General features: G+C 35.9%; 8 protein-coding genes, 1 long non-coding RNA gene and 2 pseudogenes across 11 annotated transcripts in view; 4 read left to right on the top strand and 7 right to left on the bottom strand.

The window, feature by feature from the left end:
* The window catches only part of LOC131609499 (mediator of RNA polymerase II transcription subunit 33A-like), a 10,012-nt gene extending 8,687 nt beyond the window's left edge, over window positions 1–1,325 (top strand). Inside the window, exon 11 of one of the 2 annotated variants that reach the window (XM_058881205.1) lies at window positions 1–1,325. This exon is cut by the window's left edge and continues 6 nt beyond it. In XM_058881205.1, the coding sequence (XP_058737188.1) occupies window positions 1–1,109 (1,109 nt within the window). In that variant the 3' untranslated portion in view covers window positions 1,110–1,325. The other variant, XM_058881204.1, reaches the window with a different exon arrangement.
* A 6,107-nt stretch (window positions 1,326–7,432) lies between these two features.
* On the top strand, window positions 7,433–13,064 carry LOC131609500 (uncharacterized). The gene is made up of 7 exons (XM_058881206.1): window positions 7,433–7,848; window positions 9,001–9,151; window positions 9,235–9,360; window positions 9,457–9,537; window positions 11,755–11,947; window positions 12,038–12,308; window positions 12,400–13,064. Exons 1-7 carry the CDS (start codon window positions 7,485–7,487, stop codon window positions 12,642–12,644), a joined length of 1,431 nt encoding a protein of 476 aa, XP_058737189.1. The 5' UTR covers window positions 7,433–7,484; the 3' UTR covers window positions 12,645–13,064.
* An 11,623-nt stretch (window positions 13,065–24,687) lies between these two features.
* Window positions 24,688–25,787, bottom strand: LOC131612048 (uncharacterized). Its single transcript, XR_009287274.1, has 3 exons — window positions 25,410–25,787; window positions 25,260–25,331; window positions 24,688–25,037 (listed from the first exon to the last, which is right to left on the bottom strand). It is a non-coding gene; the product is annotated as an uncharacterized LOC131612048 (long non-coding RNA).
* Window positions 25,788–28,899: 3,112 nt separating this feature from the next.
* LOC131612049 (granule-bound starch synthase 1, chloroplastic/amyloplastic-like) lies at window positions 28,900–30,167 on the bottom strand (annotated as a pseudogene).
* A 4,118-nt stretch (window positions 30,168–34,285) lies between these two features.
* LOC131614296 (F-box/kelch-repeat protein At3g23880-like) lies at window positions 34,286–35,482 on the top strand. The gene has a single exon (XM_058885905.1). It carries the CDS (start codon window positions 34,286–34,288, stop codon window positions 35,480–35,482), a length of 1,197 nt encoding a protein of 398 aa, XP_058741888.1.
* Window positions 35,483–37,775: 2,293 nt separating this feature from the next.
* Window positions 37,776–39,091, bottom strand: LOC131614297 (heat shock cognate 70 kDa protein-like; annotated as a pseudogene).
* Window positions 39,092–49,241: 10,150 nt separating this feature from the next.
* Window positions 49,242–51,563, bottom strand: LOC131614298 (heat shock cognate 70 kDa protein-like). Its single transcript, XM_058885906.1, has 2 exons — window positions 51,341–51,563; window positions 49,242–50,875 (listed from the first exon to the last, which is right to left on the bottom strand). Exons 1-2 carry the CDS (start codon window positions 51,561–51,563, stop codon window positions 49,242–49,244), a joined length of 1,857 nt encoding a protein of 618 aa, XP_058741889.1.
* Window positions 51,564–68,514: 16,951 nt separating this feature from the next.
* LOC131609504 (co-chaperone protein p23-2-like) lies at window positions 68,515–101,910 on the top strand. 2 transcript variants are annotated; one of them, XM_058881209.1, is made up of 6 exons: window positions 68,515–68,589; window positions 100,450–100,633; window positions 100,744–100,900; window positions 101,067–101,095; window positions 101,202–101,247; window positions 101,610–101,910. In XM_058881209.1, exons 1-6 carry the CDS (start codon window positions 68,585–68,587, stop codon window positions 101,642–101,644), a joined length of 456 nt encoding a protein of 151 aa, XP_058737192.1. In that variant the 5' UTR covers window positions 68,515–68,584; the 3' UTR covers window positions 101,645–101,910. The 2 variants fall into 2 exon arrangements, with proteins under 2 accessions (XP_058737192.1, XP_058737193.1); XM_058881210.1 differs by lacking the exon at window positions 68,515–68,589 and adding an exon at window positions 97,964–98,057.
* LOC131609501 (bifunctional UDP-glucose 4-epimerase and UDP-xylose 4-epimerase 1-like) lies at window positions 69,046–70,324 on the bottom strand. Its single transcript, XM_058881207.1, has one exon. The coding sequence runs from the start codon at window positions 70,262–70,264 to the stop codon at window positions 69,212–69,214; it is 1,053 nt and encodes a 350-aa protein (XP_058737190.1). The 5' UTR covers window positions 70,265–70,324; the 3' UTR covers window positions 69,046–69,211.
* On the bottom strand, window positions 74,789–75,906 carry LOC131611024 (uncharacterized mitochondrial protein AtMg00810-like). The gene has a single exon (XM_058883150.1). The coding sequence runs from the start codon at window positions 75,830–75,832 to the stop codon at window positions 74,789–74,791; it is 1,044 nt and encodes a 347-aa protein (XP_058739133.1). The 5' UTR covers window positions 75,833–75,906.
* Window positions 98,225–99,915, bottom strand: LOC131609503 (bifunctional UDP-glucose 4-epimerase and UDP-xylose 4-epimerase 1-like). The gene has a single exon (XM_058881208.1). The coding sequence runs from the start codon at window positions 99,730–99,732 to the stop codon at window positions 98,680–98,682; it is 1,053 nt and encodes a 350-aa protein (XP_058737191.1). The 5' UTR covers window positions 99,733–99,915; the 3' UTR covers window positions 98,225–98,679.
* Window positions 101,911–128,169: the final 26,259 nt, after the last annotated feature.

Consider the following 128,169-nt stretch of genomic DNA (forward strand, 5'->3'; position numbering starts at 1 on the left):
CACCGGTAATGCTTCCGTTACCAATGGCAGCTCTTGTCAGTTTGTCCATTACTTTTAAACTTGACAAGAGCCTGGAGTACATCCATGCTATCACTGGAGCTGCTTTGGAAAATTGTGCAGCCGGTTGCCCTTGGCCTAGCATGCCTGTAATTGGCTCTTTGTGGGCTCAAAAGGTTCGCCGCTGGCACAACTTCATTGTCGTATCAGGCTCCCGTTCTGTATTCAGACATAACAATGAATCTGTTGCTCAGCTGGTGAGAAGTTGCTTCACCTCATTCCTTGGAATATTTAGTTCAACCTCAAAACTGACTGCTGAATGTAGTGTGAATGGCCTGTTGGGTAGTTCCATTACTGCCCCTGGTGCCTGTCCTTTTGTTGCTCCAGGATTCCTTTTTCTTCGATCCTGTCGAAATATAAACAATGTGCAGTTTCTAAATGATGTGATTGTGGGTCTAGTGACAGAGTATTCCAATGAATTAGCTGGAAGAATTTCGAGTTCTGGCTCTAGCCGCGTAAAATCCAATGGAGCGTCAATATCTCTAGCTACTCAAAGTGCAAAAGAAATGGCAACACTTGGTGCAAGTCTCTTATGTGCAGCAGGTGGTATACATTTGGTCCAGGAATTGTACAAGGAGACTATTCCTACCTGGCTCTTGTCGTCAAGGGATGTGAAGCTCAAAAATGCTAATGTCGTGTCGTATATACTCGAGGGTTATGGTATAGCATATCTGTTGATACTGTCAGGATCAATTTTTTGGGGTGTCGGGACCAATTTACCGTTGTCAAAACTTTCTAGAAGGAATCGCATAATTGGAGTCCATTTGGACTTCTTGGCAGAAGTCATGGAGAGGAAAATTTCCCTGAATTGCAACCCTATTACATGGAAAACTTATGTCTGTTGTGTAGTAAAATTGATGGTTAGTCTTGTACCTGCATGGCTTCAAGAAATGAAGGTAGACACTTTGAGGAAATTGGCACGTGGATTAAGCAGATGGAACGAACATGAACTAGCGCTTTCTCTATTACAAAGAGGTGGAACTTCAGCTATGGGTGCTCTTGCTGAACTTGTCAATGTGGTTGAGTTTGAACATAAGAAGCCATGCTCATAGCTTCAGAGAAAATTTATGACTTTACTAGTGGATTTCTAAAAGTGGGATAAAAGTTGATATTGTTGTCTCCGAAGTGTTAACTGAGTGATTAGAACTTAAATTTGTAACATAGAAGACAAAATCTAAATTCCACTTAGGATTGTTGTAAAATGTAATATCAATCAAATTATAAAAAAAATAGAAAAGTCTATTGCCAGACTTACAATTTTCTCTCAATTCGTCGTTCTATCAACTATAGTACTCATATTTATAATTAAATTAGGCAATTTCTCTTCCCCCTTATGGGGTGCACCTTTAAAATTTTAAAAATGGCCATGAGTTATTTAGAAGATGAATCTCTGAACGCACCAAATATCTTTTTTAGGCAAATTTTAGTTCGGAGATGCATTTATGAACAAATACAAGGATATAGAAGATTTTTTTTACCACTCAATGATATTTCCAGAGATGTATCTCCGAAAAAGTCCACCGAAAATTTTAGCATATGACCACTTGCATGATCATCTTCTTCACTTTTCAAGAATACATAACACCTCCATAACCAAAAAACCTTCGGAAAAAAAAATCTCATTATCAATCAACTTTTCGATTCAAAATGAGATTTTGGACATGTTTGTTTTGACTTTTTTTAAAATGATTTTTATAATGTTACATAATGTAAACAAAAAATTATAAAGAAACTTTTCATAAATGTTTCAAACGAAATGTGGTTTGAATAGTTATTCTTAAAATATTATTTTAGGTATTTTATCATTTTATTGATAAAAAATTGGATATCAAAATTTTAAAAAATCACTTAATTTTGAAGCTATTTCAAATAGATTTTCATAAAAATTATATTTTTAAATACAACTTTTGAAAAAAATTACAATTTTGACTATGTTTTGATCTTCAATAATGTATGTTTATATTATATGATATTAATATAAGTGTTTCAATTAAAAAAAAAGAATATAAAAAAACTTGTAATATTTTGAAAAATGATTTTTTAAAATTTATTTTAAAAAATATAAAAAAAATCTATTTTTTCAAAGCTGAAACAAACATGCTCTTTGTGCATTCTAACACACCAAAAGAAGCATCATAAGCATCAAATGTCTATATTTTGTTAGGTTTATTAGAAATTAGGGTGTCTAATTCCAGCCCCATCAATCAAGTGGACGACACATTCAACAATTGAGGCAGAAACTTGGTCGAAGCAATTTACGGAAATGATGATAGGGTAACCAAGTTGATAAGCTTGAAAGAAAATCAAATAAGGAAGCATCGAAGGCGGAACCAACTATAAATTTATGTGGTTCTAGATCTTTTGATGAATTTGTTATGGCACGTGTTGAATGACTAGCTACAATAATTTTGACATTTATCGTTTACTTTTCAGTAAGGGTAGTAAAACGGGTCGTGGCTCGCGCACTTGCCAAAAAATGACAGAATGAGTTTGAAGTTTGGTCCGCCGCCCACCAAAGTTCGCCAGGAAAAATTGGCCGCCCGCCATAGCCCGCCCTGCCTATTCGTTCAGGCCGTTCCGCCTCAAACTCTCCCTTTTTTAGTCAATCATGATAATTCCAATTCTTGATGATTTTATTTTATACATTTATTTGTGAATATATATACAATATTTTTTAAGTAAAATTTGTTTAAAAGATACTTTATAAAAAATTCATTTAAAAAATAAGTAAAAAATTTAATTGAAAGATAAAAAAAACTATTAGTCTATGAAAAAACTACAATAAATAAATAAAATAAGCGGGCAAGTTCGTCGTCCGCTACTATGGCAGAGCGGGCTTGATTTTTATGTCCATTTTTACTTTGCAGGCTTGCCCGTTCCACTCCTTTTTGGGCGGGCATAAGGCGAGAGGGGCGGGGCGGGGCGGAGTTGGCGGCTCATTTTACCACCACTCTACGTGTAAGTATGGTGGAAATAGGCCAGATCGGCTTATAGGATCTATAGGCTAGCCTATTTAAGGTAAGGTTAGGCCGGACCTATTTAATAAAAATGTCAGGCTTATTAGAAAAGCTTATGATGTCTTATAGGCTGACTTATATTTTCATATATATTAAAAATAGTCAAAATATGATGGTCTATATATGTATATATTAGAAAAAAAAGACTAAATAGATTGACCTATATATGCATATATATTAGAAAAAATTGTTAAATAGGTTGACCTATATAAGCGTATATAGGCCGACCTATAAGAATTCTTAAGTAATATGAATTAATTGAACACCTTAATGAGAAACTAACTTTTAAATAGACTTTCAGGCTAGATCAGACTTTTAAAAATGTTGGGTCAAGCCGAAAAAAGAGTTTATAGTAGACCATAGGTCAGACTCAAGACTTATAAGTTTATCGTAGGCCAGACTCAAGTCTTCTAAAATCTAACTTAGCCTATTTCCACCTCTACGTGTAAGTCTTTTTTCATGGGTAAAATTTTAACAAGAAAAATAAAATTGTAGAGCATTTGATGTATCTTCTTTTAATGAATAAATAAATGAATGAATATATATATATATATATATATATATATATATATATATATATATATATATATATATATATATATATATATATATATATATATATATATATATACACCCATGAATTTCTTACATACTACATGAATTTTCATTTTTGCCTCCAACTTTCTTAGATGGATCTCTAGAAGCACGCTATATTTTGAAAAAAAATTGATTTCTTCCGTAGATGCATCTATGGAAGCGTACAAAATCAAAGAAATCATATTTAAACACACTTTTTTTCAATTTAAAAATAGTTCCGCAGATGCATCTACGAAAGATGGTAAAAACAGAGTGTTCCGTAGATGCATCTACAGAACAGCCTGCTATTTTTTTAATTCATTTCATTTTCATTTAAAAACACCATTTTTTAAACACATATTTTTTAATTCACAAATACATATAAAGACAATAATAAGTAGACCAATAAAAATATAATATATAAATAATGTCGGTCAAACACATAATCCAAATACATAGTCGAGTACATCATCAAATACATAAACAAATCAAATATAAATACATCATCCAAAAAGAACTATTCAGTATGCCGGGTAGCATCCTGCGTACCATCCTGCCCATGTCCTCCACCTCCGTCTCCGCCTCCGAGTCCACTAAGTGCTCTGTTGGCTCTACCCCTGGTGTCAAGTGTTCCACGGGTCCTGACTCGATGTCGACGGTACAAAAATGTAATCTCTGCCAGCCTGATCATATCCCCTCAGAGAATAAACCCTCTATAATGACTCCGAGGCCCCTGTCAGCTATCTGATGAGATAGAGGAAGAAGATCCTGAGTGTGGTCCAACTGAGCCTGATGCACACGGAGAATCTCCTCGTGGGCTGGTTTGGGCGGACCTCCAACGGCAGCTGGAAGCATGTAAGAGTGTGAGACTCTGTAGTACCAAGAGATTTATCCCTCGACACAGCTCCAGTCATGCTCTGATGGCGTCGCCCGTGCCTCCTCAGGGACCATGTCATGCTCCTAGTCTGAAAAGACCTCCTCTAACTGCATGTAGGTATTGGTGATAGGAACAGAGACAGTAGCATCGCAAGGTATCGTCTGCTCATATCCAAACTGCCGCATGACGTGCTCCGGGAGATAACGTACAACAATGGTCGAGCTGGCGGCAAACCATCTGGAATACAGAGCTATCTCGTCAAATGGAACCATCTCCCGGTGCTCAGCATATGAGTCATACCTGATGTCCTCGGCAGTCATGCGGTCAAGACTGTGCATGTATGGATCCGGCACCTGGTTCCCTCTACGGGGGGTGAAACGACTGGCACGCGGCATGACCTCTGTGTAGGTGGACACCTCTTCCCAGCCAATAATGTCTAGGAAGTGCTGTAGTATCCAAGCCTGAAACAACAAAGCACAGTTATTTTAAAGTACTATAAAAATATTTAAAAAAGTAGAAGAGTATAAGATTGTTACCACTAAAAGTGTACAACTGCCTGCCACCGTCCTTGCCTTCCACAGGCATCCCTCTCCCAGTCTGTAGTAACTGTACGCTAGTACAGCCGCTCTCTAGTTGTACTCATGGATACATGTTATATTTGATAAGTACGCAAGGTATACGACGTCTGTGTACGACGAGCTAGTGTCCACAAAGACTTGGGTGCCTATCAAATATATGAAGTAACACCTCAACGCTCGCTCTCTATGCGTAGCCTACTCCAATTCGTCTCCCTCAGCCTGGTGTGCCGCAGTGAGCTCCACATCGTACTGTCTCTGAAGGAAGATAAACCTGACATGGCCCCCCGAGTCCTCTCCACCTCCTCAAGGGCCTCATCAAGATTAGCCCCTAGCTCAACAATCAGCATCTCCTGAGCTTCCGCCTTCGTCATCCTACCGTGACGAAAGAGGGTACCTCTAATAGATAGATGAAGCAGACATGCCACATCATATAGGGTGATAGTAATCTCACCGTGGGGTAGATGGAAGGAGGAGGTCTCTGGATTCCATCTCTCTGCAAAGGCCGCAAGCATACCATTATGTATAGTATGGTAGCCAAGCGTACAGAGGTCCTTCAAGCCTGAAGCTGCTAGTACCTCCTGAAACCATGGCTGGTCAGGCTGCGCGAGATCCCTTATCTTCCTCCCATGATTGTAGAACCTCTAGGGATCCCTGCTTTGAAATTTTATAAAAAATTTAAACGGTCAGTAATAATCATGGTGAGAGCTGAAGAAAATAAATATGTAACGGTCAAATAAAACTTACATCTTCATCCCATATACATTTTGCAGCATGATCAACATATCCAGTAAGCAGAGAGGCGTCTACGGGCCCACCGGGGTACCAAACGGGCTCTAGCGCAGGCACTGGCCCCCGCACCGGATCATCCTCGTGTACCTCCGGAGGTAGCCCGACAGAAGAAGTACTTCCCCGATGAAGTCTGCGTGAGGGTGGTGGTAACTCTGACGTAGAAGTATCCTCAGGATCATCCCGAGGTCTCCGTGATGGAGTAGTAGACGTAGATGGAGTGGGTCTGGCTAATGTAGGTGAACGAATGGGTTCGGCTGGAGCGGGTGATGGAGTGGGCCTGGCTGATGCAGGTGAAGGAATGGGCCCGACTGAAGCGGGTGTGTCAGATGTAGAAGGTGGGTCAGGTACAACCGCAACTCCATCGGTCACCTGAGATACTGTACGCAACGTTCGTTCTTGCCGAACGAATGCGTGCTGTGATGTCCTACCATGGATGTCTCTGTCCGGACTGTGAGTCATGATGTCTGCATTATTATACAAAAATGATCGAGTTAGAAATTGCGTATTTATAAATAAACATAAAAATAAAAACAGGAAAATACTCTTCCGTAGATGCATATACGGAAGCACCATGTTTACAGAAACTCTGGGTTCTTCCGTAGATGGATCTACGGAAGTACCTTTGTTTCAAAAACATTGGGTGTTTCCGTAGATGAATCTACGAAAGTGCCCTAACGCACAGCTCTTCCGTAGATCCATCTACGGAAGCTACTGAAAGCAGAGAACGTAACAATGGCGTCTTCTCCACTGGTCAATCATCCAAAAACACAATTTTTTTGTCTTGATTGTCCGTTTAAACCTAAAACATTACCTACATTGTCTATAAACACTATTTCTAAACCTATCCAATCAATTATACACCTAAATATCAAATTCTAGTTCGATTTCACAACTACTTTAAAATAACTCGAAATATCGAAAACTTACAGATTAAATAGATATTTGAAGTTGATGGAATGCGTTGGAAGTTGATGTTGACAATGTGGGTCGAACTCGAGCGAAAGAAATGCACTGTAGGAGATGTTTGTTTTTTAGGGTTGAGAGAGTTTATGTTTGAAGAAGAGAAAACTGAAGAATGAGGAGGGGAAGGGTGTGACGTAAAGTAACATCAAACTCTTTCGTAGATGGATCCACGGAATGCGCCGTAGGTGCATCTACGGAACAAAGTAAACTTAAACAAAAAAAGGTACTTCTGGAGATCCATCTACGAAAACATGAAGGCAAATTTGTCAATTCGGGGTGGTGCGTCTAAATGCTATGGGGTGGGGTGAGAAATTTTCTAAAATAGTATTATAAAAATTAGCATAATAATCAGAATAAAATATTTTGCATTTAACTCTAAAATCCGATTAAGAAAAACTTGTTTAATATTATAAAAAACTCATTTTTTTAATTTAGAATACATCTCCATTAAACTCAGAATAAAATTATCAAGAAAAAACAATATTTTATTTTATTCTTGACTCAAGAAAAAAAAAAATCTTTTTTATAAGAAAAGCAAAAGGGTCCAATGAAGAGTGAAAAGTATATATATAAAAACAAATAGCTTACAATTAGCAACAAAAGCAAAAAATCGGTGTAAGTAATGAGATGAGACTGAGAATGGACGAAAGAAGGCATGGAGGGTGCAGACGGCGCATAGTAGCAACCAAAAGCGACACTACCAACGGTGACAAAAACCCCAACATCAACACCAACAGCGTCATCAAGAAGCTTCAATCCCGCGAGGTTTCTTCCAAACCTCACCGTGCTTTTGTTGCTGCTACTGCTCCACATAGGTTCCAGAACATGCGTTTGACTCATCAGTTTGATACTCATGACTCCAAAGACCGGTCTTCTCCTAAGCCTTTCTTGCCGTTCTTGATGAAGAGGACTAAGATTGTGGAGATCGTTGCTGCTAAGAATGTTGTGTTTGGTTTGGCTCATTCTGGGCTTTGTGCCGCTTTTAGTAGAGGCGAGTTTCCTTTTTTGCCCTTTTGGTTTTTTTTTTTGTTGGGGATTTTCATGATGGTAGAAACACTAGGACTATTAATCTTATGCTTGTATTGTATGTATGATTTGCTATTACTCATTTACCATATATGAGGATTTTTGATTTTATTATTTAGGCTTAATAATTCTAGGTTATCGAATTTGGATTCGATTCTCTGTAGTCGGTGGCGGCGTGGATATCGATTTTTGGATGGGGTGGATATCGGTTTTTAGATGATGTGGGTATTGATTTTTAGATGAAGGTTATCCGGTTAGTATAGCTATATGTATTTTATAGCTGATTTGGTGAAGTCGAAATACTACCAAGCTGATTTTGTTGTTTGATCTTCGCAAAATTCCTTGACTGAAAAATTTTCTTGTAGGGAATTTGGATATGTTGTTGTTCATGGTCTACATATTAGTCATTGCCATTTGCATAGAAACTAGTGTTGTTAAATATTGGTCATGGTGGATATTGTTAGTTGGTTTAATGTTAATGTTCTCCGCCATGGCCAAATATGTACTGGATGGAGGTGCCATATATCGGGCATTATTGTGGGATTTTGGCTCTCTGTCTTCTGTCATCGATAACACTGATGGAAACTATGATTTGTTTATCTTTTTGTTTTTGTATATGAATTGCAATGATTTGTTTATCTTTTTCTTTTTGTATATGAATTGCAATTGCTCATTATGGTAAAAGTTGATCCATGTAGCCGACCCCACTTAGTGAGATAAGATTTGGTTGTTGATGTTGTTGTTGTTGTTGTTGTTGTTGTTGTTGTAATGTCATGTGCCAGTGCTGTGTTAGTGTGGACACCGGACACATCTTCAATCATAAGTGTCATGCTTAAGACTCATTTGTATAGAAATTATGACTTTCGATTCCATTCCCATATGTTGATCATTGTCTTAGCCATGTTTCTAGGGAATCCATGCCTTTTGATTTTTTATATATGAATTGTCATTGCTTATTACTAGTTTATTAGTCCTTATCAAATCAAATTTGTATGCAAATTATTTACTTTTATGTCGTGTATGGTTTATCATTTATTTTAAATTTGGTTCACCAAGAATGGTTGAAATCTCGCATTCCTAACAAGAACTTAATCATTGGTGTGTTTTATCCATTCAGAAACAAATGAGAGGATTTGCTTTATGAATGTTAGCCCTGACGAAGTCATCCGCAGTCTCTTCTACAACAAGAACAACGAATCACTTATTACAGTGTCTGTTTATGCTTCTGAGAATTTCAGTTCTCTGAAATGCAGATCTACAAGGATTGAGTGCGTGCATTTTGTGGCTGCACATTCATATTTTTCCTTTCTCTGTGTATGTTACTTATGTATTTATTCATTTCTGTTCCTAGATACATAAAGAGGGCTGAGCCAGATGCTGGTTTTCCTCTTTTCCAGTCCGAGTCTTTAAAGTGGCCTGGATTTGTGGAATTTGATGATGTTAATGCTAAGGTTCTTACATACTCTGCGCAAGATAGGTACTTTCCTTCACTCTTCCTCTTTCAATTCCACTTCTACCATACATGTTTTCCAACTGTTATTCTATCTTACTCGCTTTTGTCCAATGGTAACAGTATATACAAGATCTTTGACCTTAAAAACTACACTATGCTATACTCAATTTCAGATAGGAATGTTCAAGAGATCAAGATCAGGTACTTTCTCTTTTTTGGATTAACTTTCAGCTTCACAGTTCCAGTATCTGCAGAAACCTCATTTTAATAAATAAATTATTTTAAGTTGTGAGCATAATCATTCCGTACTCTGCATTGCACCTGCACACACATCACATCGAAAAAGAAATTCTTCGAGAAGTTGAGGTGCTGCTTGAGTAGGTCATGGATGGATTTCCGATTAGTGAATGTGACAAAAGGTTTTTCATGTTAAATGATTTTGAGCAGGTTTTGTTGAGAAAGAAAACTGGCTGGAGACAAAAGACTCTGGGAAATAGGCTAAGGTTGAGAATTGGTTATGCATACATTTTGTGCATTCAATAGTTATACTACTATTTTTCTCGTTCCAATTTTTTTCTCTCTCTTTCTTTTGTACCAAATGACATCATAATACTTCTATTTCTTACATATTTCTCGCCGTTTTCTCTTTTCTCACTTGCTTCCTCATCCATTCTCTCTTCTTACATCATTCTCTCAACCAATCAAAGCCTAAGGATTTGTTTAATGAGAAAATTTATCTAGACTTCTCTTTGAAATTTTAGTGGACTAAAACTTTGGAAAAGGCTTCTTTCCTTGAAAAACCATTTGAAGAAGAGGAAATACCGCTGAATGTTTGGGGTATGTGTATATATAAGGAGTTAAGGTAAAAAAATCTTGTGCATTATTAGAATTTTAAGAAACCTTGTGATAGGGTCTGCTGGGGTTTGATTGATTAGCTTTTAAAAGGGGTTACTATTAGAAGTTGCATTTCAGGATTTATTGTGCGGCACCAATTCGTAGTTTTCAATGGAGTGCCAAAACTTGATTTCATAATTGTAGATTTGATGGGTAAAGGAGATTCTTTATCTCAGGTTTTGTGGCTGGACGTCCTTAGTTGTCTTATTTCTAGAGTAATAGCAATTAGCAAGCAGGTCTATTAGAGCATCCATGATGACCTCATAAGGACTTGCAGTCTCGCATTTGTGGTTTGATCATGGCACCAATATGATGTGGATTATGTTGTAATTAAGATTTTTATGCTTTCCTCTGGGTTTATTGTTAATATGTTCAAAAGTAGTAGGAACTGTATTAGTTAATGAGTTGGGAGGTCTGTAGTTGCTTTAAGAAGGAAGAAGGATTTAGTTTGGAAGTTGACAATATGGTCCTTAAGAACATTCCTCCAGCAGATAACTAGCTTTGATATTTTCCTTGGAACCTCATTTCCTTTAGCACCGGACTGTTAAATAGCAAAATTTGAATAAACCGCTATTTTCTGTTATCCTCAATTGACAACTCTAGCACTGCTTTAGCATTAGGTTCTTAGGACTAAGTATCTGTTGACCTAAATGGGGGGATGCAAATAAAGAACCCAAGCTTCTCATTTAGTTTATGGAAACTTATCTCACATCTTATACTACTGCAGTGCTTAGTCACTGCTTTCCTAAAATATAGACAGTGGTTCTCATTTAATCTTTTGGAAGATTTTCTTCTTTGGTTTTTGCTCAACTTTATCACATGAATCCCCCATTTGCCCTTAAAATCTAAAACATTGTAGGGGTATTTTTGAGTTTTGCACGTGAACTCTTGGGTATCCAGGATTGACTACATACAATTTTTTGTAATTCCCAACTCTCTCAATGAGTTTATTATCATCTAGATCTTGTGTCTCTTGGTCTCTTGATCCTTCTAGGCTGTCTTCTTGATCCTTGAAAAACAATTCTTGTGTTTGGATGTAATTGTTTAATAGAGTTGATATCAATGAGCTGCTATACGTTTGTGGGCATTGGGCAACACAACACTCCTGATGTGTGTTATGTTTGGTCATAACATAGGATCCTTCTATAATTTTTTTTATCCAATTAACTTGTTTAGCATTTTTGAAGAAGTGGGCCGTAGGTCCTTGGACCAATTTTTTGTTAACTACTGTAACTGATTTTAACTGAACCAAAAAGCTATTTTAGTAGCAATTTGTGATCCATGTTACACTTGGGTGCATTTGGTTGGAGCTTGATGCTCTCATCTTTAAGAAGAAGATTTGGTTTATACTTATGTAAAACACGTGTTCTTTACATGGAGATTTATTTTCTTCTATCTGTTGTTTTGTATTTTATTGAGTAGAATCTCTTATCTTCAATTGCATTTGAAATCTTCTTTTTTTCTGTTTTCATTGCTTTCTTCTTTTGTTACTTGAGCTCTTCTCAAATACATGTTTTGTTGCAGTCCTGGCATCATGTTATTAATACTCAATAGAGCAAGTGGTCACATTCCACTCAAGATTATATCGATTGAGGACGGCACAGTTCTCAAAGCATTCAATCATCTACTTCATCGGAATAAAAAGGTGGACTTCATAGAGCAATTCAATGAAAAGCTTCTAGTCAAGCAGGAAAATGAGAACCTTCAGATTCTTGATGTAAGGCTTCATTATCTTTTTTTTTTTTCCTAATGTCTCTTTCAAAATGATTTTCAAGTTTGTTTGTGTAATATTTTTTATTTTTTGTAGGTACGAAGTTCTGAGCTGATGGAGGTAAATAAAACTCAGTTCATGACTCCATCAGCATTTATCTTTTTATACGAGAATCAGTTATTCCTCACTTTCAGAAATCGAACAGTTTCTGTTTGGAACTTCCGCGGTGAACTTGTTACATCATTCGAGGATCATCTGTTATGGCATCCAGACTGCAACACAAACAACATATACATAACAAGTGATCAGGACCTAATTATCTCTTACTGCAAGGCTGACTCTGAAGATCAATGGATGGAACCCAATGGTGATTGTCGAGATTTCATTAATATTTGATTTCTTAATGCAGTAATCATAAATAGCTTTTAATTTTCATTGTAATTTATTTCTTGATGCAGCTGGTTCCATCAATGTGAGCCACATCTTGACGGGGAAATGTGTGGCCAAAATTAATGCTGCGAATTGCAGCACGAAGGTGGACGATTGCAATAATACTTGCAGCTGCAAACACACTGATTCATCCCAAATAACAAGCTCAGTTGCAGAGGCTTTGGAGGACATAACTGCCCTATTTTATGATGAAGACCGGAATGAGATCTATACTGGTAACAGACATGGTCTTGTTCATGTATGGTCCAACTAATGAAGAAAAAGAAAAAAGATTTTTTTGTTTCTTCTCTGGCTTCATGGACCGAGGAAAAGAACCCTCATGCTCGGGTTTGTACCTTCGCTGATTGTGTAACTTCTGCAGTGGATCAATGTGTCTACTGACTAAACTACCTCCGCATTGTAAGATCATTTGTCATGGGATTGTCATCTAGAATCCTGAAGTTTGTTTAGTCAGTTATAGAGTGATTTTGTTGAGGGAAGTTTTTTAATCTTATGCATGCTTTTCTTTTGCTCTTAGGTCTTTTAGAGATTTGGATTTGTAGATAGTTTATGTATAGTGCTGCAGACTAGACATCATACTTGTATTATATTATTACTTGTGAAGTTATTTTGGGTGGAGATGTAATCTCCGATTCACCCTGTGGTTATGGTTAGTTCGTTGTTGTTCCCAAAATGAACCTAAATTCAGATTTACATGCCCCCCCAAGCATATTCCTGGAATAAATTCAGATTTCATGTTATTGTTTGGTCATTAACCCAACTACGATGGTAATAGAATTAAAGATTAGAGAAAATGCAAGACGGGGTCTAGAAAGAGCATACTTCCAACACGGTGATGGTGTAGAGAAAGAAATTTAGAAATTGGAGGGAGCAAACTTTATTGGAAGTAAAATATCCAACCTAGATGATTAATGTGGTGATGGTAAAGAAGGCTTCGGGAAACAAAAGTTTGCCTTAGACCATGTGCAATGGGTGTGTTTATTTAAACTCAACATGGCAAAATCATGTGCAATGGGTGTTTAGAGTAGTGTTGAGTGTGTGTTGGAGGAGAGAGATGTTGAGAAAACTCAACACAATGTACACTGACGCAGGGGCGCACGTGGCTGGGCTTGATTAGCTGGCCAGATTTTTATCCATTTAATACTTTGAACTCAATTAATTCGTTGCAAATTAATTTTTTTTAATTTTTTTTTTTAACAAAATTCATGATTTTTTTTCTCTATAAATAGAGACTTGGTTCATTTGATTTGGACACAGAAAAAAAAACAAGTTTTTCACTATCTTAATCTTATTATTATCTTTCTATTAGTGTTTATTTTGAAGTTAAGTGTCTTTTTTTTTTTAGTGAAATGGATCCCAATAATCATTTTAACACTCAAAATTCTGTGTTGTAGTTTAAATTAATTTAAGATGATTTGTATCGTATCCAATTATTTAAATAAATTTTGTTTTTATTACAAAAAATTAAAAAATAAATTATTAAGTATTTATTATTTTAATTTAATTTTAATCGATAATTGTAATTTTATGTAATCATAAAAAGAAAAATAAAATTTAAATAAGAATATGAAAATAAAAAGTGGTGGGGTAGGGTGTTGAGTGAAAAACCATTGGAGAGGGTAAAAGTTAAATGGGTGTTGAGTTATTAGGTGGAAGAAAGAAAAAATGATGTGAAGTGTTGAGAGTTAAAAAAGTGGGTGTTGAGTGTTGAAACCATTGTACATAGTCTTAGGGACGCCTATTCACTACCTAGAATATATTAGTTGGATGACATTGCATCACATTGTGGCCTCATCGGTTTTATGGATACTTATTCGAGCTATAATCAAATTTTCTGCACCTAAAACATGAGGATAAAACTTTTACTATGAAGTTATGCAGTGTGGTTTAACAATATGGGATTCACCTATTATCGGTTGATGTATAAAGTTTTCAAAAGTGAGATAGGCAAAAAAATCGAGGTGTATGTACACAATATGATGGTAAAATAGGTCGAAGACGATAAACACTAAAAAAGCCTTAGTAAGGTGTTCAACCTATTGAGGAAGTATGATATTTAGTTGAACATTGAAAAATATTCATTCAGGGTGAAGTCTGATTTTTTTTTTTTTTAGGTTTCTTGCTAACTAGGAGATAAATAGAGGTTAATCCAAAAAGTGTGCAACCAATATGGAAATGAAAAGTCAAACCAGTAAAAATGAGGTGCATAAGCTAGCATGACGAGTTGCTTCACTTACAAGATTTTTGTTATGTTCCCAAAAAAATAAAGGGTTAATACCACTTTTCACCCCTGTAGTATATGCAAAAATCGCTTTATCCCATTGGTAATTTTTTTTTTAGTTTTTCCCTGTAAAGGAGGATAAAATGGTGAACTTAACTTATTTCTTCATCATGGTGAACTACTAAGTTTACCATTAATTTAATAATAAATAAATTTAATGGTTGTGATTGATTATAAGCAACCTACCATACAAGTAATATCTAAAAAATCAAATATTTACATTTATATCCTATAATATATTTTTAACTAGACTCTAATAATTATCACAAATTACAATTAAAGCTATAACTTTATTAATTAAAATTTTATATATAAATAAAATGTAATATTTTTAAATAAAATATATATAAATAATAGTGGAAACTAGGAAATATGCGGCAAGTGTTGTTAATATTGGACCATTTCACTCCTTCAATGGAATTCTTCTATTTCTTATTATATAATTTCTTTTTAATTAATTAAAAATATTAAAAAAATTTCTACACAGAAGACCTTGTTTTCTAATATTACTTTCCTCCTCAACTCCATTTTCTTATTTTTTTCGTTTTTTATTTAATTATTTAATTATATATTATATATGTAATTAATAATAATCATCTAAAGTATGATTGTGATATTCAAATATTTAATGTACCATCTTCTAATATTTTTTTTAACTTTTTAATGTTTTTTGTGTTATGTAAGGCAACTGTATTTTAATGTATTTTATTTTACATTTTTTAAATTTTTATTTACTTAATTTTATTAATTATTTCATAATTCATAAATAAAATATTTATTTAGACCACTAAGTGATTATATTTTTGGGTGTTTATTTAAAAATTATAAAGTAATTAATGTAATATGTTAGTCTTATTGAAGAAAACTTGTTTAACTTACAATAGTAGGTAACTTTTAGTTCACCGTGATGGACCAATAAATATGATTCATCATGTTAACCTTCACCTACTTTTTTGTTTGGATTACCCCTCTAAGCGTGCAAATTTAACACCAAATCTAGGAGGGAAAATCAAACAAAAAATGTTACAGGAGGATAAATTTTAAACTTAGGGGACAAAAGACATAGTATTTTTATATTTCAGGGGTGTTTGAAAAAAAAATTTACAGAGGAGAAAAGCGAATTTCGCCTATATTACATGGGGTTTTTATATATTTAACCCTTTTTAATTTTTTATTTATTAAATTAAAAATTAATTTAATTTATAAAAAATAATTTCATAATTTGAATATAATATATATCATATGATGCAATTGATAAGTATGTATAATACATACAATAATAAATTACTGATATTATTTTTTCTTTTAACAGTATATACCATGTAAATGATAGGCTAAAATTTCGGCATTAAAAGAAGAAGAAAATTGATTATTACCAACAGACTATTAACAATACTAAAGAAACTAGGAACAAACCCGTGTATACGCACGAGTTCTGGTCTGTTAAGCGCATTTGTTTACATAATATATATTTTAAATAGAAGAATAAAAAAATATATTTAGATCAATAATTAATTTTTTTCGTATATTAAAATATTTAAATCAATAATAAATTTTTTTCCCGTATACTATTTTTGGATAAAAAATATTTGGATTATAAAATTCTTTTTCGTATATAAAAATATTCAGATCAATAATATATTTTTCCCTGTATGCAAATATTATTTTTGTTTAGGTATAAAAATATTTAGATCAATAATAGATTTTTTTCCCGTATATCATTTTTGAATCAATTTTTTTAATCATAAAGACCATTTTTTGTATATAAAAATATTCAGATTAATAATACATTTTACACATATTATTTATGTTTAGGTATCATTTACAAAAATAACTGGATCAATACTAAATTTTCGTATATAAAAATATTTAGATCAGTAATAGATTTTTTTCCGTATACCATTTTTTAATCACAAATACAATAAAATAATTAATTTAATATAAAATAAAATTCAGATCAAAGAGAAGACATCAATTTTTTCGTTCCCGTTATTATTAATTAAATGTATTATTATGAAAATACAATAAAATAATTTATTTTTATATAAAATAAATTTTATCAATTATATTTTAAGCTTAAAATTTATATAATAAAATAAAATTCATTTCTTAGAATACACTTTAAAATGTACCGGAATAAAATTCATCAATTATAATCCCGATATATTAATTTTATTCTAATATTCGTGGGAGTAAAATATAATACATTAAAAATTACTTATCAAAACAAAATCAATTATGTTTGAAACATATAATAAAAAAACTACAACAAACTTATATTAAAAAATTAAAAAATAAACTAATAATAAATTAATTTATTACATCATATTAATTACAATAATAAGTTAAAATAACCATATATAATATTGGTTTGCTTAATATAATTCATTACCATTATTGATTTGTTTAGAGAGTGGACAACTAAAATTTGTAAGTGGAATGATTATTCATGAAATGAACTAAGAGTGTGTTTGGATGAGATAATTAGAAATTTTAAAGAAATTTAAAATTCAAAGTAATTCAAATGATTCAATTGAAATCCATTCATTTTAAATTATTTTGTTTGGATGAAGTATTAAGGTAATGCATTGTTAGATTTTTGGGGTCATTTTTTATAACATATAATTTTTTTATCAAATTAAAAAATTGAAAAGTAGAGACCAAATTGTAATTTTCAAAATTTTGAAGGACCAAATTGTAAATATTAAAAATTATTAAGGACCAATTTGCAATTTTTTTTAAAAAATTAAGGTGAATTTTGTAATTTTGGAAAATATGAAAACCAATTTGCAAAATTTGAAGAAATAATAGTAACAAATACATTTTATGGAGTATGAAGGAATTTCAAATTCTTTGGTTTTTGGTGTCATTTCAAAATGATTAAATTTAACTTAGATAAAATACTCCATAAATTTCCATCATTTTAACAATTCTTCATTTTTATATCCAAACAATAAATTTTGTGCAAATCATTTTAAATTTCTACAAAACATTACATTACCTAATTAAAATCCTTCATCCAAACACACTCTATATGTTTATACATGTTAAATATGTTATAAATATAGTCAACATGATAGCCTATGAAGAAAGTCACAAATTCACGTGTGTGAAAAAGAGGGCGAATGAATATATTTATATGTGTACAACTGCATAAAAAGGATTTTCTCATAGACTCATCATCAAACACATGGTGACTGACAGTAAAACAAGGATGCAAAATCCTTTTTCAAAGTTTGTCAAAGTTTGATCCAAAATCCTTTTTCAAACAGGCAGCTTCTCGAAACAACAAAACCTTCTTCCAGGTCTCTTCATTATTGTAGGACTTCCAAAGATCTCTCTATTAAGTAACACCAGACGTATCCAATATTAAGAAATCATCATTGTCATCATTATCACACCTCTTGCTTCCATCTGACAATCCGGGCATGTCATTAACTACATCGGAAACATCCACTGCTTTTACTTTACCCTCATCAAACTTTTCCATTATTTCCACATCATCATTTTGTTTGCCCGACTTTCCAATACTAATATGATTCGTCCTACTATCCTGCATCGTTTTGAGGCTGCAACTGGATCAACGGGTGTTGTGGCTGTTTCTGTCGTGATACTCGAAGCCATCGATATAACGTGAGAAGATACAGAGCACTTCGCCTGAAGCAAAACACATAACCCGGATTACTACTAAATTCATAAACCAGAATATGAAAAACCTAGAATCTCAATTGACACTATTAAAGTTAAACCCTACACATCCTAAAATTAAACAAAATCATGGCTCATTCTTGACATAACATAAACCCTAAAATAGAGATTTTACATCCTAAACATTCAGAATCAACCCACATAAATGTAGCTCTCAAATTTTAGTAAACCAGTGTTTTAGAAAACTAGTTAACTTTAAGTGAAGAAGAAGTTATGATTTTTCAAGGAAAACACAAAATCTGCCATTCATCATATTAAGCGAATTATAAAAGGTGTAATCTCTGCACTAACCTTTGAGTTGTCCCAAAACTTTCCAGGTTCAAGATCCATACCTCAAGTCCCATTTTTCCCAAGGTCCAATTCTGCACACTAATCTCACATCAGAAAGACACAATATAAATAAACAATTTTAAATAGGTATTAAATCTCAACATGATACCTTGTTATGTCCCCATGTATAGCAACGCCCTTCAACATCCAATGCTAAATAAGTAGCAGGCTTGACATGTCCCTTTTCTACAGTTGAGGACATGAAATAAGAGGAAACATTATGCATATTGCAGAATGATTAAAAAGAGAAACTTTATATAAAATTGTCCTTCCCATATTGCAGAATGATTAAAAATTATTAAGGTTGGTCTATCATGCTAGTAGTAACTTTATATAGCAAGGACAAGTGGTTCATCATAGCTACTGAATTTACAGTGTCAGGTTAACATCAGTTGTCAAATTCATGTAGCATGCATAAGCTTTATATTAGCCTTGGTGATAAAACTTCATTGCTGCCAATTGATACTTTAATCCTAAATCTTCATTGATGTCAATTGATACTTTAATGTCAAGCTCATTCGTGGATACACGTCTTATTGTAGCTACACTATTCTTCTTGGAGGAAACTGTTGAATTTGTCGCAATCGTCAAATAATCCTCAGAGTAGCATGGAAATACCATGTCATGGCCTCCTTATAACAAAGTAGTTCTTCGTCGTCCACTTCAAAGTATTTGTGAGTAAGTAATTCAAACAAAGGTAGTATGGAAGTAAAACAAGCCAAGGTACGTCTTTAGAAAAAGTCATTTTCAATGTTAACTTAGTTAAATGTTAAATAAATAGCTCATTAACATGTGTGATACAACACTTACAAAATCGTCAATTTCTCTGTCAGTGAAAACATCCAATTGCTCATCCAACGAAAACACAGAAATTTCATTTTCAGAATAAAGAAAACAAATAGGAAATATTTTCAAAATTATGGGGTCATTGGTATAGCTACATCATTTTCACAAAGTAGGTCAACAGCTAAGACACGATGTATCAATGAGGATTCCACAAAACACAAATACCAATTCTACAACTTTCTGAAGCAACCAACTATGCATCCTATTCTACACTGTCTCTACTATGCTACTTTGTGTTGAATGCAGTATAGGGCAAGCAACAAAAGAAAGATTTGGAAATATTGATCCGGGATTTATCGTCCACAGAGATGGTGAGAATGCCATTCAACAGTTTCTATGGTTTTGAGCTCGGGTTTGAATAACAAAAGTATAAGAACGGAAAAGTAAAATATGAACATAGAAAGAATTCATTCTTTGGAAAGATAAGACTTATCAAGCTTTGCATATGATCTACTTCTTACCAACGTAAACTTGTCGACCAGTTATACTCAACCTACGATACTCATCTATGTTATCACGTATCTCTCACATAAGCGTCCATCTCTGGAGCACAAACGAGATCATCTCACAACTAAGGTTATCTCTAACGCAAAGTCGCAAGAACATCCGTATTCTCGCGTCGGCGATCTCTCGCGCGCCACTCAAACACGAAAGCATTAAGAACGGATACCCACAGTGATTGTTAGCTCTAAATCTATCTCTAGAGTTCAGAAACTAACAGATAATCATCCTAGATAAGGATTCAAGAAGTTTATCTCTAAAGCAACCCAAATCCCGAGCACAAAGCAAAAATCTAAGACAACAATCAACATAGATTTGTAAAGCAAGTTTTATATAACGTCATGATCAACAAATATACATGAGTTCAAAGTAAATACATACACAAAACCCAACCAAAGAGAAATACACAAAGAAGAAGAGAAATGAACCGAAAATCTCCCGGTTTGTCAGCTCCGTTCGACGCTCAATCCACCCCCGATCATCCAAATGCAGCCTCCGAAGTTGTTTTCTAACCTAATCTAACCTAGAAATGAAAGTTGATGGAGTTGGGAACAAATACCCCAACCCATAACCTAAAAATTGTGTTTTTGACCCCTTTTAACGAGCTGAAGTTCTGCTATTTCCGCTTAGCGGCCAATTTCCGCTTAGCGGCTGACAGAAAAAATGAAATCTTGTTTTCGCCATAACTTGAGAACCGTAACTCCGAATTGCGCCCGGTTCGAAGCGTTGGAAAGCTTATTCAATGCTCTATCTAATAATGAATGAATGGAAACCAAATTGATGATTTTTATCATCCTCATTTTGAGCCTATAGAAGTCCGCTTGACGGTGGCTAAGCGGGCTTGCACCAAAACTGCGAAATCGAAGCAGTGCCTTTGACACTTTATTCCTCAAGGCTCCAATAAGCATGAATACCTATAAAAATAAAGGAAAAACTATCAAATGGTATAAAAGTATATGAAAATATAACTATTCACAAAATATACGTATTTATACACAAAACGGGGAATTATTCAAATGGTATTAACAAAAGTATCGATAAGTGCCACTATTTACATACACAAAATAAGTACATTTTGGCACTTATCAAACTCTCCCCAACTTGAAACTTTGTTTGTCCTCAAACAATGTCAAATAAATCAAAGAATTGAAAGTAATAAACCAAAGAATTGTGAATCAACAAGTTTAGAAAAACCAAAAACAAATGTATGGCTCACACAAAAACGTATAAACAAAGTAAGTACTTACCACTATCCTACAACAACAACATGTAAACGAAATGAATCCTAAGCACAAAAAGCATACAAAACATTCTAACACAATACATGCTCACATCATGAATCACACCTAGCAAAAATTCATCAATGGATGAAGAACACACAAAGGTGAAGGACTTTTAACACTCATCCAACAATCTTGCAAACAAAAGATTAAATTATGTATTCATCTAAAAATCACATTGAAGATACAAAAGCAAGAATCACAAGGGCTTTTCAAGGTTGTAATGTGGCTTGGTTAACAAACAAGGGATATGTCCTAAGGCTAATCGAAACAAAAACTTGCCTAAACCTAAGGGAGTGATCAATCCACAAAGTTCCAAGCAATGAAATCTCGATTAAACTTACTCCTTAACCACAAGTTTCTCAAATCAATCACCATACTTATTAGCACAATTATTCGCTTCTCTTTTCTTTTTGTTTTTCAAAACTTTTTCACATTTTTTCTTTCTTTTTCTTTTCCTTCCTTTTCAATTTTTTTTTCTTTTTCTTTCTTTTCAACCTCATAGCAACAACCAAATAAGTAGAAACCATTTTCTCCCCAACTTGAATTCAACGACATCATCATGTGAATACTCCCTACTTCTAAGGCAAGGTAAAAATTTAAACAAAAAATCATGGTTGAGGGTTCAAGAAAACAAAGAATCAACCATCCATGCAAAAATGAGAACTAAACACTCAAAGATAAGCATTTAGCAAAAACAACATGGACATTGACAAAAAGGCTCAAAAGGGTTAACAAATGATCACACACTCACAAGGTGAATTGACTATTTGGTTTTGGTGGTTGTGCTCAAAATGAAACAAAATGCCTTGATCCTTTTCATGCTTTCATAAAATCAACATAAACAAAAGATTAAGCATAATAAAATCCAGTTAAAACAAAGATTGTGGCCTCCAGCATATGTGAACAGTGGAAAGCTTCCTCACATTTATGGTTTGGGAACTAAAGTGATTCAATCAACAAGCAAGTAATGCAAAAGAATGAATGGTATGGTAATTGTACAAACGAAAAGTTTCCTAAACATGTTATGCTATAGAAAGCGATAAATGAGTACCTTGAATGATACAACTTCAAAAACAATGTCCTACCATACATTTGCAAGTTGAAACACTCAAGCTTTGGAAAATCACCTCAAAAATCTTTGAATTACCGACAAAATTCGAGTACGAACAACCACAAAAGAATTAGAAAAACAAAACTACTATACACTACTAATTAGCCTTGGTGAGAGTGGGAAAAAGGAGTGAACCAAGTGGAATAGGAACCCCACTGGTACAAAGCAGAAAAACAAAATTCTGCTATGCTCGCTTAGCAGAGCTGAGCTCGCTTAGCGGGCACATCAGAACTCAGAAAAATCAGAATTGCACCAGCTGTTCCAATCACACACCACTTCACCTAAATTCCTCTTAAACAAAAATATAAACAACATTTACAACCGTTGGGGTGCCTCCCAACAAGCGCTTGTTTTACGTCGTTAGCTCGACGCCTTTATTGTTTCGGTGTTTGGAAAGTAGCTTCCTCCCATCATGTCATGGTGACGTCTCACCGTACAAGCCTAAAGAAAGTGTCCTAACCAACCACTCAACAAACGTTACGGGTACAAATATATACAATGATTAAACGAACATAAAGGAAAACACAAGTATACAAATATGTACATGAACAAACACATATATACAAACATGAAACACATTTAACTATTAACATACACAAAGAGAAAAGTTAGTGAATGTTGGATTCACAAGTTGAAAAGTGAAGATTTGCTATTAAAGAGCTCATCCGAGATCAACATGTTTCACCAACATTCACCAATAAAAGTATACTTATATGTAACATATATAAGAAACTATATGGTGAACATAAACAAGTAAACATGTACAAGTAAATATATACACTTGAAACTATACAATATATACGTTATATACAAAGCTCAAAACCACGAAAACTATTGCGATGCAATTCACAACCATCCCCGACAACGGCGCCATTTTGTTGAATGCAGTATAGGGCAAGCAACAAAAGAAAGATTTGGAAATATTGATCCGGGATTTATCGTCCACAGAGATGGTGAGAATGCCATTCAACAGTTTCTATGGTTTTGAGCTCGGGTTTGAATAACAAAAGTATAAGAACGGAAAAGTAAAATATGAACATAGAAAGAATTCATTCTTTGGAAAGATAAGACTTATCAAGCTTTGCATATGATCTACTTCTTACCAACGTAAACTTGTCGACCAGTTATACTCAACCTACGATACTCATCTATGTTATCACGTATCTCTCACATAAGCGTCCATCTCTGGAGCACAAACGAGATCATCTCACAACTAAGGTTATCTCTAACGCAAAGTCGCAAGAACATCCGTATTCTCGCGTCGGCGATCTCTCGCGCGCCACTCAAACACGAAAGCATTAAGAACGGATACCCACAGTGATTGTTAGCTCTAAATCTATCTCTAGAGTTCAGAAACTAACAGATAATCATCCTAGATAAGGATTCAAGAAGTTTATCTCTAAAGCAACCCAAATCCCGAGCACAGAGCAAAAATCTAAGACAACAATCAACATAGATTTGTAAAGCAAGTTTTATATAACGTCATGATCAACAAATATACATGAGTTCAAAGTAAATACATACACAAAACCCAACCAAAGAGAAATACACAAAGAAGAAGAGAAATGAACCGAAAATCTCTCGGTTTGTCAGCTCCGTTCGACGCTCAATCCACCCCCGATCATCCAAATGCAGCCTCCGAAGTTGTTTTCTAACCTAATCTAACCTAGAAATGAAGGTTGATGGAGTTGGGAACAAATACCCCAACCCATAACCTAAAAATTGTGTTTTTGACCCCTTTTAACGAGCTGAAGTTCTGCTATTTCCGCTTAGCGGCCAATTTCCGCTTAGCGGCTGACAGAAAAAATGATATCTTGTTTTCGCCATAACTTGAGAACCGTAACTCCGAATTGCGCCCGGTTCGAAGCGTTGGAAAGCTTATTCAATGCTCTATCTAATAATGAATGAATGGAAACCAAATTGATGATTTTTATCATCCTCATTTTGAGCCTATAGAAGTCCGCTTGACGGTGGCTAAGCGGGCTTGCACCAAAACTGCGAAATCGAAGCAGTGCCTTTGACACTTTATTCCTCAAGGCTCCAATAAGCATGAATACCTATAAAAATAAAGGAAAAACTATCAAATGGTATAAAAGTATATGAAAATATAACTATTCACAAAATATACGTATTTATACACAAAACGGGGAATTATTCAAATGGTATTAACAAAAGTATCGATAAGTGCCACTATTTACATACACAAAATAAGTACATTTTGGCACTTATCACTTTGCGAATTGACGGTCAACATGGCTAACAAAACAATTGATAGTAAGGCGCTTGTTAAGAGAAGCTGCAGGAAACTACATTTAACCCTTGCGAAGTTAAGATATATATTAGATCACAAAAGGAACCATTTGTCAGCTGGCTGAAAGAAGAAAACATGAGAGTGATAGTTAAAAGTAGTGTAGCAGGCTTGGCGATAAGAAATGTTAACTACACAAGTGTCTTCATATTCTGCTGGTGACGTGCACACTTTCGTCAATGGACTGCTAATACAACGGAGCTAACATAAATATCCATTAGCCTAAATTTTAGTCATCCTGAGAGCACCGGAGTCTCCACTGGTTCCACGCCAATCAACTACATAAAGAAAAACAATGTTGAGAGTATATAAAACATGATTGACATGGTATATTATAGATAAGTTCACTTTTCAGTTAAATCATGTCCTAAGTATCCCCAAATATATTCAAACATAAATTTATAGAGGACATAAATTTATAGAGGAAAACCAACTTTTATATTGGAAATTTGCTCCTTGAGATATTTCCCAGTTTCTGTTATGGTTTCACCAGTACCTACCCCATAAATAAATGTGTCAACGTTCCCATCTATGCCTTTCCATATCTTTGGACATGTAGTTTCATAATGTATCTGCAAACGTTACAATAAATATTACTCAAAAAGTCAATAATCCATTATGGCAGTTATAGAACATATGAGTTTATATACCTTGGGATTAGCAGAGTATTCAAATTGCAGAAGTAAGTAGGCATTAGGTGTCTTAGCTAATATCTTTTCTGCTTCCAGAACAACTCATTTCATTCCCTTTGCAGGGTCTATCAAAACCAATTCAGCTCTAAAAGCTAACAGAATAATTCTTCTTTCAATACTCATTGAAGCAGACATCGTAATTATGAGCCTCTAAATTAGCGAGATTCATAGTTAACATACTAACCTCGAATTCTAAAGCACAATTCTGGTTTTTGTACTACAACTTGTTTTCTCTCGCACCATTCTGTTTTTTGTGGATCAGCATGAGAATAAGTAGCTCCATGTTCCATCATTTGTCCTTCCTACAAATTAAAACCAACATATATCAGTCAAATACATTACTCTTCCAAATTCCAAAGCCTTATCACACCCTGAATCAAATGCAATGAAATAAAAGAACTAAACCACCCTAAAGCCACATAAAAATAATGCTATAACCACTTGAATATATAGAGCTGCAAGCAAGAGAAAAACCATGACAAAAAAACACCGACGAAGCTAAGCTCCCAAGCTACTTCGAACCAAAGAGCACCAAACTGCAAAGTAGGAATAATGTGAACTAAATATAAAACAACACTGTCAGAATTCAAAACAAAAACTCAGAATTCATAAACACAAATTCATTTTTACAAAATGATTATTCAACAAAATGTTAACCTGTTAGAAAATCAAATAACAAAGTCAGAAATCAAAACAACAAAATGATTTTTCAAAACCCTAAATAGAAGAACAATATACATGGTTATTCAAAATCATAATTAGAAAAACCTAACAATAAAACCCTTAAAATAGAATCAAAACCACAAACTCTAAACTCTTGCAAACGAAAGTAGGAGAACAATGGTAGATCGAATCAAAACCACTGAACAACCTGGAATCTCGCCGAAATCAATATCACCGTCATTTTTTCACCAGTTGTGATGTGGATTTGATTTTACTTGGAAAATGAAGAAGAAGGTGGATTTTTGTTTCAGCTCCAACCACCATCACCCCACGAAAATGCAGATTTGCCACCGAAATGCAAAGAGATGATAGATTCAGAGAGAAGATGATGAAGAAAGTTGAAAGAATGAAGATGAAATGCAGGTAAGTTGGAGGTGGAGTTCAACAGTCACAAGAGAGAGAGAGAGAGAGAGAGAGAGAGAGGAATAGGAAGAGCCGGTTTTGATGAAAGAGAAAGAGGTGGCGTGAAAGAGCATTGGAAATGAGAGAGGAAGCGTGAGGGAGAAAGAGAAGTGAGAGAGTTTGTAGAAAATTATGATTTTGGGGAGGCGGGGGGGGGGGAGGGAAAGTTCAAAATTGTACTTTTTGGAGTTCAGTTTTGTCCTAATTGAACTATGTAGTAAGACCAATTGCAAGTTTGTACACATTTCAAAGCAATTATAATTGAGTTCCAACTAAAAGTACAAAATGGTTAGAAAAGTATTTTTTTTAGACACAAAATGCTTTTAAATTGATGAGGTGGAGGACAAAGACAAAAGGTTATTTAGGTGATTTTCATTACAGCTAATTTTCTTATATTATAGATGTTAAGATTAGACAAATTAGTAATAGACATCCTTCCATACAGAGTTGGAGGCAGACTCAGCCACAACCTCAATACATCACAACACCAGAAAATTAACTTACAACCAAATGATGAAAATATAAAACTAACCACTTCTTACTACAAGGTATAGTTTTTATTGTTCCACACACATCTTAAGTCTCTGGAAAATATAATTTCGCAAGTTATAATTAATTAAAATCATAACTATAAGTAGATTAGTTGATCAAATCCACCTTTAAGGAGTTTAAAAAGCAGAAAAAATTTGTCAAAAGAAAATGAACTAATGAAGGGTAGCATGAAAGGTCTTTCAAAATGATATTGGATTTTTCCCTCTAGATTTGGTGTTAAATTTGCACGCTTAAGGGGTGATCCAAACAAAAAAATATTACAGGGGGAAACTAAAAAAATAATATTATCAGGGTGGTAAAGCGAATTTCGCATATATTACAGGAGTGAAAAGTGGTATTAACCTTTTATTATATTATTATTATTATTATTAGTATTTTTTAATAGTGATAGTTGATTATATTATTATTTTTTAATAGTGTTAGTGAAATATTATATAATTATTATTAGTTATTAATGTAAAATTAATTTTAAAAAAATAGAATTAAAATTGATATTAGAATAACTATGAAAATGGCATGTGTCTAGGATTGATGTTAAATTAACTATCAACATGACATGTGTATAGGGTTGCTATCAACATGACATGTGTCTAGGAAGAACCCTATAAACAGCCTTGGAGTGCTTCTCTGAGGGACAATGCATAAATTGACTCACCAAGCTCACAGCAAATGCAATATCTGGTCTCGTATGAGCCAAATAAATCAGCTTTCCCACCAGCTTCTGATACTGATTCTTGTCCACAGGCTCAACACCATCTTCTTTTTCAAGTTTTTGATTCGGATCAATAGGAGTCGCCATTGGTTTACATCCTAGTAAACCGGTATCTTTCAAGAGATCGAGGACATATTTCTTTTGCGAGATAACTATACCTTTTGAGGATCTAGCCACCTCCAATCCTAGGAAATATTTGAGTTGTCCTAGATCCTTGACCTCAAACTGCTTGGATAAGAATTGCTTCAGCGACTCCAAAAAATTAATGAGAAAATCTTTTTGAAAGCTATATTATTTTTACTACGAAGAAATGCTGCTCATTTTTATTAAAATAAAAGCTATTAATAAAAAAATAAAGATTTTATATCAAAAGTAGATTTTACTTTTAAAAAAAAATATTAATACTACTTTTTATTAAAATTAATTGTAATGTAATATCTTATGACCTAACATTTTTCAATCAAAATTAAAAAGATTTATTAGTGAAAGCTATATTATTATTACTATGAAGAAATTTTGCTAATTTTTATTAAAATAAGAGCTATTAATAAAAAAAATAAAGATTTTATATCAAAAGTAGATTTTACTTTTAAAAAAAATATTAATATTATTTTTTATTAAAATTAGTTATAATGTAATATCTTATGACCTAATATTTTTCAATCAAAATTAAAAAGATTTATTAGTGTTAGTTTATTGTATTATTATTATTATTATTATTATTATTATTATTATTATTATTATTATTATTATTATTATTATTATTATTATTATTATTATTATTTTTAAGGGTTGAATATACTTCACCCCCTGCCAATATAGCGAGTTTCGGTTTGGCCCCCTTGAATGTTTTTTTTTACGAAGCGCCCCTTATAAAACCCAAAACCTGGATTTACCACATTTGCTGACTGGGCTTTGACTTTGGATGATGTGGTAAAAAGTTGTATAAATAATTAATTGAATTATATTTAACCACTAATACAAAATAGTTTCCACCACCACCACCACCACCTTCACCATAACCACCACCACCACCACCACCACCTTCACCATAAACATCATGCTTAAAAGATCTTCGACCATATATTTCATTTATGACCTTAGTCCATACCATATGGTCCTAGGAAATATTTATTGCTCTTAAGATTCAGAACTCTCGCTGCTTCCAGAGCTGCCTGTTAAGATTAATTCCAAGAAAAAAAATTATATGAGAAAAACAGAAGTTAAGAGTTTAGAAATATGAGCACATATCGTATAGTGGCACATACGAGTTCTCGATATTATACTAGTATAATACAAATGCAGCAAACTTCGAAACATAAAAAGCTACGGATACAATATTTGCAAACAGAACATTTGTAACCAAATGGATATGATTATAGAACCTGACAGAAGATGCTAAAACGTAGTTGATTGTCTTGGTAATCGTCTCCTGCAGCAGGACCATAAAGTTTTGTTCCAGTTTTCCCCCACACCTTCATGTTCAGTCATCATTGATTCATCGGTAAGCAAAACAGTGAGTCTATAGATTCAAAAAAAAAAAAGAGAAATACTCTCACCTTTTCAAGAAATATAGGGTGATCTACAAAGACGCGATCAACTCCTCGTTTAAAGCAATGGAAGAAGCAGACTTTTTCTGTTCTATCTCCTACTTTTACCTGTAATAAACAGATTACAATACAACGCATTTAACTATAGTATAGCGCAACGGTATAAAAGGAAAAATAGGTTCAATGAAGATTAAAATGAAAACATCATCTCTCATTTGGCCAAGGATAATATAATATACCTCGATCGATACACTTGTATCCCATGCGTCTTTGTATTGGTCATAGCGCGGAGTGACAGTCATAACTCTGTGTCCATTAGCCTAAACAAGGATTAATTAGAGAAATTCTCGCTCTCACTAGTCACTCGACACCAAATATGTCAACCAACAAGAAAAAGAAAACCATAACAATAAGCTTACTGCTAATGCCGGTGGAAGAAACTCCAAGAACATCACCTAAACCACCAGTTTTACTCCACAGAGCAACCTCAGTTCCAACAAAGATCAAATTCATGCCACAAACTATAATACCTTTAGGCCTAACACTCTTTCTCTGAACACCCTTCTTTCTCGATTGCACTCCCTTCGTTTTAATCGGCGTCCTATTTAGTATCTCATCCAACGAGTTCAAAACTCTGAGCCCATTATGAGTATTGGCTTTCCTTATGGAACCAAGTCTCATTGGTCCCATTTTAGACTCACATGAGACAGTTGGTATATTGACATGAGAGGTTCTGGATACTATGTTACTTGAAGCAGTCACTGTTGCCATTTTTGTATACTGAAATACAAATATTCCATTAGTTCTGGATACTATGTCATTTTCGTCGCTAATGATTGGCACACGACCCTTATCTCATGCTACATGAAATCCATGTACCAATCAATTTGGATTCTGTTCTTATGTTGGTCGTTTAATTATTCATGCCTTGTTTGGATCGCTTAATACTTACTGTCCAGGTTTAATACAAAGCATCACATCTTTGTCGGCAAGAACTGCACTAACTGGTATAATTCCTCCACCACGTGCTTTCCCTAGAATGTGAATGAATAAAGAGAGATATATATACAGAATGTATCTTCAAGACTCATTCATATTATGCACATTTTTGCAAGCAAACTATTAATTTATACTCCATGAATGGATCAAACCATACAACGGAAGTAACAATGAAATTCACATGGTCGACGAAAACGTAAAAAATAAGTGATAAGTTTTCAAAACAAAACAAGTTCAACATGTTCTATGCGGTATATCATACAAAGGAACATATTGAGTGTTTCCAGGCTAATCAAATAAGTATTCTCACAAAACATACCCCTGCTTCCCCTTGGATAGGTTCTAAAATAGATGGTGTTGGTTATGGTGAAGGTGGTGGTGGTGGTGGTGTTGGTTATGGTGAAGGTGGTGGTGGTGGTGGTGGTGGGCGTTGTGTTTAAGTTGTAATAGCTGAGATACAACCCTTTTGCCACATCATCCAAAGTCAAAGCTCAGTCAGCAAATGTGGTAAAAGGGTTTGGTAAATCCAGGTTTTGGGTTTTATAAGGGGCGTTTCGTAAAAAAAAAACATTCAAGGGGGCCAAACCGAAACTCGCTATATTGGCAGGGGGTGAAGTATATTAAACCCTAACCGAAACTCGCTATATTGGCAGGGGGTGAAGTATATTAAACCCTATTTTTAATAGTTATAGTTGATTATATATATATTTTTTTTAATAGTGTTAGTGAAATATTATATTATTATTATTAGTTATTAATGTAAAATTAATTTTAAAAAAATAGAATTAAGATTGATATTAGAATAGCTATGAAAATGACATGTGTCTGGGATTGTTTTTAAATTAACTTTTAACATGACATGTGTTTAGGGTTGCTATCAACATGACATGTGTCTAGGGTTACCATTATGACAACCTTAGATTTATAGTAGATTGTTTATTATATGTTTTGACCTTTTTGATAAAATTCACTACCAATTACTATACGATAGTTACACACCAAATACACACATCAGTTTTTTTTCAAATAACACAAAAATAATGATATGTTACATCTTGATTTAACATACCTCCGTGTTCTAGATATGTACAACTGAATTGAGCTAACATCTTACTTGAACTCTCTTATATTCACATTCTCCTTCACAAGTTGACTTCTCTCTAATCAACATGCTACATACTCATCTACGCTATTTCAAAATGCAACAAAACTTAAGTAATTATCAATTTCAAATAATAGGCTCAGTGTGATATTTTGGCATTGTTTTCGAAATTGACATTGAACTCTAATACTAAATTCACCATTGTAACAAAAAACAAACATTTAGCTTTGAGACAAAAAATTCAATTTATTAGAATCAATTTACACTTCATATTACAACAATTTCAATACTTTTTATGACTAACATTTAAGAACAAACTTCATTTATGTCTAAAAAATTGATATTATTTAACTCAAATACAAAGCTTGGCCATACAAAATAGTTCTAACAGTTAATGTAGAAGAGCTTATCTCAAAATGGTTCTGACTTTACTTTGCTTCTGGTTTGGCCTGCTCCTATGGTGTAGCTTGTGGCCATTATGTTCTGCATTAAAATTGGCTCTTGGCTGTTGTTCTACTTTATTTTTGTTTGTAACTTTAGCTCTGCCAAGGATAGTCATTTTGTTGCTGGTGAATTCGTGTTGTTTCTGCAGCATTAGTTTGTACTGGTTAATGGCACCTCTTCTGAAAAACTTTGTACATGTGTTTCACACTCACCTCCTCTAAAAAGATATAGGCTTAATTAGTGCCTAAGTCCTTTAATTTAATTTCAGATTTCACTTTAGTCCCTTATCTAATAAACGTAACATATTAGTTCCTTAACAACAGTTCCGTTAGTTGAATTAGTCCTTACCGTTAAATTTTTTGAAAAAACGTCAACTGCGCCTACGTGGCATGACAACAAGACATTTCTTATTATGCTGAATTAGTATATGTATTAAAAAATGTAATATTTTATTTAAACTGCGGGGGTTTTGGTTTTCGGAGGTTTAAAACCCCCGCAAATTGTTAAAATGTGTAAAAAAATATATAATTCTTCATAGGTATATACTTTGTAGAAGGTAACATCTTATTCATAAGAGCAATGCCTTTTTTTTCTTCTTACATTTGTTGCAGAAAATTTAATAAATACATAGCATTCTTAAAATACATGATATCATACACATCAAAAATACAATATATATATATATATATATATATATATATATATATATATATATATATATATATATATATATATATATATATATATATATATATATATATATATATATATATATATATATATATATATATATATATATATATATATATATATATATATATATATAGGTGGCCCTGAGCACGGGCTCGTGGGGCGGGAGCCCAGGGCCCCATAATTTTAGGGGCACCAAATTTTTTTCTTACCCCTATATTTATTAAAAGAGAATTTTCTATTATAAAAATACTTGTTAGAAATTTTTTTAAAATAATATCAATTACAGAGTTTAGTTAATTTATCCATTAAAATAATATCAATTAATTTATCCATAATTTTAGCAACTACAGAGTTTAATTGAGACACTAAAATTAAAATAATGATATAGAAAATATTTTATATTATTGATCCCAAAATTAAGAGTGAAGCACTACTTGAACTAGCTGAACAAGATAATGATCTCAAAATTAAGAGTGAAGTAGAATCTCTAGCAACTCATGGAATTAGAAACTTGAATTTTTAGTAGCTATGATTATTTAATAGCTGAATCTTGAGTCTGTTGAAGAGTCTTTTCGAAATGATGATTTCTTATATATTGTAGATCAAACAATAGGCTCACTTGATAGAAGATTTAAGCAGTATAGCATATATGAAAATATTTTTTTTGGATTTTTGTTTAGTATTGAAAGACTTAGATCATTAATAATTTTGTTTGAAGAACCAAAACTTATTAGAAAAGTGTTAACAGTTGAATCAAAATTAAGCTATATAATATTGAGTTCTTTAAAGAATTTTAATCGCTTTCCTAATGCATGCATATATTATAGAAGAATATTGACTACTCCTATCAGTGTTGCATTTGCTGAAAGAAGTTTTTCTAAATTAAAATTATTAAAATCTTATTTGAGATCTACTATATCACAAGATAGATTAAATAATCTCGCGTTAATTTCAATTGAAAATAATTTTTTTGAAGAACCTTGATTATGAGCAAATTATTAACGATTTTGCAACAAAAATGCTAAGAGGATGATATTTAAATAATTTTAAAGGCTTGGTTAATTTTTTATAGGAGAAAAGACCGGATCAAGAAGAAGAAGAAGAATAAGTCCCTTTATAGTGGTTTATGTTTTGATGTAGTATAAACATTCATTCAATGATCCATATTTCTATTCTTTTGGACAATGTCAAATGAAAATGTGTTTTTTATCCAATTATTTCTTTTATCTTTATGTTTTTATTGTTAAAAAAATTATAGGGGCACCACTGTTTTGATTCGCCCAAGACACCAAAATTCAAAGGACCGGCCATATATATATATATATATATATATATATATATATATATATATATATATATATATATATATATATATATATATATATATATATATATATATATATATATATATATATATATATATATATATATATATATATATATAATGAATGTATTATTTTTACTTATTAATTTTTTTTTTTAAATTTAGAAGATTTTTTATATTCAAATATATAAGACCCCTGAATTGATTGGGTCTGTCCGACTAATTACCCAAACCATCCTAATATCCAATTTTCATGCTTTTACGTGGAAATTTTTTGGAGTATCTACTAGGGTTGGTTCAAATTGACACGGTCCATAATATAAAAGAACGTAGATGAAAGGAAAAAGTTCAGAATCCTTAAATGTAATGAATCCAGCGACCGTATTCCTCCACAACGATCTCGTCACAGAGGTCCTCTCTGCTCTTCCGGTGAAATCTCTTGTTCGTTTTAAGTGTGTCAGTAAGCATTGGAAAGCCCTTATCTCCGATCATGCCTTCGTGAAGTTGCATCTTAGGAGATCACAAACACGAAATCAATACTTAACATTAGTAACATCGGAAGAGTTTGATCGCCGTATTGTTCCATATCCTATATGCCGTTTACTTGATAACCCCTCATACACCATTTTTGATGATTATCACCATCGTTTGAAATACAGCAGATGTGAAGGTATAGTTGGTTCATGCAATGGTTTAATTCTTTTTTCGGTTATACTTTCCGATTACGACTCTAATATAAAGTCTTATCGTAGAAGTTACTGGCTCTATGTTTGGAACCCAGCCACCCGGAAAACTTCTGAAAGATTTGAATCTTCGGATCTATGTTTCAACTTTGCATTTGGGTGTGATAATTCAAACGACACTTATAAAGTGGTGGCATTCCGTTACCTTGAAGATGAATTGAAAACCGAGGTGAGAGTTGCTAATTTAGGTGATTATGTTTGGAGAAATGTTGAATGTTTCATGAATGTTATTCTTCCGCAAAATTATGTGTATTTGACTGAAACTATTAACTGGTTGGTTATTCACAAGCCTAGGGATGTTGTGGTTGAGTTGTTTGTTATTATTTCATTTGATCTGACAACAGAAACATACAAGGAAATGGATGTTCCTTGTGGTTTAAATCAAGTCTCACGGAAACAGCCGAAGTCCGTTCTTGGTGTGTTGGGGGGCTGCCTTTGTTTTTCTTATTACTACCTAAAGGATTTCATTATATGGCTGATGAAAGATTTTGGAGTTGAAGATTCTTGGACTCAATTCCTTAAAATTAATAATCTAAATCTTCGAATGGATTATAACTATATTAATATACATCCGTGGGTGCCATTGCTTCTATCTGATGATACACTGATACTAACGTGCCGTAATGATTCTCAGGCAATTCTCTATAATTGGAGAAATAATAGAGTAACTCGAACAAACATTATTGCTAGAACCAGCTCTTATTTGGATTGGGCTAGTAGAACCAGCTCTTATTTGGATTGGGAGGATGCCAAATTTTATGTTGAAAGCTTAGTTCCAATTTTCTAATAGCAAGTTTCTCTCAAGTGGTTTACTTGTTTGAGTTTGTATTGTTATATTTATTTTTTTGTAATAATCGACTGAGCGAATTGTGCTTAGGTTAATTTATGGTGAGCATGTGGTCAATATTGAGAAAATCAATAATGTTGAGAATGTTTCTGGATGATATTTTTACTAGTCATCATTGTTGGTTCTTTTTTGATACATTTTGATTCTTATGTTTTTAAAAATAGGCTGGTCAAAGTGAGCATGGTGATACCAGATGCAGCTATGCATTCAGACAGAAAAGATTTTGAAATCAATGCTTGAGAACTTATGTTCATCCTATACAAGCATTTTGGACGTAGCTTTTATAGATTGCAGTTAAATTAGATGTAAATGTTATTTTGACTTTATTCTGAATAAGTTGAGTTGAAGTTATAAATTACAGATGCATTAGGAGTCTAGGTTTAAGACTTTTAATCCAAGGAAGAAAATTATGATTTGGCCCTTGTTTAATGCTATAGATAGAAATTACTCGAATAAACACACAATTGCAAGGAGGTTGTCATTTACTTTTACATGCATTCTCTAAAAATATACGTACTGAAATCGGGAATAAATGAAATGTTGAAGATGACCACCGTGTAGAAGCATCAGATACTCAAGTCAATGTTTAAGTAGAGTGCAGACAACTATTAGATATAACCAACAATTGAGATGAAGGAGCAGATCAGACTAAAGTGTAGTGTGTAGAAGTAAATGTCCACTCGTACGTCACTAAGTTGAGCACTCTTTTGTTGAATTGACTTGTCTTACACTTAATGGTTCTTTCATAGATTAAATTTTAAAATTTAAAATTTTAAAAACAAAGTCGTGATTTTTTTGACAAATTTACAAGAAATTGACTTGATCCAAAATACTTTTTGTTTTTACCATATGTCAAATTTGAACTCAAATTCAAAATTCTACATAAAATTCAAAGATGGGAGTAGATGATATAGTAAATGAAAAAGGTTGTACTACTACTTTTACAAGGTAGTCAAGCACGAGATCTTAAGTAAGATCGGACGGTCTGTGAAAGATCGTAAAAGTAGGATCGTAGCATGGCACTTAAGATCTTACCAAAGGCAAAATGGTAAATTCACATTGACAAAAACATGAAAATTATAATACATAAACAAGATAACTTATAAATCACAACATTCAACTAATTTAATTAATAATTCATAACCATCAATCCCTAATTTAATAAGATGAACACGAAATGGTGATGTTAACAGAGGGAGAAGAATGGCGAAGATGATGGTGAAAAGTTTTTGTTTTTCCGTGGAAGTAGGAAAGTATCGTATGAGGAAGATGCTGCAGCCGTTTTGCGTTTTTAATTTTAGGGTTAGGAAAGACAGAACTTAGGTAAAACAAAAAAAATCGGGTTCACTTAAAAAATCTGACCCGGTTAGAAAGCCTAACAAAACAAGCCCAGCACTATGGTTTTTACGATCTTACTTAAAAGATCTCGATCTTGACTACAAAAGCACATGAAAACGATTTCTGCAAGATCTTAGCACTAAAAGGCAATAAAAGATCGTAAGGTCTTACGATCCTACGACCCGGATCTCGATTTTGACTACCTTGTACTTTTATAGTGGTGAAGATTCTCTATAAAAGATATTGCACTATAGGAGATGACTTTATGTTCTATTCACAAGTAAGATATCGCATCTGCACAAATCTACAGAGCCAAACCTCTAAGCCTCTGTTTGGAAACCCAGTAGGTTACCCCTACCGCACGTCCACTGCCATTTTCAACGTGATTTAGAGAAGCGGCTATACATAGCTTCTAAGAATGCGCGGTAACACCGTAGTTTTTCTCAAAGGGCAAACATAGACTAAGACTCAAGTTCTTAAAAGAACAAAAAAAAGGAATGCATAATACTCCCTAGATCTATAAACAGATCTTATGTTCATCTAATGATAGCTATAAACAGAGAAAAATATCTTATTTTTAAGCATGATTACTAGGTGTCTTGTGGATGGTACTAGATATGAAATGATCATAACCGGGAAACAAAATTGAATAACCTTCCATGTCATGCTGAAAATTTGTTCTCTACTCAAGGGATTTGGGGCTAGTTATAAACCATATACCAACTCAAACTTTAATTAATAGATCAAGGTAAACATTTTGCATTCATTCCGAATAAAACAAAACAGGAAAACAACACTTAAAATCTTAACGGAGAAAAAAGCTTAACAAATCTTGGCTATTGTATAATGCTAAGATAGATACTATCTAGCTCGTTCATATGATTCTTAAGAACATCTATTTCGTGTATGTGATTCTCATAAAGCAAATTTTTTGGCCCTTGTAATTGCAGCATTGATTTTCTTGTTCTCTATTGAAAAAGTCCTGCAATAACTGCTGTACTTTAGGAATCCTTGAAGAGCCCCCAATAAGTACAACATCATCTATACAACTCTTGTCCATCTTAGAGTCAGTAAGACAACTCTCAACTGTCACCATACATTGATTAAAAAAGTCCACATTCATTTCCTCAAACTTTGCACGTGTGATTGATGAAAAGAAGTCAATGCCCTCAAATAGAGCATCTACCTCAACAGTGGTGTCAAAAGAAAAAGAGAGTAACCTTTTCGCCCTCTCGCACTTAGATCTCAACCTCCTTAAGGCTCTCGGGTTTCCACTAATGTCCACTTTGTTTTTCCTATTGAACTCCTCTACAAAGTAGTTCAGCATCCTATTGTCAAAATCTTCTCCACCAAGGTGAGTGTTTCCGAGGGTTGCCTTAACTTCAAATACCTTATCCTTAATTGTTACAAGAGACACATCAAAAGTACCACCACCAAGATCAAACACAAAAATATTTCTCTTGTCAAGGCTATATGCAACCGCTGCTGCAGTGGGCTCACTCGTTATCCGCATAACATCAATGCCAGCAATGGCACCAGCATCTATGGTGGCTTTTCGTTGAGAATCATTGAAATAAGCTGGCACAGTAATGACTGCATTCTTAACCGTTGATTCCAAATATGCCTCTGCATTCTGCCGCATCTTTGTGAGGACCATTGATGAAATTTCCTCAGCACATAGGTGTCTCTCCTGTCCCTTGTACTTGACAACAACCATGGGTTTGTTGTTTACATCAGGAATGACTTTGAAGGGCGACATGTTTATATCTTTTTGAACAACATCATCACTGAATTTCCTTCCAATTAACCTCTTAGCATCTAAAAAGAGAATATTAACAATTATTGGTTAGATTAAAGGCCCGACGAACCAATCAACATGGAGAAAAACATGAACACTTAATTGGTCTCTAAGAGATGAAATGTACAAATTCAACAATACAATAAAAACGGTAAATGTATGAAGGAGCAGAGCAAGAGAATAGAAGTTACCAAAGATAGTGTTTTGTGGGTTGGTTGCAGCTTGATTTTTAGCTGCATCACCAATCAACCTTTGTTTGTCAGTGAAAGCAACACAAGGTGTGGTTCTGTTGCCTTGGTCATTGTGAATAATCTCAACTCTCCCGTGTACATCATGCCACACTGCAACGCTTTGCAGGAATACGTAGTGCCAAGGTCGATTCCTACAGCATGTCCTACATACTTCTTTGGCATCATCTTTAAAGTAAACTATAGAAGCTCAAGAAAAACTCAAGTCAAAAGAGTTTTTTTTTTTGAAACAGCAAAAATATATTACCATTACCCAAAGGCATGAGACATGCCAATATTCCATACAATATAAGAGGTAGGATATTCATCTGTATCTAGATTGCATTCTTTCAAACCGATTTTAGAGATGGAAGTAACAGCTATGCCTCTGTTTCTATTATTGGTTCTATCATTAATGTTTAGTTCAAACGTTTGAAGTGATCCTACTAGATCATCCAACCTCATTTGATTAATGTCTTGAGCTTCTTTAATAGCAGACACTTTCATGTCAAATCTTTTGGGAAGAGACCTGAGCATCTTTCTCACCAGTTTTTATTCAAGTATCTTTTCTCCCAATGCACTAGACGCATTTTCTATCTCCAGGACATTCATGTGAAAGTCATGAATACTTTCATCCTCCTTCATCCTTAGATTCTCAAATTGAGTGGTTAACAACTGAAGTCTTGACATCTTTACTTTAGAGGTGTCTTCATGTGCTGTTTTAAGGATCTCACAAGCATCCTTGGCCACTTCAGAAGTGTTCACCAGTCTAAAGATGTTCTTGTCAATTCCATCGAATATGGCATTCAGAGCCTTAGAATTGGCAAGCGTAAGTTCTTCGTCTTCTTTGTCCCAGTCTACCTCGGGTTTTAACACATTCGTGAGTTGTTTGTCTGCTCCCATAATAACAGGATGTTTCCATCCTTTCAAAACCGCCTTTCAGACCTTGATATTTATAGATTTCAAGAAGGATACCATGCGAGTTTTCCAATAGTCATAATTGCTTCCATCCAGAACAGGTGGTCTGTTCAGAAATCCAACATCCTTGTACATCGTACCAGAAAGTAACCTTCCTAGATCTCACTCAAATGCAGAGCATAGTGCCTGCTCTGATACCAATTGATATTATGGTATCAGATATGTGATGTCGAACGAGATGTACGACACAATATCTGAGCACTTTAATAGTTATGAACAAGTATGATAGCAGCAATAATAATCGTGCAGAAAGTAAAGAACACAGCGATATGTTTACCCAATTCATAACAATCCTTCCTATTCTGGGGGCTATCAAGCCAGGGATGAAATCAATATACGATAGTATCAATTCGAAAGTAAACAGTCCTAGTTTACACTTCTCACTTAATCACTACCCTTCTTACGACTTCTACCTAAGACTCACCTAGGTATGAGGCCCTCCTCAAATCCCCTCAATCACAATCCCCTGTGACAAAATAAAGAACAAAGAAAAACCAGAAGACACTCTTCCAAGACAACCACTCCTCGATGCTTAAAATCTTACGAGGATGAAATACTCTCCTTGCTTAAAAGCTTCAGAGATCAAATAACATTCAACACCTACAGGTTTGTGAATGTACACATATGGAACTCTTAGTGCAGAACTACTTGCACCAAACAAAAACACGTAGCAGAAAAACAAGGATTTGCTCAGCCTTTATAAAAAATGGCAAAGGCTAGTAATCCTGGACACGGGCTTGGGCCAATAGAAAATAGGGTTCAACACACCCAAAGAGCTTGGGAAAAATACGCAACCAAAGCGCACAGTCAGTTAAGCAACTGACAAACCAAACCCTAAAAATAGAAACTGCAACATATAAAGAAAATCTATAATATCAAGACATCTGCTTTGACATCTACGCAGAACATCTTAACAAAATGCTTTGCCAAAATTACTGCCAACACCTAGAACCAACAATTTTCATGGGGTGACATATTGTATGGGTAATGGAAATCTTTTTAGCTCTAGGAATCAAGTCTAAGAAAACTATCTCTCTCATAGGATAAAGTCACTATGTCTACCGGGAAAATATTCATAAATTCATTAACAATATAAATATAAGTTTTGTTGATAGTAGTTTAGATAAGAATTTGAAGTAGGGATGGAAGGCAGACCCAAACTTGCGGGGTCCATTTGCACCCGTGCCTGAGTCAACGGATGAAAATCCGAGTTTACTGGGTTTGGGTGTCATCCGATATTTTGGATGCGGGTTTGGGTAGTGTGAAACCCGCACCCGAATCCACACCCGCTTAGACCTGAAATTACATAAGTGCCCTTAAATATATATAATTCTACGTTGTATTTTAATGTTGCTGTTGTATTTTATGCCCTTAAATGTATTTAATTCTATGGTGTTTTTCCACCCGTTTGGATTGATGAAAAATTTCATTGTTGTTGTATTTTATGTCTCTTGCTGCGGATTCGGGTGAAGAAACCTGGATCCAACAGATGTGGGTGTGGATGGTATTTTACCATCACAGTAGCCTTTAGATTTGGGTTCGAGTTCGGATGATAATTTCGGGTGCGAGTTTGGATAGTACGAAACCTGCACCCGACCTTACTCGTTGTCATCCCTAACTCGAAGGTATACTCAAATTAATATTTACGGTCTCCTCTACTAATTATAATTGACTCAGGATCAACATTGGTTTAAAGGACGAATTGGATGATGATCAAGTGGTTTGTATGTGTGATGCAGATTAATGTTTTTTAAAGGTTTTGATAATGAAGTTGTTGGAATATATAGAAAAATTTTGAACAGTTTTTCATTAAAAATAACCAAACACATCGTAAAAAATCATCAATGAAAATTTAAAGCAAGAGTAGAATTTTTTTTTTGAATAACCAGTTTTTTTTTAAAATTCCAGAAATAACAACTATTTCAAATAAATTACACAAATAGCAACTTTTTTTAAAAAAAATACACGTTGTCGCCAGGGGGGTGGCGATAATACTTAACCCATATAGTTGTCGCCAATGGGCCTGGCGAATGCATGCATAAAATAGGTGTTGTCGCCACCCCCCCCCCCCCCCCCCGGCGACAACACCCCCCCTTCATTTATTTTTTTCAATTTTTTATATTATTTTTTTTACCTATTATTTTTAACTATTTTTTTAGTTTGGAAAAATAATATCAATAAATAAAAAAGTACCAAATACATTAACCATTAATCATAATTAAAAAAGTACATTAAAATTAAAAACAACACAAACACAAAATACATTAACGATAATAATAAAATTCCTATTGACTGCGTGGACCATGGTACGATCCGCAATCAGGTTGTCTAATAACTCGTGTAGAAGGATCACGAGTTGGGAGTGCTCCCCTATTACTGCGACGACGCCCCCCGCTATTTGGTTCCTCTTGTGTTTGAGTCGACGACCCTTCAATGCATTCCGGGTCTATAAAATCTGTGAGCCGTCCTTGACCTCTATAATTCCCGCTATAGGAAAGGCGGGTTCCCGCGACGCCTTCAAAGCTTTGTCTTGGTGGGTTGAAATTTCGCTTAGTGGGTGCGGCCTCAAAGTTTGGTCTTTGGAAGTTGGTGGTGGGTTCGGTTTGGTTAAAATACACTGGTTGTTGTGGTGTATTGAAGTTCAATGGTTGGTTGGGGTATTGTGATGTTTGTTGGTCGAATGAGTTGTATGGCGGGTATTCTTCTTGTATGCCTATGTCGGGGGTAAGTGGTGGTGATCTGGAAGAGCTCGCCATATTGAGTTCTTGGAAGCGTAGGTGGTGGGGTTGAGTTTGTGGTTGAGTTTGAAATGGTTGTTGTTGGTGGTATTGTTGGGATTGTTGTTGTTGTTGGTAAATAGGTGTTTGTTGGTTTATTGGTTGTTGTTGGTAATTGGGTGGTTGTTGTTGTGGGTAATGTTGTTGTTGGAAATTTGGTGGTGGTTGTTGATGTTGGAAATATGGTGGCGGTTGTTGTTGTTGGAAGTTTTGTTGTTGTTGTTGTTGGAAAATATGTGGTTGTTGTTGTTGTGGTCCTCCAAAATATGGTTGTTGTGCTCGCGGGTCTGCCAAATAGAAAGGGTCAGACACAAACATTTCGGGATTTGTGACCATTCTGTACCAGTTGACATATTCAGCCGTTGGTTTCATTTCGGCCGGCGCCACAGGAAATTGTAGAACAATGGTGGAATGACGAACCCATATTTTACGCTGCTCTTTAGCAAACGTCTTCCAATTATGTACGTACCACTGTTGGCTAACCTTTTGCAGATGCCAAGGTTCCAAACACTCAGGGGGTCAGGGATACCTTGATGCATGCCGAATTGGAGGTTCACACGGTCACTTTGGTGCATCTCCACAGTGGTGAACCGTATGATGGGTGATTTTACCGTCCAAACAGCCGCCTCTCTAGGTTCGGGTTCATGGTCCAGTCCCAAGTACGGTCTCCAAATAAATTGCAACGAAAAAAAATATTAATTTCAAATTATAGAAGATAGTTTATTTTACAAATATATTTAGAAGATGGAAATTTTTAGTGGTATTACATCTTGGGGGCGAAGTCGATCCAATAGTTGGCGGTAAAAAATTATTTTGTTTACATGCGTATTGGTGTAATCCAACCCAGTTGCATTAAACCTAAACACATCCAAAAATAAAAATCAATATAGTTACAATTAATAATAGAAAAAATACACTAATTAAAATAAGATCATTAAGTTACCTTGACGCGTAAGGGAAGACGTAAATATGCGGGTTTTCAGGGGCTAATACCGGCATTCTCCACCATCCCCATGCTTGTAGCAAGAATGCACATCCATTAAATGTACAACTATCCTTTGTTGCACATTTGCACAAGGAGCTATAGAGGTATGCCAACACCTCCGAACCCCAACTATACGTCTTAATTGCATCAATGTCCTCAACACCTTCCCAAATCCCGCACGTTCAACATAAGACACAATCCAAGGGTCGGGAGCACTCATCGGTTTCGTACGGGTCCAAAAACTCGTGAAATCCTATAAAAAATATTGAACCATAAGTATTTGAATGTTTGAAATGAGTAAACTTAATTAAAAAATTTAAATGTTTGAACCATAACTAAATAAATTGAATTTACTCAAACTTACGTATTCGGCAATGTTTGTTATGGTTCCTCGATGCTCTTGACCCATAGTTAGGAGAGACATAGTTAGGTAATGATGAAAATGAACAAGTTTGTATACCTATTTATAGCCAAAAGAAACACAATTAATACATATAAATAAGTGTGACAAGACAAGTGCATGCTATGGTTCAAAATTTGCCTCGAAGCAAGTCGCCACCCCCATTGGCGACAACTCCTAAAATGCAATGTAGTCGCCACCCCCCCTTGGCGACAACTCTCAAAAATCAATGTTGTCGCCACCCCCATTGGCGACTTCCTCCATGCATAGGTGTGTAAGAGATTCCCTAGTCTGCATGCATGCTTGTGTAAGAAGAGGTGACACGAGATTCCATAGTGGCATGCATTAGTCTTGTCATGTTTGATTCTTGCATGTATTATTGCATGTATTCTTACATGTATTACAAATATATGAACCACTTCACAAATTTTTACAACACATTTCTCCCAAACATTTCTTCATTCACAGATAAACTTCACAAACATTTCTCCCAAATATTTCTCACAAATACCTATCAAAATTATGGCATCCACCTCGCAATACAAAGTTCGTGTTCACATGAACGGTGAGACTTACCACTGCGACACAAACAGTTTTCTATTTAGAAACACTAACTCAACACGTTTTGCTCTAAATAGAAAAGCGGATTTCTCGTATCTAAAAAAGAAAATCGAATCCAAAATTAGAGAACCAGTCTCTCAAATATTTTACCAACAACCCTTAGTCGAACCTAACAACTCGGTCAAGTTTTATCAATCACAGATACAAACTGACATAGAGGTTCAAAACATGTTCCTTACCCATGAGTATTTTGGTTATGATTATCTGGAGCTGTACATAGTGGTTGAACAAATTGTTCCTTCGCAAAATATCTAGTCACAGGTTATTGATCCTGTTGTTGATGACGAACAACAACCCGAAGATGCCGTCGATGAAGAAACTGAAATAGAAGATGTCGTTAATGAGTTAGTGAACCGTGATTCTGAAGATGAAGAACAAGTTCCAGTACCTGATACGCATGCATATTCACCTCCAGCGCATTTCACAACACTTAATTTGAGAGAGGATGAGCCATCGTATGATATGTTCTACAATCCATATATGAGGTCAGACGAGGAGTTAAAAGAGGGTGACACGTTTCGTTCGAAGGATGATTGTATGCTAGCTATAAAAAACTGGCACTTAGCAAATTGTGTTGATTTTAAAGCTGATCGCTCAAATCCATAGAGAGTCACTATTTTGTGCAGAAACCCGGAGTGTGGATACATGCTGAAGGCATCATTTAGGAAAAAATTTAATGCGTGGGTGATACGTTCGATTTCTCAAGGCCACACTTGCGTCAACACAAATATGGCGCAAGATCATCGGAAACTAAGTCATGACATGATATGTCATACCATCATTCCTCTCGTCGAAACTGACCCATCACTGAAGGTGAAGACGATTATTTCTCATTGCGTTTCTGTGTTCAAATACAGACCTTCGTACAGAAAGGCTTGGTTAGCGAAGCAGAAAGCAATTGAAAAAGTCTACGGCAACTGGGAGGAATCATACCAACAACTTCCTCGCTACCTGGCTGCACTACAATTGTATTCACCCGGGGCTGTTACTATATTGGAGACACTGCCGGCACAATCCCAAGACGGAACCCCTCTCGAAGGTAATGGAATCTTCCATAGACTTTTCTGGGCGTTTCGACCATGCATCATCGGTTTTGGTTTTTGCAAGCCGATTATTCAAATTGATGGAACCTGGTTGTATGGGAAATACAAGGGAACATTGCTGATGGCGGTCGCGCAAGATGGAAACAACAACATTTTTCCAATAGCCTTTGCTCTAGTAGAAGGAGAAACAGTTGCTGCTTGGAGTTTCTTTCCGAAGAATCTCCGAGCTAGAGTTTCTCCACAATCTAATCTTTGTTTGATTTCGGACAGGCACACTTCTATTGACAGCGCATACAACAATCCGGCAAATGGTTGGCACAACCCCCGTCTAAGCATGTCTACTGTATTAGGCATATCGCACAAAATTTTATGAGAGAGATCAAAGATAAATTTTTGAAGAACCACTTGGTGAACGCGGGGTATGCCTTAAACCAATCTGGATTTCAATACTACTGCAGAGAAATAGCATTGTCAAATCCAGATGCAGGGAGGTGGATTGACAGCATTGACAGAGCGAGATGGACTAGGTCATACGATGATGGGGCTAGGTGGGGCCACATGACTACAAATATTGTGGAATCAATGAACGGGGTTTTTAAAGGCATACGAAACCTACCTGTTACTGCTTTGGTTAGTGCAACGTATTTTCGGATGGCAACTTTGTTCGCCACAAGAGGTAAGCGGTGGAATTTAGTGTTACAAACACAACAGGTATACAGCGATGTCTGCATGAAATATATACAACAAGAATCTGCCAAGGGGAACACTCATCGAGTGACAGAGTTCGACCGTCACGGCCACACCTTTAGTGTCGAAGAAACAATTGACCACAACCAGGGGCTACCACGACAACAGTATCGCGTCTCAATCCCAGGTCGTTGGTGCGACTGTGGCCAATTTCAAGCCTATCGCATGCCTTGCTCCCATGTCATTGCAGCATGTTCACATACTCACTTTGATGCATTATCATTGGTATCAGAAATTTACAAGGTATCAACGTTGCTCAACGTATACGACAATTACTTTCCGGTGGTAGCGATGGAGGCATATTGGCCTGTGTACGAGGGGGAAACAGTTTGGCATAACGATTTAATGCGTCGAAATAAAAGCGGTCGACCAAACAGCAGGCGTATTAGAACCGAAATGGACGCAACTGAAAAAATGCAGAGGAAGTGTAGTATATGTCGTGAGGTAGGACATAATAGGAACAAATGTCCCAATCGTGGATCTAGCTCCACAACATAGTCTTCAGGTGCAATGATATTTGTAATTTATTTTTTCAATGAAATGGACTTTTTTTTCATTAATTAGATGGGTTACAACAACACAACAAACAACACAACAAACAACAAACACTAGGACTAGAAATAAATTTTTACCTAAAGGAAACATTTGAACAGACAACACAACAAACAATTAAAATCTAGGAAATTATAGCGGTTAAAACAATGTCATCTGTTCCGTCCATTATTTGTTCAGTATCAAGGTCGGTTTTCACATCAACCCACCAACGGATCGTCTCTCCGCTCCTAAGCGACACCCTTGTTCTAAGCCTCTGAATCCTTTTTATTTCTTCCCCGGGACTGTACTCCCATTCTAACTGTGCCATCAAAGTCCGCCTCAGGTTGTTGAAGTCGCGGATGTTCCAAAACGTCACCGCCATAGGGGGTTTGACCGGGGAAAACATTACATGCCCATAACATCTCTTGTATTCTGGCGCCGACACAGGACGGCTGGATGATCTTCGTTGCCATGACTGCGGCCTTATGCGAGACATGATCAATAATGTGAAGTGAAAATGGAAAAATTGAAGGAGAAAATAATGAAGATTGATTGCATGATGAGCTGCTATATATAGGCAAAAATATTAGGTGTTGTCGCCACCCAAGGAGGCGACCGGGACAACTGGATGCAGCTAAAAAAAATAATATAAAAAAATTGGAAAAAAAAAACAGCTAAAAAAAATAATATAAAAAAAATAGAAAAAAAAATAAAGGGGAGGTGTTGTCGCCAGGGGGTGGCGACAACACTAAGCATTTGCACATAGTCGCCAGGCCCATTGGCGAATTCATTGAAATTGGAGTGTTGTCGCCACCCCTCCTGGCGACAACGTGTATTTTTTTAAAAAAAGTTGCTATTTGTGTAATTTATTTGAAATAGTTATTATTTCTGGAATTTTTAAAAAAACGGATTATTCAAAAAAAAAATCGCAAGAGTAACCCAAAGTTGATTTAATATGATTTAGGACCTCAAATATCTAAATAAAACAAAAGATGACACAACACTTTTATTTGCTCGTGATGATAGGTGTAACATTTATGTTTGTCCAACTAACAAATGACATTCAAATGGAAAAAGTTTAGAAATCAAGGAATTAAAAGACATATTTTATTAATTCTAGAATGATTCAAACAGTTATGTGTTAGGCTTTGAGAAGCAATTGAAACTCACGCCACCAGGATGAGAGATAATATAATCCTTTAGACTCACATCATATTTTAATTGTTCGTCTACGTCGATGATAGATAATATTGAAGAGTAATTCAATATTCAGAAGATGAGCATCAGAAGTTCTGATGTGGGCTGATCTTCTGATGGTTATTCAGAAGATAGTGTTGACCAGAAGTTCTATCTTCTGGGTCCAGATAGCGTAGTTGTTTAGTTAGTAAGGGTACTTTAGTATTTTGTAGTATTGTACTGTTTGTACTTTAAACTTGTTCACTAAGTTTACTCTATTAGGGCTTATGTGGCAAATTTTCTTTTGTATAAATAGTCTTGTAGTAGCTATCATTTATCAACACAAGTAGTAGAATATACAACATTATTCTCTCATCTCTTTTGCGCCGTTATTCCTTTTGTTCATTCTCTTTATTATCATCTTTAATTCTTGTGCACCAACAGATAACATAATTATCAACATAAAAAAAATTGAATAACCAAGAGTATGAGTGGGCTTGTTAACAAATATTAAGTTTAAAAGACAAATGAGAATATAAAACACAAAAATCTAATGACAAGTATGAAAGTGTGAGTCTAACCAAAGCCTGAACTTTAATTTTAGAACTATCCACCACGGTGAAAGAAGGAAAATAATCATAGTAAGACAAGTGTGATAAAGATTTATTATTTGTCCTATGGTCATAGAATACTTTTACATTTTCTATGTGTTTTGCCACAAATATTTTTTCTATCGTGCCACAACTTGTGATTTCCAATCTTACTTATACTCTTCCTATAAAGTATAAACGCAAACAACCTCAGCTGTTCTGTTATTAAACAAGATGATAAATGGTACTAGTACACATTCCTTAACCTCTATAAAAACAATCTAAGGTGCTCCAAATCTTAGCTTTTTTCCAACAAGCAACACTATTCACATACTAATAAAGTTATAATCAGCACAAAAAACACACATCACATTTTCATAAAAACAAAGAGTAATAAGCCATATAACATCTTCATGTAAAGGTTTTGAATTCAATACGTACTATACATCCATACAAAACTTAAAGTATTAAGGGAGAAAAAAAAACTAAGCAATCTTGGATATAGTGCTTTCAAATATACTCTGCAGCTCCTTCAAATGACCCTCAAGAACATCTAATTCGTGCTGGTTATCCTCGTCAAGCAAACTTTTGGCCTTTGCTATTGAAGCATTGATCTTTTTGGTCTCAAGTGTGGAGAGCTTCGAGTTATTATTCTGCTTCTTTAAAGTAGTCTCAATTTTGTAAACACAAAGATCCAATGCATTCTTTGCTTGAGCTATTTGGAGGAATTTTGTATCTTCAACATTGTAATTTTCAGCTTCTTCAATCAATTTTTGAATTTCTTCAGCTGATAGTCTTTCTTTGTAATTGGTTATTATAATCTCATTTGTATTGCCAGTGGAAACTTCCCTGGCAGAGACTGTCAAAATGCCATTTTCATCAACACTGAAACATACATCCAAAGGATGCCGACGAGGTGCAGGGGATAACCCAGAGAGATAAAAAGAACCTAGCAAATTGTTGTCACTGGCTCTAGCTCTCTCTCCTTCATAAACCATGATAGGGACTGATATACAGTTATCATAAGGTGTTCCACAACCTTTTAAGATTTTGGCAGGTATAGTAGTATTCCTTGGAATCACTATAGACATGCAACCTCTATTATCGCCAAAACCTAAAGACAATGGTGTAACATCGATCAACACCAAGTTTGGAATATTGTTAATGTCATTACTCAACAATGCAGCTTGCACAGCTGCCCCAAAAGCAACAGCCTCATCAGGGTTGAGGCTATTGCACAAATCCTTTCCATTGAAAAAGTCCTGCAATAGCTGCTGGACTTTGGGAATTCTTGAAGAACCACCAATAAGGACAACATCATCTACCCTACTCTTATCCATCTTCGAATCAGTAAGACAACTCTCAACCGTCTCCATACATTCATTGAAAAGGTCCATATTGATTTCTTCAAACTTTGCACGAGTGATTGATGAAGAGAAGTCGATGCCCTCAAATAAAGCATCCACCTCAATAGTGGTATCAACTGAAAAAGAGAGGGTCCTTTTCGCCCTCTCACACGATGTTCTCAACCTCCTCAAGGCTCTTGGGTTACCACTAATGTCCACTTTTTTCTTTCTCCTGAACTCCTCCACAAAGTAATTCACCATTCTATTATCAAAGTCCTCTCCTCCGAGGTGAGTGTTTCCGGCCGTAGCCTTAACTTGGAAGACCTTATCCTTGATTGTAACAAGAGACACATCAAAAGTTCCACCACCAAGGTCAAACACAAAAATATTTCGTTCTCCCACACAGTTAGTTCTCTTGTCAAGGCCATATGCAATAGCTGCAGCAGTAGGCTCGCTAATTATCCGAATCACATTAAGGCCAGCTATGGCACCGGCATCTAGAGTGGCTTTACGCTGAGAATCATTGAAATAAGCTGGCACTGTGATGACTGCATTCTTAACTGTTGTTTCCAAATATGCTTCTGCAATCTGCCGCATCTTTGTGAGGACCATTGATGAAATTTCCTCAGCACATAGGTGCTTCTCCTGACCCTTGTACTTAACAGCAACCATGGGTTTGTTGTTTACATCAGCAATGACTTTGAATGGCCACAAGTTCATATCTTTTTGAACAACATCGTCACTGAATTTTCTACCCATTAACCTCTTAGCATCTGAAAAAAAGAACATTAACAATAACAATAATAGTAATAATAATTTCTTAGAATAAAGTCCGAAAAAGTCACCATTGAGAAAAAAACATGAAGGCTTACTTGCTCTCTAAGAAACGAAAAAGTACTAATTTAGTAATTTAGCTTTCAAATGTCCAATCAAATAACAGTAATAATAATAACTAACATAACTAACATTTGATATTTTTGACGACCAAATAAGTCAAATTCATGATTTTAATTGCAGTCCGCAACCGCAATTGGCACGGCAATATCAAGAACTACACTAGACGATTTAGGGTTAGCCGCAATGCGCAAAAGCAGTTTAAAACCATGATCATATTGTTGTTAGACCTATTTAAACCTTTACACTATTTCCTATAATCCATTCATTTGTTTTTGTAACATATCAATGCAATCATAACAGTAAATATTTGAAGGAGTGGATGAATGGATAAAGGAAATTACCAAAGATAGTGTTTTGTGGATTGGTTGCAGCTTGATTCTTAGCTGCTTCACCGATCAACCTTTGTTTGTGAGTGAAAGCAACGCAAGAAGGTGTGGTTTTGTTGCCTTGTTCATTGTGAATAATCTCCACTCTGCTGTGTTGCTCATGCCACACTGCAACACACGAGTACGTTGTACCAAGATCAATTCCAACCGCAAATCCTTCATATTTTTTCTGCACCATCTTTCAAAAAAACCAAGTCAAAAGCGTTAGTAGGTTTTCGTGTTGCACTCAATTGTTTTAAATAGGTCAAGGCAGCAAACATAGACCTAGGGCTAGACCTAGGTCAGAGTTTTTTAAATAGAATAGATTTAGGGTAGGTTTGTTTTGGCTTTTTTTTTTTAAATAATTTTTATAGTGTTATAAAATTTTGTAAAAAAAAAATTTACAAAGAAACTTTTTATAAAAATTTTAAATAAAAATTTTGTTTGAATAATTATTTTTAGAATGTGATTTTAGGTATTTTATCTAGTTATGGGTAAAAAATTTGGATATCAAAATTTCAAAAAATTACTTAATTTTGAAACTATTTCAAATAGATTTTCATAAAAATCAATTTTGAAATACAATTTTTTGAAAAAATTGCGATTTTGACAAAGTTTTGGTCTTCAATAATGTATGTTTATGTTCTACGATGTCAAAATTAGTGTTTCATTTTAGAATAAACGAATATATAAAAAATTTGTAATATTTTGAAAAACGGTTTTGGAAAATCTATTTTCAAAATTACAAAGAAAAAAATCCAATTTTTTAAAGCTGAAACAAATAGGCCCTAAACTTTTTACGGTTAAGTTTTTGTTTCAGTTTTTGTTTGACAAGACCTTTTTTGAGCTTATAGCTTATGGTTTATAAATTTATATGATAATAAAAAATTTGATTGGTAACAGTCTTTTCATTATGAGCCTATAGCTTATTTTACTAGTTTATAGCTTATTTTTCATATGTTATTTTAAATAGCGTTTTACCTTATAGTTTATAGTTTATATTTTTTATGTCACTTTTATCCTTATTATTTTAACTAAAACTTACTATTACTCTTTATAATTTATTTCAATTTAAAATAAAAAAATTACATATTAAATATCTTTTATGTCATTTTAATTTATCAATTAATTGAACCGCTAATTTTACCAAACACTTCAATTAGTTTGTCAGCTATAAATCATCTGCTATCAGTCACCAGTTATAAGCTATCAGTCATCAGTCATCACTCATAAGTTATAAGCTAGTTTATCATCTAACCACTATTTTTACCGAACCGATACTAAATATGCTTTTCCCCTATAAAATATAAAATTTTGTTTTTAACCCTATAAAAAAGGCATGTTTTGGGCCCAAAAAATTATTATGCACATAGTTTTAGTAAACTAATATGTATTTTTAAATAATTATTTTACAAACATGTTTAGAACGTTTTAAAAAGTTAGAAAAAAACTCAAAATTTAATTTCTAAATCAATATTTTCATTACTTTTATCATTATCTTTTAAAATTTAAGAAATTCATATTTAATTCTTCTCATTTAAAAATATTCTAAAGTTTGATAAATAAATATTTTACCGAATTTTAAATATTTATGAAAAAAATTATTCAAAAATTTAAAAATTAAAGGATAATTAGATAATTTTAAAATTTTTAAAAAATAGAATGGACTAAAACTGAATGCATAATAATGTTGTAGGACTAAAATATATCATTTTTTAATAGGTATTATAAAAATTAATTTTAAAATATTTATAAGTACCAAAAACATATTTAATCAAAATTTGTATAATTATATTTAGTAAAAAATATATATATACTAAATCTCATGAAATCAAAAAAATCTTAAAGCACAATGTCATATTAAAAAATGCCCCAACACTAGAACCAAACACATCACATGCAAATTTAACTCTTAAAGCACTAAGACAAAATTGAAGAAGAAATAAGAGAGAAGAGAATGGAGAATTTGAAAAAGTATTCAAAATATGGTTTATGGTGTGAGTGAAATAAAAAAGAATCTCTCTATTTATAGGAAAATATGTGGCTAAAATATAGAAATAATCCACGGGCTTTTTAATGTCGCTAATTGATTAACAATTAAGTTTAACAGATTATCGAAGATAAAAAAGGAATATTTTAACTGGCATTATCATAAATCGATTATGGCATTCTCTAATTGATTATGAGTGTTATAAGTCCCTAATCCATTAGTTAATCATAAAAGGATTTTTAGTAGCTTTCACAAAATCATAGAGGCTTTGCGTTCATTCGAAAGTGTTCGCGTTATTTTCCTTATTAATTCAAGAGTTGATCTTATACCTTTATAAATACATACCACTCAACACGTACCTGGCGAGCTTTTACACTTCATCCATATCACAACTTTAAAGAATCAAGATCCCTTTCTTGATACATTCATAATTTAAAGCATCATTTGAGACTTGAATTTACTTCTATCTGATGAAGCTTGGTAAGGCTTCTTGATAATTAAATACCATATTTAGAGAGATTTATTTACTGAGATCATCAGGGATTCAATATTGAATTGGACAAGGGTGACACAGTATATGTCTTGTGTTCAATATGCACATGAGGACAACAAGGCAATTGTACATACAAATATTATCACATAAAGATTTTGTCAGATCACATGACATTTTCGTTACCTGGGTAGCAGTGATGTATTCCTAGATACCTCTCACTGTTTATTATATTAAATGTGTAATTTAATATAATTTCCAACACAACGAGAACCTACAAGGTCATACATATAAGGACAAGTTGATGAAAAATAAAATAAATAAGGAACACTGTAAGATACGTGTACTTAAGAGAATTATGAAACATCATGAGGTACAATGCACTTAAGTAAACTATAGGACACCTTAAGGTACAATTCACTTAATTGAAATACGGTACACTATAAGGTACAGTGCACTTAAGTGATTTTTTTAACTTGCAGCATATCCAAGTGGCTCTATAAATAAAACTCTTGGGCGGTAGCTTTCACTATTAATAAAATTCGATTTGTGAAACCCTAGTTGTAATATATCTCTCTCTCTCACACACGCACACACACACGAACACACACACACACACACACTCAAAGTCTTTATTCGTTGCAGCTATCATTGGGACTGAAGGCACTCTATTCGTGTGGATTGAGTAGAGGCGTTATTCTTCATTCAACGTTCATGATCATTCCTCTGATTCTGCATCAGAGACGCTAATTGCTACAAGAGGTAATTATTCCATCACTCATCTTGCATCATTCGTAAAGATCAGCTAAAGGGAAAATTTTGTTTTTCGTTGTGTTTAGTATCACGGTTCCTTTCAATTCAAAGGTGGTTTAAAGATTTCGTTTACGCAAAGTAAGCTTAATTCGCTTGATGGAGTGAAGATCTCTGAAAAATATTGAAAACAGAAATAATCGCCTTTGGTATATCGATCTTGTAAATATTTCCATATTTTTGTTGCATTATTAAAGAAAATGGTGCTCTGAGCGGTTTAGGGATTTATGGTTCTGGTAATCCACGACAATATTATTTGTTAGAACAAGATTTGTTCTTATCAATTATCTTATTTTTGATGATAACAATAATATGAATTTTGCTTAAGATAATATGGTACTCTAATCCAATGCAATTTCCCTTTCAGGAAATATATAAAGAGTACGCATAATTCAGCGCTCAGAAGATGTGTCTCAAATGGTTCAGCATGCAACATCAGAACATGGTCTGGCAAGACATCAGAAGATGGTCGAAGCAGAATCAGAACATGGGTCTATGGAAGCATCAGAAGAACATGAGATCAGAAGCACTGAAGATCAGAAGATGGTATCACGCTCAGAAGCACTTCAAGGTCAGAAGATCAGAAGATGCTGTGCACCAAGCTGTTTGACTCTGATGATATTCAAACGTCGTATTCACAAACATCAGATCAGAAGGAAGTACACGTGGCAGACTACACTGACTGACAAAAGGAACGTTAAAAGCTACTAAAGGCTACGTCAGTAGACACAGCGTGAACAAGGCTCGAGGTAGTTGACAAAAGCGTATAACATTAAATGCGATGCTGTACGGAACACGCAAAGCATTAAATGCATTCAACGGTCATCTTCTCAACGCCTATAAATATGAAGTTCTGATGAGAAGCAAGGTTACCAATTCTTAACAACTCTGAACGAAAATAAACTTGCTGAAACGCTATTCAATCAAAGCTCAGAATCTTCATCAACTCACTACATTGCTGTTGTAATATCTTAGTGAGATTAAGCTTAAACGATTAAGAGAAATATCACAGTTGTGATTATCGCTTTTAAGAAGCATTTGTAATACTCTTAGAATTACATTAAGTTGTAAGGAACTAGAGTGATCAGGTTGATCAGAATACTCTAGAGAAAGTCTTAGGAGTGAACTAAGCCTAGAGTGATCGTGTTGATCAGTAGACTCTAGAAAAGTCTTAGGAGTGAACTAAGCAGTTGTTCCTGGAGTGATCAGTGTGTGATCAGAAGACTCTGGAAGACTTAGTTGCGGCTAAGTGGAAAACCATTGTAATCCGTGCGATTAGTGGATTAAATCCTCAGTTGAGGTAAATCATCTCTGCGGGGGTGGACTGGAGTAGCTTCGTTAACAGCGAACCAGGATAAAAATAATTGTGCAATTTATTTTTATCGTCCAAGATTTAAAGTCACACTTATTCAATCCCCCCCTTTCTAAGTGTTTTTCTATCCTTCAATTGGCATCAGAGCGCCGGTTCTAAGGTGCAAGCACTTAACCGTGTTTAGAAAAGATTCAGGAAGAGAAAAACGCTTCAGTAAAAGATGGTTGATGAAAGTGAAAAGTCTACACCTACACCTGCATCTACATCTGGCTCTGCTGAGCAATACAACGGTAACAATGGTTATACTAGACCGCCGGTATTTGATGGTGAAAACTTTGAATACTGGAAAGATAAACTGGAAAGTTACTTTCTGGGTCTAGATGGTGATCTATGGGATCTTCTGATGGATGGTTACAAACATCCAGTAAATGCCAGTGGCGTAAAGCTGTCAAGGCAAGAAATGAATGATGATCAGAAGAAGCTTTTCAGGAATCATCATAAATGTAGAACTGTTTTGCTGAATGCTATCTCTCATGCTGAGTATGAGAAGATATCTAACAGGGAAACGGCCTATGACATATATGAGTCCTTGAAAATGACTCATGAAGGAAATGCTCAAGTCAAGGAGACTAAAGCTCTAGCCTTAATCCAGAAGTATGAAGCCTTCAAGATGGAGGATGATGAAGACATTGAAAAGATGTTTTCGAGATTTCAAACTCTGACTGCTGGATTGAGAGTTCTTGACAAAGGATACACCAAGGCTGATCATGTAAAGAAGATCATCAGAAGCTTACCCAGAAGATGGGGTCCTATGGTGACTGCATTCAAGATTGCAAAGAATCTGAATGAAGTTTCTCTGGAAGAGCTTATCAGCGCCTTGAGAAGTCATGAAATAGAGCTGGACGCAAATGAGCCTCAAAAGAAAGGTAAGTCTATTGCATTAAAATCCAATATCAAGAAATGCACTAACGCTTTTCAGGCCAAAGAAGAAGATCCTGAAGAATCAGAATCTGAAGAAGAAGATGAACTGTCCCTGATCTCCAGAAGGCTAAATCAACTCTGGAAGACCAAGCAAAGGAAGTTCAGAGGCTTCAGAAGTTCAAGGAAATTTGAACGTGGAGAATCTTCTGATGAAAGAAGATTTGACAAGAAGAAGGTCATGTGCTATGAATGCAATGAGCCTGGACACTACAAGAATGAATGTCCAAATCTTCAGAAGGAAAGTCCCAAGAAAAAGTTTCATAAGAAGAAAGGTCTTATGGCAACCTGGGATGAGTCAGAAGATGATTCAGAAGATGAGCAGGCCAACTGTGCGCTGATGGCGACAGAAGATGACGGATCAGAATCTACATCAGAATCAGATTCTGAAGAGGTATTTTCTGAACTTACTAGAGATGAGTTAGTTTCCGGTCTAACTGAACTTCTGGAACTCAAGTCTCAGATTAGTCTCAAATACAAAAAGCTGAAAAAGCAATTTGAATTTGAAACAAAGAAGCTTGAGTTGGAGAATTCTGAATTAAAAGAAAAACTTTTAAAATTATCCAATAATGTTGGATCTCCTTCTGATTCAGAAAAATCCACTCCTAGTCTAAACCATATTCTGAAAGAATATGATTTAAGTTTCAGGAAGTTCTTATCTAGAAGTATTGGCAGAAGTCAGCTAGCTTCTATGATATATGCTGTGTCTGGAAACAAAAGAGTTGGCATTGGCTTTGAGGGTGAAACCCCATACAAACTTGAACCTGTTGATGAAATGAAACTCACATACAAGCCATTGTATGATCAGTTCAAGTATGGCCACTCTCATGACATTAGGCACACTTCACATGCACAAAGTTTTCACATAACACACACCAAGAAGCATGTGACACAACCTAGGAAATATCATGAAACTCATATTAAAAATTATCATGCTGTTCCTCCTATTGCTTATATTGTTAAACCCAAGTTCAATCAGAACTTGAGAAAATCTAACAAGAAAGGACCCAAGAAGATGTGGGTACCAAAGAAAAAGATTATTTCTTTTGCAGATTCTCTTGATAACAAAGAAGACAACATTCAACATGACATGACACCTGGACTCAAGTTGCTCTCAACACTTGAAGGGAAGAAAGATTGTCTTCCAAGTTCTGGTTCTTAAATCTGTTGAAGAAACTATGTTTGTAGGAATTCAGAAAAGAAGCTTATTAGTCTTGGAACCATCTCTGATGTTTGCCTCTAAGGCTTTGATGTTTCCTTCTTGAGTATTCTGAATGCTCTAAATGCTACAGAATATACAACATTGAAACATTGATTGTGGACAAATCAAGAAACATCTGTTTTGATGATAAACTTGTTTCTGATAAAACAAAGAGCTTAAGAATTTCTGCAGATACAGTTTTGTCTTATCAGAAGCTGCAGAACAAAGAAGTGAACCTCCAGAAGCTGTGTACATCAGAAGTAATGGATCAGAAGATCATTCAGACTTATATCAGCACACTTCAGAAGGAGTATTTCCAGAAGAGAAACTTGATCAACTCAGAAGCAGTGATCAGAATCTGAAGGCGTAAAGTCTATTCTTAATACAGCTGTCATCTACTTTCTGATGATGAACACGTGTCTGTACGGTTGTACAAAGCGTGCAGTTGAAAAGACGCCGACCTAGGTAACTGTATTAAATCATGTCATTTACTGAGTTCTCTCTCCTAATGTCATTTCTCATTAAATGCATATTAATTTTCTTTTTAAATCTTTTTAAATAACCCGCTTCATCCTCATTCCTTCTTTTTCTCTCTTTCTCTCCCGTTTGAGTATTCTTTTCGTTGTATCTCTTTTTTCAAACCCTAGTTCTTGACTTGATCTCAAAGTATTATCATAATGAATCCATCTTCTCGTTCATCAATCCCTAAAGAAAGAATCACTTCCACACAGAACCGTTTAAGCAAAAATGACGCTCCATTGAAAACTTGCTTAATACCTACGAAAGAACTGGAAGTTCTTTGTGAATCGGCTGTGGATATCAACAACCTCAAAGCAAATGGCTTTCAGTGTGTTGCAAGAATATTTGAGCAAGGATGGTCAAAATATCTTGATAGATTGGTTGGTCCAATTTATCCTGAACTTGTAAAGGATTTTTGGGTACATGCAACAGTTACTCCAACTGCCATTATGTCTTTCGTGCTAGGGCATGAAGTGATCATCACTGAGAAACTTATCAGAAAGCTGTACGGTCTTAATGATGAAGAAGGTTGGGCTGAGTTTCAACCACATACAGTTGACTGGGCTCTAGTTGAAAAACAAATCTCTACAGCTGTTGGAGTTGATTCTCACTTCACAGGCAACTTAAAGCCTTTTTATAAAGTATGGGCTGAGATTATTCTGGGTTCTCTTTACCATAGAAAAAAGATGCGCTGCTCCTCCTACATCAGTCCGACTCACAAGTATACTCTTTTCTGCATTGGCAAAAAGATAGAGATCAACATCTCTCATATTCTTTTTGAGAATCTGAAAACCTCTATCTTTGATTCAAGAGAAGATGAAAGGGCGAAGTACCCTCATATTCCAAGAACAACCATTCCTTTCGGAAGGATGATTTCAGACATTCTGATTGAAAGCAAAGTGGTGGACTCCATCAGAAATCGTAATGCCTCGCATTTTCTTGGAGTAACTCAAGGTCCCATCTTCAATGGTGTTGATCTGTTCGGACTGGAAGTCATTAAGAATGTACCTGTTATGTGCACAAGCTTTCCTGACATTCTGTCAAGAAGAATTGCTGTTGAAGGATTCATATCTTTGTATCATAAAGAACTTGATCAAGTTGTCAAGTTTTACTTGGAAGATTGTGTGAGGAAGCAATCAGACGTTGATCCTGCTTGGATCCGTGGCAGAGTACTTCCATCCAAAGATGATATTCTGAAGAAGGATAAAAAGGAACGTCAGGCAAGGCTAAAAAGAAAGGCACAAGAAGATGAGGCTGAGAGAGCCAAGAAGTTGAGGGTCACCTATGATCCTGACAAGGTGGACTCTAAAGAACGAAGAGATAAAAGGATCAGAGATTCCTTTCGCAGAACCAGATCTTCTTCTTCTTCTGTACAAATCTCCAGAAATGACCTTACTCCACCTCCTTCTGTCCCTAAACCATCTTTCCAATCACCTCCATCTGAACCAAAAGTAAACTTCACTTTACAAAACCCTTCTCCATCATCCTTCTCCTCTCCCATTCTAAACCCCACACCGTTGAGCATTCTTCCTCCAACTCCTTCTGATAAATCCCCCTCACCAATTCCCTTTACAAATATTCCACCCTCTCCTCAATCCATCCCATCTGATACTCCAACCTCATCAATCATTCTCTCAGATATCCCCTCTTCCTCAACCACCGCACCTCCACCTTCTATATCCCATCCATTACCTACCAGAAAATCCCAACCCTACTGTCTTCTCTACCCTGACTACAAATTCACCTTCAATCCGCCTGAACCTGAACCTTCTGCATACCTGGAACTCTTCAGACATGAGGTGATTAGCAGTCTAGACCTTCTGAAGGATGCATTCCTAAATGGTCTGGATGATGGTTCTACAAGAAATCTCTGGAGAAGATTTCGCAAGGATTTTCAAGTAGAAGCAATGGGAGTACAAAAAAGACTAGTGGCTGCTGCCCCTGGTTACCCTGGTTACCTTCTGGAGGGAGATAATGGTATATACTACCATCCTCTCAGAAATTGTGTTGCTGCTGAGGAGAAGCCCTTTGTGGATGAAATGGAACAGTTGAGACTGGCTGCTGCAATGGAAGCAAACCCATGCAGGGACATGGTTATCTGGATTCCTGAGTATCCTGTTCTGCTTGGAGACTTCAAGACCTTATTTGACTTTCTGAGGGAAAACCCTTCTAAGAAAGACCCTAGCTTGGTCATTCCAGAAGTTGTTGACCCACCAGAAGTTGAAGGTCCCTCTGCTCCCAGGAATTTAGCTGCCATTCTTCAGGCACTAGAGATTGGAGACTCTGAAATTCCTGCTGCAGAGTATGGAGATGCTTCTATGCAAGAAGCAGATGCTGAAGATCATGTTGCTGAATCAGACCCTGTTGAGGATATCCCAGCAAATGATACTTCTATGGAAGCTGCAGATCAACATGTCATTCCTGTGGTTGAAAGCGGTGAAGCTTCTTCTGATGAACCTTCTCGTCTTGCAAGGACTCTAGAAGCGATTCAGAGGAGACAGGATGAGCAAAGCTCACTCAATGACAAGTATGATGCTTTCATTGAAAGACAAGAAGGACACAACAACGATGTTAAAGAGATGCTGGCCAAGATCTTGTCAAGACTAGGGCCATCTTAGTTTGAGTCTATGTTGTCTCTCTTTTTTCTTTGCATCTGTTTTGTTTCTGTGCATCTGATTTTTTTTCTTATACTTTTGTACCCATTGGTTGAACCTTAATGAAATCATCTTCTTCCTCCATGTGTTCTGTTTTATTCATCTGAATCTTTTCTATTTTTTTGATGATATGACAAAAAAGGGGGAGAAATACTGTGATAAATGATTTGATTTAATCAGTTGCATTCACTAACAAGAACTGCAAGTTCTATATGGTTTAAGTGTTTTGCAGGTATAAAGAAGTGAAGAAAATCTTCAGAAGCAAACACTAGAAGCAAAACCATAAGAAGCGTTATTCTGTAAAAGGAATAAGCTCATGGAAACTGAAGCAAGCTGAGTGCTGTCAAGCTTCAGAGATCAGAAGCAAGAAAGAAGAATGAATCAGAAGCACTGATAATAGAATTTGAATATCATTGTCTACCATGTTCTGACAAAATTCTATTTGCTCTGATACATATAATGTTATGGCTCTGACACATTATTTGCTCTGATACATTATTTCAGCCTATATGGCTCTGATTCATATAATGTGTTCAAACATACATTTTATGTTCTAACCCGTTCATGCTGACTTTTGTCGTTTAGTTTTTGTTCTGTAACATTTCAGGATGTAGAGATGCTCTGATGATGCTCTGGTACATTCAACAATGTTCTGATACAAATCTAGCATGAAGCGATGTTAGTAGACATTCAAAGTTCTGAAGCTATCCGAGGGAAGCAGAAATCAGAAGATGTGAATGTTCTAAAAAGATCCAGAAAACTCAAGTTCTGAAGCTGTCCTGAATGGAAGCAGAAGTCAGAAGCTGTGAATGTTCTAGAAGATCAAAGAAATTCAAGTTCTGAAGCTGTCCACGATGGAAGCAGGAATCAGAAGCTGTGAGTGTTCTAAGGATCTAAAGAAATTCAAGTTCTGAAGCTGTCCAATGGAAGCAGAAGTCAGAAGCTATGAATTCTCTGAAGGCAGAAGCTTATATGATCGTCTCTACCGAAATAATCAGGGAAGTCTTTTATCAAAGTTCTTCGAGTATTTATTTCAGGGGGAGATTATTTATCTCAGGGGGAGATTGTTAATCTCAGGGGGAGACATATTCATATGCTTATGCTATAGCTGTGTAATTTGTCTTTTGCCGTCTACTCTTTCTGATCGCAAATTCATATCATTTATATATGTTTTTGTCATCATCAAAAAGGGGGAGATTGTTAGAACAAGATTTGTTCTTATCAATTATCTTAGTTTTGATGATAACAATAATATGAATTTTGCTTAAGATAATATGGTACTCTAATCCAATGCAATTTCCCTTTCAGGAAATATATAAAGAGTACGCATAATTCAGCGCTCAGAAGATGTGTCTCAAATGGTTCAGCATGCAACATCAGAACATGGTCTGGCAAGACATCAGAAGATGGTCGAAGCAGAATCAGAACATGGGTCTATGGAAGCATCAGAAGAACATGAGATCAGAAGCACTGAAGATCAGAAGATGGTATCACGCTCAGAAGCACTTCAAGGTCAGAAGATCAGAAGATGCTGTGCACCAAGCTGTTTGACTCTGATGATATTCAAACGTCGTATTCACAAACATCAGATCAGAAGGAAGTACACGTGGCAGACTACACTGACTGACAAAAGGAACGTTAAAAGCTACTAAAGGCTACGTCAGTAGACACAGCGTGAACAAGGCTCGAGGTAGTTGACAAAAGCGTATAACATTAAATGCGATGCTGTACGGAACACGCAAAGCATTAAATGCATTCAACGGTCATCTTCTCAACGCCTATAAATATGAAGTTCTGATGAGAAGCAAGGTTACCAATTCTTAACAACTCTGAACGAAAATAAACTTGCTGAAACGCTATTCAATCAAAGCTCAGAATCTTCATCAACTCACTACATTGCTGTTGTAATATCTTAGTGAGATTAAGCTTAAACGATTAAGAGAAATATCACAGTTGTGATTATCGCTTTTAAGAAGCATTTGTAATACTCTTAGAATTACATTAAGTTGTAAGGAACTAGAGTGATCAGGTTGATCAGAATACTCTAGAGAAAGTCTTAGGAGTGAACTAAGCCTAGAGTGATCGTGTTGATCAGTAGACTCTAGAAAAGTCTTAGGAGTGAACTAAGCAGTTGTTCCTGGAGTGATCAGTGTGTGATCAGAAGACTCTGGAAGACTTAGTTGCGGCTAAGTGGAAAACCATTGTAATCCGTGCGATTAGTGGATTAAATCCTCAGTTGAGGTAAATCATCTCTGCGGGGGTGGACTGGAGTAGCTTCGTTAACAGCGAACCAGGATAAAAATAATTGTGCAATTTATTTTTATCGTCCAAGATTTAAAGTCACACTTATTCAATCCCCCCCTTTCTAAGTGTTTTTCTATCCTTCATTATTCTGTTACACGTATCTCAGAGTTTGAAATTAAAATTACTCGAGAAAAGCTCGTGTGATTGAGACATTAATAAAATTGAGTTTGTTTTTGGACAATAAGGCTCGTTTCATAGATTTGTTCCAAGTGTGATATTTTGAATTGTTGAGTGTTGGTGCTACAAGAGCGACATCAGGGTTTTCACCATTTGTGACATTAACATGGTGTCTTTGAAAATAAACCTAAAAACGGGTGCAGTTACGGTGCATAGATAAAAATCTATGCACCATGCATAGATTACTCAAAATGATATATAGATTACTCAAAATAGTATAAATATTACTCAGAACAATGAATATATTACTCAAAATAGTTAAAATTCGATATTACTCATAATGGTGTAAATATTACTCAGAATAGTGTACTCATTACTCACAACTAATAATTACTCATAATTAATAGATGTGTACAAATAATACATATATTATTCATGAATTATAATATTAGAGAATTTCTTCACCCACCTCCTAACCTTCTTGCTCACCCCTGGTGAATTTACAACACTACCCCTTGTTTCGGAAGTTCATTTCCGAAAAGGTACTTTTTTTTGAAAAAAAGGTGTTTTCGGAAATGAACTTCCGAAAACGTGTTTTTTTTAATATAAAATATTGATTTCGGAGATGCATCTCCGAAATAAAGTTACATTTTCAGAAAATGTGGTGTTTCGGAAGTTCATCTTCGAACTCACCCCCCTTGGAGGAATTCGGAAATGCACTTCCGAAAAAAGGTCTGGACAGAATCAAAATGACAAACAAGAACGATTCGCTTTATTTAATCGGATGAAGACGATGGAGGAGACGCTGCAACAGGTTAGAAAGTCCTGATCCTCTAGAAATCCATACCACATTGTAACTTACCAACATAATAAACAACAACAAAAAACTTATGAGCAAACTATACTTACATCATAGTGGTGTAGATCCTTATCAGCCATTCGCAACTGAAAATGATTAGCACGAACTTGAATTTTCCTTCCCAATTTTCCTTCCCAATTTTCCTTCTGAGACGACGGAGCCGACTCTAGAGTAGCCTTCTGTTTAACTTCGGCAGTCAGGCTCTCGATGGAGATCAGAGCCGAACTCAAGGAAGCAACCGGCGCTGCGACAGATGGAACAAACGGCGCTGAAACAGATGGACGAACAACCGGAGTTGCAACAACAGACGGAGGAGAGGTAACCGGGGCCGGAGCATATGACGGAGGAGGTGGATGTCCGGAGGAAGAAGGATTGGAGGTACGTCCACCGCGAGAGCCACGGCCACCACCACCACGGCCTGATCCTACAGCATTGATGGATGATTGTTGAGAATGTGCAGGAGATGGTTGACTCCGGCGATTTTCGGGATGATTTCCTCCACCGCGGCGAGACATTGTGATGAAAGCAGTAACAAGAGATAGAAAACGTTAAAGCAAAGAAGAAGACTTAGGATCGAAAATGATTTGGGATATTTTGAAAGAAAGATGGGTGAGAAGCTTTTAAATAGGAAAGTGTTTTAGAAGTTAACCGTCTGAGAGTGGTGGGGAGAAGGAAAAGGGAACTTCGAAATTTCAAAAGGTTTTTTATTCTTTTAAATAGGGCGTGGCTGTGGAGCTTCCCAATTTTTGTTACGTAGGCTTTTAAGTAGGAAAGTGTTACCACATTTCTTAGAAGGTAACCGTCTTAGAAGGCTTACGTAGGCACATGTGTCCACATTTCTTACCTGATCAGGGGACGTCATTACAAAAAAATCAAACAAAGGGGTGCGCTGGGAAAGTCAAAGTTCTATGTTTATAATCCAGAAGATGGATAGTGTTCGCGGCGATGAAATCCAAGAATCTACATATTGAAATCAGAACAATCCAAAAACTAAGATGATAAATCCAATACAAAAACACTGTGCGATACAATCCGAAATCAGAACAAAACAAAACAAAACAAAACACGTCAAACAAAACAAAAACACGTTATTCTGCCCGACGAGCGTTACAAAATACACATCAAACAAAATAAAAACACGTTATTCTTCCCGACGAGCGAACTCCTCCGAATGAAGATAATTATACCAATCCTCATCCCACTCAGTATCAGAACCATCAGCGTTGATCACGCCTGAAGACTGAGTCTGCACGTCCGAGCCATGGACCCCTAGGGGACGAGAAGCAGAACCAGTCAAAACCTTCTTCTTCTCCTTCACCTCCTTCTTTGAAGAACCCTTTCTTCCCTTAGCGCCACCCATTCCTGCGTAAAAATGAAGAAAGAAAGGTCCATGAGACCTCCTTTTATAAAAGAAGAAAGGGACACAAACTTCAAAGAAACAGGCACAATAAACAAAGGCGTTAAAAATAAAGTACTTGCAAATTAAAACAGACACTCCCTACCCTCTCTAGAAGACGCAGTCCTGCGTGCTGGTTGATTGTCTGACATGTTCCTGTAAACAATTGAAATCGATTAATATGCGAGACAAAATAAAAAACAAAAAAATTTGAACTTCTGATACATTTCGGAAGTTCATTTCCGAAAACTGGGATGGAGGTGTTTTCGGAAATGAACTTCCGAAACACCCCTGCGATGGAGTTTTCTGCAACTTCCATGGCAGACCCCTAAACCAAACTTCAAACCAAATCAAAATGCTTCTAAACAACCTAAATACTACTAACAACCTAACCATATATCATTTATGCAATTAAAACCCTAAATAACATGCATTTGAATAATAGATCTAAAAATTTCAAAACTTACAAAGTGTTAGGATTGAGGGCTTTTGAATGTTGTTTAGCAGTGTGATTGGAGCCTTGATGCAGCTTTGGAATTCTGTTTGCACAAATTTTCGCCTTTGCCACTTTTTGTTTTGATTTAGGGTAAATGATTGGGGGAGGGGGAGTGTTTTGATAAATCTGCAGAAATCGCAGTATTTCGGAAGTGAACTTCCGAAATAATGTTTTCGGAAATGAACTTCCGAAATAAGTCAATTTTTTCAAAAAAAGACGCTTTCGGAAATGAACTTCCGAAGCAGGGGTATTTTGGAATTTTCGTTGGGGGTGACCCCCCATAGGGAGGTGGCTAAAGAAATTTTCTAATATTATTACTCATTTCTAACTAAAATGTTACTCAAAATAATTTAAATATTACTCGTACGAAACTTATGCACCGTGCATAAGAATATACCTTATGCATATCAGCACATCCCACTAAAAACAATGTCAAATCCGATACCCATATTTCAAGAAAAGTAATTTACCCTTAAATTTATCTCTTCCTTAAATTTTTCGCCACTCTATTCAATATGTTATTTTTTTTTAAGAAGGTGATAAGGAGTAACTGATTTCCTTCATATTACCATGAAATCATGAATCTAGTTGCAAGGACACATTGAAAGGGTAAAAGAAGTTATATTTCACCTCCAATTAATTTGTTTCGTAGACAATTTTGCAATTTATCAAAGATTAATTCAATATTTAATACATTTAATGGGTTGTTGTTGATTGGTTATAATGAATACTGGAAAGTGAAAAAGGTGGGTTTTTGAAGGGAAAATGTGGAAATTTAAATTTTAATGGTGTTGAAACACTAGTGTTAAGACCTGTAAAAAAACACTAGTGTTAAGGATATCAGTGTTAATGATAGTACGGCCCTATGTGGTGGTAGTGATGGTAAAGATAACAATTGAGAAGGGACATGGAGAATAAAAAAAAAAGAGAAGCTTGATAAAATAATTGTATGTGGAGTGGCCTATGATAATATCATGAATTTATTTAGTCTAACGGTTGTTGAAAATGACTCATGGTGAGGGACTTGATTAATGTCCCACTCTAGAAGTCACCTAAAAATTTTATAATATTTTTTATAAATTGTTTTCTAAAATTTATTTATTTTTTATAAATCCCTCACCCATGTACCATTAGTAACAACCGTTAGATTAAGCAACCTTATTATATCTTATTATAGAGGTAGACACCCAATAATTTTTCCTCTTTTTATCCTATCAAACCGACTCATTTGACACTCTTTCCTTCTGAAAATTTACCCTCTCAAGCGTATAATTCATGTGTCTTTCTTTCTGGAAATTTCCCCTCTCATCTTCCCATTTCCTAATCTAAAATTTTTGTATTTAAGGACCAAAAATGTCGTAAGTCGTAACTCAATTGTGCAAATTGTGCAGATTTATGTTAGCTTTTGGACATATAGTTCTCCAATAAACTATTACTTTCAAGTGCAGTCATTGATAATATGTGTATCATAACAACTCGTTAATTCCCCTTTAACATCTCCATCATCATCCAAATTATGTTTTTTCTTTTTCTTGTGATAAATTGTTTTTAGGTTTCTGCAGATTGTAGAGTGAGTATGTTTTATTGGGAAGAAAACATATTATCCTATTGTTATTTTTGTTTTGTAGATGAATGCAAATTTTTTTTTTTTGATATAATTCTATTACTATATAATTTGTATAAATAAAAGTATTTAAATTTGGGATTTTGATTATATTTCTGGAGCAGTTTAATCCTTAGGATTTTCTTTAAAAAAGAGAGGAGAAAAAATAAAGAGAATAATAGAAACAAGGAGGAAAAACTCTCTATGGAGGAGTATACAGTAAAATCTAATATTATGCAAGATCTAACGGTATTTATTCGTGGTTCATGGTGAACCATTTAAATGATGGTTCACCCTAGACACAACCTTGTTTTCTAAAATTTATTTTTAAAAATATAAAAAAAATCTATTTTTTTAAAGTGGAAACAAACAAGCCTAAGTATATTCCTTAGTATAAATAGATTAAGGAACAAAGAAAAGGGACAAGTGAGACAAATCCAAACACTCACATTCACATAGCATTCACTTCTTCACTCTCCACTCTGCAGACAATGAGGTTTTTCCCTTTCTTGCTGTCTTTTTTCTCTTTCGTTTTACTTTTGCTGAAATCTGAAATTTTTCTATGTTTTCTATGAAGAAAAGCCATTATTACTTTCACTCTTGCTTAGTTTTAGCTTTGCCCCATTTCAATTTCATGTTATTATTATCTTTGCTACATTTGTTTCTACCATCAAAATCATACCTTTGTAATTATTATGAAGAAAAAATGAAACTTTTTGATATATTGTTGACTCATTTGTTTGTATAACCCTGTAAAGTTTCAATATTCTTAGTCATTTAAACAATTGAATGTTGAAATCGCGATAATTGATATTCGTGAAGAATCGCATTCAAAGAACACTGTTAGGGTTTCAGTTATGGGTGCATTGTAGAGACATTAGAAACCTTTGATACCGCGGATTAAATTATAAACATTTTTGTAAAACCCTATATAGTTTCGAATTTTATACCATTCAAGCAAATTATTTTTATTCAGTTATTGAATATTGGTCTCAAATAGCAGAGAATCACATTAGAATTAGAGTTTGACCTAAACAGGCTTCAAGTACTCTTTAACAATGGGAGGTCTATTAGTATAGAAAATATCGGTATATGAGTAGTGTATTTGTCGAGCTGATTCAAGGCTTCCCCGAGTAACCCCACGGGTTGTTCTTTGTCCAATTCCATTGGTCCCTGCACATCTCCTCTACACCATATTTGGCCTTCCAACCGAGTTCTCTCTCGGCTTTATCTGTAGATGCATAGACCTCGGTGGCGTCTCCTGGACGTCTTGGACACAAGTTCAATGCGATTTTCTTGCCAGAAGCTTTATTAAATGCGTCAACCATTTCAAGCACGGATGTGCCACGACCTGTTCCCAAATTGTAAGCCACACAACCTATGTTTTCCGTTGCGAAAAGCTTTCTTAGGGCGGCAATGTGACCGTCTGCTAAGTCCATCACATGGATATAGTCCCGTACCGCAGTGCCATCCCTTGTAGGATAATCATGACCGTAAACATTAAGCTCGGGTAATCTTCCAACGGCTACTTGCTGTATATAAGGCATGAGGTTATTCGGGATGCCCTTAGGATCTTCGCCGAGTTTACCACTTTCATGTGCCCCAACTGGATTGAAGTATCTCAGTAAAATGATTCTCCATTCTGGATCAGCTTTCTGAATATCTCGCGCAATTTCTTCAAGGAAAAGCTTCGTCCGTCCATAAGGGTTCATTGCTTGTAACTTGAAATCCTCCACACATGGTATTGTTTCAGGTTGGCCGTAAACCGTTGCAGACGATGAGAAAACCATGTTTTTGCAATTGTGCTTAGCCATAACATCATAGAGATTGATTGTGCCGACGAGATTATTATCGAAATAACGTTGAGGATTTTGAACACTTTCACCAACTGCTTTTAGCCCGGCAAAATGAATCACAGCCTCGAATTTAGTTTTTGAGAAGAGTTTCTCCAAATCATCTTTATTCCTGAGATCTCCCAGCGTGAATTCAAGATTCTGAGAAAGGTCTGGACCAACAACTTCACGAACGCGGTCCACTGCTTCCATAACAGAATTATCGAAATTATCGATGATGGAAACATGAAACCCATCTTTGAGAAGCTGAACAACGGTATGAGCGCCAATGAAACCAGCCCCGCCGGTTACAAGTATTTTTTGTGATGAAGACGCCATATGTTGAAACAGCTGAGATAGAGAGAGGCGTGAGATTTTGAGAGATAGAGAGCGTTGTGAAAAGTGGTAAATTTGGAATTTGAGTTTTGGATTTTATACAGTACTGAAATATCATTAATTGCTATTTTTGGGTAATGGACAGAAAATTGGGATCTGGAATGATTTTGTTAGATTTTAACTTTCTTTCTATCTGTAATCCATTTTTTATTTGTTAAATTACGCGCGCGGCTAATTTAGATAAGATTAGTAATATCACGCATGCATGTAACCTACAATTCTAACATTAATTTAACAATTAATAAAAATATCCAAAGTATAACACGTGAGATTCAAACTCGTGACCTTATACTTGCAAGCATTTACTCCATACCAATTGTGCTATCCTATTTATTCGAAATAAAAATGCACTTGAAAGCATATGAAGGTCAAACAAATATTTGTTACTTAAAAATACAAATAATTTAAAGTAAACTATTGTATATTTTTAAATAAGCAAAAAAATGTTAAAATGTTAGTATAAATAAACCCAAATTTTTGTAAAATCCAAAGTTTAAGATAATTTGACTGTTAGAAATAGGGCGGACAAATTTGGGGTATGACAAGAAGGAGAAGGAAAGTGGAAATCATTCAGTGTTGTTTTATCCCTTCTTATCTATGGGGTAGTGACGCAGTTGGAAGCCACCTAAAGGAATAGCAAGCGCTAAACATTGAATGAGGAATAAAGAAAACTTTGGATTCTATTATAATAAAAGAGATAATCCTTATGGCTATGCCAAAGGTCTTTAAATACATAAAACAAATAAACCCTATTGGGCCTTTAATCCAAAACAAAATTAAATAAAACAAATAAAACAAAAATTTCTTAAATATTAAAATTAAAATTGCTTAAATATTAAAATGCTTTTCGACGTGCGGTTTCTTCTTTGATATGCACAATCCTCCTACATCAGTCTCCTTCACTTCTGAAGAACTCGACCCCGAGTTCTCTTCTTGATAAAGAACTTCATCTGGCAGCTTGCTATAATTGTGAGTACCCACTGAAAACCTCTCCTTACGCCGAAATGCCATCACATCTTCTCCCACATTGAAAACTTTAACTTCCATGTGTTTATCTCGCATAGGAGGCAATTCGTTTGCCAGCTCATCTGCGGTTAACTCCTTGAAACCCTTTAGGATCCCTAGCAGTTCTTCTGGAATTTTTGTTTCCTCCTTTACAACATTCATCAACCCTTTAATCACCACTGGATAGAAACATTCATTTTCTTTTACAGCCTCATCAAGCTCCTTTTCAATCTGCATCATCATCAAAAATCTAGAATTCTTTCCTTCTGGATTCTTATCAAAGTGCAAAACAGGAGCCATAGCAATTTTATGTGTGCCCCGTGTAAACATAATCACGTCCTCGATAAGTGATATCATTATCAAACTGCCAAGGCCTACCAAGTAAAATATGACAAACATCCATATCAAGAACATCACAAAGTACCTCTTCTCTATAATATTTTCCGATGGAGATAGAAACTCTGCAGGTTAGTGTTACTCGAACTTGGGAGCCCTTACTTACCCAACCGAGGTTGTATGGCTTCTCATGTGGTTTTGTGGACAACTTCAAATAATCTACCAATTTTTTCGACACCGGATTCTCCATGCTGCCACTATCCACAATTAGATTACACACTTTGTTCTTGATAGAACAATGTGTCTTGAACAAATTCTTGCGCTGCCCTTCGTCTTTGGATGCTAGTAACATTCGCTGCAACACAAAATTTACCCTCTCATCAGATTCTTCCACCGCAAACTCAAAATTGGCATACTCATCGTTCTTAACTGTAGGATCTTCTCTTTCTTCATCTTCCTCCCTTTCTTCCACAACACCAGCGACTCTCCTTGTTGGACAAACATTTGATTTGTGACCTCTTCCGTTACAACTATAACATGTGTCTATAGCGGGTCTAGCATATGGATTATTCGGCCTCTGAATTGGTGCTTTACCCTGATGCACACTGCTAGAGCTGCTAGCCCCCTTATTCCCAAGGTTGGAATCTCGGGATGTTGCATTATTTTCCTTGTCACCTGCTGATTCACAGTTACTTTGGGGTGAGTACCTTTCAATAGACGAGAAATTTCGAGGGGATTTCTCCATCAATTCTGCCTTCAAAGCCAAACTGGATTCTCCAGCTACGGTCCATACAGTCTGTAAACCCATCTTCTCCTACAAGGATCCCTTTAGGCCACTGATGTATCGAGCCACTTTTTGGCTTTCTGATTCTCCCAATTCATTGCGCTCAGAAAACCGCAGGAACTCAGCTGTGTATTCAGTCAAGGTTCTCTTGCCCTAAACACACTCGATGTACATCTTATAACGAATCTGCTCATAATCCTCCGGTAAAAACCGCTCCAGCATCAATTGTTTCATTCTTCTCCAAGTTTTGAGTGGCCCCTTCCTTTGTCTCTGCCTTTGAACAACAAGTTTATCCCGCCAAACAGCTGCAGTACTTTTAAGCCTAATCGCAACCATCTTGACTTGTTTGTTCTCAAGGACACCCATAACGTCGAAGAACCTGTCAACGTCAATCTGCCAATCAAGAAACTCCTCCACTCGCATAGTTCCGTAGAACAATGGAACATCAGCCTTCACTCGATAGTCATGGTTGTTCTGTAGATTCCCACGATTAACCTCTTCATTGTAAGTTTCTTCCTCATCAGAACTCGAATCTTCGACACAGTTTCCTCCCTGCAGAACCCTAATCGGTTCCTCTCTCCTGTCTCTTCGCCGATTCCCATTGTTGTTGGCGTTATTCGCCTGATTTTCTAAATTCGCCATCTATTCAGTCAAAGCAGTTAGAGTCGCGGTAAAAGCCGTGGTAATTCCCTCAAGATCTGCTTTAGTCACCGGTTGATCCGCCATAGTTGTCAAGCTATGAAAAGAACAGGAGAAAACCTGCTCTGATGCCAACTGACGCAGTTGGAAGCCGCCCAAAGGAATAGCAAGCGCTAAACCTTGAATGAAAACAGGGTTGCAAGCGCAAACCCTATAGATATGCTCTGGAGTCCACCAGGAATAAAGAAAACTTTGAATTCTATTATAATAAAAGAGATAATCCTTATGGCCATGCCAAAGGTCTTTAAATACAGAAAACAAATAAACCCTATTGGGCCTTATGAACCTTTAATCCAAAACAAAATTAAACAAAACAAATAAAACAGAAATTGCTTAAATATTAAAATTAAAATTGCTTAAATATTAAAATTCTTTTCGACGTGCGGTTTCTTCGTTGATATGCACAATCCTCCTACATCAGGTAGTCATGTTCTCTGACGAGGATGATTTTGTAGACCTTTCGGCTATCAATGTGTTATTTGCTCAAAATCCAGTTCCCACTCACCTAGATCAATCTCCTTGTAGTTAGGAGGGAGCATGGGAAATTGAATATTTAAGCAAACTCTTCAAGTGTCAAAGAAATTTGGTGCTTTTTAACTTCAAAGGTGATAACACTATTTTCACATATGAGGTTAAGTTAGAACACTTTTATTAGAGTTGGATAAATATCCACTGGTGTATCGCAGATGGAGTTTCTCAGACCTGCTTCTTCGAACATCTTGAAGAATTCACAATATTTGAAAACAATCACCTTCAAAAAGTATAAAGACATGATATCTCTAGTGCATACTCTTTGTTATAACTGACCACTTGCTTCATAGTTAAGAATTCTTCTGAAAAGTATGTTGGAGCGCAAGAATTGGCATAAGTTTTAATTCTTTTTGGTACCATGATGATGGACAAGGACCAAGAGTAAAATGCCCAAAATTTTGTAAACATATTGTAGCTAGAGAACAAGAGGACGAACAAGATAATGCAAGACAGGATGAAAAAATATGAGGCGGGGTTTACCTTTTTTAGGTTACAGATAAACAATTATTTGCACGATCTAATCGATTATTGTGGTCGAGAATTTATGTTAGAGATATTTGATTGACGGGGGGGCATGTTGATCAAGGTCATAATCGATTATAGTTTGGATTTAATCGATTATGAGGCACAAAATTTTAAATAATTTGAAGAAGAATCTAATTGATTAGACCTATAAGATAATCGATTATGCAATATGTTTTATAAGAATTTAGTATATCCCCTTATGATCAGCAATGCTCTTTTCTAATTTATCATTATCTCTACTTATCTAAACACTAAGTTTAAACATTTGATCATGTGTTAGAAATGTTACCCCAATGTCTTATTCTCTTGAAGCTTTGAGGCACATATGATCTTTTTTATTAGAGTTCTTTCTTTGAGAAGATACAATGTGAGAGTCTTCTGATGTATCGTCAATTACATCTCTAAAAATATTTGAATATATTGATATTGACCTCTATTGAATGGAATGGTAAAAAAGCTATTGTATTTTATTCCTCAGCTCTAGGCTGATATATATAATGGTAATACAATAATGATATTAATTCTTTCCTTAATGGAGAATAAAGGGAAATAATACAAATAGAAATAATATATTCCAACACCCCCCCTCAAGTTGGTGCATAGATATCTATCATGCCCAACTTGTCAATCAAATGCTCAAAAGTTGGTCTTGCCAAACTTTTGGTAAGGATATCCGCAGTTTGCTGATTTGAAGTCACAAAAGGGAGACATATGATTCCAGCATTTAACTTCTCTTTAATGAAGTGTCGATCAATCTCAATATGTTTGGTTCTGTCATGTTGAACTGAGTTATGAGCTATGCTAATGGCAGCTTTACTGTCAGAGTATAATTTTAATGGAAGCTCAATTTTCATCTTAAGTTCTTTTAGGACTCTAAGGATCCATAACCCTTCACAAATACCTTGAGACATAGCTCTAAACTCAGCTTCTGCACTACTTCTTGCTACAACTCCTTGTTTCTTGCTCCTCCATGTCACAAGATTACCCCAAACATAAGTACAATATCCAGAGGTTGATCTTCTATCTGTGACTGAGCCTGCCCAATCAGCATCCGTGAAGATAGACACATTTCTTTCACTAGTTTTCTTAAAATGTAAGCCTTTACCAGGCTTTCCCTTCAAATATCTCAGTATCCGATAGACTGCCTCAAGATGTTCCTCGTAAGGAGAATGCATAAATTGACTTACTACACTAACTGAGAAAGCAATATCAGGTCGGGTATGTGACAAATAAATCAGTTTTCCAACCAATCTCTGATATCTTCCAGTGTCAACAGGAACACTACCTTCTCCCCAAAGTTTAGCATTAGGATCCATAGGGGTATCTGCAGGACGACATCCACTCATTCCTGTTTCTTTCAAGAAATCTAGAATGTATTTCTGCTGTGAAACCACAATACCCTTCTTTGACCGAGCAACCTCCATACCAAGAAAATATCGCATGGATCCTAAGTCCTTGATTTCAAAGTCTACTGCTAATTTCTCTTTTACTCTTGCCATTTCAACTGTATCGTCTCCAGTAAGGACAATATCATCAACATATACAATCAGGGCAGCCAATTTCCCATCATGGGAGAACTTTGTGAATAAGGTGTGATCAGCCTGTCCTTGAATGTACCCTTGTTTCTTCATGGACTGAGTGAATTTTTCAAACCAAGCTCTAGGAGACTATTTTAATCCATACAAAGACTTATTTAATTTGCATACATTTGATCCAAATTTGTCTTCAAAGCCAGGAGGAATGTCCATGTATACTTCTTCTAGATCGCCATTAAGAAAAGCATTTTTAACATCTAACTGATGTAGGGGCCAATCCAGGTTAGCAGCAAGAGATAAAAAAATTCTTACAGTGTTCAGTTTTGCAACAGGAGCAAATGTCTCTGAGTAGTCTATACCATAGGTCTGAGTAAATCCTTTAGCCACCAAGCGAGCCTTGTACCTTTCAATGGACCCATATGAATTATACTTCACAGTAAACACCCATTTGCATCCAACTGTCTTCTTGTCATTCGGTAGTGTCATAACACTCCAAATTTTGTTCTTTTCTAGAGCTTTCATCTCCTCAAGTACAACTTCCCTCCACTTTGGAATTTCTAGAGTAACCTGTACATTTTTTGGAATTTCTACACTAGACAATTTTGAGGTGAAGGCAAACAGAGATGAAGACAAATTTGAATATGATATAAAATTGGACATGGGGTGTTTAGTACACGATCTAACAGGTTTTCTAATGGCAACATGATCATCTATATCAGGATACAAAATACGACTTTCACAAACAGAGATGGACTTACCTTTCCTATTCTTAGGAGGTTGATCATTCCCCGGTTCAGATTCCTGACAGTGTGGAGATGTGGACTCATCCATTCCTTTGTGGTTCTTTTTTACAAAAACCTTCCCTTTCCAAATCCCGTTTCCTAATTCAAATCTGTTTTCCTGAAGTGACTCATTATTCTGTGGCATTTCAATTAGATCATCACTATCATCGTTTTCAGGAATTTCATTGTTTTCTACATGAGAAAATGTAGGCTCAGATTCGCAAGGATCGTTACTCATAACAGGAGTAGGATTAAATAAAGAATCATGGCCATTTTCTGTTGGTGCAGAAGTATAAGTCTCAGAACTTTGTGATACAGGCAAAGATAAATTATTTAAAAAACTCATGTTCTCAATTTGAAACAAGTCTTCCTTTATATCCCCCCTTGATGAGTGTCATCAAAAAAAGGTTTATTTTCAAAAAATGTAACATCCATAGTGACAAACATTTTTTTGGTTTTTGGATCAAAACATTTATATCCTTTTTAGGTTGGGGAGTATCCAACAAAAACACACTTTATAGCACGTGGTTCAAGTTTTCCAACATTCTTATGTTCATGAACAAAAGCTGTGCAACCAAAGATTTTTAATGTCAGATCAGTTAAAACACGAGAACTAGGAAAACATTCTTTGAAAGTATTAATCGGAATTTGAAAATTAAGAACTCTGGAGGGCATTATATTAATTAAATATGCAGCTGTTAAAACGGCTTCGCCCCACAAATATTTTGGTACTTTATTTGTGAAAAGTAAAGCTCTAGCAACCTCCAATAAATGTCTATTTTTCCTTTCGGCAACTCCATTTTGTTGAGGAGTATTAGGACATGAACTTTGATGTACAATCCCATTTTTTAGAAAAAAATCATCCAGAATAGTGTTAAAATATTATTTGCCATTATCACTTCTAAAGACTTGGATATTTGTTTGAAATTGATTCTGCACCATTGTAAAAAAATTCTTTACAGCCTGACAAACATCTGATTTCCCCTTTAACAAGTACACCCAACATACTCTTGTATGGTCATCTATAAATGTGATAAACCATTTTTTGAGAGAGAGTGTACTTGTACGGTTAGGGCCCCAAACATCACTGAATAATAGAAAAAGGTTTTGATGGTTTATAAGGCTGTATTGAAAATTGGAAACGATGACGTTTTGCAAACTCACATGCTTCACATTTAAACGAAGAAAAGTTCTTATTATGAAATAACTTAGGAAACAAGTGTTTTAAGTAACGAAAACTAGGATGACCTAATCTTAAATGCCATGTCATAATGTTTTCATCTTTATTATTCAAAACTGAAAAAGACTCAAAACAGGAACTTATTGTTTTTGAAGGTAGTTGTGATGCAGATCCAATGTCAAGGTAGTAGAGTCCTCCACTCTCCTTAGCACTGCCAATCATCTTCCCCGAGTTCAAATCCTGAAAGACACAGTGAGATCGGAAAAAATTAGTTTGACAATTTATATCTTGGGCTAATTTACTAACGGACATTAAATTACATGATAAATTTGGAACATTGTAATACGGTGAACTGACTTTTATAATCGAAATGTGCGGTAAAGCAAGAGTCGCCACCGACTTTTATTTTATCCAAACAAGTTAGAAAGGCTAAAAGAAACAGGAAAAACCTTTTAAATAAAATAGGGTTCAGGGGGTAATTATGCAAAGGGAAGGTTTAAGGCACCCTTTACATCCATGGTTTTCCATGGGCTCTTAATTGCTTTGCTCTTTGTTTTTTTTTTAGAAAAGTAGATGAAAAAGGATAGGGACTTTAGCTCGTAAATGAGCGTAGCCCTTTTGAAGGATTATGAGAAAGAATATAAAATTTTAGAGCAAGGCAAAGCAATTAGGGGCAATTACCTTAAACTTAGATGATAGGTTTCTTTTAGCCTTTCAGGATGAAAGGGTCTATCCTTGCCATAAGAGGGCAGGAAGCCTTTCGTTTGGAGGTTGAAGGGTCATCGCGTTATCATTCGCCATAAGACTGACCCATGCCATAGGGAGGCAGGTAGTCTAAGGGGAAAGATCAGAATAGCCTTTTTCGTAGGCAGCCAGAGGATATCTCAGCCTTTTCGAAGGCAACTTACGAGGGTCGAGATCATGCTTATCGAAGGCAGCATCATTAGGGACCATGATCTTTAATCGAGGCAACATGGCTGAGGTATCCTCATATTCGAGGGACTGGCTATTCTGCAAAAACACAAGGCAACAGGCAACAGGCAACAGAGAGGGTTACCCAAAAGTGTGCGTGGGTGCACCAATCACGTGATTATGTTCAGTTATATTATCTTGTAATTAGTGATGCTAGATTCAATTCAAAGTTGTCACTCCCCAGAATTACTAACCACGCAGTATAATATAAACAGTAATAACGGGGAAGGGAAATTGTAACCAGCGGAGGAGAGGGGAATTGAAACCAGCGGGATGTAATTAAAAAGCAAAAGGTTTAACACAAATAATAATTGAGGATAGGGTTTAGGGTTACCGATACGCGTAGCTTTGGCAATTTGACAAACCCTGAAAAGGCGGAAAAACAAGAAGGCAAAATATAGTGAGTGCATTATTTGTTCAGGGACAATTAGGGTTAACCCTAATAAAATAAAGGATAAATAAATTAATAATAAATAAATAAACAATACTTAGCTTTGCATTTGGATTTGATCTGACATGGTTGACAGTCGGAGGAAGCCTCAAGGTTAACCCTGAAAGTGGCAAGGCAAAGGCAGAAAAATTGAGTGTAGGCATAGTTCAAATAGATGTCAAAAGGCAAACCCTAAAAATAAAAGGAAACAAAATAAATCTAAGAATTAAATTAAATACTTAGCTTCGATTGGAAGGTTGATGGGTAAAGGTTCGCCTCGAGCCTTAAGCATTGAATCTGATCATCAGAGAATTGACAAAAATATAAGTGTAGGAGGAGTTCTATTGACGAGGAAATTAAACCCTAATCACATAAAAAAACTAATAACAATAATAATAAAAGAAGGGTTTAGAACTTAACTTCGTTCTTTTGATGTGGCGCGTAGTCAGAAGGCACCTGGAAAGACAACCCTGAAAAGGCACAGAAAAAGAAATATATTCAGTGTAGGGCAAACCCTAGTTAGGATTCAAATTTAGTATAATGGTAAATTGATTTGATTAATTATTGGTCTTACGACCTAATTAATCAAATCGGGACGGGAAAATTAAATCGAGTGTGAAAATAATTTTTTAGGAATTTTTTTGTGAATTAAATAAGATACATATAAATTTTTAAGTATGTGCAAATAATAAGAAATAAATATACAATTAAATAAACATAAGTATATAATTAAAATAAATATAAGTATATAAATATAATTAAAATAAATATATAATTATAATTGAGAAAATAAGCATATTATAAAAATAAAATAATTAAATAAACAAAATTATAAAAAGTTTTTATGATAATATATATATATATATATATATATATATATATATATAACTAGTTTATTATTATTAGGAAAAATAAAAAAGGATTTAAATTAATATATAATTAAAATAAATATAAAAAGGCTGTGTAATTAAAATTAAAAAAAAATTCTAAAATACTTAACTTCTGATCAGGTGTGGCACGTGCGTGGGAGTCCATGGTGCACCATCATTCTGACGCTCGTTGGATTGGAAAGAATGATGATTGGATGGCTGCGATGATGGGAGTACATGATAAGCCATGTTTCTTAACGCACAGGATCCTGGGATTTCAAAAGGGGGCGCGCGCGTTTTTTACCCAATCAGAGGGTGACACCTCTTCATCTTCAACCTTGGGCCATCATCTTTAACAGGGCTCTTCGCCAAAAGCGCTATGAAACACTAACCATCCAACCTGAAAAATAACGAATGCATACAAATGGCTACAGAAATTTGGCGCGATGGTGCCATTGAATTCGTCTCGATCACGTGAACCCGATGGTACCTATCTTGAAGCCTAATTTTACGTTATTCAGAAAGCCCCAATCTCAAGGGTACGAACCCTAACATGGCAAGTCACTCAAAACAGCATAATATCACACCAAACTTTCCAGAAACAATAATCATAGCATTTTAAACATGAATATGTCATTAATTTTGAGTATGGATGCTTGTGCTATGCGAATCGACATAAAATAGAAATTGACAAACCTGTGAGTATACCTGCGTGTTCTTGAGGATGCAGTGCTTGAAAACGATCGAGAAAGGTTCCTTGGAGGTCCAGGAACAAATTTAGATCAACAAAAAGCCTTGAATCACCTTGTAGCCAAGGATTGGAATTTGAATTTTGTATGAATTTTGAACTCCGGTTTTGATGCTCTTGGCTGCAGATTTTCGTGAACCCTAGCATCTGGCCTTGATCAGTATATATATGAGATTGATTAGGGCAAATAAAATTGAAGGAAATCTCTTTGAATCAAGAATTCAATGTGATGAAAATTTGATTGAAATTATGAAGAAATTTTCCTTAATTATGGCTCAATTTCAATCTTTTTTCACCAATCCTTTTATGCACGAAATTTGTATCCAATATTGTGTTTAAATGATGATTGAATTGATTGGAAATAGAATCAAATCAAATTTCTTGTTATTTACATGATTTGTTTTGATTTTTAATCACTTTTAATATGAATAAAAATTCATACTAAATCACATAATTCAATTAAATTCGTGGCAATTGGTTATTGGGCTTTAGATGACTTGTGGATCAAGGTTGAATAAAAATATCTTAGGCCCATTTGCAAAAATATTCAAATTTCTTCACATTTTTCCCTCCAAAATAGCCCAACTTTAGCAAGGCCTATCTCCCTCAATTTTTATAGGTATGGGGGTGTTCTAGGACTTTTTAGAAACCTTAGAGAGTCCCCTAACCAGTTTCTTTGGTCTCATGTCAAAATTATTTTCTATGCTCCTTGTGTGTCCTTTTGAAAAAAGTGTCTTTTTGTTGACTTTTGAAAAGGACCTATAATGTTTTGGTCCATATCTCTCAAATGATGCATTTTTGGACTTGGCATGTGAGACACAAATTTGTAGAGAATTAAATTTCCTTCAAAATAAGCTTTGGATGGGAAATTTCTGATGTTCCATGTGAGAGTTATGGCTGGTCAAAGTTCAGTTGACTTTTCCTATGCAAAACCCTAATTTAGAAACTTTTTGACTTGTTGATTTTTGTTCTTTCCTTGATGAACCATGATCAATTCTTGATCAAATGGTGAATTATACTTCACTATGAGGATCTTGACAAAAAATATCAGGAGCTTTGACTTTACTTTGACTACAGTTGACTTTTAGGTTAGCTTAGTCGACTGTTGCATTTTTGAACAATTGAGTGACCAATCCTTTGAGATGAGACTTGATATTTGTCATTGAGATGATGTGAGATATATTGAGCCATATGAGATGCCTTGGAGCCATTGATTCACTGATTTCTCTTTGAATAAGTCAAACCCTAGTTTTAGAGCCTTGTGTAGGAGAATGTGTTTTAGGAGCTTTGTGTATTGATTTGAATTTGTATAAGGAAGAAAAGCATGGGCAAATTTTGGGGTATGACAGCTGCCCCTGTTCAATTATCTTAAACCTGAAGATGTAGAGTGGTTTGTATGCCAGTCGGTATCTGAAGGTGGAAGATGATTGAACACTAGAATACCAAGAAATTTGCCCTTGTTGAAGTAGGGACCTTTGTCGGAGATGGGCTTAAAGATGCCATCAGACTTGATATACTTGAGAGTCAGAATGTGTCGTACGTTAGACTATTTCTGAGGAATAGACTTAGGTTGAGTCGTACGTTAGACTGGGTCTAGTTTGCATCAGCAGATGTCTGGAAAACCGTGCTTTAGGTCGAAGAATAAATCGTGCGTTAGACTATTCTCAATTGCATCCGTAGATGTCTGGAAAACCGTGCGTTAGGTCGAATAATAAATCGTGCGTTAGACTATTCTCAATTGCATCCTCAGATGTCTGGAAAACCGTGCGTTAGGTTGAAGAATAAATCGTGCGTTAGACTATTCTCAATTGCATCCGTAGATGTCTGGAAAACTGTGCGTTAGGTCGAAGAATAAATCGTGCGTTAGACTATTCTCAATTGCATCCTCAGATGTCTGGAAAACTGTGCGTTAGGTCGAAGAATAAATCGTGCGTTAGACTATTCTCAATTGCATCCTCAGATGTCTGGAAAACCGTGCGTTAGGTTGAAGAATAAATCGTGCGTTAGACTATTCTCAATTGCATCCGTAGATGTCTGGAAGGCCGTGCGTTAGGCTTTGCTTTGAATAAGATTCGAACTTTTGTAATGTACCTGTCAGATAATATTCACTTGGTAACAATGTCAGTTTTATGCAATGTTTATGATGTATGTAATGTGTTCCTCAAAATAAATGAGGAATGTGCGTATGAAGTAATGTATGCGATGTATGAATATGTTTATGATTTATGATGTATGACTATGATTTATGTTGCTTCTTGGAACATCTAGATTGAGGAGATAGATTATTCTCTTGTTGTGATTTTGATGTTTTGATCTTGTCTTGAAGATGCTCGATTGGGGATTTACGATTTCTGCTTGGGGATGATCAGTAACTTGATGTACCCTGATTGGGAATAAAAGATATTAGTAGACCATGTTGGAGAAGAGCCAAGTGTTGGAGAACCGGTAGTGTTGAAAATGTAAACTCTATTGGGGAGCCATATCTTTGTCGGGACGAAAGCATTTGAAAATGATTACTCTGTAGGGATATGATCTTGTGAAATCAGCTTTGTGGGAATACGTGGATGTCTTGACCGTTGCCCCCAGTATTATAGTACCTACCATTCATGGATTTAATTAGGACACACCACTGAATGTTGATCAAGATGTCAAACTGGACTTGCATAGATTTGCCCCAGTTAGTAGGAACTTTGGAAAGATTCGCCTCGCGAGGACTTTATGAGGTGTGCACTATGGGCGACATGCCCCTAGTAATCATAGGCTCAAGACAATGTCTTATGTTGGTTGAGAAGTAGCTTCAGATCTACTTGGATGCATGCCCTTGATTGTTTTGGCATCCTTGAGATATTCTCAGAATCTTGACTTGATTGCCCCAGATTGATTGGGCGAAGCGTGCCATGCCCCTTGTATACGTAGGAGACATGGCTTCTTGGAGTAATATTGTCTGTCGGGATGACTTTCAGTCATTAGTTGTACCATGTGCAGGTTCTTTCTGTTGCTAACATTTGAAGTTATGTAGCAGAATTTGTTTAATAATGAATTCATGAGATGCAATGCATACATTTGGCTTGAGTTTTCGAAAAACGTTAAAATAAGAGATGTAAAGGCGTGATATTTGTAAAACATGATATTCGTAACAATGTGATGTTTGTGAAAACGTGATATTAACTTAGCATTTTTGGTACCCTTAAGGAGTCGGGATACCTTTTTGGTGACAGTGTGCTTTCGAACTAACCATGCTTCAATTAGGACTTTCAAGGGTTGTAATGTGGCTTGGTTCACGGTTTAAGAAACAAAGGATAAAAGCTCAAAACTTGATTGTACCCACCCCTCTTCGTGATGATCTTCAGTCCTAAGCTCAGTTAATTCAACTCATGCATTCAGGTTCCAAGAGACTTTTGGATTTGCGCCTTTGATAATGACGATGGTTCACAAGCAAAGAGAACTTTCGAGATGGCAGTCACTTCTTCCTTTTGGTAGTCACAACATTGTGTTGTTCAGGAATTTGTTGACCTCTCTTTTTTCTTTTTTTTCATCTTTTTGATATCCCTAACTTTTGCCTGAACTGTCTATCTTGAGCTTACAGTCAGCGGGATGCCTTGATTTTTGCCTAAGTCTTCTTTTTGATTTTTGACTTAGCAGGCTTTTCTTTGTATATGTGTTTTTTATTCATCATTTTTCTTTTTGAAAGATACTGACTGCCTTGCTTGACGAACCATTGGTTTTTTGATTGACATCTCCAACACTTCTTTGATGTGTGCGGATGAACGCTTCTGGTTGAAACCCTTTTTGAAAGGTGTACTGAATGATTCTCTTAAAATAGAATGCACAGCCAAATTAACTGAGAACTACCCTGCCCCAGGTTATGATTAAGGGTTTTAGTTAGTACAAGAAAAAAACTTCTACTTCTTAGGCTCAAAGGGGTTGACGAGGGATTAACATCCTTATATATCCACTGTTTAGGAATTGAAACAATGCCTGTACATCGTCAGCATAGTCCGTTCAAAAGCATACTGTATGAGGTTGCGGTATCGTTTTCGTCATCCTCCCTCAAAAGGCTTACAGCTTAGCAGGAGTTGAATAAACACAAAACATATGCAAAGTAAATACGCAGTTTAAAGTGAGTGATAACAAAATAATGTATTCAAGACAAACATATGCAATGCACTGATGATGATTATTAAAATATATAATATCTATCATAATTCGATTGTTTAAACAAATAAAATTTGCGCATGAAAGTAAATCTAATGATTAAAAGTTCATCCACTTAGACATTAATCAGTCTTGTCGTGACTAGGCATAGGAGCGGTGATCACCACTGGAGTTCTCGGATGGTTGAATTCAATTTCTCCAGCATCGATCATGTCTTGAATCTTGTTTTTCAATGACCAGCAGCTATTTGTATCATGACCAGGACTATCAGAGTGATATGCACACCTCACATTAGGATTATAGCTATGAGCAGAAGTACTAGGATTCTTAGGGGGATCCTTTAAAGTGATCAACTCCGACTTCAGTAGGTGTTGTAATGCTTGAGCCAATGACATATTGATCTTTGTGAATTGACGCTTAGGTACATCTGACTTGCGTCTTTGTTGTGGAACTGGTGTAGAGATCAGAATTGTCCCCACAGATTGGTTGTGTTCATTGCGACCTTTTCGATTATGCTCAGCATTAGTCAGGTGAGGTTCTTCAGATGAGTTGAAGTCAATGATCCTTTCATCAATTAAGTCTTGAATCTTGTGCTTCAATTGCCAACAATCCTTTGTATCATGACCAGGACTATTCGAATGATAAGCACATCTCGCATGGTACTTATACCCAGGAGTGGGGTTGGTAGGAAATGGATATGGAGGCAATAGAGTTATCAAGTTCTGATTGAGCAGTTGTTGCAGAACTTGAGACAACGGCATGTGCAACGGAGTGAATGACCGCTTAGGTTTGGATTTCCATTTATCTTGCACACCTTGCTCCCTTTGTTGATCCTTCTCCTTCTTGGTCAGAAGCGCCTTTAATTCTTCTTGCCCCTTGGCCAAGTGAAAGATTATTTTCTGGAACTGGTTATTCTGAGCCTGAAGATTTTTGACAGATTGTTCGAGATCCATTTCCTTGCTGAAATAAACAGCGGAAAGATGAGGCCTTTGATTTTATGAAACCTGTGATGCGATGTTTATGAATGATATGATTATGCAATGTTTTCGAGGACCTTGGAATTCAAATTTGTTTAAAACAAAACAGAAGAGACTTTATTAATAATACTTAAGGAAAAAGAAATTGTAAATTGTTTTATTATTATCTTTTACAATAATGAAAGTATAAAACTAAAAATAAAACTAGGAATAAAATAATAAAACAAAAGTCTTCAAGTCTCCCATGGACGCTTCCTTTTTGAACCGATGAAGTTGTTGATGCCTTGCTCCGCTTGAAGTAGCTTTGTGAGCTCTAATACTTTCTTTTCTTTAGCGCAAAACTGAGCTTCGAAAGTGTCTCTTTCTTCTTTTAATTGAATCCAAGATCTCTTTAATTCTTCGATGTCAGTTGGCATGTCTGGATGAGCAATAACTTGAGGAACTTTTTCCTCGCAATCAGGCTCCACTATCACAGGTAGGACATATGGATAAGGCATGATGAGACGTTGAGCACGAGTGCGCACCCATCTAAGGTAAGGCCCCAAAGGAATGGAGTTTCTTTGCCCCAAGCTCTTGCTATCAATTCTGTTCACCATATCCCATGCTCGTATAAACTTCCGGCGGTGATTTTGAGTATCATTTTCATAATCAAACACAACCCCTTGTATAAGCATCTGATGAGGGCCATCTCTTCGAGCATAACCAAACTGACGTAAGGCCAAACAAGGATTATAAGTAATACCCCCTCGTATGCCAAGTAAAGGCACATTAGGATATTGTCCACAGCGGTCGATGATGGTAACACTCTCCTTGGATAAGGAAAGCCAGCGGATATCAGAATGAGAAAGTGACATTATTCTCTTATGCCATTTCAGCCTTTGGTCGTTCCTCATTACTGAGCGAGGAAAGTGCGAAATAAACCACTTAGATAGCAAAGGTATGCAGCACATGAGAGTCCCTCATTTCTTCATAGTACGAGTGTGAAGAGAGTGTAGGATGTCTCCAAGCAAAGTAGGAACTGGATTGCGTGTCAGAAATATCTTTATGGCGTGCACATCAATGAACTGATCAGGATTAGGGAATAATACCAAACAATAAATGAGCAAAGCTAATACGTCTTCGAAGGCTTGATAACTCATGGACTTCAAAAACATGCGAGCTTTTCCGAATAAGAACTTAGCGAGGAATCCCTTGACTCCACTTCTGGTTTCCCAATGACTATCAATATCAGACTTCTTAAGATGTAAAGCGGAAGCGATAACTTCCAATTTTGGAATTTCTTCCAAACCAGTGAACGGAATCTGATCTCGGATGGAGAGTCCAAGTATGTCAGCAAACTCCTCCATAGTAGGTACCAACTGATAATTCGGGAAAGTAAAGCAATGATGCTCGGGATCGAAGAATTGAAATAATACACTCATCATTTCTTCGTCAAAACCTGAAGTAACCAAACAAGGCAAGAGACCATGTCTTTTAGTGAATCGGGAACCTCCAGGAATCTCTAATACCAACTCTTTCAGTTTGGAAGGTATCTTCACAAAGTTAACTCGAATGGTGTTTCTAGTCTCCATGACCTACAAAACAGAACAAAGATGAATTCTTTGGTCCTCGAATGGTTAGTCATGATGTTATGATGCTTATGATGTTTATGATGTCATGATGTCAAGTAGATAACAAACACAAACAAGTCACACAATTTTGCCTTAAGGTTAGGCTTGCATGTAGTCCAGAGGTGCGTACCCTCCCCCTGAAGTTTAGTCGGTTCAAACCTGTCCTATATAAAGATCGGGTTCTAGGGATCTCATATCATTGACCTTTCTCGAAGGCGCTTATCTCAGTTCGGCAATCGAATCGCCAACCGAAAAGGTCCTGAAAGTCCAGTCCATATGAGTGTAGCTTCAAGTATCAACCAACTTCAGTCGGAACCAAAGCCAGCCATCTCGCTACTTTCTAAAAGGCCAAAGTCAAGTTCGACTAAGGTTCTAAGGGCGAATTAGTGCTTAATGACACCACGCGGCAGCCAAGCATTTCCTCAGGTCGGATCTCAAGGAACACCAGGACAAACCAATGTGTCACACTAACGATGGCCATCAGATCAACCACATCAGTATACGCTGTGCAGTCTCATTGATCTCATGCCATTTACCTAAGGTACTCAGATCCGGGTTAGGATCTTTCACACAGCAAAATAACCAAAACAACCCTGCAAAAATAAAGCAAACAAAGCAAACAATAGAAAACATTTAAGGTGAATCCTAAACTTTTAAGGTAACCCCTCTTTTATCGAAATTTATCCCCAACAGAGTCGCCAGTTCTGTAATACGGTGAACTGACTTTTATAATCGAAATGTGCGGTAAAGCAAGAGTCGCCACCGACTTTTATTTTATCCAAACAAGTTAGAAAGGCTAAAAGAAACAGGAAAAACCTTTTAAATAAAATAGGGTTTGGGGGGTAATTATGCAAAGGGAAGGTGTAAGGCACCCTTTACATCAATGGTTTTCCATGGGCTCTTAATTGCTTTGCTCTTTGTTTTTTTTTTTAGAAAAGTAGATGAAAAAGGATAGGGACTTTAGCTCGTAAATGAGCGTAGCCCTTTTGAAGGATTATGAGAAAGAATATAAAATTTTAGAGCAAGGCAAAGCAATTAGGGGCAATTACCTTAAACTTAGATGATAGGTTTCTTTTAGCCTTTCAGGATGAAAGGGTCTATCCTTGCCATAAGAGGGCAGGAAGCCTTTCGTTTGGAGGTTGAAGGGTCATCGCGTTATCATTCGCCATAAGACTGACCCATGCCATAGGGAGGCAGGTAGTATAAGGGGAAAGATCAGAATAGCCTTTTTCGTAGGCAGCCAGAGGATATCTCAGCCTTTTCGAAGGCAACTTACGAGGGTCGAGATCATGCTTATCGAAGGCAGCATCATTAGGGACCATGATCTTTAATCGAGGCAACATGGCTGAGGTATCCTCATATTCGAGGGACTGGCTATTCTGCAAAAACACAAGGCAATAGGCAACAGGCAACAGAGAGGGTTACCCAAAAGTGTGCGTGGATGCACCAATCACGTGATTATGTTCAGTTATATTATCTTGTAATTAGTGATGCTAGATTCAATTCAAAGTTGTCACTCCCCAAAATTACTAACCACGCAGTATAATATAAACAGTAATAACGGGGAAGGGAAATTGTAACCAGCGGAGGAGAGGGGAATTGAAACCAGCGGGATGTAATTAAAAAGCAAAAGGTTTAACACAAATAATAATTGAGGATAGGGTTTAGGGTTACCGATACGCGTAGCTTTAGCAATTTGACAAACCCTGAAAAGGCGGAAAAACAAGAAGGCAAAATATAGTGAGTGCATTATTAGTTCAGGGATAATTAGGGTTAACCCTAATAAAATAAAGGATAAATAAATTAATAATAAATAAATAAACAATACTTAGCTTTGCATTTGGATTTGATCTGACATGGTTGACAGTCGGAGGAAGCCTCAAGGTTAACCCTGAAAGTGGCAAGGCAAAGGCAGAAAAATTGAGTGTAGGCATAGTTCAAATAGATGTCAAAAGGCAAACCCTAAAAATAAAAGGAAACAAAATAAATCTAAGAATTAAATTAAATACTTAGCTTCGATTGGAAGGTTGATGGGTAAAGGTTCGCCTCGAGCCTTAAGTATTGAATCTGATCATCAGAGAATTGACAAAAATATAAGTGTAGGAGGAGTTCTATTGACGAGGAAATTAAACCCTAATCACATAAAAAAACTAATAACAATAATAATAAAAGAAGGGTTTAGAACTTAACTTCGTTCTTTTGATGTGGCGCGTAGTCAGAAGGCACCTGGAAAGACAACCCTGAAAAGGCACAGAAAAAGAAATATATTCAGTGTAGGGCAAACCCTAGTTAGGATTCAAATTGAGTATAATGGTAAATTGATTTGATTAATTATTGGTCTTACGACCTAATTAATCAAATCGGGACGAGAAAATTAAATCGAGTGTGAAAATAATTTTTTAGGAATTTTTTTGTGAATTAAATAAGATACATATAAATTTTCAAGTATGTGCAAATAATAAGAAATAAATATACAATTAAATAAACATAAGTATATAATTAAAATAAATATAAGTATATAAATATAATTAAAATAAATATAAGTATATAAATATAATTAAAATAAATATATAATTATAATTGAGAAAATAAGCATATTATAAAAATAAAATAATTAAATAAACAAAATTATAAAAAGTTTTTATGATAATATATATATATAACTAGTTTATTATTATTAGGAAAAATAAAAAAGGATTTAAATTAATAGATAATTAAAATAAATATAAAAAGGCTGTGTAATTAAAATTAAAAAAAAATTCTAAAATACTTAACTTCTGATCAGGTGTGGCACGTGCGTGGGAGTCCATGGTGCACCATCATTCTGACGCTCGTTGGATTGGAAAGAAAGATGATTAGATGGCTGCGATGATGGGAGTACATGATAAGCCATGTTTCTTAACGCACAGGATCCTGGGATTTCAAAAGGGGGCGCGCGCGTTTTTTACCCAATCAGAGGGTGACACCTCTTCATCTTCAACCTTGGGCTATCATCTTTAACAGCGCTCTTCGCCAAAAGCGCTATGAAACACTAACCATCCAACCTGAAAAATAACGAATGCATACAAATGGCTACAGAAATTTGGCGCGATGGTGCCATTGAATTCGTCTCGATCACGTGAACCCGATGGTACCTATTTTGAAGCCTGATTTTACGTTATTCAGAAAGCCCCAATCTCAAGGGCACGAACCCTAACATGGCAAGTCACTCAAAACAGCATAATATCACACCAAACTTTCCAGAAACAATAATCATAGCATTTTAAACATGAATATGTCATTAATTTTGAGTATGGATGCTTGTGCTATGCGAATCGACATAAAATAGAAATTGACAAACCTGTGAGTATACCTGCGTGTTCTTGGGGATGCAGTGCTTGAAAACGATCGAGAAAGGTTCCTTGGAGGTCCAGGAACAAATTGAGATCAACAAAAAGCCTTGAATCACCTTGTAGCCAAGGATTGGAATTTGAGTTTTGTATGAATTTTGAACTCCGGTTTTGATGCTCTTGGCTGCAGATTTTCGTGAACCCTAGCATCTGGCCTTGATTAGTATATATATGAGATTGATTAGGGCAAATAAAATTGAAGGAAATCTCTTTGAATCAAGAATTCAATGTGAGGAAAATTTGATTGAAATTATGAAGAAATTTTCCTTAATTATGGCTCAATTTCAATCTTTTTTCACCAATCCTTTTGTGCACGAAATTTGTATCCAATATTGTGTTTAAATGATGATTGAATTGATTGGAAATAGAATCAAATCAAATTTCTTGTTATTTACATGATTTGTTTTGATTTTTAATCACTTTTAATATGAATAAAAATTCATACTAAATCACATAATTCAAGTAAATTCGTGGAAATTGGTTATTAGGCTTTAGTTGACTTGTGGATCAAGGTTGAATAAAAATATCTTAGGCCCATTTGCAAAAATATTCAAATTTCTTCACATTTTTCCCTCCAAAATAGCCCAACTTTAGCAAGGCCTATCTCCCTCAATTTTTTAGGTATGGGGGTGTTCTAGGACTTTTTAGAAACCTTAGAGAGTCGCCTACCCAGTGTCTTTGGTCTCATGTCAAAATTATTTTCTATGCTCCTTGTGTGTCCATTTGAAAAAAGTGTCTTTTTGTTGACTTTTGAAAAGGACCTATAATGTTTTGGTCCATATCTCTCAAATGATGCATTTTTGGACTTGGCATGTGAGACACAAATTTGTAGAGAATTAAATTTCCTTCAAAATAAGCTTTGAATGGGAAATTTATAATGTTCCATGTGAGAGTTATGGCTGGTCAAAGTTTAGTTGACTTTTCCTATGCAAAACCCTAATTTAGAAACTTTTTGACTTGTTAATTTTTGTTCTTTCCTTGATGATCCATGATCAATTCTTGATCAAATGGTGAATGATACTTCACTATGAGGATCTTGACAAAAAAAATCAGGAGCTTTGACTTTACTTTGACTACAGTTGACTTTTAGGTTAGCTTAGTTGACTGTTGCATTTTTGAACAATTGAGTGACCAATCCTTTGAGATGAGACTTGATATTTGTCATGGAGATGATGTGAGATATATTGAGCCATATGAGATGCCTTGGAGCCATTGATTCACTAATTTCTCTTTGAATAAGTCAAACCCTAGTTTTAGAGCCTTTTGTAGGAGAATGTGTTTTAGGAGCTTTGTGTATTGATTTGAATTTGTATAAGGAAGAAAAGCATGGGCAAATTTTGGGGTATGACAAACATGAAGGACATTTTTCAGAGTTAACATTGGAGAAAATACAACTGACCCTTTACCTGCAATGGCTGAAAAAGAGCCATCTGCAATTTTTATTTTTTGGTTACCTGCACATGGACTATATGAAGAAAAAAAAAATAGATTCACCTGTCATGTGATCAGAGGCACCTGAATCTACTATCCAAGTATGACTGGGACTGACACTAATAAATGCAGAATTACCTTTTGTTTTTATAGAGCAAGAAGGAGTTGGAGACTCGAGGAGTTTGTACAGTCTGTCTAGTTGTTCTGTAGTGAGTGGAAGCTGCGGTGAAGAAATTTGCTGCCCTTGATCAGAATTACTAGCCTAAAATGCACGACCACCTTTCTTCTTCCAGTTAGGAGGTTTCCCTTTGAGCTTCCAACAGGTTTCACGCGTATGCCATTCACGCTTACAGTGGTCACACCAAGGAACTTTGTCTACCCTTTTTTCCTCGTCAAGGTTCCTAGTAGCCAAAGCTGAGCCTTCAGATTCAGAGCTTCGTGGTGTTTTGCCCATCATAATACCTTGTCGTGCCTCCTCCCTTCTTATTTCTGCAAAAGTTTCACGAAGAGTTGGCAATGGTATTTTTCCTAAAACTCTACCTCTTACCTCATCAAGGTCTTTATTGAGCCCAGCGAGAAACATGAAGACACGATCATTTTCTTGTCTTTTGAGAAACAAAACACTATCTTCTGTACACCTCCAATTGTCATCATAACATAGATCCAACTCTTGCCAAAGGGTCGACAACTCATTGTAGTAAGCAGTAACATTCATGTCCCCTTGTTTCGCATGCCATAACTTTGATTTTAAACCAAAAATTTGGGAAGAGTTTTGAATATCAGAGTATGTTTCCTTAACAGCTTCCCATACATCCTTTGCAGAAGGCAAAAACATATAAGGCTTACCTATTCCAGTTTCCATAGAGCTTACCAACCACGCAATAATCAAGGAGTTTTCAGATTTCCATTGTTGGTAAAGAGGGTCTCCTACTGCCGGTTCAGCTACTGCTCCAGTTAAAAAACCCAACTTCCCTTTGCTATCCAATACCAAGCGAACTGTCTGGGCCCATTCATTATAGTTATTCCCATTCATCTTAGGAATATTGACCTTGAGGGAGTATGAGGAACCCTCTTGGTCATTGCCGCCTATATTGAAATAACTGCCATTGTTTGTGACACCCGATGTTTCGTCGCTGTTTTCGCCACCATTGCCATTTCCGCGGCCACCACCGTTATCGCGGCCGCCGCCATCACCGCGGCCACCGCCACCGCCATTATTGGATCCGGTGTAGGCAAAACCTAGAGCGGGCAAATTCGTGCCGTGATTCGTCATAGGGGATTAAACAGGTATGTCAATCGGAAGCTGTTGTGGAAGTTTTACAGTAAACCCTAACCCAGAGCTCTTGATACCATATTGAATGGAATGGTAAAAAAGCTGTTGTATTTTATTCCTCAACTCTAGGCTGGTATATATAATGGTAATACAATAATGATATTAATTCTTTCCTTAATGGAGAATAAAGGTAAATAATACAAATAGAAATAATATATTCCAACAACCTCATTGATTTTTCATCTTGTCCACGAGATGAATCTCCAAATGTTCTTCTGATGTTGATTTTTTTAAAGATTCTACTTGTTGAAGCTTCTTCATGTTTTCTGATGGATGAAGCTTCTTTATCATTTCTATCAGACAATGACCCTTTAGGTGATCATTCATCTATTGAGATCATCCGTTCGAATTATTTTTTACATGTGTTAATATTTCACTTTCATCTTTGAGTATTCTTGAAGACGATGATGACAATGAAAATGAAGATATTTTGTGTATGTTTGGTCTTTCTTCTTCTTCCTTGAGTAGCCGAATCAACTCCTTAAGTTTCTTTTTGATTTCCTTCTTTCTAGATTTTTCATGTACTCAACTAAGGCAATACTATCATTTCAATTAAAGATTGGATTAGATTTCTGATGCCAAATCTTAATTCTTAGACATTTGTTAGATACAAAATTTCTAACATAACCTCCAAGAGTTCCAATAATTGAGTATCATATATGAGGACTACTTTCATAATCATTTAGCATTCTAACTTCCTAGATTTGTGCGTTCATTATCTCTTGTTTGGTTTTAGAAGAAACTCCACATATTATCTCAAGAGTGTCCCACACTTCCTTGGCAAGATTATAATTAAAAACGTAAAATAATTCCTTATAGCTCAAGACACTTGTCAAAAGATGCTTGTATTTAAAACCAAGTCTTAATTTTTTCTTGCTTCTTTGGTCCAATGAAAAATGGTTTATTTATTACTTTTTAATCTAAGCAAAAAGTAGGAGTAAATGGATCATTATGTAAAGAATCTCACATTTCAAAATCATTTAATTTTATAAAAACTCCAAACTCCGCTTCCCAAGATTCAAACCTTTCACCATCAAACGGTAAAGGTGTGTGTATTCATGAAAAGTCATTTGTTAAAATTGTAAATGTTTGCAGACATCATACTACCTCTTGAGATGATTAGTCTTAAAACATTAGTTAGGCTCTGATGTCACTTGTTGGACAAGTGAATCCAAACAAAAGAGGGAGAGGTTAGTTATGTTATTTTAAAACACAATGTCCTATTAAAAAATGCCCCAACACTAGAACCAAACACATCACATGCAAATTTCACTCTTAAAGCACTAAGTCAAAATTGAAGAAGAAATAAGAGAGATAAGAGAATGGAAAGTTTGAAAAAGTATTCAAAATATGGTTTATGGTGTGAGTGAAATAAAAAAGAATCTCTCTATTTATAGGAAAATATGTGGCTAAAATATAGAAATAATCCATGGGCTTTTTAATGTCGCTAATTGATTAACAATTAAGTTTAACAAATTAGCGAAGATAAAAAAGGAATATTTTAACTGGCATTGTCATAAATCGATTATAGCATTCTCTAATTGATTATGAGTGTTATAAGTCCCTAATCCATTAGTTAATCATAAAAGGGTTTTTAGTAGCTTTCACAAAGTCATAGAGGCTTTGCGTTCATTCGAAAGTGTTCGCGTTATTTGCTTTATTAATTCAAGAGTTGATCTTATATCTTTATAAATACATACCACTCAACACTTACCTGACGAGCTTTTACACTTCATCCATTTCACAACTTTAAAGAATTAAGATCCCTTTCTTGATACATCCATAATTTAACATATCATTTGAGACTTGAATTTACTTCTATCTGATGAAGCTTGGTAAGGCTTCTTGATAATTAAATATCATATTTAGAGAGATTGATTTATTGAGATCATCAGGGATTCAATATTGAATTGGACAAGGGTGACACAGTATATGTCTTGTGTTCAATATGCACATGAGGACAACAAGGCAATTGTACATACAAATATTATCACAGAAAGATTTTGTCAGATCACATGACATTTTCGTGACTTGGGTAGCAGTGATGTATTGGTAGATACCTCTCACTGTTTATTATATTAAAAGTGTGATTTAATATAATTTCCAACACAACGAGAACCTACAAGGTCATACAAATAAGGACAAGTTGATGAAAAATAAAATAAATAAGGAACACCGTAAGATACATGCACTTAAGTAAACTATAGGACACCTTAAGGTACAATTCACTTAATTGAAATACGGTACACTATAAGGTACACTGCACTTAAGTGGTTTTTTAACTTGCAGTATATCCAAGTGGCTCTATAAATAAAACTCTTCTGGCTGTAGCTTTCACTATTAATAAAATTTGATTTGTGAAACCCTAGTTGTAATCTCTCTCTCTCTCTCTCTCACACACACACACACACACACACACACTCAAAGTCTTTATTCGTTGCAGCTATCATTGGGACTGAAGGCACTCTATTCGTGTGGATTGAGTAGAGGCGTTATTCTTCATTCAACGTTCATGATCATTCCTCTGATTCTGCATCAGAGACGCTAATTGCTACAAGAGGTAATTATTCCAGCACTCATCATGCATCATTCGTAAAGATCACCTAAAGGAAAAATTTTGTTTTTCGTTGTGTTTAGTATCACGGTTCCTTTCAATTCAAAGGTGGTTTAAAGAGTTCTTTTATGCAAAGTAAACTTAATTCGCTTGATGGAGTGAAGATCTCTGAAAAATATTGAAAACAGAAATAATCGCCTTTGGTATATCGATCTTGTAAATATTTCCATATTTTTGTTGCATTGTTAAAGCAAATGGTGCTCTGAGCGGTTTAGGGATTTATGGTTCTGGTAATCCACGACAATATTATTCTGTTACACGTATCTCAGAGTTTGAAATTAAAATTACTCGAGAAAAGCTCGTGTGATTAAGCCATTAATAAAATTGAGTTTGTTTTTGGACAATAAGGCTCATTTCATAGATTTGTTCCAAGTGTGATAATTTGAATTGTTGAGTGTTGGTGCTACAAGAGCGACATCAGGGTTTTCACCATGAAGGTAACAAGGGGTTGCACGGATTGCGTAAGGGACCAGATGAATTGTTGTGATTGGAAGTTTTTAAGAAAGAATCAGAATCTTACCATAAATAACTAAACTTTCTAAGAAACTTAACCAACTAATAATTACATAATAATCTACAATATTTAGACGAAGAAAAAAATAATTAAGATCAAGAGGAGTGATTTTAGGTCAAAATTAACCCAAAATCACTCTTTTCTCATTTCTAATATACGATGAAGAAAAACAAAAAAAAAATTAGAGGTGGTAAAGAGTGATCCTATGACCTATCATTTGTGATTATTTAATTGATGGATACATCTACACATACAATAAACAAATTAATTATATAAAATAAAATAATTCTCCATCGTTTATTATAAGACTCGCTTAAATTTTATAGATATTTAAAAAGTGTGTTAATTTTACATAATAATCCAATATAACTAATAACAAAATAAAAAAGAAAAATGTAATTTATATTTTCTTCTTATTATTAATTATTAATTAATAGAAGTATTGTTGAATAGAGTTTCTTACTGCCTGTAAAAGTTTTTAGAGAGTCCTATAAAAATAATTACAAAAAATAATTAATTTTATAATTAGAGATAATAAAATAATACATATTCATAGGAAACAATCAATAACTTTTCTTTGCTCTACACAATGAACTATACTCCTTCCAATTTTAAACATATGCAATTATAATTTGAATCAAATACATTAAATCTTTCTTTTCTTATCCAAGATTTCTTAATTTATGTCAAATTAATAAAAGTGATTTAAAATTGTTATATATATATATATATATATATATATATATATATATATATATATATATATATATATATATATATATATAAGGGCCTGTTTGTTTAGTTTTTTTAAAATAATTTTTATAATATTATATTATTTTATATAAAAATAGTTACAAAGAAACTTTTCAAAAAACAAATTTGGTTTGAATAATTATTCTTAAAATGTTATTTTAGGTATTTTATTTTTTAATGAATTTTTTTTCTGAATATTAAAATTTTCAAAATCACTTAATTTTAAATTTATTTCAAATAAATTTTTGTAAAAGTCACTTTTGAAATACTATTTTTTAAAAAATTTTAATTTTAACTATGTTTTAATATTCAAAAATATTTATTTATGTTATAAGATGTGAAAAGTAATATTTCAATTAAAAAAATAAATATAAAAATTTTATAATATTTTTTATAAATTGTTTTCTAAAATTTATTTTTAAAAATATAAAAAAAAAATCAATTTTTTTAAAGTGGAAAGTATAAATAGATTAAGGAACAAAGAAAAGGGACAAGTGAGACAAATCCAAACACTCACATTCACATAGCATTCACTTCTTCACTCTCCAGTCTGCAGACAATGAGGTTTTTCCCTTTCTTGCTGTCTTTTTTCTCTTTCGTTTTACTTTTGCTGAAATCTGAAATTTTTCTATGTTTTCTATGAAGATAAGCCATTATTACTTTCACTCTTGCTTAGTTTTAGCTTTGCCCCATTTCAATTTCATGTTATTATTGTCTTTGCTACATTTGTTTCTACCATCAAAATCATATCTTTGTAATTATTATGAAGAAAAAATGAAACTTTTTGATATATTGTTGACTCATTTGTTTGTATAACCCTGTGAAGTTTCAATATTCTTAGTCATTTAAACAATTGAATGTTGAAATCGCGATAATTGATATTCGTGAAGAATCGCATTCAAAGAATACTGTTAGGGTTTCAGTTATGGGTGCATTGTAGAGACATTAGAAACCTTTGATACCGCGGATTAAATTATAAACATTTTTGTAAAACCCTAAATAGTTTCGAATTTTATACCATTCAAGCAAATTATTTTTATTCAGTTATTGAATGTTGGTCTCAAATAGCTGAGAATCACATTAGAATTAGAGTTTGACCTAAACAGGCTTCAAGTACTCTTTAACAATGGGAGGTCTATTAGTATAGAAAATATCGGTATATGAGTAGTGTATTTGTCGAGCTGATTCAAGGCTTCCCTGAGTAACCCCAAGGGTTGTTCTTTGTCCAATTCCATTGGTCCCTGCACATCTCCTCTACACCATATTTGGCCTTCCAACCGAGTTCTCTCTCGGCTTTATCTGTAGATGCATAGACCTCGGTAGCGTCTCCTGGACGTCTTGGACACAAGTTCAATGCGATTTTCTTGCCAGAAGCTTTATTAAATGCGTCAACCATTTCAAGCACGGATGTGCCACGACCTGTTCCCAAATTGTAAGCCACACAACCTATGTTTTCCGTTGCGAAAAGCTTTCTTAGGGCGGCAATGTGACCGTCTGCTAAGTCCATCACATGGATATAGTCCCGTACCGCAGTGCCATCCCTTGTAGGATAATCATGACCGTAAACATTAAGCTCGGGTAATCTTCCAACGGCTACTTGCTGTATATAAGGCATGAGGTTATTCGGGATGCCCTTAGGATCTTCGCCGAGTTTACCACTTTCATGTGCCCCAACTGGATTGAAGTATCTCAGTAAAATGATTCTCCATTCTGGATCAGCTTTCTGAATATCTCGCGCAATTTCTTCAAGGAAAAGCTTCGTCCGTCCATAAGGGTTCATTGCTTGTAACTTGAAATCCTCCACACATGGTATTGTTTCAGGTTGGCCGTAAACCGTTGCAGACGATGAGAAAACCATGTTTTTGCAATTGTGCTTAGCCATAACATCATAGAGATTGATTGTGCCGACGAGATTATTATCGAAATAACGTTGAGGATTTTGAACACTTTCACCAACTGCTTTTAGCCCAGCAAAATGAATCACAGCCTCGAATTTAGTTTTTGAGAAGAGTTTCTCCAAATCATCTTTATTCCTGAGATCTCCCAGCGTGAATTCAAGATTCTGAGAAAGGTCAGGACCAACAACTTCACGAACGCGGTCCACTGCTTCCATAACAGAATTATCGAAATTATCGATGATGGAAACATGAAACCCATCTCTAAGAAGCTGAACAACGGTATGAGCGCCAATGAAACCAGCCCCGCCGGTTACAAGTATTTTTTGTGATGAAGACGCCATATGTTGAAACAGCTGAGATAGAGAGAGGCGTGAGATTTTGAGAGATAGAGAGCGTTGTGAAAAGTGATAGATTTGGATTTTGAGTTTTGGATTTTATACAGTAATGAAATATCATTAATTGCTATTTTTGGGTAATGGACAGAAAATTGGGATCTGGAATGATTTTGTTAGATTTTAACTTTCTTTCTATCTGTAATCCATTTTTTATTTGTTAAATTACGCGCGCGGCTAATTTAAGATAAGATTAGTAATTCTGTTTTGTATGTAGGTTCCATTTTTAGCTTCTGGATTGGATTGCCAAGTAAGCTCCTTTTCAACCATGTGTAGGCCAAACTATAATTCTACAATGCGCTGTTAACCTCTTTTTTATAGAATTAGGCCAAACTATAATTCTACGATGGTATTAGGATTTAGGACCTGTCGATGGGGTCATTGGCCACCCACCATTTATATCCACGCACCAAGCTCAATACTGTTGGGTGTTTGGGTGTGAGGGGTGTATTGGGAAAATCTCTAATTCCATATTAGTTATCGATAGAGTCTGGAAATAGTTTATATCGAGTGGCACTCCTCACTTTACTAACCGGTTTTGTAGAGATGAGTTATGCAAAACTATAATTCTAATAATTGTGATTACGGTTACATATACTATTGCAAAACCCTCTAGTTGAAAAATTATTTTTCGCTACTAATTTGATTTTTTCGTTTTGTGTGTAGTCGCCATCCTGAAGTTCTGTGGGCGCAGCGTTCCGACAAGCTTTACCTGACTGTTTCTCTAACTGATGCCAAGGATGTTTCTGTGAAGTGTGAGCCTCATGGCTTGTTCACTTTCACTGCTTCTAAGCTTCAACATGAATCCTACAGCTTTACCTTGGAACTTTATGGATCGATTGAACCTGAGGTGAGTGATCTTTCACTGCTTCCAATTTACCGATAGTTTCGGTTTTTTCCATATCCAGTTTTGAAAAGGGTGGATGGTTATGTATTTAAATTTGTTATTGTGCTATGTAGGGCTGTAAAATAAAATCGAGCTCAAGAAACATACTATGCTCAATTCAGAAAGGACAAAGAGGTTGGTGGAAAAGACTACTGAAGTCTGAAGAGAAACCTGCTCCATACCTTAAGGTTGATTGGAATAAATGGTGTGACGAAGATGAAGAATCAGATTGTAAGCTTTCGTTACCGTAAATAACTATTTGATTGGCGTTTCAAAATTGAACTCTAATCCAACATGAGTATTTATATTGGTTTAATAACCTTGAAGATTAAAACTAAATCAATTACTTGTGAGTATTACTCTCGTCTGATTAAAGTTTCTATTGGAATTATTACAGCTGAATTGATATCCGATGACGATGGACGGGTATGTCAACTTTATTTCTCGTCGCATGTAATTTTGAGTTGTAGAGTTTAACAAACCTCCCACTCCAAGTACTTAATCTTATACAATGCAACTTGTTCTTTTGCAGTTTGCTGGCGAAGATGATGAAAGCAGTGATGATGAAGGAATGTTATGTAAGTGAATCAGTTGCATCTCTTTAGTTACAGTTATTCTTTCAATTGCTTGCATCTTCTTTGAGAGCGTGTAAGGCGTGCTACCGCATAGTGCTCAAAATCTGTCACGGTTAAATCGCGATTAAATAGGAACTCATAAAATATTTGTCAAGGTTAAACCATAGTTAAATAGTGTCCATATTTTTTCTGTCGCGATTGAATCATGACTAACCTGCACAGGATCTAAAAAAACTTAAACGGTCCTGTCTATAAGATACCTTAGTCTCTGTTTGGATAAACAACTTCATTTAGCAGTTATGCTATAATGCTTATAGCGTAAGCGCTTATCTTACAGTTTATGTATAAATGATTATCATTTGCAGATCTTCCTGATTTGGAAAGGGCTAGAGGAAAGTGATTCTTTGAGTAGTAACAAAGGTTGAAGAAGCTTCAAGGAGATGGAATCATATGAAAGTGTTAGATAGTAGCTGCATGGATAAGACTCATTGTTGTAGCTATCCTGTTGTATATATAGAATCTGAGTAGTGCTTTGGAATCTGAAAACAGTCTTCATCTTCTTGATTACTTGGTACTAATTCTAATCAAAGGTTTCTTTGATGTGGATGCTGGTTGCATCATAATCTAACCTCTTTTATTGAAAATATGTTTTCTGAAATTATACAACCGTGACATCCATTATTGTTGATTAAGTTTCTATCTTTGGCTGAAAATTCATGTTTTTTATTTATATGCACACTGTCAATGTAATGTAAGGAGTTTTTAGTCACTTAAACACAATTATTCGATCATTAGAGATGTTTGATATTTATCATAATTATCTCTAAGAGTGTGTTTGGATGTGGTAAATGGAAATTTTAAAAGAATTTAAAATTCAAAGCAATTCAAATGATTCAATTGAAATCCATTCATTTTAAATTATTTTGTTTGGATGGAGTATTAAGGTAATTCATTGTTAGATTTTTAGAGTTATTTTTTATAAAATATAATTTTTTTGGATCAAATTAAAAAATTGAAAAGTAGGGACCAAATTGCAATTTTTAAAAATTTGAAAGACCAAATTGTAAATTTTAAAAATTATTAAGGACTAATTTGCAATTTTAAAAAAAAAAATAGGGTCAATTTTATAATTTTGGAAAATATAAGGACCAATTTGCAAAATTTGAAGAAATAGTAGTAACAAATACATTTTATGGAGTACGAAGGAATTTCAAATTCTTTAGTTTTTGGTGTCATTTCAAAATGATTAAATTTAACCTAGATAAAATACTCCATAAATTTTCATCATTTTAACAATTCTTCATTTTTGTATCCAAACAATAAATTTTGTGCAAATCATTTTAAATTTTCTCAAAATATTACATTACGTCATTAAAATCTTCATCCAAACACACTCTAAAGTTATGCTGATGAATAGTTGTTACTAGGCATGACTTTGCCGCTTCCGTCCCGAAACTAAAACAGGACAAATTTAATTGGAGGCGGGGTCGGATGCGGAGAAAACTCGGTTTTTAATTACGGAGATGGGATGGGGGCGGGGGCCGGACTGCTAAATCTTAAATCCACTAGTCCGTGGCCATGCCTAACTTTTTTTAAACTAATTTGATAATATATATAATTGTTTGACATTATTTTTAAACGAAAAAATGGAAGAGTTTTGAGAATTTTATTTTACGGGAATGTTCTTTCTATCCTTATGTGTGTATTCTACACATTGAAAATTTGAAAATGTCTTTCATATGTTCGGAGATGCATATTCGGACTCATGCAAAACAACACTAATACACTTATTTTAGAATTCACCTTCATTTTGAATAAAATAGAATTCACCTTCATTTTGAATAAAATATGAGTCCGCAGATGTATCTCCGTATGCATTTTAGATGTATTCAAATATATATTTACGAAATGTCCTCCAAATGATTTTAGAACAACACCATTGTTCCAATATTGTAATTTTTTTAGGCAAAGTTATATTGAAGTAAACTCAAATAATATTAAATTGAAAGTTAAAAGACATACATTAAATCATAAAAGTCAAGATCATAATAATTTATTTTTTTGAAAGTACAAAAAATAATGCATTCAAACATTCACTACTGGTTATGTCTAACCCTCTTCCTTCTCATTCGCTTGTACTGCACGACATTTTGTAATTCGACAATCATGTCCTCCATGAGGGCCAATTGGAAACTTCCATCCTTAAAGAGTTCTGCCTCTATGCCTGCTCTACCCATCTCCATTACACGCCGACAGATCGTCGACACGTCCTCGACGTGGTCATCCCTAAGGTCAAGTACCTCATGATCAGCTGGCATTTGTGGTCTTCCAAGAGTTTATGATGTCATGATAGAGTGTGACACCCTATAGAACCATGTCATGCAGCCGTCAGATACAACCCAGTGAAAAATAATTGGCACCCTATGATACTCCTCGATTACCAAGTGACTCTCGAAATCATCCAGTATCGCATCAAGATCTCTGTGCCGGATAGTGGAAGAATCAGACTCACAGGGAAGTATCAGAATAATATGCAAATAGCTAAAATCTTGCATCACTCGCTCGGGCAGATAAAGATATGACCCACATGCCAGCCATCCGGAGTATTAGGAAATGACGTCAAACTGACGCATCTCGCGGTGACCCTCGTATGGGCAGAAGCAAACATCATCTGGTACATGACGATCAAGATACCCTCTAAATGGCTCGGCCACACTAATCCCCATGCATGAGATAAATGCGGCAGAATATGGCCAATCCTCATCATAGGCAATCACAATTTCCCACCAGGTCATGCGAGGGAAGTGGGAGATGATTCAACCCTAAAAATGGCTCAGCTACAATATTAAAAACAAGTGTAACAAATTGATTATGAAAATATTAGTAACACTAAATTATCGTAAGCAGCATGCAACTTCCAGTCACCTTCGACATCCATGACCCTCTGTAGATGTTCTTTATAAAGCTTTTCCAAAAAAATAAATCTTACATGAGCACCTCTTGTGTCAGCTGCCTCCTTTGAGGCATTAGCAAGATCAACCCTTCAAATAGGTGACCATCATCTCGAGGGATTCCTCTAGACCGATCCTTCAACGGCTTAGTAAACGTTCCCTTGTGGGAAGATGCAGAAGGCACAAGACATTATCCAATGTGATGACCATCTCTCCTATAGGAAGATGGATAGATGACGTATCTGAATGCCATTTCTCTGCAAAAACCGCCTACATGTCGTGGTTTATGGTAATGTACACAATAAAACATAAATCGAAAAGACCGGAATAGTGGATGGAATTAATGAACTAAGCAATTGTGGGATGAGCCAACTTCAATATCTTCCTGTCGTGGTTTACCAACTTCAAACATGTACACTCATGTAAAAAGAATATCACCACCATCAATATTTGATTTAATTAGTTGAAAACATATTTATTGCAAAAGAAAATAAATATACATATCCTTCCCATACATGCCTAGCAGCATGGTCTGCATAGAGATGAAGTAAGGAGGTGTCAAATGGGCCTCATGGGCTTTAGGGTCTTCAGGTTCTACTGCATCATCTAGGGACTCGTTGCCCCGTGGAGTAGATTCTTGAGAAAGAGTCAGCTACTAGAAGCAAAACTAGATGGTTGGGAACCTCAAAAGTTAAAACTATCAAACGAGTTATCATTAACTCGTTGCCTCATGGTCCTGGTTGTATCCCTCTCACGTTGTACCGGCACACGACCGAGCCTAGTCTTTCCAGGGTTGTTTTCATCCATTGCACATGTGTTACACGGAGATGCAGAGAAAAATAGCATGTCATAAAAAGTACACAAATTCCATAAATTCAACCAAATTTCAGACTGAGTCAAATCTAGAGATGCGTCTCCGAAGAAAGTTCAGAGAATATTAGGAGATGTCTCACCAATCAAATCTGTAAATCTCAATCATGGCAGAAGCGTCATTGTTGCCCTAACCCTCCAAAAATATGTAAATGCATGTTCTTGTAAGCTACCAATTTTGTTTACACTACTATCTAATGTACTCAAAACAACTAATGTAGCTTAAACAACTAACTACAAATCAAAACATAAAAATATATAGAATTTTGAAACACTTGCCTAATCAAAATGCTAAGAAGTAGAAGGTTGATTGTATGATATTCTTGGAAGGAGGAGAAAGAGTTCCAATGGTAGAAGTTTTTTAGGAAGAGAAGCTTGAATGGGACAGAGATCTCAAAAGCTTGAGAGGGTGATAATTTTTTTAGAAAATGAAGAACGAGAAAAAAGTAAGGCCTAGAGTGAGGATAGCAAACAAAAGCGTGCGGAGACGCATCACCAGACCACCCACTAATTTTTGAATAAATGGTATTTACAGAGATGCATCTTCGATCGTACCTTTTACTCATATGGAGATGCATCTCATGATTAAATTTTGGCATAATTTGGTGCCTCATCAATTTGATCGGAGAAATGGGCTAAAAAGGTGTGTTCAAATATACATCTCTGGATGATGGGGACAGTCATGACTTTTCATAGTGGTGAGGGAAAATATATAAGGGTGGAAATAGCAACCCTGTTATTTTATTGGCATAACTTTTTATTATGTATTGATTGATTTGACATGTTTTATAATACCATATTAGATTTCTATTTGTACTATTAGTATTTATCTCTAATCCAATAAAACTTTGAAAATGTCTCTTGCATTGTTCGAATTTTAAAATTTTGATGCACCACACGATACAAAAAAAAACAAGTTCATCATAAACACACCCAATGCTATAATATATATGACCTGGACATGATCTCTAGTTACAACCTTTAGATATTGAAATTAAGATACATTCTTTAAAATAATACGGCCTGTCTTTTCGTCCCCATTCTCTAACATTTAAAATCAAAAGTAAAAAATCCAACATCCACCAGGGGAGAAGTTTCAAAAATCTCTCAATTTCTACTCTTTCTCATTCAAACTAAAAACCTTAATCATGTTCGGTCATTTATATGTCACATTTAAAGGATATTCAGTAAATTTTGCATCCTCACCTTACTTTTTTCTGATTTTAATGCATGTAATTTCTTCCTAATTTTTTAATTAAACTACACTATATTGTATCTAGTAGAAATGTCATGTCACTTTAGTCATACTTTAATTTGGTTTGAGTTTGGGACATTTGAGAGTTAGGATTTTGTTCCATTCAAGAGTATGAAATGGATGTAGTTGGAAAACTAATGACCTTGAAACAATGGTGTTGATATCCGTTGCGACGGCGTGGGATGGATCTGCATGGTTAGCACTCCAATGCCTAAGTCACTTCAAGGTTCAAGATGAGTGGAGTGAAAAGTGAAGATCAAATAGTGTACCTTGCTTTTGCGGGGGAACAATGCATGTACATCATCAATAGGGTTCTACTCAAAAGCATACCATTTGAGGTTATTGGTATTATGTTCATCATTCTCCTTACAGAGTTATCATGCTTTGTTAACAAGAGATGAATATCACAAAAAGCATAGAAAAACATATATAAGAACAAAAGCGAATGGATTTTTTCAAGACAAACATATCCAATGCATTATGATTATAGTTCAAAAACAAACAAGTTTTACATACAAACAGTATTGAACAAAACAAGAAAGCTTAAACATGAACATGCATGATGATTTAGGAATTGCCAATGTTGAGGAGATCCTCTCCGTATGGACTTATTGCTTTAGAAGATCCGTTGCGTCAAAAGAGAACTTTAATTCTAGCCTTCAAGTGCGAATGTGATAGCCTTTGAGTCAATCAGGTCTTGAATCTTGTTTTTGAATGTCTGACAACCTTCACTCAGATAACCAAGTGCCGCATAGTGGAAAGAATCAAGCGTTAGCATCTGTTCCTGCAGAACCCTTCAGATTACTTCCTGGAAGAAGATTTCGGCGAGGCCATACAAAAGTTGTAAGTGCTCAACTTTAGGGATTTGAGCTCTGCCAGTGGTGCACAAACTCAAGATACAAGGTGTCTTGCTTATCCCTCGGTTGGGATCCCTAAATATAGCGACTGGAGTTTGTGAATGCTTTAGGGATTTGAGATGCCATCGATGCAAACTCAAGAACACGGAGTCTTGCTTATCCCTCGGTCGGGAGCCCCAAATATAGCTGCTGAAACAGAAAACACCATTATGAATGGAGGAAACTTGTATTGCTATCGGTGAACAACAATAACCTCTGACGCTTGGCTATCAAAGTCAATACTTGGAACACACAACAGTTGTTGGGAAGGAAGCCTCTGGCAGTACAAGTTGCAAGTGATTCTCATGAGTTATTCATTGAGGAAGAACAAACATTCTACTTGCAGCAGATGAAATGGGATTGACCAGTAGAAACCAATATGAATAAACTCAAACATCTCTGTATCGAGCAAGTCCTGGACTCTTTGTACCTCCCCACCTTGTAAGGCTTGACATTATGATCAGGTGCCCCTACATGGAATACACCTAGTATTATCATCGAAACCAGGAGAGCTATCTGTGGTGAGAAACACCCAAAGCACGAATCTTAACCAACTGAAATTCCAACAAGCAGGGAAGCAATTGAACACCAGGCAGTGGGATTTCATCAACTTGCTTCTCACATTCTTTTTCGTCTTTGTTGACAAGCAAAGGTTGCTGAAAAGGAAACTCTAGGAGGAGGAGGTAACTCGGGATATGAAGTAGAACCTTGAGAATGAGAGGTGTCTCTGTATATCACTCTCTATTACTGTCTGGCAGAAAATTCTGGCGAAGTCACATGGAATTTGTAAGTGTTTTAGGAATTCGAGCAATGCAAATGGTGCAATGCTCAAGATAGACAATGTCTTGCTTATCCCTCGTTCGGGAGCCCCAGGCAACTTCAAAGACTTGTAGATACTAACATTACGACAGGTGCCCCAGAGTATAACTCACACCTAGTGTTATCGTCATCAAGCATAGAATCTGTAGATATCCGCATAATACGGAGCTTAACCAGTTGCAAATAAAGCAAGCGTGGAAGCAAATGAGCATAAGACAGGTCTTCAAAAAGAACCTCAACTGAGCTTTCTTCTTGGTAAAAATCCCCACAAAGTTGTCTCATGACTGATCTTTGAACACCCAATAAGAACAAATCAAGTCTTTGAGTCTGGTGAGGGAGAGTACCAAGTCTGAATAAGAGATCATCGGTCCTGAATGCCTGTTATGCATGGAATGTATGAGATGCATGATATAAATGCAATGCTATGTTCATTCAATTTCCAAGGAATCCTCGTGTTTTGATTTTTGACAAGCAAGAGATGGAAAAGCTCGGCACGAGGCTTAAAGATACGATTCCTTGGAAATGGAAGGAACACGTATGCTAGTATGCTAGTTATTTTTTTGTACATCATTTTTTGGAAAGTAAATATGCAATGATGCAAAGTGATAGGAACCACAATACTGGATATTTCTGATGATGCCGAGAAATCACACGGCACAAGTTCAAAGGTTCGGCATTGTTTCGGACCACCACACAAACCACAAGTCACCAACGGAACAAGTTACCATCGGAACCAGAACATATAGTCACCAACACACCGGAATAGAACATAGATTACCACTCGAACAAGAACCATAGTACCCCACGAACAGGAACCAATAGTACACTCGAACGAGAACAGCGGTAACCCACGAACAAGAACAGCGGTCACCAATAATGTACCTGTTATATGATCATTGATTCCCGCCCCACTCACGGGTAAAATCTAGGCCAAGGTAAGGTCATGAAACGCAGTATACGGTCCGCCCGATGGTAAGCATCATCACAGCGCGGATGCGGGTGACGATAATACCTCCGTTTGAAACCACTACTCTGCTCGTGGTCACATAATCCATCCCGAGACGTACACCTCGAGAAAAACCATGCTCCCACTCTATCCTAGGGTTCCTATGGTTCACACATAGCCTGGGTATTGGGCCTTTTACCTCTTGAAACACCCACCCAACAGACAGAGATCCAGCCAGTCCAGAATATGATGCATAAAAGTAAAAGCGCACATAGAATGCAATGCAAACAGGCAAATATGCAAAGCAATAAAACACCCAAAGATAAATACACAAGCGCTAGGATCGACTCGCCGAGTCCGGACCCGCAATAGGTCAAGACGTCCCCAGCAGAGTCGCCAGCTGTCGCTACCGCGAAAAATTAACAGAGTCGCCACTAACATATTTATCCTGAAAAGGAAGGAAATGCCAGCAAACCACAAAACAAAACAACGGTCTCACGACCAGAGAAGAGGGTAAGGGAGTCGGTTACGCGAGGGGAAGGTGTTAGCACCCCTCGCGCCCATCGTACTCGATGGTATCCACGCCTGTGTCTAAATCTATGGATGTGTAAGCAAACTACGCTAATCTGGACTAAAATGAATGCAAAATGTAGGGAAAAGAAATGATTATGCTCGCACGGGCCCTACCCCGCTGCCTACGTATCTGTTTTGCAGAATCAGAGCTACCGTAGCTCGGCTAACTAATTTCTGTTTGTTTTGTGTTTTTTAGGTGAACAAGTTACGTTCACACTCCGCTGCTCGACCTTTGGAAACTTATGCTTGGGAACGGAGCGGAAATAACAAGCTCTTAAGAAAAGAAAATCAAAGAGTGTGGTTTGTGTTTTAAAGAATGCATGAGGAAAGCCTAAGCTAAAGGGGAAAGCTTGCTACCTAATGTTATCATACAAAGGGTACAAGTCTAAGCTAAACTAATAACCTATGGGAAAAAGGGGAAAGCAAACAACAATATCACACAAACGAGCTCCGCTCGTAAAGCAAACAAAACCAACGGTACTGACCGAATGGTAGAAAAGCGGTCCCGCCATAGCCAAGGGGAGCGAATCACCCGAGTCAACCAAGCATTAGACCTCACGAAAATGATCGGGCCATAGACAAGAGGAGCGGACCCCTCTCAGCAACCAAGCCGTCACGGATCGTAAAGGAAAATGGTGCGTGCGTACACTGAGCATCAACGTCGAGCGACGCGAGCTATAGGAAAGGCGGGGGTCCGGCTACATGAACCCTTTTCCTGACATACTCGATAACTAGATCTTGTGCATATTCGGAAGCGAACAACGCGTAGCGTGCGCATACCGAATGGACTCAATGAGACTAGACGGGGGTTGATTTCTAACCCTTTCCGCGTGCCTTCCATGAGGACTTAACGGAGTGCCATATATGACTTATTACACCGTGACTCCCTGCCGCAAAGCACAAATATAAACACACCAACAAAAACAGAGCCTCTTTCGAGGGCTTGGCCAGATGCATGTCTAAGTCCTACTTCTCATGTTAAAGGATGATGCGAGAAAGCGATAAAGTGCGAGAAAAAATAAAATGAAACGGGATCAATACCAAACGGATGATGATCCGTAAACTAAAACGACGAAAAGCAAGGAAACTAAGGATCCCGCGAGCGAGCTAGCAAAGCAAAAGCAAATAGTCAGCACACCGATTAGCCATGAAAGCACACAAAGGTCGACATGCGCGTCGAGCATAATCACAATACACCTGCAAGAGGAACAAGCAAACCAAACAAGCAGATATAAAGCAATAGGATCGTGTCTCCAAGCCGAGAACACGATACGAGTGAGTGAGATTGTGTCCCGCAAATAGAGCGGAACACTCAAGTAATAAGCGTCGATCGATGACTATCCAAATGCCTTGCACACTAGCACACAAGTTAGAGATAACAAACACCGCAATCGGAATTGCGTTATTACTATAAAGCGAAAGGAAACTGACAAGTAATGTAAACACGGAATGGATAATGAAACATCAAAGAGAAATCAAACATGGATGATCTACAAATTAATGAAAACAAAGCATCTAGTAAGATAGTACATCTCACAAGCTTTCCGACGATATAAAGAACGTGCAAATTGGAGTTACGAGTCAAAAGTTATGCAAGATTGAAGTTAAGGAAAGAAAACACACAGGGGAACCGGTTCCTGGAATGGACAACCCGGTTCCTGGTCCAAAAAACAGTGCCAAACACCAACGAAACATCTGGGAATCGGTTCCTCCATCCTAGGAACCGGGTTCTGCTGTAGAAAAACACTTTTTTGCTATTTTTTATGTTTGGGAACCAATTCCACTCAACTTGAAACAATGCCAACTTGTAAGCATCATGAAAAGCCATCAAAACACATTCAAAACACAATGAAACACCCATGGAAACAAAGCATGATATCACGGTAACAATCAATGGCACATGAGAATATGTAAACCAAATATTAATGTGAGGCATGCTATTAGCAATAAGTGAACAATCCTTAAGCACCAAAGCAACAAAACCACACATATATCGATTTCAATGATTAAGCACAAGCCAAAAATGTATCACTCTCAACGATTAGGCACAAAGCATCTTGGCGAAGGATAGTCATGAATCCACAAGTCAATTAGGCCAAATAACAACAAATCGAGCAAAGTGCGACGCGTCAAGCCAAACCACAATTCAAATATCATCACCAACAATTACATGAATGCAACAAAGGCAACATGTATTTTCACATGCGATAGTGATCAAGCTACACAACATATAGCATCAAGCAAGGCATTTATCGAGCAAAAAGTTATCACATGCATTTGTACAAACACTTTGAGTGCGACACAAGTAACATACATGAACATTAACAATTATGCACACAAAATCACCAACGAATCATGTATCCAAACACGAATGTCACAATTCATCATCAACAATCATCAATTATATGCAAAAATCATTAGATCCAACCACAATCCGCATTATTATTATCAATTCGAGCAAAAATGAACAAATTCACCGATCAATCGTTATCAATTATCCACAAATCAAGAACGAGATATAGATCTAGATCCAAACTCACATAATGATCAACAATTAAGCACTTAATTCAAGATTCGAAGCTTACCGGATGAAGATCTAACCGAAGCGCGAACACGACCACGACACGGATGCGACACGAAAACGAAATCCAAGAGGATAAGAGAGAGAGGCGCGCGATCTCTTAGGAGAATAGGAGAGAAGCTTCGATCCGATCTTCACTTTTTAGTCCATGTTGTTCTTGAATCTTGAAGAAAATTGATGAGTTTTGATGAAAGTCTTATGTGATTTGTAGTTTTGATTCAAGAGAATTGAGAGAGAATTGAGAGAAAGTGTTTTTGAATTGTTGGTGAATTGAAATTATGAGAGTCCTCCCTTGATTTGTGAAGAGCAAAAAGTTTATATATTGTCAACGCGAAATGTCCAAATTGCCCTCGGTGCGTCTTATTTTGGCTCGTTTTTAAGGAAACTCGGTTCGGCTCTGAATTCCGGAACGAAACCAATGTCACTGTGAAGATGACCAAATTCTTGACTCGTCGCCGCGAGAATCGTCTCAATCCGATAAGCGATGAAGAAAATATGCGCGTTTGAATGACGAGAAACGCCGATTCATCTGGTGCGACTGTGCAGAATTTTGTGAGTATCGCTCAAAGAACTCGATAAAACCCTATCTTCGGCTCAGAATCTGAACAAGCATGTGTGAAGAAGAATCGAAGCTAACGAAATTTACGAGTAAATGCCGCCGGAATGGACTTCATACGATAAAAATCGAAGAAGTTATGAATTTTCAAACTCGGTGCGACATACCCGAAAACACACTTTTCACCGAAAGATTACGCCGTTCTTTAAAATGCTGGGAGTTTCGGTGCATAATCAGCCTTCGGTCCGAACATACGAAATCTTGGTAATGATGGTACGGAGCTCGAGTTAAATTTTCAAGCGAATCCGACGAGCGGATTGTGAGATATGAATTTTCTGAGATCCGAAACCCTACATTCAACACTCTTTTTCACTGTGAAACCTCGAGTAATTTGCAAATCTGACAACCTTCCTCAAAGAACCGGCTTCCGAGCCGAACACGAAAGTTGTATATATCGTCGAAACAGTCAGGCCAACGCGGCAATTCGGCTCATATCACTTTCAGAATAAGATTTATGAATTTTCTCGTGTTTCCACTGTTTGAACCATATTTCACACCGTATCTTCTTAAACACACGGAAACTCTTTATTATTTTTCCACTTTTAGAACGACGAAATAAACGTCGTTAATAACTTATAGCTCAAATTAAGAGGGCAAATTTTGGGGTGCAACAGCTGCCCCTATTCAAACTTCTTGAACCTGACGAGTGAGAAACGAAAGTTTCGAACCGTTGAGGTGGAAGGAGATTGAATACTTGAATGAACTCGAAAATTTGCACTCTTGATCAATAGAAGATTCGATCTTACATGAAGAAGGAATGTACCACCCTGCAAGCATGGAGAAAAAACTTCAATTGACCTGGATAATTAAATAAGCTCCAACTTGTGATAAGAAGGAACAGGCACCCACAGGCAGGGGAAACACTTCAAATGATCTGGTTATCAAGAGAAGGAACATCTCGACTGATCTGAGTATCAGACGTAGCAGATGTCTCCGAACTTGCATCGGGATAGATGTCTTAAGTCGATCTGGGAATCGAGGGAGATACATCGGTTGAATCGGACATCAACGGGTAATAGGTATCTCTGATCTGGGAATCATGATCTGGGAATCTGGGCAGACATCTCTTCTAATGCAATTAAATCATCAGGTAGATATTCCTACTAATCTGGGAATTAGCGGCTAGCTCCTTCGTAAGACCACGGGGATCTGGAGGCGGTTCCTTCAAAACTGAACTGGAATCAGGATAGGAACAATATCTCTTCCGAACTGTGTACGCCGGGGAAAGAATGCCTTTAAACTGATCTGGACATGATGCCAGAAAATAAGTAGGACAATCTTCATCTGAAAGACAAAGTCGATCAGGCAGACATCTCCATCTGATCTGATGATATCAGTGGCTTGCTCCTTCGGAAGATCGACAGAGATTCGGAGGCGGTTCCTTCAACTAATCTGAATCTGAATATTAGGATAGGAACAGATATCTCTTCCGAACTGTGTACGCCGGGTAAAGAAAGCATCTTCAACTGATGGTTAGGCATCAGGACTGGGCAAACGAGTTTCTTCTTCTGAACGAACAAAATCGTCAGGGAGTAGATATTTCCAACTGATCTGATGTATCAGAGGGCTTGCTCCTTCGGAAGATCTATAGAGATCCGGAGGCGGTTCCTTCAACTGAAAGTCTGATTTATCAGGAATAGGAACAAATATCTTCCACCGATCTGGGGGCATCGGGAATAGGAATGTCTTTGAACTGATCTGAGCTGCGCCAGAAAATAAGTAGAACAATCCTCCTCTGATTCAAAACATCAGGATAAGCGCCTGTAATGACTAGGCGAATATGGCTCTCTAGGGAGCCTTTGAATCTGGATAACTTTCCTGCAGAAAGAAACAGATATGATATGATTTATGCATGTATGAATGTATATGGAATAACGCTCCCGAGAAGGAAGACGCTATACACTTTTGATAATGCTATGCAAATGATGCATGATTCGGACGCTGCTTAGGGAAACAGCGGAGAAGCACTGAGTTGCTGAAGAAGTCCTGGAGAGAGTACGGAACTCTGCGGGGAGGACAAGATGAGTGACCAGGGGTCACAAACTGCGAGTTGGCAAAGATGGATCAGAAATCCGCTGGAGATGATCAAATCTAGACGCGAGCTCTGGCTGGGGAATAAATCCTGCTGGGGATATGAGTGTCCCAATTGACTACTTAGGGAATACCCTGGCAACTTCACTAGAGAAGCAAATTCTCGACACTCTGGGGATGTGGAGATAAGAGCAAGTCATGGAGATAACTCTGATGGGGAGTGACCAACTTGCTGGTGTAGGATGCATTCCGCTGGGGAAGTCCTAGACGAGAACAGATCCTGCTGAGGATGCATGCGAATCTCTGCGGAGGAAAGACTCAGCGGGAAAGATTAATACTTCTGCATAACGATCCGCTGAGGAGATAAGAAATCTGCTGGGGATAAGGAGCTTACCATAAGAACCTTTTGTTAAGATCACTCCACTGGGGAATGAGATGACTCTTTCGGGGAAACAGGTCAATCTGTTGGAGGGAGAAACACTCTACTGGGGAAAGAGAGGCATTTGGGCCAAGAATCTCATTAAGAGCTTGCTGGGGAATCAGATACCATCCAATCATGGCTCAACTAGGGAGAAGGCACTCCACTGGGGAAATGAGGCTTCTGAAGCACGGAGATTGCACTGAAATTTGCTTTGCTGAGGAGGTGAAAATCTTGGAACAGAGAAAACCTCGCCCGAATGTACTCAGCTAGGGAATGAGAGTCTCTCACTCGGCTAGATCCGCCGATGTGTTGACATGGTGTACTCGAAATATGTACCTGCGAGATAAGCAGATGATAATGCCCCAGGATATAGAATGACATCTTTCACAGGATCTCCTCACATGGCAGAGAACGGTAATGCTCACCCATAATGGGAAAATACAAGAGCAAACAAAATGTTATACATCTGAGCTTGAAACTTTCCAAACAAGCAATAGATTCACGAATTGGCAAGCAAGCAGTAATTAGAACGCCAAACAAGTATCGGCCGGAGCATCAAACATGCACTGTCCAAGAGAATGCCACCAGGATGTGGGCTTAAGGGGGAAAGCAAATGTTGACTTCAAAGGGACCAAACAGGCATTGGCTTTCATAATGTTTCTGCATATTCGTATTGATTGAAAAGATGCCAACAAGTAATGGGCTTACAGACACATTGGAGTGTATATGGCAACTATCCGCAACTGTTGGAAATCCACGACACGAGGGTCGGAAACTCACGATTCGAGGGTCGAAAATGAAATCAAACTCACGACTCGAGGGTCGGAAAGGAGATAAATTCACGACACGAGGGTCGGAAAGGAGATAAACTCACGACTCGAGGGTCGGAAAGGAAATAAACTCACGACTCGAGGGTCGGAAAGGAAATGAAAGATTGGAAACTCGCGACTCGAGGGTCTGAAAGGAATCAAATTCACGGCACGAGGGTCGGAAACTCACGACACGAGGGTCGGAAAGCAAAGAACTCATAACACGAGGATTGGAAACTCACGACTCGAGGGTCGGAAAGCAAGGACTCACAACACGAGGGTTAGAAAGCAAAGAACTCACAACACGAGGGTCGGAAAGCAAAGGACTCACAACACGAGGGTTGGAAACTCACGACTCGAGGGTCGGAAAGGGATCAAACTCACGACGCGGGGGTCGGAAAGGAGATCAAACTCACGACGCGAGGGTCGGAAAGGGATCAAACTCACGACACGAGGGTCGGAAAGGAGATCAAACTCACGACGCGAGGGTCGGAAAGGGATCAAACTCACGACACGAGGGTCGGAAAGGAGATCAAACTCACGACGCGAGGGTCGGAAAGGGATCAAACTCACGACGCGAGGGTCGGAAAGGGATCAAACTCACGACACGAGGGTCAGAAAGGAGATAAACTCACGACACGAGGGTCGGAAAGGAATCAAACTCACGACGCGAGGGTCGGAAAGGAGATCAAAATCACCACGCGAGGGTCGGAAAGTGATCAAACTCACGACACGGGGGTCGAAAGGAATCAAACTCACGACACGAGGGTCGGAAAGGAATCAAACTCACGACGCGAGGGTCGAAAAAGAATCAAACTCACGACGCGAGGGTCGGAAAGGAGATAAACTCACGACTCGAGGGTCGGAAAGGAAAGGATGTGAAGACAAGCTTGTTCAAGGGTTTTTGATGAAGACAAAACATCACCATAGCTTTTGGCAAAGGATTTGGATCAAGAATTCTCTCAATATACAAGTTTAATCTTCAATATATCTTGATCAATTGTAAGGTAAATAAGTTAAAGAAAAACTCACTTAGATATAATTGTGTAATCAATGGAAATATCACACATAACATGCATTGCATTTAAAAGGCTTTTGGTAAAACTCATTTCAACATAAAAAGCTTTTTTTTCAAAGTGTTTTTTGGTTTTGTAGTTGAAGTAATCGGTTACTGAAGCTTTGGTAACCGGTTACTGAGTTTCTCAAAAGATCTCTCTCTGGTTTTTGTATGGGTAATCGATTACCCTGGTTTCAGTAATCGGTTACCCTGTTAAAAATTTGAAAAATATGAACGTTGTAATTGGGTAACCGGTTACCCTACTTCTGGTAACCGATTACTGCTGAAGCAACACATCTTTTCATTATTTCTTCAGCCATACGAAATTTCTTTTTGGCCATGAGTTTGCACCTTTTTGAAAATGCATTTGCAGCCTTTTGAAAGGGTTTTTAATCATATATAAAGGCTTCTTTATTCCTTTTGAAAACACACACATACTATCAATTTTCATAATCATTTTGTTGTGCTCTTGCTCTCAAATTTCCATTGTGTTCAAACTTCTTTAAAGAAAATTTTCAGCATACACTTTCATATACTTAGAAAATTTTCTTCATCATTTCCATTGAGTACATAATAACCTATTGTGAGAAAACTTTACTTATTACCAAATATATTCAATCACTTGTAATTCTTTATGTTTGTATTGATTACATCTTATTGTTCCAAGTGTGGATATAAGATTGTAAGGTTGTAACCTTGTTGTCCATAGTTTTGGAAACAAGAGGTATCCTTAGGGAGGGTGTTCTCTTAAGGACTTATTGAAATCCAAGAAGGGTGTTCTTGGTGGTTGTCTCTTTAGAAGGACTAGGAAGAGTCTTGTAAGAGTCATAACATTATAGTAAAATCTCTTGCTTGTTGGCAAGGGGACTGGAGTACTCTCGATCTGTGAGGGGAACCAGTATACATCGTGTGTTCATTTACTTTCCGCTTTTATTGCTTTCAACACACTCAACAAGATCATAAAAGAATAAAAGAACAAAAATCTACCATCACCTAATTCACCCCCCCCCCCCCCTCTTAGGCGCACATATTTACTTACATTTGGCATCAGAGCAAGTTATAGGTAACTTGTTCCTAAAGATCCAGAATGGCTTCCGCAAATCAAAGACCGGTTTTCAAAGATGGTGGTTCTAACAACAAACCTCCATTGTTTTGTGGTGAATATTTTGACTTTTGGAAAATCCAAATGAAGGCTCATCTAGAAGCACAAGGAGAAGAAGTTTGGGAGGCTGTCCTACAAGGTCCTCATGTTCCTACAACGGTCGTTAATGGTGTTGGATCGGAGAAACCTAAAGCGTCATGGGATGATAATGATAGAAAAAGGGTTCTTGCTGACAAAAAGGCGATCAGTCTTCTTCATGGTGCTCTTAGTATGGATGAATTCTTCCGAATATCAACATGTACAACATCAAAGGAAATTTGGGATACTCTTGTAGAAACTCATGAAGGTACCGCTGAAGTTAAAAGATCAAGGTTGAATACTTTAAGCCAAGAGTACGAACTGTTTAGAATGAAGCCCGGAGAAACTATTCTCGATTTGCAAAAACGATTCGTACATTTGACAAATCACTTGAAGGCACTTGGTAAGACTCTTACTACCGAAGAACTTAATCTTAAAGTGCTCAGATCCTTAACTAGAGAATGGCAACCGAAAGTAACAGCGATATCCGAGAAAAAGAATCTATCTAGAATGACTTCCGCAACATTGTTCGGTAAACTTCAAGAATATGAGACGGAACTTGGAAGATTAGAAAAGCATGAAAACTTAGAGAAGAAATCCAAAGGCATTGCATTAAAGGTAGATTCAAAGGAAAGCAAAATGAAAGATACATCAGATGAAGATGAAAACTTCATGCTTCTTGTAAAAAGGTTAGGCAAATTTTTTGGTAATAAAAATAATATTGATAATGCTAACTTTGTCAAAAGGAAGAAATTCTCAAAGCATAAGGATAAAGAAGCATCCACTTCATCACAAGAAGTAACATGCTATGAATGTGGGAAACAAGGACACATAAAGCCGGAATGTCCAAAACTTTCTAAGAAGAATGGATTCAAAGGCATGAAGGAATTCAAAAAGAAAAGGGCCTACATAGCATGGGAAGATAATGAAGTAAGTTCTTCATCGGACTCCGATAGTGACGAAAGTGCAAATCTAGCATTGATGGCATCACACCACTCCGATGATGAAGAAGGCGAGGTTAGTTACGATGATTCTCTTTTTAATAATGGTGCACAAGGTGCAATAAATGAATTGTTAAATGAGTGTAAAATTCTCTATAAAACTATCTCATCTCAAAAGAAGATAATATCATCTTTAGAAGAGAAGGTTAAGATAATTGAAGAAGAACATAAAAATGACAAAGAAAAAATGATTAGTGTTCAAGAAGATAATGTTGCATGCAAGAATTGTGAATCACTTTCCTTCCAAATTGTCCAATTAAAACGTGTTTTAGAAAGATATGAAAAAGGGCAAATTGGATTGGAAAATGTTCTTAGCACACAAAGATACTCCAATGATAAGAGCGGACTTGGTTTCTCTAAGTTTGATAAACCAACATCCAACAAGACTATCTTTGTCAAAGCTAGTAACCAACCAATTCAAGAGAAAGTGATCAAGCCTAAAGTAATGCAACATTATCCTAAAAGGAAGAACTTTATTAAGAAGAAATCTTATCCTCCTAGATATAGAAGTAACTTTGAACCTACTTGTTTTTATTGTGGTATTATTGGTCACACACCCAATGCTTGTTATGTAAGGAACTTTAGTGTTCCTAGTGGACATTATGTATGGGTAAAGAAAGGAACTAACTATGATGGACCCAAAGCCATTTGGGTACCTAACAAAACTTAATTTGTTTTGTAGGTATGCTTGAAGACCACTTCAAACCTATGGTATCTAGATAGTGGTTGTTCAAAGCATATGACGGGTGACTTAAACCAATTTTCAGATCTAAAGTTAAAGGCCAAGGGTTTTGTCACTTATGGAGACAACAATAAGGGAAGAATCCTTGGAAAAGGCAAAGTTGGTGCACCACCTTTCACATCCATTGAAGACGTTCTTTATGTTGAAGGACTAAAGCATAATCTTCTAAGCATTAGCCAACTTTGTGACAAAGGCTTCAAGATCAAATTCACTAAGGAAGAATGTTTGATCATTGATGAAGTCACCAATGAGGTAAAACTCAAAGGTACAAGAATTAATAACATTTTTATGATTTCTTTAAATGATTTATCTTTGAAAGTAAAATGTCTTTTGGTAAACAATAATGAATCATGGTTATGGCATAAAAGAGCAGCCCATATTCATATGGATCATTTAAATAAATTAACCAAACATGATCTTGTTATTGGCCTACCGAAGATAAAGTTTGTCAAAGATAAATTATGTGATGCATGTCAAAAGGGAAAGCAAACCAAATCATCTTTCAAACCAAAGAATGTGGTGACTACAACAAGACCACTTCAATTGTTGCATATGGATCTATTTGGTCCATCAAGGACAAGAAGCTTCGGAGGTAATGTATACGCTTTAGTCATTGTTGATGATTATTCTAGATATTCTTGGACTTTGTTTCTTGTGCAGAAAAGTGATGCTTTTAGAGCCTTTAAGAAGTATGCAAAACAAATCCAAATTGAAAAATCATTAAAGATTGTATCCATAAGAAGTGATCATGGTGGAGAGTTTCAAAATGCATCATTTGAAGAATTTTGTGAAGAACATGGTATCTCTCATAATTTTTCAGCACCAAGAACTCCACAACAAAATGGAGTAGTAGAAAGGAAAAATAGGTTTCTAGTGGAACTTGCAAGAACAATGCTTAGTGATGCAAATCTTCCTAAATATTTTTGGGCGGATGCGGTTAGTACCGCATGTTATGTTGGAAATCGAGTAATCATTAGACCTATCTTAAAGAAGACTCCATATGAACTCTTCAAAGGAAGAAAGCCAAACATTGCTCACTTTCACATCTTTGGATGCAAGTGCTTTGTTCTAAACAATGACAAAGACAATCTTGGTAAGTTTGATGAGAAATCCGACGAAGGTATATTTCTTGGTTATTCTCTTTCTAGTAAAGCATATAGAATTTATAATAAAAGAACTTTAACTATTGAAGAATCTATGCATGTATCTTTTGATGAGACTAACACTTCCAAAGAGGAAATAGTTGTTTGTGATGATGATGATCCTTTAGATTTACCCCCGGAAGAACCTTCAAATGATACAATTGTGAAGGCACCGGAAGAACTTTCAAGTGATACAATTGTGAAGGCACCGGAAGTACAACAAGAAAGTGTTCAACAAGAAAGTGTACAACAAGAATCAAACACCAATAATCTACCAAAAGAATGGAGAAACCATAGAGATCATCCTATTGATAAAGTTATTGGTGATATTAGTCAAGGAGTTTCAACAAGATTAAATCTCAAAGATGCTTGCTTACACATGGCTTTTGTTTCACAAATAGAACCATCCAAGGTATCTCAAGCACTAGAAGATGATCAATGGATTCTTGCCATGCAAGAAGAGTTAAATCAATTCGAGCGAAACGATGTTTGGGAACTTGTTCCTAATCCGGGAAACAAACGCATCATTGGAACCAAATGGGTATTCAAGAATAAGATGGACGAAAATGGTATAATTACTCGAAACAAGGCAAGATTAGTAGCACAAGGGTACAATCAAGAAGAAGGTATTGACTTTGAAGAAACCTTTGCTCCGGTAGCTAGATTGGAGGCGATAAGATTACTTCTTGCATATGCATGCTCATTAGACTTTGAACTTTTCCAAATGGATGTAAAAAGTGCTTTTCTCAATGGTATCATCAATGAAGAAGTTTATGTAAAGCAACCTCCCGGGTTTGAAGACTACAAGAATCCTACTCATGTCTTCAAATTAAAGAAAGCTTTATATGGACTAAAACAAGCACCAAGGGCTTGGTATGATCGATTAAGTACCTTCCTAATCGAAAAAGGGTTTGTAAAGGGTAAAGTAGATACTACTCTCTTCATTAAAAAATTCAATCGTCATACTTTACTTGTACAAATTTATGTAGATGATATTGTTTTTGGGTCAACTAATCATGAAATGTGTAAGGAGTTCTCTTCAATGATGCAAGGAGAATTTGAAATGTCCATGATGGGAAAATTAAACTTCTTCCTAGGTCTCCAAATCAAACAACTCAAGCATGGAATCTTCATCAATCAGTCAAAACATTGCAAAGAACTAATCAAGAAATTTGAGATGGAAAATAGTAAAGATAGTGCAACACCAATGGGATCTGGCACCTACCTTGATCCAGATGAACCAGGCAATCCTGTCAACATCACAAAATATCGTGGAATGATCGGCTCACTTTTATACTTAACGGCAAGTCGACCAGATATAATGTTTAGCGTCTGCTTATGTGCCAGATATCAAGCCAACCCTAAGGAATCTCACCTTGCAGCAGTCAAACGAATCATTAAATATCTAAAAGGAACAACCAATGTCGGCTTATGGTATCCTAAAGGTAGTATGAATACTTTAGTTGGTTATTCTGATGCTGACTATGCAGGTTGTAAAACTGATCGCAAAAGCACTAGTGGAACATGTCACATTTTGGGAAATGCTCTAGTGTCATGGTCATGCAAGAAACAAGCAAGCGTGGCTCTTAGTACTGTTGAGGCTGAATATATTGCAGCCGGAAGTGGATGCGCTCAAATCTTATGGCTCAAACAACAACTGCTTGACTATGGTTTAAACCTTGGTTGTATTCCTCTAAGATGTGATAACACAAGCGCGATCAACATAACAAAAAATCCAGTGATGCACTCCCGCACAAAACACATAGATATCAGACATCATTTCATACGGGATCACGTGTTCAAAGGTGACGTTGAGATAACTTTTGTAGATACGCAAAATCAACTTGCAGATATTTTCACAAAGCCGCTTCCGAAGGATGCTTTCTATAAAATCCGTCGAGAACTTGGCATTCTGGATGAAAGTGATCTAGCCTAAATCTTCACCAAAATATTAAGGTGCTTTCTTTCTATGCTTATCATGTTTTTCCTATGTTTATTTTATATATTTTTTGCATTTTTTGCATAAGTAATCGGTTACCCAGATGGGAGTAATCGGTTACCCTGGGCATTTTGCGCAAAAATAGTGTTTTATTTTGAGTAATCGGTTACCCAGATGAGAGTAATCGGTTACCCTGGGAGTTTTGCGCAAAAAGTTTTGTTTTCACTTTGAGTAACCGGTTACCTAAACCCCAGTAACCGATTACCCTGCGCCCAGCTCTGTTTTGTTCACGTTTTTAGGTTATTTAAATGTGTTTTTACTTTATTTTTTCTCCTATATTGCATATGTGGCATACATGCATGCATCATAATTTTTTATTTTATTTCCTCTCTCCTCAAATCTCCTTTTTATCTCTTCCACCTACCTCTCATAAACCTCATTCAACTCATTCAAACCTCTCATAACTTTCACATTCAATACATTCAACCTCTACATTCAACCTTCACATTAACTCTCTTTAACAACTCTCAAATTCCCATAAACTCTACCTATTATATAATACCTCAAATCCTCCATAACCTAACATCTCTATCATCTCCAAACCCTAACTTTCATCATGAGATCTTCAAGAAGCAACAAGCATATGGATGGAGATTCTTCAAGGCATCCGGCAGCACCTTCCTTGAAAGCTCGACGTCTCACCTTCAATATCCGCAAGAGACCTTTAATGGCAACAAAGTATGGTATGTTGCATAAATTCCCTAACACTAGTTTCCAATTTCCGGAATTGCTTAGATATCAAAAAGTGGATAGATTTGTTAGTGATCATGGAGAAGTATATGCGGATTTAGTGAAAGATTTCTATTGTTCTTTTGAAATTGGGAATGATTTATCTTTGTCTAGTGAGGTTCAAGGGAAACAAATTTCAATGACCTTAGAGGAATTTAGGGAGTTTTCAACTATTCCTACTACCGGCTTGGTTATCCTTCACGGCATGACACCTCCATGGGAGAACTATTCTAGGTATGGCTACTTTTATGACATTTCAAGAGAATCGGTTAGGGAGAGTTTCGCGGCCAAGGCTAACACGGCGGACCGTTTGGTTTTACCGGCAAAGAATTTAACCGTAAGTGATCGAGTGCTTCACTTTTTCATTAGCTATATTTTGATTCCAAAACACTCTAACCACTCTCAAGTGAGTGATACCGAGTTGATGATTATGTTTGCGGTCAAAAACCGCATTAAACTTGATTGGGCAACTATGATTTTAAGGAATTTGGAACATCAACTCAAATTGACGGGTGGCCTACCCTATGCTAGAATGATTTCTCGCCTTTTGCCTCAATTTGATATTGCTCTAAGAAGGGAACCTAAAATCATGATGACTAATGACAATGAGATCGACACTTCAACCATCACCAAAAATACCGGCATTTTTCAAAACCGGGAAGGTCGGTTTGTTTATCGAGATGTTGAACCACAACAACCAAATGTTCACTACCAACCTCCCGATATACCCGAAGGAGGATACACAAATGAAGCTATCTACAACCTTCAAATGTTAACCTACAACAAGGTGTGTGCTATGGACACCTATATGATCAACCGGTTTAACAACATGCAACTCCAAATAGATATGCTTCACAACCAAAATGAAGAGGAAGAAGAGGAGGAAGAGGAAGAGAACATGGATGAGCAAGAATAGTCATTTCATTTCATATTATCATTTAGCTTATGTTTTATCATCTTTGTTTGTTCTACTTTTATGTTATTTTCATCAAAGTTGTGTGTTTTAAATTTCATGTTCTAAAACAATGTTTGAATTAATTAGAGTTATGTTTGGATTATATATATTCTCTCTATCATTTTCACTATTTATACTCTACACTTTTATTAGTCTTTCATTCCTTTTTGTTAATGACAAAGGGGGAGAAAGATCTCAAAACTATATGATTGCTTTTACTAACCATATGTAGCTCAAGAATGCTTAAATTTCAAAATCAAGAAATACTCTTACATAAAGGGGGAGTATTGGTGATAGGGGGAGCAAAAGTCAATCATAAGGCAAAAGCAATATTATTCATATTTTCATCTAAGATTGGTTTGTCATCATCAAAAAGGGGGAGAATGTGAAGACAAGCTTGTTCAAGGGTTTTTGATGAAGACAAAACATCACCATAGCTTTTGGCAAAGGATTTGGATCAAGAATTCTCTCAATATACAAGTTTAATCTTCAATATATCTTGATCAATTGTAAGGTAAATAAGTTAAAGAAAAACTCACTTAGATATAATTGTGTAATCAATGGAAATATCACACATAACATGCATTGCATTTAAAAGGCTTTTGGTAAAACTCATTTCAACATAAAAAGCTTTTTTTTCAAAGTGTTTTTTGGTTTTGTAGTTGAAGTAATCGGTTACTGAAGCTTTGGTAACCGGTTACTGAGTTTCTCAAAAGATCTCTCTCTGGTTTTTGTATGGGTAATCGATTACCCTGGTTTCAGTAATCGGTTACCCTGTTAAAAATTTGAAAAATATGAACGTTGCAATTGGGTAACCGGTTACCCTACTTCTGGTAACCGATTACTGCTGAAGCAACACATCTTTTCATTATTTCTTCAGCCATACGAAATTTCTTTTTGGCCATGAGTTTGCACCTTTTTGAAAATGCATTTGCAGCCTTTTGAAAGGGTTTTTAATCATATATAAAGGCTTCTTTATTCCTTTTGAAAACACACACATACTATCAATTTTCATAATCATTTTGTTGTGCTCTTGCTCTCAAATTTCCATTGTGTTCAAACTTCTTTAAAGAAAATTTTCAGCATACACTTTCATATACTTAGAAAATTTTCTTCATCATTTCCATTGAGTACATAATAACCTATTGTGAGAAAACTTTACTTATTACCAAATATATTCAATCACTTGTAATTCTTTATGTTTGTATTGATTACATCTTATTGTTCCAAGTGTGGATATAAGATTGTAAGGTTGTAACCTTGTTGTCCATAGTTTTGGAAACAAGAGGTATCCTTAGGGAGGGTGTTCTCTTAAGGACTTATTGAAATCCAAGAAGGGTGTTCTTGGTGGTTGTCTCTTTAGAAGGACTAGGAAGAGTCTTGTAAGAGTCATAACATTATAGTAAAATCTCTTGCTTGTTGGCAAGGGGACTGGAGTACTCTCGATCTGTGAGGGGAACCAGTATACATCGTGTGTTCATTTACTTTCCGCTTTTATTGCTTTCAACACACTCAACAAGATCATAAAAGAATAAAAGAACAAAAATCTACCATCACCTAATTCACCCCCCCTCTTAGGCGCACATATTTACTTACAAAGGACTCACGACACGAGGGTCGGAAAGGAATCAAACTCACGACGCGAGGGTCGGAAAGGAAATAAACTCACGACTCGAGGGTCGGAAAGGAGGTAAACTCACGACGCGAGGGTCGGAAAGGAAAGGACTCACGACACGAGGGTCGGAAAGGAGATAAACTCACGACTCGAGGGTCGGAAAGAAAACGACTTCGATGTCCATATAACAGGACTCCAGTTGAGGGATACCGATAAGCAACGGTTGCAACATCTGGAAGAGATTTGAAAATCACACTGAAATGCGAAGATGCCACTGAAGATTGGGCTTTCAGCTTCAGACCATTGAGGATGACGACCCTGATGGTTCTCAAGTTCATAAGTTGTTTAGCTCACACCTGAACTTTAAACTGAACACCTCCTAATGAGGAAAAAATGCCAATGCATAGTGTCTTGCCCCAGCCTGTAAGGACTTTGAAGAGATTAGTCTCGTAAGGACCTTCTGTAAATATCAAACTGACTTGCCCTTGTATCAAGTATTTTGGCACCATGCCCCTGCCTGACTTGTATTGTAGGTAGGTTTGACTGTGCTTGGGTGAATATCCCTGATTGCTTAGCATTTGAGAAATTTTTTTTTGTTTTGAATCTTGACCCGATTGCCTCAGATTGTCTGAAAACTTGCTCGACAAAGTATTCAAACGCTTTTGTGCCCCTAAGGGTGACTGAACTTTGAAATATGACTACCTCTGCTCAACGGAGTTCTGAAGACAACTCGTCCTTCAGGAGGATACAACTTTTCATCTGAAGTTCATGATGGAAACTTTCTTGATGTCAAGCACTTGTTCATATGCAAAGAATGTTTATTATGAGAAATATAATTCTAATGCAAAGAGTATGTTTGTCTTGAAGTTTAAAAAAACTTTTTGAAAATCGATTTTTTTGAAAGAAAGATGGCGTGATACCAACTCAAGCGCTTAGCGGATCTCCTAGGAGTCAGCTTACCGTATTCTCGTGTATAGTCTGCTTTCGAATTAACCCATGCTTCAGTTAGGACTTTTAAGGGTTGTAACGTGGCCAGGTTCACGGTTTTTTTTAGAAAAAAAAGATTTTTAGGCTCAAATTATTTAGTGCCCACCCCCTTCGTGATGTTCTCCAGTCCTAAGTTCATTTAACTTGACACGAGCATTCATCTTTCAAGAGGAGTTTGAGATGATTGAGGAGCCAATGAGGTCTTCTGGACACGACAATCACTTCACTTTTCTTGATCCCCTGATTTAACATCACACGACTTTGTCCTTAATTAACAATTTCATTATCATTTCCTCTTTTTTCCTTTTTTTCTTTCTCTTTTTTTTTCTCCTTTCCTTTCTTTTTTTTCTTGATTAACAATTTCATTATCATTTCCTTTTTTTTCTTTCTCTTTTTTTTCTTTTTTTCTTTCTTCCTTTTTTTTCCCTTTTTTTTGAACAAGTCGTGTGATCCTGAATCTCAGATTTGTTTGAAGTGATTGTGACTGCATGAGTCCTTGATTGATGAAGAATTACCATTGTGGTATCGTCATATTTTGACCTTCTGATGTGAGAGATAAACCACATCGGATTTGATGTTGGTCTCGACCTCCTGATGTGAGGGATAATCATGATATCTCAACCTCCTGAGGTGAGATATAATCGTTGTGGTTTTGACGTTTCGTCCTCCTGATGCGAGGGATAACCATTGTTGTATCCTTAGGTGCACACTCCTCGTGAATTTTAAATGCTCAATCAGGTTAACTGAACA

The sequence above is a fragment of the Vicia villosa genome, linkage group LG6, assembly GCF_029867415.1.
Source record: "Vicia villosa cultivar HV-30 ecotype Madison, WI linkage group LG6, Vvil1.0, whole genome shotgun sequence".
Taxonomy (NCBI): Eukaryota; Viridiplantae; Streptophyta; class Magnoliopsida; order Fabales; family Fabaceae; genus Vicia; species Vicia villosa.

Bases quoted from the DNA above. Each gene is read 5' to 3' on its own strand.
- LOC131609503 (XM_058881208.1), bottom strand. From the start codon at position 99,732: ATGGCGTCTTCATCACAAAAAATACTTGTAACCGGCGGGGCTGGTTTC.
- LOC131609501 (XM_058881207.1), bottom strand. From the start codon at position 70,264: ATGGCGTCTTCATCACAAAAAATACTTGTAACCGGCGGGGCTGGTTTC.
- LOC131614296 (XM_058885905.1), top strand. From the start codon at position 34,286: ATGAAAGGAAAAAGTTCAGAATCCTTAAATGTAATGAATCCAGCGACC.
- LOC131611024 (XM_058883150.1), bottom strand. From the start codon at position 75,832: ATGAAGAAACAAGGGTACATTCAAGGACAGGCTGATCACACCTTATTC.
- LOC131609504 (XM_058881209.1), top strand. The intron at 100,634-100,743 runs GTGAGTGATCTT...TGTGCTATGTAG, and splicing joins ATGGATCGATTGAACCTGAG to GGCTGTAAAATAAAATCGAG. The intron at 101,248-101,609 runs GTAAGTGAATCA...TATCATTTGCAG, and splicing joins TGATGATGAAGGAATGTTAT to ATCTTCCTGATTTGGAAAGG.
- LOC131609500 (XM_058881206.1), top strand. From the start codon at position 7,485: ATGAGACTGAGAATGGACGAAAGAAGGCATGGAGGGTGCAGACGGCGC. The intron at 9,361-9,456 runs GTACTTTCCTTC...CAATGGTAACAG, and splicing joins ACATACTCTGCGCAAGATAG to TATATACAAGATCTTTGACC. The intron at 12,309-12,399 runs GTGATTGTCGAG...TTCTTGATGCAG, and splicing joins TCAATGGATGGAACCCAATG to CTGGTTCCATCAATGTGAGC.
- LOC131614298 (XM_058885906.1), bottom strand. From the start codon at position 51,563: ATGGTGCAGAAAAAATATGAAGGATTTGCGGTTGGAATTGATCTTGGT. The intron at 50,876-51,340 runs GTAATTTCCTTT...TCTTTTTTTCAG, and splicing joins TCCACAAAACACTATCTTTG to ATGCTAAGAGGTTAATGGGT.